Source organism: Chaetodon auriga, chromosome 18 (assembly GCF_051107435.1).
Source record: "Chaetodon auriga isolate fChaAug3 chromosome 18, fChaAug3.hap1, whole genome shotgun sequence".
NCBI lineage: Eukaryota > Metazoa > Chordata > Actinopteri > Chaetodontiformes > Chaetodontidae > Chaetodon > Chaetodon auriga.
This window is the reverse complement of record NC_135091.1, coordinates 18,210,340-18,329,815: the sequence shown is the minus strand read 5'-3', so window position 1 is coordinate 18,329,815 and position 119,476 is coordinate 18,210,340. Positions and strand designations below refer to the sequence as shown.

General features: G+C 39.7%; 17 protein-coding genes across 17 annotated transcripts; 10 read left to right on the top strand and 7 right to left on the bottom strand.

Annotated features, from left to right (window-relative positions):
- Positions 1-462: 462 nt before the first annotated feature.
- Positions 463-4,993, bottom strand: LOC143336694 (trace amine-associated receptor 1-like). The gene is made up of 2 exons (XM_076756972.1): positions 4,868-4,993; positions 463-1,506 (listed from the first exon to the last, which is right to left on the bottom strand). Exons 1-2 carry the CDS (start codon positions 4,991-4,993, stop codon positions 463-465), a joined length of 1,170 nt encoding a protein of 389 aa, XP_076613087.1.
- Positions 4,994-11,196: 6,203 nt separating this feature from the next.
- Positions 11,197-12,042, bottom strand: LOC143336693 (trace amine-associated receptor 4-like). Its single transcript, XM_076756971.1, has one exon. The coding sequence runs from the start codon at positions 12,040-12,042 to the stop codon at positions 11,197-11,199; it is 846 nt and encodes a 281-aa protein (XP_076613086.1).
- Positions 12,043-16,614: 4,572 nt separating this feature from the next.
- Positions 16,615-17,812, bottom strand: LOC143336692 (trace amine-associated receptor 1-like). Its single transcript, XM_076756970.1, has 2 exons — positions 17,741-17,812; positions 16,615-17,652 (listed from the first exon to the last, which is right to left on the bottom strand). Exons 1-2 carry the CDS (start codon positions 17,810-17,812, stop codon positions 16,615-16,617), a joined length of 1,110 nt encoding a protein of 369 aa, XP_076613085.1.
- A 3,999-nt stretch (positions 17,813-21,811) lies between these two features.
- LOC143336691 (trace amine-associated receptor 1-like) lies at positions 21,812-22,825 on the bottom strand. Its single transcript, XM_076756969.1, has one exon. The coding sequence runs from the start codon at positions 22,823-22,825 to the stop codon at positions 21,812-21,814; it is 1,014 nt and encodes a 337-aa protein (XP_076613084.1).
- Positions 22,826-26,451: 3,626 nt separating this feature from the next.
- Positions 26,452-27,351, bottom strand: LOC143336587 (trace amine-associated receptor 1-like). Its single transcript, XM_076756830.1, has one exon. The coding sequence runs from the start codon at positions 27,346-27,348 to the stop codon at positions 26,452-26,454; it is 897 nt and encodes a 298-aa protein (XP_076612945.1). The 5' UTR covers positions 27,349-27,351.
- A 2,850-nt stretch (positions 27,352-30,201) lies between these two features.
- On the bottom strand, positions 30,202-31,098 carry LOC143335868 (trace amine-associated receptor 1-like). Its single transcript, XM_076755518.1, has one exon. The coding sequence runs from the start codon at positions 31,096-31,098 to the stop codon at positions 30,202-30,204; it is 897 nt and encodes a 298-aa protein (XP_076611633.1).
- A 2,301-nt stretch (positions 31,099-33,399) lies between these two features.
- Positions 33,400-34,811, bottom strand: LOC143336690 (trace amine-associated receptor 1-like). The gene is made up of 2 exons (XM_076756968.1): positions 34,747-34,811; positions 33,400-34,303 (listed from the first exon to the last, which is right to left on the bottom strand). Exons 1-2 carry the CDS (start codon positions 34,809-34,811, stop codon positions 33,400-33,402), a joined length of 969 nt encoding a protein of 322 aa, XP_076613083.1.
- A 5,900-nt stretch (positions 34,812-40,711) lies between these two features.
- On the top strand, positions 40,712-41,713 carry LOC143336689 (trace amine-associated receptor 1-like). Its single transcript, XM_076756966.1, has one exon. The coding sequence runs from the start codon at positions 40,712-40,714 to the stop codon at positions 41,711-41,713; it is 1,002 nt and encodes a 333-aa protein (XP_076613081.1).
- A 3,435-nt stretch (positions 41,714-45,148) lies between these two features.
- Positions 45,149-46,129, top strand: LOC143336688 (trace amine-associated receptor 1-like). The gene has a single exon (XM_076756965.1). The coding sequence runs from the start codon at positions 45,149-45,151 to the stop codon at positions 46,127-46,129; it is 981 nt and encodes a 326-aa protein (XP_076613080.1).
- Positions 46,130-50,174: 4,045 nt separating this feature from the next.
- Positions 50,175-51,155, top strand: LOC143336684 (trace amine-associated receptor 1-like). The gene has a single exon (XM_076756953.1). The coding sequence runs from the start codon at positions 50,175-50,177 to the stop codon at positions 51,153-51,155; it is 981 nt and encodes a 326-aa protein (XP_076613068.1).
- Positions 51,156-54,010: 2,855 nt separating this feature from the next.
- LOC143336683 (trace amine-associated receptor 1-like) lies at positions 54,011-54,916 on the top strand. Its single transcript, XM_076756952.1, has one exon. The coding sequence runs from the start codon at positions 54,011-54,013 to the stop codon at positions 54,914-54,916; it is 906 nt and encodes a 301-aa protein (XP_076613067.1).
- A 12,654-nt stretch (positions 54,917-67,570) lies between these two features.
- On the top strand, positions 67,571-71,559 carry LOC143336682 (trace amine-associated receptor 1-like). Its single transcript, XM_076756951.1, has 6 exons — positions 67,571-67,606; positions 67,693-67,881; positions 68,122-68,274; positions 68,413-68,573; positions 68,886-69,067; positions 70,661-71,559. Exons 1-6 carry the CDS (start codon positions 67,571-67,573, stop codon positions 71,557-71,559), a joined length of 1,620 nt encoding a protein of 539 aa, XP_076613066.1.
- A 6,795-nt stretch (positions 71,560-78,354) lies between these two features.
- On the top strand, positions 78,355-79,335 carry LOC143336681 (trace amine-associated receptor 1-like). Its single transcript, XM_076756950.1, has one exon. The coding sequence runs from the start codon at positions 78,355-78,357 to the stop codon at positions 79,333-79,335; it is 981 nt and encodes a 326-aa protein (XP_076613065.1).
- A 4,512-nt stretch (positions 79,336-83,847) lies between these two features.
- LOC143336680 (trace amine-associated receptor 1-like) lies at positions 83,848-86,131 on the top strand. The gene is made up of 2 exons (XM_076756948.1): positions 83,848-83,890; positions 85,188-86,131. The coding sequence occupies exons 1-2, from the start codon at positions 83,848-83,850 to the stop codon at positions 86,129-86,131; spliced, it is 987 nt and encodes a 328-aa protein (XP_076613063.1).
- A 4,266-nt stretch (positions 86,132-90,397) lies between these two features.
- LOC143336679 (trace amine-associated receptor 1-like) lies at positions 90,398-91,303 on the top strand. The gene has a single exon (XM_076756947.1). The coding sequence runs from the start codon at positions 90,398-90,400 to the stop codon at positions 91,301-91,303; it is 906 nt and encodes a 301-aa protein (XP_076613062.1).
- Positions 91,304-94,061: 2,758 nt separating this feature from the next.
- LOC143336675 (trace amine-associated receptor 4-like) lies at positions 94,062-95,042 on the top strand. The gene has a single exon (XM_076756940.1). It carries the CDS (start codon positions 94,062-94,064, stop codon positions 95,040-95,042), a length of 981 nt encoding a protein of 326 aa, XP_076613055.1.
- Positions 95,043-100,140: 5,098 nt separating this feature from the next.
- LOC143335940 (adhesion G protein-coupled receptor F5-like) lies at positions 100,141-115,852 on the top strand (the record flags this gene model as incomplete). Its single annotated transcript, XM_076755652.1, is given in 24 exon segments — positions 100,141-100,194; positions 100,196-100,220; positions 102,761-102,867; positions 103,091-103,142; positions 103,330-103,473; positions 103,579-103,752; positions 105,119-105,271; positions 105,395-105,562; positions 105,772-105,801; positions 105,923-106,186; positions 106,269-106,357; positions 106,471-106,532; positions 107,904-108,025; positions 108,183-108,401; positions 109,387-109,596; positions 109,766-109,903; positions 110,002-110,183; positions 110,824-111,000; positions 111,094-112,473; positions 112,637-112,678; positions 113,335-113,385; positions 113,478-113,544; positions 114,446-114,756; positions 114,805-115,852. Coding segments are annotated over 23 exon segments (3,969 nt in total), but the record flags the coding sequence as incomplete, so codon positions are not given.
- Positions 115,853-119,476: the final 3,624 nt, after the last annotated feature.

Genomic DNA, 119,476 nt, shown 5'->3' with positions numbered 1-119,476 from the left:
TGCAGCCAGATCAAATAATGGAGGCCCTGAGTGAAAACTGCTGTAAGAGACAGATCATTTCACCGTTCATTATTTCCTTACAGGACTGTTTAAAGCTTTGTGTGCTGTAGCAAGGGAAGCAAAGATCAAGACTTTGAAAAGGACTATAAATATTCACACACACAAAACTTCAGAGATGTGTTCCCACATTCAACACACAGAATACAGAACAGTAATAACTGAATTTATGGAGTAAATAAGACACAAAATCAGATATATGGATCCTACGTTTATTAACATACATACACATTGAGTTTACACACTGTTCAAAGCGTTATCACTGCATTGTGTTCAACATACAGATGTACATATTTATGCACAGTACAGTGAAAATGTGTATATAAATATATGACATGCAGTGGACATGAGATTCATCTTCAGTGTCGATTGAATCACTGACATAACAGCACTTCAAATAATGAGTCAAAAGAGCTTAGAATTAGAGAAATCACCTTGAAATATTTTCCCTGAAATGATCATTCTGAAAGCTGATCGAAACCAGCTGTAAAAGAAAGCATAGACCAATGGATTAAGCATTGAATTTGACCATCCGAGCCACTTAAATGCTGTAATTACAGGGACTGATATTGTATTATTACTCAAAGGGTTAAAGGTCACAGAAAGAGTGAAAGGAGTCCAACAGATGAAAAAAATTCCCATAACAATAGCCAGAGTTTTGGTGGCCTTTCTCTCCATCTTACTGACAGTTGCTCCAGACTTTGTGCTCTGACAGGTTGTTTTCTGAATGCTGTAGGCCTGTCTCTGTGCCACAATCAAAATCTTTAGGTAAATACTAAACATTATTGTCACTGGGAGGTAAAATGCAGAAGCAGTTCCGCTGTTTGCTGAACTCTTATTTTGAAATAAAACACACTTCCTGTTAGATTGTCCACGGTTTACTCCCGGAATTATGTTGACAATTCCAAGTAGAGCCGAAAAAGTCCAGGTCCCCAGGATCATGATCACAATAACATGGACATTTATTTTTGTTCTATACCTCAGAGGCTGACACACAGCATAATATCTGTCAACAGAAATGAAACACAAGTTAAAAACAGATGATGCACACAGAAAGAGGTCAAAGCTACCTCGGATCTTACAGAGTAAATCTTGAAGATACCAACATGAGAGTACAGTCAGTATTGCACTAAAAGGCAACACAAAAACGCCAACAAGCAGGTCAGCCACAGCCAAAGAGAGGATGAGGTAGTTTGTCGGAGTGTGGAGCTGTTTGAAGTAAACAATGGAGGTTATTACAAGAAGGTTTCCACACATTGTAAGAACAGATAAGAAGCCAATGAAAATACACAATAAATATGAAGAGGTGACAGCTGTTAAGTCAGACACATTTGCTGATTCATTGCAGAGATGTTTGTCCTCAACAACATCATCAGACCTGTTAACAAAGAATTTAGGTTCCATGCTTAGATGGTCATTAATGCTCACGTAACATTTGTAAAAACATGTCTTCAATCAAGAAAACAACACAACAGTATCCAGTTTGCAGCAGACAGACATCTCAAGTTAATCTCAGTGCTTTGTATGTTTAATACCACGTCTCTTGATCCTGTCTTGTGCATCTGTAGTACTAACAGTCTTTGGTCTCTGTGCCGCTGAGCACACATGGATTACATTCATTATCGTGGGCTCATTTGCATATTATGTTCAAGGGAGTGGCATTTTATGTCGGTCAGTATGATGAGTTATCATACAACTCCCGGTGCATGTGTTTAATCTCCCATACAAGTACACAATTTTAAGTTGCCTCTTTTAAATTAATTACTGTAGCTTCACCTTGTATTTCACTGTACAGCCCTGTGTTGTAGGATGATAAATAAATGAACCTTCTACCTGGTAAACATGGTCCAGGGTATTGGACACGCTGATGGAGTTTAGGTACAACAGTTCTGAGGTTCTTTTTAATTGTAGGCACAATAAAAACCATCTTGCTGTTTTGTCATGTGACTGTTGATGACCTCATAGAGTACAGGTACGGTAGTGCATTTTTTTTAAATTTGCATGTAGAGGAATGCAAACAGAAACAAAAATGCTGATGAATTCTCTGGGCAGATAATATGATCAACATCTCAACATCAAAAACTCAACATCCGGGAAACATGGTCCAATTACTTTGACTTGTGTTTGAGCACCAAGAGTCATTAATGTGAGTGCAGAGTACACCTCCTCTAGACTTGGCAGAGCCTGGTGTTGTGCTGATGCTGAACACTGTCCAATAGCTGGATCCAAGGTTTTGTGATGTAGGCAGAAGTCTCTCAGTGGTCAAGATATCATGATCAATCATATCAAATGCTGCTCTTCGGTCTAAGACGACAAGAACTCAGACCTCATTTTCATCAGTGTTCAGTCTGAGGTTTATTCTGAGGGGTATATTCTGATGACTGAAATACCTCCAGGATGTTGTTTTACAAAACAAGTAAATTTGGACTGAAACTCTTTCCAGTATCTTACTGATGAATGAAAGGTTTGATATCGGCCTATACTATATAGTGATGGGCACGCCAGTTCTTTTAGACGTACTGAATCACTAGAATCAGTTCACTAGAAAGATTCGTTCAAAAGATTCGTTCACTGAATCACCGAATCATTCAGTGCTTGGCAGGAGGAGCCTGCGACTCCTGGACTGATATACGGCTGAACGGTTCAAGTTTCAGTTCAGTGCACAACTTCCAGGACCGGGAGACGAGAGTGTTGTGACTGTGTTGCTTTGACAAACACATTTGTAAATATAAAACTATATATAACTATATTATAAATCATGATGTTTTAAGTGTCCTGTGGTATGCTATTTAACTGGTCTACTCGGCAAATTGGGCTCAGTGAGTGATCCGTTCACTGAACGTATACCCCTCAGTACATTCAGTGAGGGATTCACACTGAATATGCACCGTTCCCTCGCAAATTGTCGCAATGAGATGATCAGACAGTCACGCGTTTTCTCAAACTGCGGGTTTTATACACTATTTGTTACATGCTATGTCCTACTGTACTGTTGTTGCGGTGGCAAATTTAGCAGAGTTTAAAAAAAAGTTATTTTCTCCGAGGTACACTTGAACACAACACACCCCCATCTCCCTCCGTCGCTCCTCATTACTGCCAGCATAACGTTTTAAGTTTGTTTATCTGGAAACTAAATCTGTTAAAACAACGGGGAACAACGGTCGCCATGAAAGTGTAGCCCTCAGAGGAAAATGGTTCAGGAGAGTGTAGTTCACTGAGTGATTCATATGGCAAACCGTTCCTGCCCGAAACACGCCACATTCAGTCGCGTTTCAACTTCATTACGGCGTAAAAAACAGCGTTCTTTTTGCGCATTACGGTGCAAAAAACGGCGTAAAATCTGAAAAAACGGCGTTTTTTTTACGCCGTAATGAAGTTGAAACGTGACTGAATGTGGCGTATTTCTGGCAGGAACAGCTTGCCATGGATTCATGCGTCGGTGACGCGGCGCAGTCGGCGCCCGCGGTCCCTCCCTCAAGCGATTCGTTCGTTTCTCAGTTCAGTTGAACTGTCAGCAGCACCGCCTGCTGACAGTTCGTTCGTCAAGTGATTCGTTCGTTTCTCAGTTCAGTTGAACTGCTGACAGTTCGTTCGTCAGCAGGCGGCGCTGCAGGCAGGCGGCGCAGCTGACAGTTCAAGTGAACTGAGAAACGAACGAATCACTTGAGGAAGTGATGCAGTTCAGTACGTTCACTTAAAAGATTCGTTCTTTTGAACGAAACGTTCGCGAACGAGACAACACTAATACTATACTGAGTGCATGACCATCGAGGTTGGGTTTCTATTGTAATAGTTTTACACAGCTGTTTTAAACACTTTGGGGAAGATGCCTCTTTGTACAGATGTATTTATAATCTTCAGGACATTACTTAAAACACTGTTAGACACATGCTTTAAAAGTGCTGTAGGGACATGAAGCGGATGAGATCGAAGCAGTGACAGTCTTGCAGAGCTCAGTCAATGTAATGCAGGTGAATTTTGCCATGATTACATTTATTTAACAGGGTTTGTTGAGGTCATCTGTGTTCACATCAGCAGCAATGCTGGCTCTAGTTCAGGTTATTTTGTGACTGAAGAATGATGCAAGCTCTTTACAATATGATGCAGAGAACTGTGGACGGGTGGGGGCGGTGCTGAGTAGCTGCTCAATAGAGGGGAATAATACTCTCCACTATTGTTCCAGCATTTCCTGTAATAATCTTATAAAAGTAATACTTTCTTGCCAAATGTATTGCTTTGTTACAGTCATGGTTTAATAGCGAATATCAGTGAACTGTGAGCCCACTTTTGTTTCAGCTGTTCAACAGATTCCCTTAACCTTCAGTGGAGCAACAGTATTTAAGGCAGATGGCATGGTATTGTTGAAGTGTTCAACCATGTCATTTAAAAAACAACCATAGCTGTGTGACTCAGATGATTTCCTTATATTGCAGAACTTCAGTCTTTCCGTCAAGGAATCTCTTGAACCAAAAAATCCCCTTTACTCTTTGTTGAGATTAGGCTGGCATCAGAAAACACAGTGATGGTCAGAAATCGGTCATTCTAATACTGAAACATTGTCAGTGTTTAACCCTGTTGTCATTTCTGAGTCCAGAAAGTTACCATGCTGATAAGGGGCTTCATTTACTTGTTGGGTGAGATCAAAATTGTCCAGTACATTCACATGCTCCATATCTTTCAGTGATTTGCTTTGTTGATATGAATATTCAGATCTCCATTCAGGATTAATCCATCATATCTAGTGACACCAAGTCTCATCAAGTGAGACATCCTGCATAAACACCAATGAATATTTTGGTGGTTGACACACCGTGCGGATATCTGACTTCTGTCCTCTTTTCCCCCATTGAGCTCCTGTGTTATGGCTCTCCTTTGTCTCCTGTCTGTCTGTCTGTCTCCTGTTTGTCAGGTCTGAATCTGTGTCACTGCGGGGCATGGCCGACAGATTGGGCCAAGCCTCTTCTCCTCTTGAGCACAGCTGTGTTCAATGAAACAAACAAGACTCACCTGCCTACAGAGTATTAAAGCACCAGGCTTTCAGCCAGCAATCGTCTGTCTTCCTGCGTGCTAATGACCAAGAAAATCGCTAAATACCTTTTGTCAGCTTTGCCTTGTCTGCTACCTGCCTTCCTGACCTCCCATCTTGTGTGTCTGTGCTGAGGTGCCCCACCCTCATCTGCACCCTGCCAGTCTTCTCTCACTGATGAAACTGGACTCAGTCACTGTGGATTCTCTGCCTGGTCTGGATTCACCAATGGCACAATCTGCAAATATCTATTGAACTGTAAACCGTCCAATAATTCTGCTTTGAGCTAAAGAGTCAGATATTCAAATGATTTAAATTCACCCAGGTCAGTGTTATTACACACAAAGTGTTTTAGAAAAAAAAGTCTGCAGTCCTTCCTCCTTTCATATTTTCTCATACTGATAAAAAATGATAATTTGGAGGACAAGCTGTGATGCTTTTTCAAGCTGGGACTCAAAAGGCTGCATGCAGACACATGAAGACAGGGAGGTTTACGATGAGCAATGTATTTAATTCAATAAACAATGACACTGAAATGCACAACAGAAGAACCAGATGATCCAACAGTAACTTGAGGTGAGAATGGGCAGACAGGAGAGGAGTCCAGACTTTGCACTCACAATGAATTCACACCAAGCACACTCCAGACCAAGGTGGAGATCAGAACCTGAAGCAGGCGAAAAACACAGAGTCAGGCAGGTAAGCAGCTGTACAGACAAGGAAACCACCAAGACTGGAGACAACTGTTCCCCTGTTCACAAGAGACCAGTGATGTTTGGATGTACCCCATCAAGCTTAAAACAGTCTTCACAGTTCCAAAAGACACTGAAAATGTCTTTGTCTTTAGCTACTTTGGTAGCTCCGAGCTAGATGGGTGTGTTTCAGCAACCAGGCTTCATTTGGCCTGCCTCAGCTCCACCCACTCTCCACCTCTTTGGTCAAATTTGGATTGGCAGGAGTTAAGAGGAGTCAGGCACTGCCAAGATGGTGATGGCTGGAGCCGCTGTCATTGAGCTTCAGTATGGCTCTTGTGGGTGACATCATGTAGAAACATAAATCCAACACTTTTTCCAGCTCTAGTCTGTAAATATTTAATGACAGTAGTTGTGAAGTATTCTTTTTCTACTCAACAATAATAATAATTACCAATAAAAAACTTTAGTAGGTAACTTGTATAAAAGTAATTTTTTGTCATATTAGCTAAAAGTGTCCCTATGCCCAGACAGCAGTACATGAAACATGTAATCTGTGAAAGAAAAATAAATAAATAAATAAATAAAAAAATAACAGCTCCATTGGTCCCACCTGCTGCTCCTACTGCGATTTGCAGTCCACCGCGCTCGACACAAAACAACCAACCAGAGCCAGAGGAGCATCTGAGGGAGTGTCTGACATCTGTCAATCACTACTCACGCACGCTACGAACCGCCCCCTCGCTCCGCTCGTGTTGCCAGCTGCCGCTCAGTCAAACAGCTCTGTGAGCAGCGTAAGAAGTCTAGTGAAAGCTGTGGCGCAGCAAAGGAGAAACTGTTCATACTGTTCATAGAGCTTGTTTCCATAATAAAAAAATACAATAATAATAATGAAAAAAAAAAGTTCCTGCTGAAAAATATAATGTTTTGAAATTAAAATAGGTCTGACCACTCTCATGTGACTTTAAGTATCAACCCTCCTTACGCTGATCCAGCCTCTCGCCACTGGAGGATGAACCCTTCTCTACTGAGCAGTCCGTCATTTATTGACTATATTACTGAACAGTGGAATATTTTTATTGCCGCTAATAAGACTCCTGATGTCAGCCCATCTTTACTGTGGGAAACAGCTAAAGCCTATCTTAGGGGATGTATTATATCATATACCACAGCTCAGAAGAAAGCTGCTTTGAAGGAACACCTTAGCTTGGAAAATATAATACAGCAGATGGAGGCACAATTTAAAAATGCACCCTCTAAATTTTTGTCTAAGAAATTAGAGGCAGCCCGCTCAGCCCTTAATCAGCTTTTAACTAAAAAGGCTGAGTCAGCCATTTTCTTTGCAAAGCATAGGCTTTATGAATCAGGAAACAAACCTGGCCGCCTCTTAGCAAGGTTGGCGAAAGGTAGAACAGAGTCAAACACAATATCCTCACTGTTGGATGACAAACAGACTAGACACCACAAAACCAGTGACATCAATAAAATAATGATGCAATTTTATCAGAAGCTTTATTCATCTGAATGTGAGCTTTCTGGGGGGAGGAGAAAAGAGTTCCTCGATAGAGTCTCCTTCCCATCCCTGTCAGAAGAACAAAGAGAAAACCTGACTGCACCAGTGACTGAGAGGGAGGTCCATGCGGCTATAGTGTCCCTGAGGGGTGGAAAGGCACCGGGGCCTGATGGGTTCTGTCCAGAGTTCTATAAGAAATTGAATCACCTGCTCGTTAGACCACTTACGGACATGTATCTGGACTCCTTTGAGACTGGTCGCCTCCCCCCAACACTTAACATAGCAAATATCACTCTTATCCTTAAGAAAGATAAGCCACCTGATGTCTGTGGCTCATTCAGGCCTATTGGCCTTATCAACGTGGATAATAAGCTACTATCAAAATTGCTCGCAGCAAGATTAGAAAAGCTCCTGCCTTTCTTAATAAATACTGATCAAACCGGATTTATACAGGGCAGGTTATCTGTCACAAATGTGCGAAGACTGTTGAATGTCATACAGTACTCAAAAAAGACAAACCATGGAGCACTCGCCGTATCTTTAGACGCTGAAAAGGCGTTCGATAGGGTGGAATGGAAGTATTTATTCGATGCTCTTGAGAGGTATGGGCTGGGGGGCGATTTTCTTAAATGGATTAAGGTGCTTTACAGCTCCCCACAGGCCTGTGTTGTCACTGGTGGCATGCAATCACCACCTTTTCCACTGCATAGAGGGACGAGACAGGGCTGCCCCCTGTCCCCGCTACTCTTCGCGCTAGCAGTCGAACCCCTAGCGGAGGCTATAAGACAACATAAGGACGTACATGGGGTGACAATGGGAGGGAAAACCCATAAAATAGCCCTGTACGCCGACGACATCCTGCTATTTTTGACTAAACCAGATTTATCTATACCAGCTATTCTCTCTATCATTCAGGACTTCGGCTCATTCTCAGGTTACAAGATTAATTATGGAAAATCTGAGGCTATGCCATTAGGCTCTACCGATCTGGCTTCACTCACCAACTCCCCCTTTAAATTGTCCCCTACAGGCTTCACTTACCTTGGGATAAAAGTCTCACCTGATCTGACTGAGCTGTGGAAGCTTAATTTCTCTCCTATAGTAGCTACAATAAAGAGGGACTTAGACAGATGGCATGACCTCCCGTTATCCTTTATGGGGCGCATTAATTTAATTAAAATGAATATATTGCCTAGGTTATTATATCCCCTACAAATGTTACCCTTATGGATCTCCAAAAAGGTTGCTTTTGATATAGAGAGGGCATTCTCTAAATTCATATGGCATGGCAAAAGACCCAGACAGAAAATTAAAATCTTACAGTTACCCTCAGATGAAGGTGGCCTTGGCCTACCAAACATAACCTATTATAACTGGGCATGCCACGCTCGCTTCTTGTGGGAGTGGCTGCATGCTCATCTGGACTCCAAGCCCTGTCTAGACTCATGGTCCTCTCTGCCCTCTTCGCTATGGAGCTTGGTCATGGGTGATAAGAAAAAGCTACACCGGGACATCAAGAGTAATCCAATTGTATACAACACAATTAGAGTGTGGGAGAAGATCTGTAAACACCTAGGCAGAGGGGGTTATGCCTCGTTTCTGACCCCTCTTACAAGAAATCAGGATTTTCCCCCGGGTCTCCATATTAGTATTTTTGACAGGTGGCACGATAATGGGGCACGTGTGATTGGAGACTTATATGACAATTTGATGTTAATGACTTTCCAACAACTGCAGTCCAAATTCAGCATCCCTAAAGAACATCACTTTGGCTTTCTTCAGATCAGACACTTTATTGGATCTAAGACCCTATCCCCTCCTGGTCTGGTCATATGCAATGAGGTTGAGAGGTTCCTTATTTCACGAAAAGGTGTCACCGGTTTTATTTCTTGCTTCTATGCACTACTGTACTCTCTTAATACAGGCAATATCACAAGCGTTGCGCGGAAGTGGGAGAGAGATTTTGACACAGAATATATTGAGGATGACTGGCAGGAGGCCATTAAAGTTTTTAAATCCACCTTTACATGCAATAGATTGAGAGAAACACAGTACAAGATACTGCACCGTCTACACCTAACTCCATACAGATTAAATAAGATGGACCGTCAGATTTCTCCTCTATGTATTAAGTGTCTCAGGGAGTCTGGAACGTATTATCATTATTTCTGGCAATGCAAATTGATCAGAAGATTTTGGGGTACAATCTCTCAAGAACTGAGTGGCATCTTTCAGGTAAAGGTGGGGAAGGACCCTGGCTTTTTCATCCTCGGCCTACCTTCAAGGGAATTGACCATGACCCGCTTGAAGTTTAAATTATGTGACAAATTGTTATTACTGGCTAGAAAATGCATTTTAATTAACTGGATCAATGATAAACCACCTACTGCCACTTTGTGGTACAGGGAGATATTCCGGGTCCTCCCCCATGAAAGACTCAGTGCAGTCATGAGGGGTAATGAAAGGTCCTTTGATGAGATGTGGGCTCCTCTGCTTAACTACCTACCTGATACTTTGACTCAGTTAGTGATGAGGGGTCAGTTCTCATTACAGTGGTCAAATTCACCTGAGAGAAATGCACAAGTGCCTTCGATTTGAAACCTGCACACTGCAAAACCTTGGTTTTTTTGGGGGGGTTTTTGTTTTTTTTTTTGTCTGTTTGTTTGTTTCGTTTTGTTTTGTTTTGTTTTGTTTGCCTGAAGTATTATTGCCCACTGTGTGGGAAGCTGATGTGACTGTGACTGAACTTATGAGTGTTATGTGCATACTGTACGTGGAGCGATGTATACGGTGGGGGCCCTGTGTACGATGTGGGGGATGTATGTGGGACTGATGGCTTGAAGACTCACCTTTTAGGGTCAAATGGATGACAATATCCTGTTTTATCATGTTTATTTCTGTCTGTCTTTGATCACTTTCTGTACCTCAGACGATGGCAGATTGTATTTTATGTCATATGCATATGTTGAAAATTAATAAAATTTGTTTAAAAAAAAAAAAAAAAAGAAATTAAAATAGATTTTCCACTGCATTATTATAGAAGTACAAGTACAAGTAAGTGATTGAATAAAATATGAAATGTCATTCCTGCATTAAAAAGAAAAATTTATGATATTTTAAGCAATATGACAACTGACAACTGATAATTATGAAAGGCCATTTAAGTGGACATTTTCTCTGTTAGTGAACATCCATAAATGTATTTTCTAATCATGAAACTATTAACAGGAGAGCATGAGGCAAAAGTCTGGTTTTGTACAGTGAAACAGAGAAGTTACCCTTCTACAGTGTAACATTCATAGTGTTGTGAACAATGCACAACTTGCTGGTGAAAGTACTGATTTAGACATTAATGTTCATGCAAAAGTCTTATTTAGTACTTTGCATTTACTCTTATTTATTTCATATCACTTTGAATGATGAAACTTTCATCTTTTTCTTAAATCCATTGACATCTGCAGCCAGATCAAATAATGGAGGCCCTGAGTGAAAACTGCTGTAAGAGACAGATCATTTCACCGTTCATTATTTCCTAACAGGACTGTTTAAAGCTTTGTGTGCTGTAGCAAGGGAAGCAAAGATCAAGACTTTAAAAGGACTATAAATATTCACACAGACAAAAATCTGTTCTTGCATTCAACGCAGAGAATACAGAACGGTAATAACTGAATATATAGAGCAAAAGAGCCACTCATTGAGATATATGGATCCTACATTTATTAACATACATACACATTGTGTTTACACACTCTTCAAAGGGTTATCAGTGCACTGGTTCAACATACAAATGTACAGGTTTATGCACAGTACAGTGACAATGTTTATATAAATATATGACATGCAATGGACGGGAGATTCATCTTCAGTGTTGAATGAATCACTGGCATAACAGCACTTCAAGTAATGAGTCAAAAGAGCTTAGAATTAGTGAAATCACCTTGAAATATTTTCCCTGAAATGATCATTCTGAAAGCTGATCGAAACCAGCTGTAAAAGAAAGCATAGACCAATGGATTAAGCATTGAATTTGACCATCCGAGCCACTTAAATGCTGTAATTACAGGGACTGGTATTGTATCAATAGTCAAAGGGTTAAAGGTTATACAAAGAAAGAAAGGAGTCCAACAGAGGAGAAAAATTCCCATAACAATAGCCAGAGTTTTGGTGGCCTTTCTCTCCATCTTACTGACAGTTGCTCCAGCCTTTGTGCTCTGACAGGTTGTTTTCTGAATGCTATATGCCTGTCTCTGTGCCACCATCAGAATCTTTAGGTAAATACTACACATTAGTGTTGCTGGGAGGTAAAATCCAAAAGCTGTTCCGATGCCTGCTGAGTTTTGAAATAAAACACACTTCCTGTTAGATTGTCCATGGTTCACTCCCCGAATTGTGATGACAATTCCAAGTAGAGCCGAAAAAGTCCAGGTCACCAGGATCATGATCGCAATAACATGGACATTTATTTTAGTTCTATACCTCAGAGGCTGACACACAGCATAATATCTGTCAACAGAAATGAAACACAAGTTCAAAATAGATGATGCACACAGAAAGATGTCAAAGCATCCTCGGATCTTACAGAGTAAATCTTGAAGATACCAACATGAGCTTACAGCCAGTATTGCACTAAAAGGCAACACATTAATGCCAACAAGCAGGTCAGCCACAGCCAAAGAGAGGATGAGGTAGTTTGTCGGAGTGTGGAGCTGTTTGAAGTAAACAATGGAGGTTATCACAAGAAGGTTTCCACACATTATAAGAACAGATAAGAAGCCAATGAAAATACACAATAAATATGAAAAGGTGACAGCTGTTAAGTCAGACGCTTTTGCTGATTCATTGCAGAGATGTTTGTCCTCAACAACATCATCAGACCTGTTAACAAAGAATTTAGGTTCCATGCTTAGATGGTCATTAATGCTCACGTAACATTTGTAAAAACATGTCTTCAATCAAGAAAACAACACAACAGTATCCAGTTTGCAGCAGACAGACATCTGAAGTCAATCTCAGTGCTCTGTATGTTTAATACCACGTCTATTGATCCTGTCTTGTGCATCTGTAGTTCTAACAGTCTTTGGTCTCTGTGCCGCTGAGCACACATGGATTACATTCATTATCGTGGGCTCATTTGCATATTATGTTCAAGGGAGTGGCATTTTATGTTGGTCAGTATGATGAGTTATCATACAACTCCTGGTGCATGTGTTTAATCTCCCGTACAAATACACAATTTTAAGTTGCCTCTTAAATTAATTACTGTAGCTTCACCTTGTATTTCACTGTACAGCCCTGTGTTGTAGGATGATAAATAAATGAACCTTCTACCTGGTAAACATGGTCCAGGGTATTGGACACGCTGATGGAGTTTAGGTACAACAGTTCTGAGGTCTTTTTAATTATAGGCACAATAAAAAACATCTTGCTGTTTTGTCATGTGACTGTTGATGACCTCATAGAGTACAGGTACGGTAGTGCATTTTTTTTAAATTTGCATGTAGAGGAATGCAAACAGAAGTAAAAACGCTGATGAATTCTCTGGGCAGATAATATGATCGACATCTCAACATCAAAAACTCAACATCCGGGAAACATGGTCCAATTACTTTGACTGTGTTTGAGCACCAAGAGTCATTAATGTGAGTGCAGAGTACACCTCCTCTAGACTTGGCAGAGCCTGGTGTTGTGCTGATGCTGAACACTGTCCAATAGCTGGATCCAAGGTTTTGTGATGTAGGCAGAAGTCTCTCAGTGGTCAAGATATCATGATCAATCATATCAAATGCTGCTCTTCGGTCTAAGACGACAAGAACTCAGACCTCATTTTCATCAGTGTTCAGTCTGAGGTTTATTCTGAGGGGTATATTCTGATGACTGAAATACCTCCAGGATGTTGTTTTACAAAACAAGTAAATTTGGACTGAAACTCTTTCCAGTATCTTACTGATGAATGAAAGGTTTGATATCGGCCTATACTATACTGAGTGCATGACCATCGAGGTTGGGTTTCTATTGTAATAGTTTTACACAGCTGTTTTAAACACATTGGGGAAGATGCCTCTTTGTACAGATGTATTTATAATCTTCAGGACATTACTTAAAACACTGTTAGACACATGCTTTAAAAGTGCTGTAGGGACATGAAGCGGATGAGATCGAAGCAGTGACAGTCTTGCAGAGCTCAGTCAATGTAATGCAGGTGAATTTTGCCATGATTACATTTATTTAACAGGGTTTGTTGAGGTCATCTGTGTTCACATCAGCAGCAATGCTGGCTCTAGTTCAGGTTATTTTGTGACTGAAGAATGATGCAAGCTCTTTACAATATGATGCAGAGAACTGTGGACGGGTGGGGGCGGTGCTGAGTAGCTGCTCAATAGAGGGGAATAATACTCTCCACTATTGTTCCAGCATTTCCTGTAATAATCTTATAAAAGTAATACTTTCTTGCCAAATGTATTGCTTTGTTACAGTCATGGTTTAATAGCGAATATCAGTGAACTGTGAGCCCACTTTTGTTTCAGCGGTTCAACAGATTCCCTTAACCTTCAGTGGAGCAACAGTATTTAAGGCAGATGGCATGGTATTGTTGAAGTGTTCAACCATGTCATTTAAAAAACAACCATAGCTGTGTGACTCAGATGATTTCCTAATATTGCAGAACTTCAGTCTTTCCGTCAAGGAATCTCTTGAACCAAAAAATCCCCTTTACTCTTTGTTGAGATTAGGCTGGCATCAGAAAACACAGTGATGGTCAGAAATCGGTCATTCTAATACTGAAACATTGTCAGTGTTTAACCCTGTTGTCATTTCTGAGTCCAGAAAGTTACCATGCTGATAAGGGGCTTCATTTACTTGTTGGGTGAGATCAAAATTGTCCAGTACATTCACATGCTCCATATCTTTCAGTGATTTGCTTTGTTGGTATGAATATTCAGATCTCCATTCAGGATTAATCCATCATATCTAGTGACACCAAGTCTCATCAAGTGAGACATCCTGCATAAACACCAATGAATATTTTGGTGGTTGACACACCGTGCGGATATCTGACTTCTGTCCTCTTTTCCCCCATTGAGCTCCTGTGTTATGGCTCTCCTTTGTCTCCTGTCTGTCTGTCTGTCTCCTGTTTGTCAGGTCTGAATCTGTGTCACTGCGGGGCATGGCCGACAGATTGGGCCAAGCCTCTTCTCCTCTTGAGCACAGCTGTGCTCAATGAAACAAACAAGACTCACCTGCCTACAGAGTATTAAAGCACCAGGCTTTCAGCCAGCAATCGTCTGTCTTCCTGCGTGCTAATGACCGAGAAAATCGCTAAATACCTTTTGTCAGCTTTGCCTTGTCTGCTACCTGCCTTCCTGACCTCCCATCTTGTGTGTCTGTGCTGAGGTGCCCCACCCTCATCTGCACCCTGCCAGTCTTCTCTCACTGATGAAACTGGACTCAGTCACTGTGGATTCTCTGCCTGGTCTGGATTCACCAATGGCACAATCTGCAAATATCTATTGAACTGTAAACCGTCCAATAATTCTGCTTTGAGCTAAAGAGTCAGATATTCAAATGATTTAAATTCACCCAGGTCAGTGTTATTACACACAAAGTGTTTTAGAAAAAAAAGTCTGCAGTCCTTCCTCCTTTCATATTTTCTCATACTGATAAAAAATGATAATTTGGAGGACAAGCTGTGATGCTTTTTCAAGCTGGGACTCAAAAGGCTGCATGCAGACACATGAAGACAGGGAGGTTTACGATGAGCAATGTATTTAATTCAATAAACAATGACACTGAAATGCACAACAGAAGAACCAGATGATCCAACAGTAACTTGAGGTGAGAATGGGCAGACAGGAGAGGAGTCCAGACTTTGCACTCACAATGAATTCACACCAAGCACACTCCAGACCAAGGTGGAGATCAGAACCTGAAGCAGGCGAAAAACACAGAGTCAGGCAGGTAAGCAGCTGTACAGACAAGGAAACCACCAAGACTGGAGACAACTGTTCCCCTGTTCACAAGAGACCAGTGATGTTTGGATGTACCCCATCAAGCTTAAAACAGTCTTCACAGTTCCAAAAGACACTGAAAATGTCTTTGTCTTTAGCTACTTTGGTAGCTCCGAGCTAGATGGGTGTGTTTCAGCAACCAGGCTTCATTTGGCCTGCCTCAGCTCCACCCACTCTCCACCTCTTTGGTCAAATTTGGATTGCCAGGAGTTAAGAGGAGTCAGGCACTGCCAAGATGGTGACGGCTGGAGCCGCTGTCATTGAGCTTCAGTATGGCTCTGATGGGTGACATCATGTAGAAACATAAATCCAACACTTTTTCCAGCTCTAGTCTGTAAATATTTAATGACAGTAGTTGTGAAGTATTCTTTTTCTACTCAACAATAATAATAATTACCAATAAAAAACTTTAGTAGGTAACTTGTATAAAAGTAATTTTTTGTCATATTAGCTAAAAGTGTCCCTATGCCCAGACAGCAGTACATGAAACATGTAATCTGTGAAAGAAAAATAAATAAATAAATAAATAAAAAAATAACAGCTCCATTGGTCCCACCTGCTGCTCCTACTGCGATTTGCAGTCCACCGCGCTCGACACAAAACAACCAACCAGAGCCAGAGGAGCATCTGAGGGAGTGTCTGACATCTGTCAATCACTACTCACGCACGCTACGAACCCGGGGGGGGGGGGGGGGGGGGGGGTGGTAACCCTAACCCTTTCTCTGTTAGTGAACATCCATAAATGTATTTTCTAATCATGAAACTATTAACAGGAGAGCATGAGGCAAAAGTCTGGTTTTGTACAGTGAAACAGAGAAGTTACCCTTCTACAGTGTAACATTCATAGTGTTGTGAACAATGCACAACTTGCTGGTGAAAGTACTGATTTAGACATTAATGTTCATGCAAAAGTCTTATTTAGTACTTTGCATTTACTCTTATTTATTTCATATCACTTTGAATGATGAAACTTTCATCTTTTTCTTAAATCCATTGACATCTGCAGCCAGATCAAATAATGGAGGCCCTGAGTGAAAACTGCTGTAAGAGACACATCATGTCACCGTTCATTATTTCCTTACAGGACTGTTTAAAGCTTTGTGTGCTGTAGCAAGGGAAGCAAAGATCAAGACTTTGAAAAGGACTATAAATATTCACACAGACAAAAATCTGTTCTTGCATTCAACGCAGAGAATACAGAACGGTAATAACTGAATATATAGAGCAAAAGAGCCACTCATTGAGATATATGGATCCTACATTTATTAACAACATCTTCAGTGTTGAATGAATCACTGGCATAACAGCACTTCAAGTAATGAGTCAAAAGAGCTTAGAATTAGTGAAATCACCTTGAAATATTTTCCCTGAAATGATCATTCTGAAAGCTGATCGAAACCAGCTGTAAAAGAAAGCATAGACAAATGGATTGAGCATTGAATTTGACCATCCGAGCCACTTAAATGCTGTAATCATAGGGACTGGTATTGTATTATTAGTCAAAGGATTAAAGGTTATACAAAGAAAGAAAGGAGTCCAACAGAGGAGAAAAATTCCCATAACAATAGCCAGAGTTTTGGTGGCCTTTCTCTCCATCTTACTGACAGTTGCTCCAGACTTTGTGCTCTGACAGGTTGTTTTCTGAATGCTGTATGCCTGTCTCTGTGCCACCATCAGAATCTTTAGGTAAATACTAAACATTATTGTTGCTGGGAGGTAAAATCCAAAAGCTGTTCCGATGCCTGATGAGTTTTGAAATAAAACACACTTCCTGTTAGATTGTCCATGGTTCACTCCCCGAATTGTGATGACAATTCCAAATAGAGCCGAAAAAGTCCAGGTCACCAGGATCATGATCACAATAACATGGACATTTATTTTAGTTCTATACCTCAGAGGCTGACACACAGCATAATATCTGTCAACAGAAATGAAACACAAGTTCAAAATAGATGATGCACACAGAAAGATGTCAAAGCAACCTCGAATCTTACAGAGTAAATCTTGAAGATACCAACATGAGCTTACAGCCAGTATTGCACTAAAAGGCAACACATTAATGCCAACAAGCAGGTCAGCCACAGCCAAAGAGGGGATGAGGTAGTTTGTCGGAGTGTGGAGCTGTTTGAAGTAAACAATGGAGGTTATTACAAGAAGGTTTCCACACATTATAAGAACAGATAAGAAGCCAATGAAAACACATAATAAATATGAAAAGGTGACAGCTGTTAAGTCAGACACATTTGCTGATTCATTACAGAGATGTTTGTCCTCAATAACATCGTCAGACCTGTTAACAAAGAATTTAGGTTCCATGCTTAGATGGTCATCAATGCTCACGTAATATTTGCAATAACAGGTCTTAAATCAAGAAAACATAACACAATGGTATCCAGTTTCAAGTCATGAGAAATCTCAAGTTAATCTCAGTGCTTTGTATGTTTAATACCATGTCTACTGATCCTGGCTTGTGCATCTGTAGTTCTAACAGTCTTTGGTCTCTGTGCCGCTGAGCACACATGGATTCATTATCGTGGGCTCATTTGCATATTTTGTTAGAGGGAGGGCATTTTATGTTGGTCAGTAAGATGAGTTGCACACACGTGTATGTGTTTAATCTCCTATACAAATACACAATTTTAAGTTACCTCTTTGAAATTAATTAGTCAAGAAACTCTTAAAGCAAATAAACTTATGATTTGACATTCTAGTGACCAGAAGTTTCCATAAATGTCCACGACACCCTGGTCCATGATGCAGCATGAAAACTTTCCTGAAATAAAAAATACTTCCTGCTTTTCTAGAGTCAAAATTAGCTTCATGTTCCATGTATGTGTACACATACATGGAACATGACTGCTCTTTGTTGCTGTGAATGTACTTACAGAGAAATAGAATAAAAACCAGGTCAAGAAAGCTAGAAGTAAGAAGACAATTCAGGTTTCGGCTTTGTAGTTTAAACACATTTAGACAACAGTCTAAACAACAACATCTTCAGCTTTTCATCTTTCTTTACGCTTGCATCAAGGCCTTTGGAACCAAACTGCAAATTTTCCAAAGACACTTGTCCCAAACAGAGCCCTGCACCGCGCACTTCCCAGCTTTGAAAAAGTCACTGACAGTTTCCCACAGGACATCGGTGCGTAAATCAAGAGTTATGCAACAGCTATCGTATCTCTTGCTGTGGAATTTAACAAACGCTTTCGGGACTTTGCAGAAAAGGACATGTTGCTTTTTTCTTCTCCCTTCTCTGTGGACCCTGATGATGCTCCTCCACAGCTGCAGCTTGAGCTCATTGAGCTGCAGTATGACGATGAGTGCTGCGGAAAACACCAGCAGCGTTCTCTTGTTGACTTTTTCCGGCAGCCGGACAAAAGCAGGGTTCCAGAAATGCGTTCATCTGTTCAGAAAATGTTGAGCTTATTCGGCTCCACATATAAAGTTTACTGATAACAGACCACTTTGCATTACTTATAACTCCTGTTTAAAATGTTCATGTTATCTGACTGGATGAATGGCAGAATTGTGTTTTTAGAGTTGTTCACGTCTGCCTGAGTGACTTATATTTCGTTACATTGTCATTTGAAAAATGAAGGTAATTGAATTGAAAATTGTTTTATAACAGTGTGTATTTTCATGTAACTTTTGTGGTTAAAAAAATGTCGGCCCCCGGGCATCTTCACTTATATGACCCGCTGCAGACTCTATTTAAATTGCAAATGAATCCACGTATACCCAGGTGGCCAAAATAGCTTTTTCCAAACCCAGTTTGTCCCAAAATTTTCACACCTGTTTGCCACACCTATGCCAGTCGAACAGGCTTCCCGTACTGGTCACTAGGAGCTTTATCCTATGAGGTTCTATTTGTGCCAAAGATTGTGTCACATGCACACTGTCTATGTCAACTGAGCATGTGATAAATAAGGATGACATTCACAACAGCACAGTCAAACAACACATCAGGACATCATGCAAAACAAAAGTACATCAAATGACAAGGAGTACAACAAGATGAGTACAGTTTAAATTTGCATTGACACAGACAAATGTTTTGCCAGATGACCACATCGGAGATCAGGTTTTGAGACTTGTCCTGTCTCACGTTATCATCGATTGTTTTCCACATGTAACCAAAACCACAATCTTTCCCTAACCTGTACCAAGGGCTTTGAGTCACTAAAACAAAAATCTAAAAATATTAATTGGGCTTTAGTTGCTTCAAGTGGATATTGTAGGGAACATTGTCTGGAAGCATTTTGAAACCAAGGAACATATGCAAAGATCCTGGTCGTGGATTTCCACTCTGCCATCAACACCATCATCTCAAAAATCCTCCACTCAAAACTGACCAAGGCTGCTTTCCAAACCAATAACTGCTGTACCAGAAACATCCCAGACATGGGCAACCTCTTCCCCTTCCGCAGTACAGATCTTCATCTTCATCAGCTCCATCCAAATCATGGAGGATTTTGACTTTTATCTATGGGCATTTAACATTTTGTTATTGCAGTTTACCTACCTTTTTTGTTTGTTTTTAATAATTTTTCGTATAGTAATAAAAAGATGCCTCACCATATGTTTTGGTTCTAACTTTGGGTACTGTTAAAAGACCACTTCCAGAAAACCTGGGGGCTCTGCTGGGTTCATATGGTAAAAGCAAGTTAGATAAATAAGAAGGAGCAAGACCATTAAGAGCTTTATAAACCATTAAAAGAATTTTAAAATCAATTCTAAAACGCACAGGAAGCCAATGCAGAGACTTTAAAATCTGTGTAATATGAGCTCTCTTTCTGATCTTTGTCCACATTCAAGCGGCTGAGTTTTGAAGTAATTGTAGTTGAAAAATATTCTTTTTAGGGAGACCAGAAAGAAGAGCATTGTAGTAATCAATCCTGCAGGTAATAAAAGCATGAATAAGTGTCTCTGCATTGAATTGACATAGAAACTGGCGTACTTTGGCAATGTTTTTTTAAATGATAAAATGCCTTTGTAATGACATCCTTTATATTAGCCTCAAAATTCCATTCTGTGTCAAATGTTACACCAAGATTTTTGACTTGTTGACATGGGCTGAAAGAGACACCTTGTAGTTTGCTTGCCAGTTTCTCTCTCTGGTCTCCTGGACCAATAACTAAAACCTGAGTTTTGTCCTGGTTGAGCTATAGAAAGTTCTCTGCCATCCAGGATTTAATGTCTGAAATACAGTTAAAAAGGACATCAAGTGGTCCTGCGTAATCAGGAGACACAGCTATGTAAAGTGGTGTGTCATCTGCATAGCTGTGAAAGTTGATGTTGTGCCCCCTGATGACATGGTAGCATGTATAGGTTAAAAAGGGTTGGACCTAAAATTGACCCCTGGGGAACACTGCATTTCATTTGATAAAAACTTTGTTCACCCATGCTAGAATTTCCTGTCAGTGAGATATGGTTTGAACCAGTTAAAAACAGTATCAGAGATGCCAATTAAATTTCAGAGTCTGTTTAAAAGAATGGTATGATCTACTGTGTCAACGCTGCACCCAAATCTAAAAGCATCAAGACAGACAGCATTTTTGTGTCAATGTTTGACCTGATGTCATTGACAGTTTTCACTAGTGCTGTCTCTGTGCTGTGATATTTTCTAAAACCAGATATTTCAGCAGTATTTGTCGAGGTCCACCTGTACCGTCTGAAAGCTGCAGGTGATGTGTTTGCATCCGGAATATGTCAGTGCAGCTATGTCTCAGTGAAACACTGCCTACACAGCATTTTGACTGAGTCTTAGTCAGTGCAGCGAGCTCATCAATTATATTTGTTAGGGACCTGCATCCCACTGTTCCACATCCATGCACTGCTTTCATTGTTGACATTGCTGATTTCCACACCTCACTGTTCATTTGTGTTAACTTTAGTCTCATAAATTTGTTTGTTTTCTCTTAATCTCTTGTGTGGACTCCCTCATTGTCACATTCCCTGAGCAAGTTTGTGATGTGGAGGTAAACATTACCCCCGGTCTGTCTGGTGAACTACGTCATGAGATACAAAAGTCACACAAAAAACACAAAATACACAGCAAGATCTGTGAGAACAGGCTGTTGCTTGAGCAGTGCAATCTTAAAATCTAATAGTTGACACCTCGGCCTATCTGCTCATGGATTATACTGCATACTGTGTAAAATCAGTGTAATGGTCACATCATGAAAAGCTTCACAAAACAAACTTTTACAAAAAAGTTATGGTATGATTAATTTAAATGGAAATTGTATCAATTCTAGCCATACATAGCCTTAGGATTTATCCCACATAGCAGCTTTTCCATTGTTACTTTTGTTGTTTGAGTGTTCTTGTCAGATCTTGTAACACTGCTGATGACAGGGTCGGCAGCAAAACACACTTCATCCTTATATTTTAACATTGCACCATTGTTTATTTTAATTCTGTTACTCTTATCAGCAAAACAAAAAAAATATATACAATGCATAGACAGTATGCAATATTGAGATAAATACGTGTATATTTTATTCATTAACATGTCAAAATTTCAACACAATAATACAAAAAATCTCAAGTTAGAAAAATCACCTTGAAATATTTTTCCAGATATGATCATTCTAAAAGCTGACCTGAACCAGCTGTAAAAGAAAGCATAAATGAATGGATTGAGCATAGAATTTGACAATGTCAGCCAGTTAAGTGTTTCAATCACAGTAACTGGTGGGGTAACATAAGCTAAAGGCTGAAATACAATACAAAGAAAGTAAGGTGTCAAACATAAGAGAAAAACTCCCATAACAATAGCCAGAGTTTTGGTGGCCTTTCTCTCCATTTTACTAACAGTTGCTCCAGATTTTGGGTTCTGACAGGTTGTGTTCTGGATGCTGTTTGCCTGTTTCTGAGCAACAAGGAAAATCTTCAGGTAGATGCAGAGCATTATGATCGCTGGGAGGTAAAATGAGAAAACAGGTCCCATAGTGTTTGCCATTAAAACATCAACTGAGCACATTTCTTCACATGTTCCTTGGCTGAATCCTGCAATTATGATGCCGATTCCGATTAGGGCAGAAATACCCCAGCTCACCAGGATCATGATCCCAATGACACAATCATTTATTTTACTTTTATAAATGAGAGGCTGACACACTGCATAATATCTGTCTATGGAAATGCAACACAAATTCAGAATAGATGATGTGCACAGCGACACATCAAAACTGTCTCGTATTTTACAAAACACACCTTCATGGTACAGACACAAGGTTACAGTGAATGCCATGCTGAAAGGAAAGACTAAAACTCCTACAAACAGGTCAGCCACAGCCAGAGACAGGATGAGGTAGTTAGTCGGGACATGGAGCTGTTTGAAGTAAATGATGGAGATTATTACAAGAAGGTTTCCACACACTGTGACAACAGACAGTGAGCCAAGGAAAATATTAACTAATACACATAATATGGAAGGGTTGCTTGTAAATACATAAGTTGTATTATCTGATTCATAGCAGGGATGTATGTCATTGACAATGGAAGTCCTGTTGACAGTCAGCTTTGGCTCCATGCTTCTTGATTTCTGAAAAGAAAATTTCAAAAACACTGTAATGCTAAGAACATTTAAAAATATTTAGGTGAGCGTGTGTGTACAGCTACATAAAAACAGAGACATCTTCTGAAGAAAAAAAGACTTTCTATGAAGCTTTCCTCCTTACCTAGTAACACCTTAAACCAGGTTATGCAAGAACAGTGTTGTGTGTCCTTAGTCACTGTGACACTGTGAAGAACCTTTGGACAGTATTTATAAGTCCCTGTCTCATTACTTAAATGAAGACAAGCCTTGGTGATCTAATTAGAGACCTACATGCTGTGTACATGAGATGCAAAATGATGCATAATGATACACCAGCTGTGTGTGTTTGTGTTTGTGTATGCATGCTTCTTCACTTGCAAGTGTTTTAATAAATATATATTTTTTTAAAATAAATTATTTAATTTTCCAATAGGACTGAAATATGATATTGTGTCCACTTGAAAAACATAAAGCACATAAATATGAACATTTTCCTTCACTACTGAACCTTTAAAATTCATACACAGACTGTTTGAGGCCTCAGTCGGTTCTTAGGACAAAACGAAGTCTCTGAAACAGTACTACCATGACAGTTCCACCCAGTTACACATTGGAGGCTCAGGCTCGGCCGAATAAAAGATCAATCTCTTCAGTAAACTGTCTTTCCAATCTGTCTTGCATTTCTTGGTCAAGCCCCTGTCAAGCTAAACTCGGGCGTTGTTCATTGCAGGGTTGTGGCTGTACTATGCTGGAACCAGACTGCAAAATATTGTGTTGTTTGTCGATGTCACCATGTCAGATCTAACCATCACAATGCCATAAGCTCTTGCTGTGTCTTGGTTGGGTGACTGGCAAGACTGCATGCATGACTACTCCTTATCACAACACGTCAAATTTCAGATGTCATTGGGGAGGCGGGTGAAGCAACTGTCAATCAAACTGACAGAAGTGTTGTGTGTGATGCTGGTGTAGCGAAAAAAAAGAAATTATTTCTACATCTAATGGATGTATAAATAAAGACCAGTAGCATATTACCATATACCATATTACCATATGCTACTGGTGTAATGATAAGCATATGCCCACAATTAGTACCAGGGATAATGTTGTGACAGCACAGTCAGCTACTCGCCTGGCTGATGAAGTGCTTCCGCTATTTCTCACCAACATTTGTATTTTTGGTCTCGGTCATGGTACTCCCACGAGGAAAGGTTATACAGGAAAGGGTGCGATTGCCACAGCTCAATGAAATTTTCCCGACAGCAGCAACCTCAGCATCCTTCCTCCTCCTCCTCCTTCTCCTCACCATGGTTACCTGACTGCACTCTGGAGACAGCACCTGATTGGTCAGTGCTCAGGAACATGTCATGCCAGATGTCACACCAGGCATGTCAAGACAAAGAAATTCTGACGTGAGGCGTTCCAGACACATTTAGCACCTCACACAACACGTGTGTAGAAGCCTGATTATCATTCATGATCAGCCACGATGCTGGTAATTCATTGGCTACGGCAATATCGGATCAAAATCAGGCCAGATATGTGTAGTCTGATGCTGGCATTAGACATCATTTAGGTGTACCTAATATCCTGACATTAAATCAGTGTTTATATGAGTGAAACTGTCATTTCCAAAATGGAGAACGGAAATGAGGACTGTAATAGACACAGCTCACCTAGGGCTGGATGTTCCACCATGGCAAAGCATTTATGTCACAGTGTGTACTTTTCACTGTATTTTCATTTTTCAATCTAATAAGCCACACAGGCACAGGGCGTTCAGTTGTGTAAATGGAGCAAAGAATAGGTTTGATTATATAGCAGGGTTGAAATTACAGTTTTAGAAATGACCAAGAGAGGGCACATGGAGAAAAAACATAGAAGAGGAAATGACAGAGAAGAATCTTCGTAAAAGAAAATTAGTTTTTAGTGCATTTTCTTTTGGAAATAACACTGACAGACAGTGTTTTCTAGTTTATTGCGTGATGATGATTGTTCTATGATAGCGAGTAATGTTAGCTAATATCTCTGAATTGCTAGTAGCTTTGAATCAGCTCATCGCTTCGAACAACATGGTAACAGATTCTGTATCTGACATTACAGCCAGTCAATATAGATTATGCCAATAAGTAGCAAACATAAGTCAGTTATTCCCTGCTATGTCAGAGTACAGCGCTTGCTGTTTAAGTCAGAGGTAACACCTACTGACAGTTAACGTAGCACCAATGTAGCACCAATGCAGCAATGATCATCACTGAACTGAACACTGTTTATTGATGGAAACTTATTTATATTTTAATTGGGGGGGTTGCAAACCAATAGAAAGATACTTAATGTCCCAAAACAAACCTCCCAGTTTGCAAATTTTTCATAATCGGCATGCCATGGCTGCTTAGTGAAGGACACACAATCCGACCTGATGTGTGCAGAAGTGCATATGATGGTTGGGTTGAAATATACCCAAACAAAAACAGCATAATGACAAGCACATTTCTGTCTGAATTGTGATTTTAATACATTTATATTCTCTTCCTCACCATCACTGATCGAGCTTTCTTAACAAATATTGTATTTTTCTCATTTCTTTAGTTTTCTGCTCAGCTAATTGAAATTTTGAACGTCTCACATGTTACACTTGTTTAATCTGCCACCTCTGTTTGAGCACAGTTTGTCATGTGTAACACCTTATGTGCTGATGTTGTTGAAATAATAGGAGCACTTGGTTTAATGCCGATCACCCTGATAAGATCACTTACTAATGTACTGTATTCGGACAGTCCAAAAATAAAAAATAAACAAATCTACAATCGGATTGTCTTTTTTCTGTTTACTGTTTTATGTAAAGAGGTATCATGTATTGCTGTTTTATACTGGTATTGTGTCGATGGTTAAAATTGTAGTATCTAGTCTTGCAATGACAACATTACTCTCTGACACAGTCTACACAGCTAATGTGGCAAAAGCAGCACATTAGTAGAGCAGCAGCAGCTTCACTTGTTGGTGGCAGGCTGATGAAATCTGATTGTGTTCGTATAAAATTAGGTCACCAGATCTTTTTTGTCGTGTGTCGTCTGTCAAGGTATAAATGAGTCATCCCCTCGGGTCAGAAAAATAGATTTCTGGTACAGTCAGCATCCAATATCAGCAATATCATGTTGCACAAGGCCTGAGGCATCACCACATTTGGATTTTAAAAAATTCTGTTCTGTCAGCGTGGAGAAAGATATTTGGTTATGAGAGATTTTGAGTGCTTTATATCTTCACAAGTTTCATGGGATTTCATTAGATTTTGTCTAAAATCAATACATGCTCATACGTAAACTTACCGGGACTTCAATTTAGAAGACGCTTTCTTGATTTGATTAACTCAAACATATGTTTCCAGGAACTGGGTTTTGACCCCTGTGACTTACAGTGTATTTGCTCTCTGTAGCGCCACATCACAGGCAACCGACCAACAACTCTCAAAATACATACAGATATCTGATTTTGAAAACCTGTGTATATCCAGTATACATTGCTCAGGCGGTGAACAGGATAATAGCAGTGGAATATCAACTTTTATGGTTTCAGCCTTTATTATTATTCTCTGATTAAATTGTTATTTGAATGATTACAAGTCAAATGAGTTTTGAGTTGGCGAAATCACCTTGAAATATTTTTCCAGATATGATCATTCTAAAAGCTGACCTGAACCAGCTGTAAAAGAAAGCATAAATGAATGGATTGAGCATTGAGTTTAACAGTGTCAGCCAGTTAAGGGTTTCAATCACAGCAATTGGTGTTACATCATATGTTAGAGGCTGAAAAATGATGCAAAGAAAGTAAGGAGTCCAACACAAGAGAAAAACTCCCATAACTATTGCCAGAGTTTTGGTGGCCTTTCTCTCCATCTTGCTAACAGTTGCTCCGGACTTTGTGCTCTGACAGGTTGTGTTCTGGATGCTGTTTGCTTGTCTTTGTGCAACAATGAAAATCTTCAGGTAGATACTAAGCATTATAATGACTGGGATATAAAATGAGAAAATACATGCAAGAGTGGTGGATATTAGAGCATCAATTACACAACTTTCTTCACATTTTCCTTGATTAAACCCTGCAATTATGATGCCAATTCCAATTAGAGCAGCAAATCCCCAGCTCACCAGGATCATGATCCCAATGACACGATCATTTATTTTACTTCTGTAAGTGAGAGGCTGACACACTGCGTAATATCTGTCAATAGAAATACAGCATAAGCTCAAAATAGAGGCTGTGCTTAGAGTCACATCAAAACTTCCTCGTACTTTACAAAACAAACCTTCATGAAACCAACATGAAGTTACAGTGAAGGCCATGCTGAAAGGAAAGACTAAAACTCCTACAAGCAGGTCAGCCACAGACAGAGACAGGATGAGGTAGTTAGTCGGGACGTGGAGCTGTTTGAAGTAAATGATGGAGATTATTACGAGAAGGTTTCCACACACTGTGACAACAGACAGAGAGCCGAGGAAAACATATAATAATACACACATTAGGGAAGGGTTGCTTGTAAACACGTAAGCTCCATTATCTGATTCGTAGCAGGGATGTATGTCACGAACAGTGTACGACCTGTTGACAGTCCTCTCTGGTTCCATGATCCTTGATTCCTGCAATTCAATTTTCCAATATTAACCAATTACAGTGAGAACACCACAGCGTCATCAGTGTTCTTAAGACACAAAGACATGAAGTTACAGTAACCAAAGACTTGTAGTTTAAGTTTCATACCATAATGACACGTCACTGTTGATGTGTGTCTTTATTCACTATTCCACTGTGCAGAAGCTTTGGACTTAATATTTAAATAATCAACCCCCACATAGTGACCATCATGAATACAAAGGTGTCTTGTCCAATCAGATGTGATACACTACATTTGAGTTTGCATGTGACAGTAGAATAATGCAATAACATAGTAACTGTCTGTGTGTGTGTGTGTGTGTGTGTGTGTGTGTGTGTGTGTTATACCACTTTTCATCAAAACTAGCATGTATATGCAGGTTCTTAAAACGCAGTTAGTCCTGTCTATCTATCTTTCATGAAATGACCACTGCAGAGTCTTTTGACCAGGGAATGAATGCTGATTGTACCTTTTCCCTCTGAAGACAACTGAAGACAAAAGTGGTTTGTGGATGAGGGGCTCTATGATCTGTTTTAACAATAACTGTTTAACTGAAGAAAGTCGGGGTTGTTTGAACTTCTCAATTCTGGGGACCACCATCGATGTGGTATGGGGTCATTTTGCTAAAGGGCCACAGGGAGTCAGTATGATTCAGAAAAAAATAAATTATCAAAAGCTTAACAATATTAAGCACACCTGAGGGGCTCTCCACACCAGTGGGCAGGAGAAGTGAATGAAATGTTAAGATCTGACATGTTTTCCATGCGCCACTTGCTAATGCGACTTTATCGTTGTAATGATCCAGATAATAACAGCCTTCAGTTAAATAGTGCCACATAGCCACATATAGAAAGTTACAGTACAGAGGGAAATGTGGTGACGTTTTTTTTGTTTGTTTGTGTGTTTTTTGTTGATCATGTTTGCAACTTGTGGTGCAGGAAAGGTGACTTTCAAAAGGGGAAAGAGCACTCGCTGTCAGTAGTATGATCACATACACACAATCCTAGTAGATTTCATGATCACTAAGTAAAGTGTGGACATATTTATCCTCTGTTCAATCTCTGTTTATTCATGGATGTTCAAGAACATTGACTGATTATATTTAGCATACATTTACGCTAATCATAATTGCATATTTTCTGGATATGACTATGTATATGTTACTATGCATTTAAGTCTTTGTGACTTTAGGTGATCTGCAGAATATAATGGTAACAGAATGAGAGAAGTCCAGCTCGGCTTATTGTGCACATTTTAGGAACATACAATAAACCTGTTAAATCAGACTCCGATGACTACTGGTAATTATTAGTGCTTCTATTAATGTGTGGATGCTGAATGTCTATGGAAGTGGACCTGAACCCATCTGGCCCAGGCTTGGATCGCTTTTCCCCCAAATTAATCATTGGTGAGTAAGCCGGGAGGGGCTCAAGGGAGCTGACTGTCCACCGATTTATTTTCAGATAATAAATGTAATTAAATGTCTTTCTTTCTTTCTTTTTTTTAAACTGCATTTCAAATATACGCTAACAAGTGCTGCAAAAACTTGTGTTTAATGCATTTTGTGCAAATATGTTGCAATAACCCCAGGCATTTGGGATTATATACTTGTAGTGTATATCTGTAGTATTGTTAAGGTCTCGTAAAATGGATTGTGGCATGTTTCCCATTTTCAATGGTTTTATGTTTGAATAAAAACACAAATATCTGAAACACATGCGGAGCGCAGTAGCAGTGAAAATATACATGTATGAGGGAGAGTAAAGATATTAATATTATCATGCCAACCCTAATCATTACATAGAATTATAGACAAGTTTATATTTAAACAGCTCTTAACAAGAAATCAAAGGAGTGTTGGGATGGGCAGTGTTTTTGTATCATTTTTATATTTTTAGAAATGAAGGTGTTATGCTGTAAAAACCCCCCATGTAAACAAACCTTTAACAGGACCAGAAAATAATGATAACCTAGATTTGCTGTTTGTCTCGTCAAGGGTTTAAAATCAAAGTGGGTCAGTAATAACAAACTAGTTTGGTGTAGACAATATTTGCTAAGACCCATACACCCGCATAAGAAATATAAATTATCATGCCAGCGTTTCCAAAGATACCATACACGTCAGGTTGTTTTTTATGAAAACATTACGAAAAAAATTGAACACAACACACAAAATTTCTGTTTGACATGATGGAACAGGCATTAAAACATATCTTTATTTCAAATACTTTTCATGGAAGTGCCATTTTAAGGACTCACAAGATAATTAATGGGGTCTTGTCAAACAAACCTCACAGTGTTAGACAAGTGTTGTCACATGTTTGCATAATCTGACCAGGCTGTCACAGCCTGTCTTTCAAATATCTACCTGAGGACTTATCTTAAATTGAACTGCTATTTTAAATCACCATTTCAAATATATACTGCCCAGTGCTGCCATAACTTATTGCAATACCATGTGTTTATTGTGTACATCTGTTGCAGGTCATCTTTGGCATCTGGCATTATATACTTGTATATATTATTGTTACTGGTGAATTGATAAAATCCTTTTCACTTGCAGTGAAAGCTTTGGCCTATATCTCAATAAAAACACAAATATCTCATGTAGCGTAAAGTGTAAAGTACAGTAGCAGAATACTAATATTTATTATGCCAACCTTTATTACTAAATACAATTATTGCCAAGCTTATATTTCAATTCAGCTTTTTAAACAAGGAGTCAAAGGAGCTTCGAATCAGAAAAATCGCCTTGAAATATTTTTCCAGATATGATCATTCTAAAAGCTGACCTGAACCAGCTGTAAAAGAAAGCATAAATGAATGGATTGAGCATTGAGTTTGCTAATGAAAGCCAGTTGAGTGTTTCAAATACAGGCAGCGACACCCTTGCTTTACTCAAAGACAGAAATGTCAGACAAAAAAAGAAAGGCGTCCAGCATAAGAGAAAAACTCCCATAACTATAGCCAGAGTTTTGGTGGCCTTTCTCTCCATTTTACTAACAGTAGCTCCAGACTTTGTGCTCAGACAGGTTGTGTTCTGGATGCTGTTTGCTTGTCTTTGTGCAACAATGAAAATCTTTAGGTAGATACTAAGCATTATAATGACTGGCATGTAAAAGGCAAAAACACATGCGAGAGTTGTTGATAGCACAGCATCAATTAAACAACTTTGTCCACATTTTTCTCGATTAAAACTTGCAATCATTATGCCAATTCCTATTATAGCAGAAATAGCCCAGCTCACCAGGATCATGATCCCAATGACATGATCATTTATTTTACTTCTGTAAGTGAGAGGCTGACACACTGCGTAATATCTGTCAATAGAAATACAGCATAAGCTCAAAATAGAGGCTGTGCTTAGAGTCACATCAATGCTTCCTCGCACTTTACAAAATAAAGCCGGATGATACCGACAGGAGGTTACAGTGAAGGCCATGCTGAAAGGAAAGACTAAAACTCCTACAAGCAGGTCAGCCACAGACAGAGACAGGATGAGGTAGTTAGTCGGGACATGGAGCTGTTTGAAGTAAATGATGGAGATTATTACGAGAAGGTTTCCACACACTGTGACAACAGACAGAGAGCCAAGGAAAACATATAATAATACACACATTAGAGAAGGGTTGCTTGTAAACACGTAAGCTCCATTATCTGATTTGTAGCAGGGATGTATGTCACGAACAGTGTACGACCTGTTGACAGTCCTCTCTGGTTCCATGATCCTTGATTCCTGCAATTCAATTTTCCAATATTAACCAATTACAGTGAGAACACCACAGCGTCATCAGTGTTCTTAAGACACAAAGACATGAAGCTACAGTAACCAAAGACTTGTAGTTTAAGTTTCATACCATAATGACACGTCACTGTTGATGTGTGTCTTTATTCACTATTCCACTGTGCAGAAGCTTTGGACTTAACATTTAAATAATCAACCCCCACATAGTGACCATCATGAATACAAAGGTCTCTTGTCCAATCAGATGTGATACACTAAATTCGTGTTTGCATGTGATATGATGATACAATAATGCAATAATACAGTAACTCTGTGTGTGTGTGTGTGTGTGTGTGTGTGTGTGTGTGTCCTTGAGTCTGTTTCAACAATTTCAAAACTTTTGAAACTTGAAACTTTTGAAACAAATCATTTGAGTTTCACTAGAATACTGAAGGATCTACCGCACTTTATACAGACACAATGCAAAGCACCTAACTACAAATGTTTTCCTTGGTTTTGAAGAAAAAGGCTCTTGGCCAAGATCATCTTGAAAAATGTGAGACTGTGTCTTAGATATGTATATTTTTCTCTCTCATTCACTGTGGCTTGACTCCTAATCCTACACTATGTAGGTTCAAGAGGAAGGCCTTGCCGAACCAACAACCACCTGAAGCCTCCCAGTGGGACTCCCTTACAATGCTGAGCTGTCACAACATGTTGCGAGAGTCTTGAATTCATAAGCAGTTTGGATTTAGTGCAAACAATGTAACACCTCAAGATCTCTGCTGGTACACTCAAAACACAGGGGACGAAGGCAGTGATGGAGCTGTTAGGACACACTTTAATAGAGAAATAGCAAGACTCTTATATCTCGGAGAAAATATGCAGTGTGTGTGGTTTAAAATGTTGAATTCTCAATAGAAAAATAAGCAATGCTTGTCAGTTTGGAGACAGTTTTGGTGAAGAAGTGAACAGAACATGACAGCAGTTTGAGCTGAATTATGCTTCAGTGAACGCTTTGAGTTTGTTGAGAATAATGCATATGAGATGGAACCTTTGCTGTCATTTTTATGTATATTGGTTGTATGTTGGTCAAAACTGAGTTTATTGTTTATAGTTCATGGAACCTCATCGTGACTTCCTCAGAAATTTGGTCTGCACACATAGTTTCCTCAGATTTAGCAAACAGTGCTTCAGTGTTGTCCTTCCCCTCCGTCTCCTGTCTGTCTCTTCCCTGTCTGTTATGTGTGTGTGTGTGTGTGTGTGTGTGTGTCTAACTGCAGGGCATGGCTGGCAGGTCTGGTCTGACCTCCTCCTCACCTGAGCACACCTGACTCAAATCATTGCTGCAGTATACAAAGAACTGGCCTTCCACCAAGTATTTGTCAAATCTTCTGTTCATCCTAGTGGTAACAACTGAGACCCCAGAGATCCACAAAGTATTTATGTTTTTTATTGCCTTGTCTGCTTAGCTGTATTACATTAAGTGTATGGATCATTTTTTGAACTTTCATGAAACCATTGTCTTTTTTACATCCTCCTGTCTCCATGTCTGAGTTATAGCTATTGGGTCTGTTTACTCCTGTACTAAAATGTAACACCAGTCCAACACCAAATTGCTATGTGTGTATGTATATATATAATCAACTTGTAGCTGGCAAAAAGTCAGGCCTTTTTAGTTTAGTTTAGTCAAAGTAAACCAGAACTAAAATCCAAATCCCAAAAAAGTTGGAAACTCTGTAAAACATAAATAAAAACCAAATGCAGTCATTTGCAAACCAAGTGTGTTTACTCACAGTGATTTTGTCTTCCTGAGCCCATGTAGTAATATCCTTTATCCAATCATCTGTTTGACATCTGTCACCATTGAACCTGTTTACCTGTGGAATGTTCCAAACAGGTGTTTTTGGAGCAATAACTTCCTGCAGTATCATGTGTTTAATGCATGGTGTGCAATAATCCCAGATATTTGCAGTTATATCATATTAAGAGTTGATAAAACTTATGGGGCCATTTTCCTTTTGAAATGAAAGTTTTATATTGAAATAAAACATAAATATCTGAAGGCAAGGTACAGTGTAAAATACAGTGTCAGTGAAAATAAACAGAGTAAAGATATTGATCTTTGTTGTGCCAGCCTTTATTATCACATATAATTATTGACAAGTTTACATTCAAATTCAGCTTTTCAAGAAGTCAAAGGAGCTTTGAGTTAGAGAAATCGCCCTGAAATAGCTTACCAGTAATGATCATTCTAAAAGCTGACCTGAACCAGCTGTAAAAGAAAGCATAAATAAAGGGATTGAGCATTGAGTTTGATAGTGCCAGCCAATTAAGGGTTTCAAACACAGCAACAGATACTGAATCAGTACTAAAAGAAAGAAATGTCATGCAAAGAAAGAACGGAGTCCAACAGCTCAGAAAAACTCCCATAATGATGGCCAGAGTTGTTGTGGCCTTTCTCTCCATCTTACTGACGGTTGCTCCAGACTTTGTGCTCTGACCGGTTGTGTTCTGGATGCTGCGTGCCTGCCTCTGTGCCACGAGGAAAATTTGAAAGTAGATACAAAGCATTATGATCACTGGGAGATAAAATGACAAAATAAGACCCATAATGTTTGCCAAGAGAACATTATTTGAGCAGTTTTCTTCACATTTATCTTGGTTTAATCCTGACATTATGACACCAATTCCAATGAGAGCAGAAATAGTCCAGCTCACCACGATCATGGTCACAACAACATGATCAGTTATTTTAGTCCTGTATGTCAGAGGCTGACACACTGCGTAATATCTGTCAATGGAAATACAACATAAGTTCAAGATAGAGCACATGCACAGTGATATATCGAAGCTGTCTCGTATTTTGCAAAATAAATCTTCGTTCCAGCATGAACTCACAGAGAAGGCCATGCTGAAAGGAACGATTAAAACACCAACAAGCAGGTCAGCCACAGCAAGAGAGAGAATAAGATAGTTTGTGGGAGTGTGGAGCTGTTTGAAGTAAATGATGGAGATTATTACAAGAAGATTTCCACATATAGTGACAGCACATAAAGAGCCAAGTATAACAGATAATAAAACACATACTGTCGAAGTGCTGCTTAGCAATATGTAAGATGAATTGTCTAATTCATAGCAAGAATGTATATCACTGACAACATAAGTTCTATTCAAAATGGCTTCTGGTTCCATGCTTCTCACCTCCTGCATCAATAATACTGATAATTTATAGGTTTTAAGAAAACTTCCTTACAAGCTTTCACGGAAAAAGAGCACCATTTGAACTCATCACATCGCTCTCATTAAATTGCATACAATACCTCTGTAGTCACATGAGTTTTTGATGAGTTTGCACTGAACTACATGCTGAACCTGTGGACTTGTTACATGTGTATTTATCAAGCATCACCATTATCTCATCACCATTATTAATATTCATGTTATGTAAAGTAAACTCCCCTGACTTTCCACATCAGAGGAACCACCAGAGGAAGTCACAACCTGTAAGGATAAGATAGATAATGCTTTATCAGAAGATACCAGAGGATGGCTGGTGCCACCACAGAGTCAGTGATGGTCCTCAGGAGGGCCTCGGCAGTCCACATGCCGAAGTATCCTTGGGCGAGATACTGAACCCCAAAACTGCCTCCAATGCTGTGCCATCGGTGTGTGAATTCATATGTACACTGCGTTGGATAAAAGCGTGCCAAATGACTAATTGTAATTGTCATTGTGTTGGGTTCCTTTTAGCCAGAGATGGTTTTAAGGTCCCTCCAGACTCCACTGATGTTGCTCTGCTCAAACTGATCCTCCATCTTCCTCCCGTTTTTGCCCCTAAAATAGAGCCAGGAATTTCTAATACAGATCAGCCCAACTTTGACTTGGAAAAGGTTCCAACTTTCTCGCACTATTGAGAAAGGTTATAATCCAGTGGAATGACCCATTTTTTTGTACTTCAACATGGGTCCATGACCACCAAACTTGAATCAGTTGTCATCTACAAACCCAGAACTGATTTGGAAAAGGTCCCAAGTTGTAGTTCAAAAAAAAAAAAGGGTTGTGTCCAGTGGACAGTCCCGAATGGAGACAGTGTACAACTGGGAAATGCGCATCCACTTTTTCACATATCTGTACTTCAGCAGATGTAGTTGTCAGTCCTCTGGACTTCTTTCACACTTCACCTTGCAGAAATTCTATACTTTCTACTCCACTACATTCCCACACTGTGTTGCATTACGCTTACGGTCTCATTGCTGATTTTTTTTTTCTTCAATAGTCACTCATTTTGACTCATTTTGTGTGATGGTTTTGGGTGTTAGTTGAGTTATTTCCTGTTTTGTGTCGTGTTTTGTTTTACTTCCTGCCTTTGTCTCTTTACCGCCTTTGTGACTGTCGATTAGTTTCCCCTGTCCCTCGTCAGTCTTCCCTCTTGTGTATTTAGTCAGTGTTTTTTCCATCTTTCAGTTGTTACACCGACTGCATCTGTTCCCTTGTCCTGCTTTTGTTGCTAGTGTTCCTCATCTGTATTCCCTCATGCCATACTGGTTTGTTACTAGTTTTGTTATTTGTATTGTTCCTTGTTCTTAGATTTTGCTCGCTCCCTCACTTTTTGTTGGCTGCCAGTTTTGTTTGACTGGAATCAGCTTTTGTCATTAAAGCTCACTTTTTTTCTTCTACCTGCCTTAGTGTCTTGCATTCAGGTTTTATATATCTGTTAATATAGTTTTCTATCTCCAGCCCAAGTTTATACACTCCGTTGCAAACAGCAGTTACCATTTATGAATGCTGTTCTATGTGCCTGCATACTTGTGCTGACAGATCAGCAGATCTGAACACTATACCTGGGTGTGACACAAAAAGGAATTCGGTCTCCTCACTGACAGTCGATATAAACATTCACATCCACTCTTGAACTCGCATGAAACATAAAATGTCTTTAGACTATAACACGAAAAACACACTCATACTGACAACGTTCTGCACACACACACAACTTACATTCTAGCAGACTACAGGTGGTTACACGACTGATTTCCACTTTTAACCTTGCAAGAGAAAAGCTTTTAGGATGATGACATACTACAAATGTAAAGCTATCTCAGAGTACTTTGGCACTGGTTCCTGTAGTGTAAACTTCCTTAATTCACTGAAGAGCAGGACAGAGCCGCTAACATTACGTTAAACTCTGATAGCATAGTATACTGGTTTCCAGCCAGTTGGGGAATACTACATAGTTGATATGCTAGTTGTGAATGGGCCTTCAAAGTAACAGTCGGTTACTACATTAGGTTAAACTAGCTGGCTGGACATGCTAATGACTGCAGTTAGTCTTTGTTAGAGATGATAAAAATCCATTGTTTAATCAGTTGCTTAGACTGTCCTTTATCCTATAGACAGTATTCTTCAAACTGTTCAAATGCAGAGTATCGCTGGAGAGTCGCTGTTTTGGGAAGGGTATAGCTCATGGTTAATTTGTAATATCTACTATAGCCTACCGACATTCTGCAAGTGTGTTTCCATTCATCAGTCCGGTCTCTAGAAATTATATGTATATTCAACAAACCTGCAGCAGCAAATGCGTTTTGAGGGAAAGGTAATGCTGACTGAATTACATTGAGGATCCACTCATACTGCCTTACAGTTTATCTGGTATTGCTGTGTTGGTGTTGTTCTTACAACATTATAATTAATGTTGGTGCAGCACCATCACTGCAACTGACCAAGTCCGCGTGCGGTGCAGGTCAAGGTGGATGAATGGGACAGGCACAAGACTTTCACCCCAGAGACTAGGGTTTGTGTCCCATGTGGAACTTCTTATTGTTGACTTGTTATTTTAAGACTTGGTTCAGTTATTACTTTCAGTTTCATTCGCCTGTTTTGATACAGAAATATCATTATATTTAACCAAAATCCCAATCTTTCCCTAACCTTGCTGCAGTGCATTTTTTGCCTAAACCTAACCACAGACTGGAATCTGGACACAAACCCTGGATTCTGGTGTCACAGTCCTGAACTTTGTCACAACTGTAATTATGAAAACACATAAGTAATATACAGACATAATATCTAGGAGACAGGGTCAACAGGTCAATCGAGGATGATGGTGCTTGAATGGGATGAGCTAGTATCAGTTTAGCAACAGGTTAGGTGTTCACCACTATAACCTGGAAAGTCAGAGTCCATTGACAGATATTTAATTTGACTATTACTCTTCTGTTGTGTGAGTATGTGCACAGAAACAAAACTCAATGATGTCAACGAAGAATTCTACTTAGACTGACTCATCATTCTTACACTTAAGAAAAGTTTTGGTTTGATATTCAGACAGTAAACAGAATGTATTACCCAAACTGTAACAAAGGTTATTCTCAGATGTCATGTTTGTTCCTTGTTCCTCATTAAATTGGACTCTGTGGGTCTATTATGTCATCATTCAGATCATTAAGTGGCCATGAGTTTGTTTTGCTCTATTAGTTCTGTTATTGCTAGAAAACCAAAAGGCCCCAGGTTGAGGAGGTAAGAAGTGTGCTTGTGTGTGTGTGTGTGTGTGTGTGCAAGCGTGTGTGTATGTGTGTATGTGCTTGTGACAAAGACAGCCTGGGGACCAATAACAACACCATACATTCACACCTCTAATTGAAGGTTCTTGCATCACATCATTTAGCTCGAGACATAACAATGAAGCCATAAGTGGGAATTCGGATCAACATGCATTAAACTTTTGATTTTGAAAAATATGCTACCCATATCAGGAAAAATAAACATACAGTGATAAAAGTAAACAAGGCAAACAAACTGTATAGCCAACTGAACTGTTCTGTTCTGTCCCAGAAAGTCAATTTAAAAAGGAACGTATGTTATTCACAGTAGCTTCTCAGGCCTGCTGGAGGTGGACTGCTTCTCTTATTCGATTCGAGCATTCAGAGTTACTGACTGTGAACTTCCTTGACCTCTCCTGACCCAGCTGGCATCGTCATTCACACGCACCTCAGTATGCACATCAACAAACAACCATATCACCATCCATAATGCTACAGCTCTCTTTCTGACTGTCTTCAGTTTAGTAGCAGTGGTTTCAGTCAATCAATCAATCAAACCTTTATTTGTCCCCAATTGCTGTGCAACACATAAGTACGCATCAACCACTCATGATCATAATCATAAATAGAATAAGAATGCTCAATATGGATAAAATAGTAAAAAAATAAATACAAGTGAAGATATAAACCACGGGGGGGGGGGGGGGGGGGTGTTTATATCTGTTAGTTTTGGTATATGGAAGTCTGAGAAGTGAACCAGAAGGAAGAAACTGAAACTGTTGATATAGAGGATGAGAGCAATCTGGCAAGATGGATTCTGCTTTCTTGTGCGCTGTGTGTCAATACTGACGGGAGTTGAAATGCAAAAAACAACTGATTCAGGCAGTAGCACAGATGATTCAGATGGTCAACAGATTCAGGCAGATCTTTTTATTCAAGGTTAAAAGTCTGGAACGACTGACGACAACAAAATAACATTTGATAAAATAATAAATTCAGATCTCTTGTGATTGGGACAGCACAAGACTCAGAGACGAGACGAGACTCAGACAGTTAGTCCATATTCATTTCTGCATTTAGATCAACTGTAAAAATTGTGTACTCGGGAAAATGAGACACCTTCTGTATCTGCAATTGAAGAGCTGATAGCAAATTCTCCAGTAATGTTACTGTGTGAACCCAGAAGCAACGACACACAACACTCTTTCCAGCAGGTACCGTTGCCATAGCAACGATGTCAACAATAAAGAAATAATCCTCATTTAAAATACATTCATCCGGGGACGGGGTCACAGTGACTGATCTGATCTGCTGCTTCACTGTATACTCAATATCATTCTTTTTTTTTTTTTTTTTTTTGATCAGTGGAAATGCAAAATAGAAAATGTTGAACATATTTTAGCCTGTTCATAACATGAGATGGCAGGGGTTAGACAAGCTCTGAGTCAAGTTTAACTTTTATAAGACACATTATCCCTCTAACATTATTTATTCTGATTACTTCCTAATTGATGATGATTTGCCTTTACCAGTACGTGTGGCAGTCGTGTTTTCATTTGTTCTGCAATGAACTAAAGTCATGTTCTACAGATGCCCGTTTGGACTTAAGTATTCAATAAAGAGTCTGTGTCCACAAAAAAATCAGTCCAGTAAATGGACACGCACTGCAGATTAATAAACCATTGAACAGAAGTGAAAAGGAGTCGATGAACTCATCGGGTGTCCTTTTTGGCAGACTCTGGGGTTTGTTTGTTCGTTAGCAAACTAAATTGATCCGATTTATCTTACTATGTACACTAGACAGATAAACAGAAACATTTCTTCAACAAATCACTATGAAAGCTTCCAAGATTTCCATGGTAGTGGGGTTCATGTCTCATTCAGACATACTGTGACCATTTAGTAGAAAGTCTTTATGAAACTTCCCATTATAGCATTTAAAGCTACAAGACATTGTCATTGCTGTGTCGTTTACAGAGAGAGGGCAGAGTTGGCACAGGCCTCGGACGCAGGGCTGGCATTACATACAGGGGAACCAGCCAGACTCTGGCCAATTACATTAGCCACCCAATAAATATGGTGGTTTGTAAGAATGTAGGAACAACCAAGACCTGAAAGACTCTTCAGAAACTCCATAGCATCTTTGGCTGTCCACTTGTGGGCTGTGCCCTCATCAGTGCCCTCTTGAGGTTAGAAGGCACTTTAGAACTGTTCATTTTCAAATGCCTTTCACCTCAGTGTCGCAAGCTATAGATTTGCAGCTAACTTTGAATGACCATTGGAACAAACATGCCCTGTCAGCTGTCAGCTGTCACCATTAAGGCAATGTTTGGATTTAGAATTAATCTCTGTGTATTCCCCTGTGGTTTTATTGTACACCTTGATGCCAGCCTAGTTAGCAATGTTTTTGACAACCTACTGTAGACACAAAACTAGCACAGTCAGGCACATTCCTGCCCAATCTGGCAACACTGAAATTGAAATGAATTTGCCGAGCAAGGTCATGTAGGTTGCGCAGAGAATCAAAGTTTGGTGAAATGAATACAGAATTGTACGGACCCCCATAAAAAAAAAAACTGAAATGTGCTCGTAGACATACACACAGTTCATTGTTGTTCAACTTTGTTCTGCTGTATGTTCCTCACATGCAAACAGAACGCAGTTTCCCATTCCCAACTGGACAACAATTATGGTAATGAGATAGATGTTGATAAGTACTAAGATTCTGCATAGTGTTAAATGTGACCAAGATGACCCATCAGCACTAATGCATTGCCAATCTTTCAACTGGGTTTTAACAGGTTTGATATGAAAAACAAACAGATTTTCATTTTTTTAACTGATACTGTTGACACTGTATGTTCTTTCTGACTCAAGTAATATATTTATGTACATGTATTTTCGAGTACAATTGTTTCTATATTGTTAATAATAAGAATTGTATTGAATTGTCGGAACTCTAAAACATGGAAGCAGGTGTCACTGTCAACAGGACTGCCATTGGGACTGACATACATCCCTGCTATGAAATAGATCATTTCAATTACAGACTGACAAACACCCCTTCCACTGTATGTGTGTTATTATATATTTTCCTTGCATTATTGTCTGTTGTCACAATATGTGGAAACCTTCTTGTTATAATCTCAATCATTTACTTCAAACAGCTCCACACTCCTACAAACTATCTTATTCTGTCTCTGGCTGTGGCTGATCTGCTCGTGGGAATTGTAGTCTTTCCTCTCAGCATGGCCTTCTCGCTCAGCTCATGTCTGTATCACGAGGATTTATTTTGCAAAGTACGGAGCAGTTTTGATATATCACTGAGCACATGTTCAATTCTGAATTTATGTTGTATTTCTATTGACAGATATCATGCTGTGTGTCAGCCTCTGACATATAGAACTAAAATAAACCATCATGTTGTTGTGATCATGATCCTGCTGAGCTGGGGGGTTTCTGCTCTAATTGGAACTGGAGTCATAATTGCTGGATTAAACAATGAGAAATGTGTGGAAAGGTGTTTAATTGATGTTCTCATTGAAAACACTGTTGGACCTATTTTATCATTTTACCTCCCAGTGATCATACTGCTGTGTATCTACCTGAAGATTTTCCTTGTGGCACAGAGGCAGGCACGCAGTTTCCAGAACACAACCGGTCACAGCACAAAGTCTGGAGCAACCGTCAGTAAGATGGAGAGAAAGGCCACCAAAACTCTGGCTATTGTTTTGGGAGTTTTTCTTCTGTGTTGGACTCCTTTCTTTCTTTGTATCACCTTTGTACCTTTGAGTAATAATTCAGTACCAGTTCCTGTGATTGAAACACTTAACTGGCTCACACTCTCAAATTCAATGCTCAATCCCTTTATTTATGCTTTCTTTTACAGCTGGTTCAGGGCAGCTCTTAGAATGATCATTTCTGGGAAAGTATTTCAAGGTGATTTTGCGAACTCAAATTTGAATTGACTTACTCTCCAGGGTGCAAAAATAGATTATGAAAATATCAATAATGTCTCAGTAAGTGCTGACACAAGTGCGTATGTATACACAGAAATTCAGTTGTATATTGGAGTCACCCGAGATCAAGTGTGAAGCATCATATTTGATCTGATATGATTTCAAGATGAAGTGGGTGGACAGGACGCAGAACAGCAGTGAGAGGATGGGAGGAGGGCCGGCATTTTTGCCACAATGCAGGAGAAGGTAACGGAGTCTCTCCACCAGACTGCAACAGCTTCATCCACCAGGCTGTCAAGATGCTGAACTCTCTCCCCTCTCTCCCACCTCTCCCTTCTGCCCCAAAAAGACTTGATTATAATCCTAACTCTCTTCCAGCACCAGTCATTTTATATAAAGGGACTTAAAATAAAATCTACAGTTCTTTCACTATAACCATATTCGCATTACGTTGTATATGGCAGCTGTTTATCCTGAAGCTTTTATATTTTTAGCACTTTTCAGTAGTTTTGTACCTCTATTTATTTTTAAACACTTGTATTTATCTTTATATTTATGCATACTTTGTTGGACTGTGGGAAACAATATTTCAGTCCCTCTTTATGTCTTGTACATATGCCGCAATTGACAATAAAGTTGACTTTTGACTTGACTTTGACACCCCCATGCCTTCCATGTGATTTCTGGTGACTTAAATCATGCCTGAGAGACCAGGGGTGAGAGGTATACCTGATTAGTCACCATCAGTGATATGTCATATTGTGCCACGACATGGATTTTGCAAAAGAAAAATGTTTTTGCATATTACATTACAATAATTCAGATTATGATAACAATTTTCCTGTTGTTGGCTGCAAGAACCAAGACAAAAGGCTTCATGTACTCGCACCACTTAAAGAGGTGAGGATTAATTTAATTGGAAATGTTCTCACAACAACTGGGTGGTTAACATGACCTTGTGCCAACTTTGGTGAAACATATTGCTGGCATCATATTCTAAATGGGGATATAATTTAAAAAAAAATCAAAGAAAATTTCTGTCGCAACATTTTAACATGTTGTCCTTGTGCTATTTTCAATTAAATATGGGGTTTAAATGTTTTTTGCGAATCATTACATTCTGTTTCTATTTGCATTTTACACACTGTACCAGCTTTTTTGGAAATGGGGTTCTACTTTATTTTCATGTGTAATTGGAGCCAATAAACATTTTTTACATTTTTTAAAAGAATTCTGTAGATATGTTCCCTTGCATTGCTAATAGAGTGAAAAGGCGTAGACTCATGCTTTGAAGGGAGCATCCCTTTTACTTTTGTAAGGGTGTGATATGAATTTCAGGTCATAATACCCACCACTACTACAGACAGTAAAATACTGGATTTATTTTATATCAACACCAAGGAGGCAGAAAACTCATCACTCTCCCTCCCTTGGGAAGATGTGATTACAAACTGGTGCACCTCCTGCATGTGTACAAACCTGTGCTGCATAGGCAGCCAGCTGTCACTCAGCTGTTTTGATACAACAATGTGGGAAGTACTTATTGATGCTCATAGGGAGGACATTGTGTCTCACATACTGTATAATATATACTTTATCAGTTATCAGTCTGTGTGGAGACTGGACTGTATGGTGTTCCTCTGACAAAAAAAAAGGGGCATTACTCCTGACATAAATTCTCTCCTCAAGGAAAAAATGAGGACATTAGCACAGGAGATAAAAAGGAGCTGCAGAATGTGCAGAGGGAGGAGGAGGTTCAGAGAGGGTACAAGCAGAGCTGCTCGGGAGGTCTGGCAGGAGGTTGATGCTGAAGGTGGAATCTCTCTGCTGGTCGGGCTATGTAGGGGTGGAGCAGGAGACATCAGGTGGGCGGCCTGGGAGTTGAGACTCTTGGGAATTGTCAGAGGTGGACTCAAACAGGAAGCAAGCCAACTCAGAAATGGGACATGGCTAGAGGGTAGGAAGCAGGTGGCTACCAGACTCAGGGAACCTGGGACCGAAGCTTGGACTGGTAGCTGGGAACCTAGAGATGATGGGGGCGAACAGGCTTCATTCTAAACTCAGCATGAGAGCTACTGGACAAATCCAGTTGAGCCAACATGGCCTTTTCAAAATTATTATTCCCATTTAACAATTTATCCATGCCTGGAGCATCCACATACCAGGGCTTTGAATTGATTGGTGATGGCCCTCATCTCCTTCATCCAAACAGCTGTCAGACTGTTTAACTCCAGCATCATGTGATGTAGCACTGTGTTGATGCTGTCTTTCTCAATTCGACATGAACCCACTTTGCTTTGGACTACTGTTATCACTGCAAATATATGCTCACATTATCTGTTTCATCTGGTGCAATTTCTAAGTTTTATATTTCTCTCAACTTTGCAATAACACTATTTATTATCCATATTGACAACGGTGCTTTTATAAACTGTATTTTTGTACATATACATAGTCCTAATATGTCTCAAGTGCAATAGTATTTCTTAAGTGCAATACAACATATGTCATTAGTAGCGTCTCATCAGAATATTAGCAATAGTACTTATTTATGGCAGTAATAATCTGTACAAATGAAGATATACATAGTTGTTTTTCTATTCTGTACCCAGTATACTTTTCTGATTTTGACCTCTTTATGCGCTTTATGTGCTTGCTCTTTGAAATACTTGCTGGCTGTAACGACTAAATTTCCCTGGTGTGGGATCAATAAAGTCTTATCTTATCTTGTCTTATCCTTACAGTCCATAGCACCATTCACATAAAAGGTGTGTGGGAATGGTGAGGAGGGCAAAGGTCAAGTCAAGGAAAAGGCAGTCCAAACATAAACAAAGGAAAGAATCTTGAATCCAACTAAACAAGGTTCTGGCAAACAAAACAAGAATCCAAGTCACTTGAAATAAACACTGGGAAAAGGCTGGAACACCTGACACAACGTACTAAGATGAACTGGCACAGGCTGAATACACTTCAGACAGAAGGTTAATAAGGGACAGGTGAAACAAATCAAAAATCACAAGGTTTGATGTCCTTGGAAAAACACGTGATGATGTCTACCAAAATGAAAAATCAGATAATCACAGTTCATTGATGTCATCTCCAGTACATTATGTTGCTCTGGCATCTAATGTCAACAAGATGATTACTCCCACATCTGATTGGACTATGATATAATGTATTTATTATGGAAATAAGCAGGGGTTGATAAAAATCAAATTGTGCCCAGTGGCCCAGTGATGAAGAACACCCATCAACACTGATGTGTGAACTACCTTCGCTATTCAAAAGGTATGCCATAAAGTGAAAATCACTGTTTTCACTTAGAGAACTATCATTGCAGCTTTGCACTCATGCAGGGCTAAACAGTTTAAAATCAACATTATTTTTTCTATTTTCAATATTATTCATTTTTAATGGAAAACTGATTTACAGGAACCCGGAAACATGGCACCAGAAGTCACTGTTGAACACACTTATGTCGACTTACCTCTCTGTCACAAAAGACTGAATGTTTCTTACATACTGACAAGCTCACCTTCCACAGTATGTGTTTTATTATATGTTTTCCTCAGTTCATTGTCTGTTGTCACAATATGTGGAAACCTTCTTGTATTAATCTCCATCATTTACTTCAAACAGCTCCACACTCCTACAAACTCTCTCATCCTTTCCTTGGCAGTAGCTGACCTGCTTGTTGGAGTTTTAGTTTTTCCTTTCAGCATGGAATTCTCTGTAAGTTCATGTCTGTACTCTCAACATTTATTTTGCAAAGTACGAGAGACCATTGATGTAACACTGAGCACAGCTTCCATCCTGAATTTATGTTGTATTTCTATTGACAGATATTATGCAGTGTGTCACCCTCTGACATACAGAACTAAGATAAATGTTCCTGTTGTTGTGATCATGATCCTGGTGAGCTGGAGTGTTTCTCTTTTAGTTGCAATTGGCTTTTTTATTTCAGGAATAAAACATGAAAAATGTGAAGGAAAGTGTTTTATTGATGTTCAACTTGCAAACATTTTGGGACCCATTTTCTCATTTTACCTCCCAGTGATTTTAATGCTCTGTATCTACCTGAAGATTTTCCTTGTTGCACAGAGACAGGTACGCAGCATCCAGGGCACAAAGTCTGGAGCAACTGCCAGTAAATTGGAGAGAAAAGCTACGAAAACGCTTGCCACCATTATGGGAGTATTTCTGATGTGCTGGTCTCCTTTCTTTCTCTCCTTTTCCTTTCAGCTGTTGAATGATGTTTCAGTGCCAGTTGCAGTGATTGAAAGTCTTGGCTGGCTTGCACTGTCAAATTCTATGCTCAATCCATTTATTTATGCTTTCTTTTACAGCTGGTTCAGATCGGCTTTCAGAATGATCATATCTAGAAAAATATTTCAAGGTGATTTTTCTAACACAAAACTGCTTTGACCTATCCTGTGAAGTCCAGAAAAGCTGATAGATGAGTCAGTACTGATAAAATTTGGCATGATAAAGATTAAGCATGTCATTAGACTCTGCTACCTGTTTCTTTCTGTCATGTTTTGACAGTCATGTTTTTATTATCATCTTTATGCTATAAAATCAACATTTTAAGGTAGAACAAAGACTGGAGCACAAAAAGAGGTGCATTATAATGAGCTGTTAGTTTATGCAATTATGTAAATGTTACACAAATGGATATGGATATTCTGATTGAAGTTGTTCCAAGTTGTACTACTGCTATGTGATGTCTACACTGAGTAAAATTTTCAATATAGTATTGATTCCTGTATCTATGTATTTATTGAAAATGTTTCATTTAGTACACATTTAAATGCAAAGCAAAAACATATTTGTCATAAAATAAAATGTACGGAATGACATTAGATCAGATTCAACTTCATTGTAATCATCAGAGTGCAGCACAGAGACAACGAAATGCAGTTTAGTATCTAACCAGAAGTGCAAATAGGCATAATATCCAAAGTACAAATACATACAGGTAGTGCAATTGGCATGAGGATTAAACAGTATGAGGTACATGCAGGTAGTTCAAGTAATTTCTATGAAACTATAAAACATGTGCAACACAGTATGTAAACAAGTGACATGTGCAACAGGTAGCAAGTAGCAAGTGGCAGTGCAGTAAAATGTGTCCATGGGAGGGTGGTGGTGGTTGGAGGGGGGGCTGCTGGCGGGCAGAGTTCAGCAGGGTAATAGCTCTGGGAAAGAAGCTGTTCCTGTGCATGCTGGTGTGGGAACGGAGGCTCCTGAACCTCCTACCAGATGGCAGTGGGTCAAACAGTCCGTGGTTGGGGTGGGAGCTGTCTCTGCTGATGCTGCTTGTCCTTCTTAGACACCGCTTGTGCTGGAGGTCCTCGATGGCAGTTAGCTGGGCACCAGTGATGTACTGGATGGTTTTCACTACCTGTTGCAGGGCCTTCCGCTCGGAGGCCGTACAGCTGAGATGGCCGTACACCATACTGAGATGCAGTTGGTCAGGATGCTCTCGATGGTGCAGCGGTAGTAGTTAAATGGAATTTGATGAGCCAGGTTAACTTTCTTCCAGGAAGTAGAGGCGCTGTTTAGCCTTCTTTATCAGGGTGGAGGAGTTGAGGGTCCAGAAGAGGTCCTCGGAGATGTGAATGCCCAGGAACTTGAAGCTGGACACATTCAACCTCAGCCCCGCTGGTGTGAATGGGGGTGTGACTGAAGCCTTTAGTTTTCCTGTAGGCCACAATCAGCTCCTTTGTCTTGTTGGTGTTGAGGGCCAGGTTGTTGCCGGTGCACCACATCGCCAGCTGCTGAACCTCATCCCTGTAGGCTGACTCATCGTTATTATTTATCAGAACTGATGGGGGTCCAGTGTGGGGGGAAGACAGCATCTGAAGTGGGCCAAGACCAGCTTCTTGAAGCACTGATGTGATGATAGCGATGAGTGCGAAGGGGCAGAAGTCATTAAGGCCCACTGCAGTTGACTGCTTCTGTACCAGATCAGGGAGGGGGGTGGCTTTGTAAGCCTCAGGAATGTTTGTATAGACATGGTCCAGAGTTCTGTCTCCTCTGGTGGGGCAGGAGACATTCTGGTGAAATTTGGGGAGAAGAGTCCTCAGGTTGGAGTGGTTGAAGTCTCCAGCAACAATAAAAGCTCCATCAGGGTGTGCAGTTTTTTGTTTGTGGATGGCAGCATACAATTCTTTCATTACTAGTTTAGCATTAGCATCCAGGGGATTATAAGCTGCAGTTATCACAGTGGATGTAAACTCTCTGGGCAGATAAAAAGGCCTGCACTTGGTCATCAGATATTCCAGATTAGCAGAATATTGGTTCCTGATGATAACAGAGTCTGTACACCAACTTTTGTTCACGTAAATACACAGTCCTCTGCTCCTAGTCTTACCGGAGTGCTTTGCTGTTCTGTTCGCTCTGAAGACGCGGCGTCCCTGCAGGTCTAGCACGTTGTCTGGCGTGCTGTTGTTAAGCCATGTTTCAGTGGAAATGATGCCGTTGCAATTACAATTACAATTAGTCATTTTGGCAGACGCTTTTATCCAAAGCAACGTACATATTAATTCACACACTGATGGCGCAGCATCGGGGGCAGTTTTGGGGTTCAGAATCTTGCCCAAGGGTACTTCGGCATGTGGACTGCTGAAGCCAGGGATCAAACCACTAACTGCTCTACCTCCTGAGCCACAGCCACCCGATGCAGCCATTGCAGTCCATAAACATTTTCTGTGAGGTAATCTGAAGTCGTAGCTCATCCATTGTGTTCGCTAAGGACCGAACATTGGTGAGGAAGATACTGGGTAGCAATAGCCGGTGCGGTTGGCTGTAACAGTCCATAGACCTCCACGCTTCCCTCTCATTTGTTTATGATCTCGACACAGCTGATGGTCACTTCTAGTCTGCGTAGCTGAGTCGCTTGGCCTCGCTGTCCTGGCGATCTCTTGGGGGAGCTGAAGTTTGTTGAATACACTGCTTGTGAATCTAAATCTTAAATGTAAAAGCTGTTGTCTGCTGTAGGAAGTGTTCACAAAACTGTAGTGAGTGAACAGACTCGAAATCAGTAAGAAAATAATAACAATATCGCAAATTCTAGTGAGACGCTGAGCCTTGCATTGCGCATGCCCCATCTTGGTTATGTTGCAACCAGTGGGTGAGTTAGTGGGTGACTTTTCAAAAACATCTTCAAACCCTTGCAGGATGAGGACATTTCCACCAGCAGGAGTGACACTGACAATGTCTGGTCTTGTTGAGAGGTGGACTCTAAATGTACCTGTAATTGCTGGCACCATTCTGAACAATTCTTTATCACTTACAATGTGTCATCGACTCTGGTGGAGCTTCTTAGCTCCACCCTCGTGCTCACACCCCTCTGCTCATCCTCCACTCAGCCCTGCCAGCTTTTCCCGCCACTGCTCTGCCCACACCCTACTGCACACCCCCTGTATTGACTGTCAGCCAATCTGTGACCAGCCTGCTCTGCCACCACACAACTGTTTCTCATCTGCTCATTTGCCCCTCAGTATTTATACCAGTCAGTGTGCCTTTGTTCTCTGCCAGATTGTTGTTAGTGCTTATGCCTGCCTCGTATCCCGCCTGTTCTCTTGTTCTGCCTTTTTGGATTTTTGACCTGCGCCTGTTACCTGATTTGTGTTTTTCAACTTTGTGTATCAACTTTTCTTTTTTTGGTGTGAACTGACATTTGGAGGTCTAGCTTGCCAGCATCACTTGTAGCCGGTCACCCACGCATGTGTGTCCTTACGTCAATCTAAAAAAAAAAAAAAGGCACGCTTTTCAAAATAAAAGCAACACAGTTCTATTGCGTGCACAGCCTAAATACTTTTTCATTTATGTTCTAATTTACGATTGACCTCACAGGGGCAGGACATGGATGCGCTAAGGGTTGGATGTGGCCCGCTGGCCATAAAATGCCCAGGCCTGTGGTAAACAAAACAAGAATCCAAAATCATTTGAAAGAAACACTGGGAAAAGACTGGAACACCTGACACACAACATACGAAGATGAACTGGCACAGGCTGAATACACTACAGGCAGAAGGATAATAAGGGACAAGTGAAACAAATCAAAAATCACAAGGTTTCATGTCCTTTGTCTACCAAAATGAAAAATCAGATATTTACAGTTTGTTGATGTCATCTCCAGTACATTATGTTGCTCTAGTATCTAAGGTCAACAAGATGAATACTCCCACATCTGATTGGACTATGATATAATATATTTATTATGGAAATGAGACAGGGGTTGATAAAAATCAAGATTGTGCCCAGTGATGAAGAACACCCATCAACACTGATGTGTGAACTACCTTCAGCATTCAAAAGGTATGACATAAAGTGAAAATCACTGTTTTCACTTAGAGAACTATCATTGCAGCTTTGCACTCATGCAGGGCTAAACAGTTTAAAATCAACATTATTTTTTCTATTTTCAATTTTGATGGAAAACTGACTGCAAGAACCCGGAAACATGGCACCAGAAGTCACTGTTGAACACACTTATGAGGACTTACATCTCTCTCACAAAAGACTGAATGTTTCTTACACACTGACAAGCTCACCTTCCACAGTATGTGTTTTATTATATGTTTTCATCTGTTCATTATCTGTTGTCACAATATGTGGAAACCTTCTTGTATTAATCTCCATCATTTACTTCAAACAGCTCCACACTCCTACAAACTCTCTCATCCTTTCCTTGGCAGTAGCTGACCTGCTTGTTGGGGTTGTAGTTTTTCCTCTCAGCATGGAATTCTCTATAAGTTCATGTTTGTACTCTAGACATTTATTTTGTAGAGTATGTCAGACCATTGAAGTAACACTGTGCGCAGCATCCATCCTGAATTTATGTTGTATTTCTATTGACAGATATTATGCAGTGTGTCACCCTCTGACATATAGAATTAAGATAAATGTTCATGTTGTTGTGATCATGATCCTGGTGAGCTGGAGTGTTCCAGTTGTAGTTGCAATTGGCCATCTAATGGCAGGATTAAACAAAGATAAATGTAAAGAAAAATGTTTTATTGATGTTCAACTTGCAACCATTTTGGGACTTTTTAGTTCATTTTACCTCCCAATGATTTTAATGCTCTGTATCTACCTGAAGATTTTCCTTGTTGCACAGAGACAGGTACGCAGCATCCAGGGCACAAAGTCTGGAGCCACTGCCAGTAAGATGGAGAGAAAAGCCACTAAAACTCTTGCAATCGTTATGGGAGTATTTCTGATGTGCTGGTTTCCTTACTTTCTCTGTGTTTCCATTCAGCTGTTGAATGATGTGTCAGTGCCAGTTGCAGTGTTTGAAAATCTTGGCTGGCTTGCACTGTCAAATTCTATGCTCAATCCATTTATTTATGCTTTCTTTTACAGCTGGTTCAGATCGGCTTTCAGAATGATCATATCTAGAAAAATATTTCAAGGTGATTTTTCGAACACAAAACTGCTTTGACTTGTTCTTTGGAGTGTGGAAAAAGCTACCAGATGAGTCAGAACTGATAAAATTTGGAGCAATAAAGATTAAGCATGTCATCAGACTCTGCAACCTGTACCTTTGTGTCATGTCTTCTCTGACTTTTTTAAGTTATGTTATAAAATCTATATGTTAAAAACAGACTGAGGTCCAACATAATGAATCGTTTATGCAATCATGTAAGTGCCTTAATCACTATGTACAAATGTACATGGATATTCTGATTGTGCATTGAAAATGTTTTATTTAGGCATAGCAAAAAATATATTTGTAATAAAATGAAATGTACTGAATGACATCAGTGGGTGAGTTTTCAATAACATTTCAAATACTGTCAGGAGGAGGATATTTTCCCCCAGCAGGAATGATACAGATATTGGCCTCAAACTGTCTGGTCCTGTTTTGAGTTGGACTCTCAATATAAGTAATTGTTGGCCTCATTCTGAACCATTTTTAATTTTTTCCAATTATTGCTTTTCTTCTTTAAAAAAAGAAAACAAAATTAGTTTGTTTGCTGTACCCAACTTGCTGGGTATGATAACCCAACCAACCCTGCAGAGTTACTGAAGGTCAGATTCAGGTAATGGAAAAAGAAAATCAAGTGTACAAGGGTCACTCTCTGAAGGAGCTCCACTTGTGAGATACTGCCTTTATGTAACACCAGCAGAGCTGTGACTGAAATACATGTGCTTGCATAGACCATAAAAATGTAAAATACTACCAGCAAGCACTGCATGTATTGTACCCTGTGAAGTCACATTCATTCCTTCTCCCATGCCACCCTTTCTGCCTCTTCCCACCATGATTGATGTGCTGTCTGGGCTCGCACAGAGCCTGTGTGGAGGGCTGTGAATATACATACATGACATGCTACCTTTACAAAAAAAAAAAAAAGCAAGTACCAGAGAGCGCAGCACAGAGGTGGCTGTCTGTCTTGGATATATTTTTTCGGATAAAATATATAAAACTTTTTGGCTGTCTAACAGAAGTGATACCCCAGCACAATCGTGTAATTACAATGTCACGTGATGCACACAGGCACAAAAAGACTTTTTCCCATAGACTTGCATTGTGAATGAACTGGCTATAACACAGTGGATAAAGTTTTACGAGCATCATAAGTCTTGCAAAGTGATAAAATTCAAAATCTAAGTTTGATCCATTTGGTCCAATAAGTTCTTGAAAATCTGGAAGAGCTGCACGACTCAATGATTGTATCCCCATTCAAGTTAGCAGAGGGGTAAACTTGAAGTTAGCCGGCCTACGGAAGTCTCTGGTGTGCATGCTCGCACTATGCATTCATCAAAGTGACTTTTTTGGCCTCATGCACCTCTGAGCAAAGTCATAGGAATGAATAGATCCCCAATTCAAACACTGAATCTAATTATAATTATACATCCATGAACACAATAAGACAAGGCTAGTGTGGTGTCGCTAGCCAAGGGAGTCAGAAGTAAGCCATCACTGCTAATGGTTTAGCTGGCTACAGTGCAATGCAAAGTGTGTTACTGTTGCTGTACATAACTTCAGCTCTGCTGATATCATGTTCACATAAGTTTGTGCTCAGACAGACATTTACACACCTTGTTTTCTTAGCTCAGCATAACAAGATTTTTGAGCCACTGCTTCCATTTTCCAGGTAAAATATCTTCATGTTATCACAACTATGTGAGAGACCTTGTGTTTGGCATAGTAACGCCATCAAGTGAGGAACTGATGGACCTGTTAGCCAGTACGACATGAGTATTTCCACATATTCTCCTGTCAACGCTCTCTGATTGGTCTTTGCAACACTTCTGTCTTCTTTAGTGACAAACTGAAAAACTGCTGAGAAAGTGGAGAAATTATTTGGATCCAAAGAAAATATCCTCTGGCCCGCAGCCTCACACGTCCCAGGATTCATCCAGTGGGGAATGCAGAATTTCATGGAAATTCCTTGAATAGTTGTAGACGTATTTCAGTCTAGATTCAGCCATTGCAATTTCTGTCTGGTCAGGTGATGCTCCCTCCTGCATGCACATTTTTTTATTCTTGGAGTGTTTCTTATTATGATGTCCAGAGATTTGTAAAAAGCAAAGGTGAGAGATGGAATCAGTCTCTATCCTCAAGAAAAGTAAATAAAATTAAAAATTATTCTGTTTGGGACAATATAGTTTTAATTACCTTGTCTCGCTAGCTTCACGTCCTTGAATCACTGCTGCCTCCTCTACTGTAGCTACTAGTTTTACTCTTTTCACTTCTGCTATTAGTATAAATTTGCCTGCCATGGACCTGTCAGAGCGGGCCTATTCTCAAATTTAAAAAAGATTTGGGTCAGGGTTAATACTTCTTTTACGAAGGAAACTTTTGCATTCATGTCTTTGAAAAAGATCTTCATATGTCTACCAAGTTAATAACTCAGATATTAGCATTATTGGTAGAATGAATGAATGTACGAGAGGAGAGTACAGTATGCTGCTCTGGGATCAAATGTCACCAAGATGACCATTCCCACATCTGATTGGACAAGTTTAGAAGTTGCTTGTCATTGCAGTGAGGGAGCTTATAAGAATCTAGACTGTGTCATGAACACCCATCAACACACTGATGTGTGAACTGCCTTCAGCATTCAAAAGGTATGACATGAACAGAAAATCTGTATTTTCATCCAGAGAACTGTTATTGTAGTTTTGCACTCACGCAGGGCTAAATATTTTGAAACATAATTTTTCTGTTTTAAATATGCTTAATGGAAAACTGATTTGCAGGAACCCAGAAACATGGCACAAGAAGTCACTGTCGAACACACTTACACTGACATACGTCCCTGTTATGAAATGCAAAATGTTTCTTATATGAAGACAAGCTCACCTTCCACAGTATGTGTTTTATTATATGTTTTTCTCAGTTCATTGTCTGTTGTCACAATATGTGGAAACCTTCTTGTATTAATCTCCATCATTTACTTCAAACAGCTCCACACTCCTACAAACTCTCTCATCCTTTCCTTGGCAGTAGCTGACCTGCTTGTTGGGGTTGTAGTTTTTCCTTTCAGCATGAAATTCTCTGTAAGTTCATGTCTGTACTCTCAACATTTATTTTGTAAAGTACGTCAGACCATTGATGTAACACTGAGCACAGCTTCCATCCTGAATTTAGGTTGTATTTCTATTGACAGATATTATGCAGTGTGTCACCCTCTGACATATAGAACGAAGATAAATGTTCATGTTGTTGTGATCATGATCCTGGTGAGCTGGAGTGTTCCAGTTGTAGTTGCTATTGGCTTTATAATGGCAGGACTGAAACATGAAAAATGTGAACAAATGTGTTTTCTTGATATTCTGCTTGCAAACATTTTTGGACAGATTTTCTCATTTTACCTCCCAGTGATTTTAATGCTCTGTATCTACCTGAAGATTCTCCTTGTTGCACAGAGACAGGTACACAGCATCCAGGGCACAAAGTCTGGAGCCACTGCCAGTAAGATGGAGAGAAAAGCCACTAAAACTCTTGCAATCGTTATGGGAGTGTTTCTGATGTGCTGGTCTCCTTTCTTTCTCTGTATTTCCTTTCAGCTGTTGAATGATGTGTCAGTGCCAGCTGCTGTGATTGAAAGTCTTAACTGGTTTGCACTGTCAAATTCTATGCTCAATCCATTTATTTATGCTTTCTTTTACAGCTGGTTCAGATCGGCTTTCAGAATGATCATATCTAGAAAAATATTTCAAGGTGATTTTTCTAACACAAAACTGCATTGACCGATTCTTTGGAGTGCAGAAAAAGCTAATAGATGAGTCTGTACTGAGAACATTTGGAGCAATAAAAATTAAGCATGTCATTAGACTCTGCAACCTGTACCTTTGTGTCTTGTCTCGTATATTTCTTTCATTATATTATAAAAACCACATATTAAGGTGAAACGTAGACTGAGGTGCAATATAATGAACTGTTAGTTCATGCAATCACACAAATGACTGAGAAACACAACATGCACAGATATACAGGGATATTCTGTTTTTGGTCTATCTCTTTCTGCCGCAATAATCAATATAATATTGATTACTGTGCCTTTGAGTTTATTGAAAATGTTTCATCTAGTACACATTTAAATGCATAGCATAAATACATTTGCTATTAAATAAAATGTACTGAATTATATTAGTGGGTGAGTTCACTTGCACGATGAGGGCATTTCCCCCAGCAGGAATGACACTGACACTGTCTTGTCCTGTTGAGAGGTGCGCTCTAAGGGCTCTAATTCCGTCCCCGTCACTGGCGGAGCGCAGGGTGCGCACCCCGTGCAGTGGTATTTTCGTGCAGCGCAGGTGGGCGCACAGCGCACTTGGTATTTTGGTAAACCGAGGTGCACAGAGGTACGCCAGGATGGGCGTTGCGGCACAGTAGGGGGAGGTGTCGGCCAGATCAGCCGGTGGATTTGGATTTTCGGTCCATTTCGGTTCACGCCAGCGGCGTAAAAGTGTGCTGAAAGCTCGCCACCCCAGACCTGGTCAACTCTGTGCACCAGCGGCGCGCTGCTGGGCAAGTGGATTTTCGTAAACCGCATGCTAACATCAGCTAATTAGCACTGAACACAAGCTGAGGCTGATGAATGGTATGAGTTTTGTATTTTTACATGAAAAATAAAAAAGGTTATTTATTTTATTCTATTTACTTTATAAGCCTCAATTGATAATGAAATAATCTTACCCTATGCCATACATTCATACTATTTGAGGGTGTGTTAAAATGATTTTATTTTCTTTTTAAATTAAAAATGATGCTTAAATGACATTTATTATGTTACACATACATACATTTATTACAGCGCAGTATGAAGTAGTCACAGAAAATGCAATGTCAGTGAGATTAGCACTTACCACTATCATTCATCAAAAATGTGTCCATAAACAAGACAACGGTCATTTTCAGTATTTTCTGACAGCGGATCAGTTGAAATGTTGCAGGGAGTAAGGGCACGAGATGGAGAAGCCACAGTGAGCTGTGAGCAAACCTCCAGCTCATGCTGTGTGCAACATAAAATCAGATCACAGTAGCCCACAGAAAGATGGAAAAAATCATTGCCTGACTTCTTTTTCAATTGATCAATAGTTTGCTCTGCCAACCCTGCAGAGTTACTGAATGGAAGATTCAGGTAATGAAAAATAAAATCAAGTGAACGAGGGAGGGTACTGGCTCACTCTCTGAACGAACTCCGTTTCTGAGATACAGCCTTTTTTATGTAACACCAGCAGAGCTGTAACTGAAATACATGTGCTTGCATTGACCATCAAAATGTCAAGACAGATTGCATCAGAAAGGCATTCTCCTCACTAACAGCATTTCACAGTTGCTAGCAGTTATTGTATGTGATACTACCAGCAAGCACTGCATGTATTGTACCCTGTGAATTGACATTGACTTTGAAGGAACTCTGGAGGGAACTGTCTGAATTCTACATCATAAACCCACTTTGTTTTGCACTACTGTTATCAATACTAATTTCTTCCAGATGGCAACATCTGAAATTCAGCCCGTAACGGATGAGAATTATCCGACAGGATAGATTCAACCCTTCTTAGTGTCTTACTGCTTAGAACCTGTGATGCAGCTGCTCACCTTAATTAACTTGGAAAGGGAGTTTTTTTTGTTTTACAGTGATGGACCCATACCAGCAGATTAAGGGGAAGTCTTCCAATGCCACCTTTTTCTTTGTTTTGTCATTTAGACTCACCATTGTTTTAATGCTGTCCCATACTGAGCCTAGGAGGTTATTGCTCAGTTTGTGTTCCACTTTGAGTTTATAGTCCCATTTGGCCCTTTTGATCCCACGTTTAATCTCTTTTTGGATGCTGTGTAATTCCTGAAGGTTATTTTGTCAGAATCAGAAATCAGAATCAGAAAAAGCTTTATTGCCAAGTACACTTTTACACATACGAGGAATTTGTTGTGGTGAAATTGGTGCATGACACATCTACTAAAATAAGAGCATAAAATATAACAATTTAAATATATATACACAAGTCTGTTTTTTGTTGTTTGCTATTTTCCGGAAACAGTCTGTTTTTCAGAAAGAAGTCCAAGTTGAGCGTTAATGTAGCGCATAGAGTGTATTTATATCAATGTGACAAAATGAGTCCGAGGTGGAATGTGAAGAGTGTCGGGGGGGGTTCCAGGCCTTGTTGGTAAGGCTGACAGCAGACGGGAAAAAACTGTTCTTGTGGCGTGAGGTTTTGGTCCTGATGGACCGCAGCCTCCTGCCAGAGGGGAGTGACTCAACGAGTTTGTGTCCGGGGTGAGAGGGATCAGCCACAATCTTTTCTGCACGCCTCAGGGTCCTGGAGGCGTACAGGTCCTGAAGAGATGGGAGATTGCAGCCAAGCGGGTGGCGCTTCAAGGCAGCCGCAGGTGTTTTCTCGTCGGTGTGTGCCTTCAACGTTTTTATGCTTTTTTTTAATTGTTTTTAGTCATATTTTCAACTTTTTTATTTCAAGGCAGCTTGTAAGGAACTGTTTTTGCATCATGTGTGGCCATCGGTAAACCTGGGAGAAGATGGAAGGAGTTAAAAATTGCAAATACTCTCCGCACCTCCTAATGAGTTTAAGGAATCGTGCAGCCCAGCTGAATGGGAATACCGTGCAGACACTGGAAAGCATCGGAATAATTTGCAAAAGAAGTCGGGCAAGAGGATCGAGAGCCGGTAGGAACAGACGGGAGAAAATAACAATTATAGAAGGACACAGACCGAAACCTAAACATAGGATGAAACGGGCGAGTGTACTGACTGAAATATGCTTGAAAAAATCCGAACCGGAGCAAGCCCAGATGCCAAAGTTAACTCTCTGTAACGCGAGATCACTGACAAAAAAGACTGATGAATATGAAGTATTGCTGAAAAATCTAGATGCTGACATCGGATATGTTACTGAAACGTGGGCTCATGATAACATACCGGATGAGTCGTTGTCAGTGAAGGACTATCAACTCTTTAGAAGAGACAGGATGAATGGAAAAAGCGGAGGGGGCGTGGCCGTGTACTGCCATGAGAGACTGCAGGCGAAGAGGAGAAAGGATCTGGAGAGCGATGACACTGAGTGTGTATGGGTCCAAATACAACCACGTCGGACCCCTAGCGGTGTTTCATCTATTTTTGTGGGAAATTTCTATCATCCCCCCTGGGCAAATAAAAAACCATACCAGGACAGAACTCTGGAGTATTTAATAAACACAATAGACACGATCAAAGCATCTTCTCCCCATATGGGACTATATTTATGTGGAGATTTTAATAAACTACCCACAAAAATGTTAACCTCCTCCCACCCTGATATTCGGCAAATAGTTAAATGTCAGACTCAGGGACAGGCCACCCTAGATTTGATTTTTACAAATATGGCTAAACTCTACAGCCCTCCAACCACCCTTGCCCCCCTGGGGTCCAGCGACCACAAGTGTCTGGTGCTGAGCCCAATAAACACAACCGGGCAGAAACAACTGGTGAAGCGTAGAAGGAGCCGGCTAGTAACGAAAGACAGAAAAGGGGCCCTTGCAACATGCATCGCTATGACTGACTGGTCTGCTGTCTATGAGGCTGAGGACATCAATGCCAAGGCAGTGAATTTCAACAACTATATCCAGACAGCGATGGACATATGCATGCCTGTGAGATGGAAAAAAATAACAACTGCGGACAAACCATGGATGACAGAGAAAATAAAGAAGGCTATAGAGAAAAGACAAAAAGCCTATAATAAATGGGGGAAAGTGGGAAAATGGAGAGAAATGAGAAACTCTGTCCAAAGACTTATACGTAAGGCAAAAACAAAATACTACAAAAACGAAATGCAAAACCTAAAGAAAAAGAACCCCAAGGAGTGGTGGGACTTTGTAAATAATGGCCTAGGACGAACTAAATCATCCGATGCAAGAATCAAAATACAAGGAGTAGATGAAAACAAAGCTGCAGAAGCTCTGAACAACTTCTTTGCCAAATCATGGACAAAAACAACGGACTGCTACTTTTCCCCTCTATCTAGACCTCTCACACAAAGCGACATTTGCAGCATAGGCGAGATGAAGCTAGCTCTAACTCGTCTGGACCCCCAGAAAGCAAGTGGGCCGGGTGGCATTCCAACATGGCTGCTCAAAGAACAGGCAGAGGACCTGGCCCCAGTCATTACACATCTGGCCAACTGCTCTTACCAACAAGGGCGTGTTCCAGACATATGGAAAGAGTCGAATGTCTGTCCCATACCCAAAGGCCAAGACCCCGGCTCAATTTCAGATTGGCGTCCCATCTCTCTAACCTCTTGTGTAGGGAAAACAGTAGAACGGTTTGTTTTAAAAAAGCTCATGCCCACAGTGCTTGATGTGTGTAAAAATCAGTATGCATATCTGCCCAAGCACAGTACCACAACAGCTTTAGTTAGAGCAATGCACACCTGGCTCACTGAAACCGACTCCAAACCAACAATGGTAAGAGTACTGTTAGCAGATATGTCAAAGGCGTTTGACAGAATTGATCACGGGACCCTGATGAAAAACATACTGGACTTGAAGTTGTACCCATCTCTGACAGCCTGGATACACAGTTACATCACAGGGAGGAGACAAAGAGTGGTAGCAAATGGGGCCTACAGCCCCTGGATTGAAGTCACATCTGGGGTGCCACAAGGGGGGGTAGTCTCCCCATATGTCTTCCTCCTCTATATGGCTACCCGGGATGCTGTGTTTGAGGACACCCTTGATGTGGGATATGCGGACGACATTCGGTTGTCGAGAGCAATCCCCATATGTGACATCGAGACAGACACATCAATGCGCCTGGAGGCACAAAGGCTGGACGAATGGGCAGCAAAGAACAGCATGATGTTAAATGGGAAAAAATCGGTTGAATTACGGATATGCTTTGCACGTGACCCCCCACAACCTCCTCCCCTGGTGCTGGGGGGACAGGTCGTACCTGTTGTGCAAACAACAAAATATCTGGGATACCACCTGGACCTAAAGCTGACTGGAGATGTACACATTGAGAAGGCAGTAAAAACCGCCTCCAAGCGGATGCACTACCTCACCGTTATGGCGAGATACGGTCTACCTGCAGATGACCTCATCACTATCTATACCACTCTCATCAGGCCATGTCTTGAATATAGCTCAGTGCTCTTGGTGGGTTGTTCAAAAAAACAACAAGCAGAGCTAGAGCGGGTCCAGACACGTGCCTGCAAAATCATCAGAAGAAGAGCTGGTAATTTTTCACAACCCCTACCATCACTCCAGATCAGGAGGGAGGAGGCTGTAGTGAAGTTAATCAGGGACATGCATGATGAGCAACATCCTCTGTATGACCTGCTTCCTCCAACACGAGGCAACTGCACCGCCAAGACACTGAGGAACCAGCACAAGCTGGCTGAACCCATGGGCAAGACCAGCAGGCTGAGGAACTCAACGCTGCACACAGCAGTCAGGCTATATAATGACACTATTTAGACTGGAAAAATAAATAAATAAAAATAAAATGATATAGCATGGCCACTATGACTGCTAACTGCTCCCAATTCACTGCCCTGAAATATTTTAGTTATTTATCTATTCTTCTTAATCTTGAAATTGTTTTGTAGTTTCTTTCTCTAATGTTTGTTTTGTAAAGTTCTGCGTTTTTTCGAATTAATAAAATCAAATCAAATCAAATCAAATCAATCACCTTCTCTGCAGACCGAATGACACGCTGCAGTCTGCCCTTGTCCTTGGCGGTGGCAGCAGTGTACCAGACAGTGATGGAGGAGGTGAGGATGGCCTCAATGATGGCTGTGTAGAAGTGCACCATCATTGTCTTTGGCAGGCTGAATTTCTTCAGCTGCCGTAGAAAGTACATCCTCTGCTGTGCTTTCCTGATGAGGGAGCTGATGTTCGGCTCCCACTTGAGGTCCTGGGAGATGATAGTTCCCAGGAAGTGGAAAGACTCCACAGTGTCAATAGTGGAGTCACAGAGGGTGATGGGGGCAGGTGAGGCTTAGTTCTTCCTGTTGTCCACAACCATCTCCACTGTCTTTAGAGCATTGAGCTCCAGGTTGTTCTGGTTGCACTAGGTCACCAGGTGGTCAACCTCCCACCTCTAGGCGGACTCGTCGCCATCAGAGATGAGTCCGATGAGGGTGGTGTCGTCTGCAAACTTCAGGAGCTTGACAGACTGGTGACTGGAGGTGCAGCTGTTTGTGTACAGGGAGAAGAGCAGAGGAGAAAGAACACAGCCCTGGGGGGATCCGATGCTGATGGTCTTAGCGTCGGAGACGTGTTTCCCCAGCTTCACGCACTGTTTCCTGTCAGACAGGAAGTCTGTGATCCACCTGCAGGTGGAGTCAGGCACGCTCAGCTGGGAGAGCTTCTCAGAACGTCCATAAAGCTGCTGGCCCTGACGGCATACCCGGCTGCGTGCTTGAGGCCTGTGTAGCACAGCTGGCTGGGGTCTTCTGGGGTCTTCACTGACATCTTCAACCTGTCACTGGCCAAGGCAGCAGTCCCCACATGCCTCAAGACCACCACCATCATGTCGGTACAGAAGCAGTCAGCTACAGTGGGCCTTAATGACTTCTGCCCCGCCGCAGACACCCCTGCTATCACTAAATGCGAGAGGCTGGTTTGGCCCACTTCAGATGCTGTCTTCCCCTCACACTGGACCCCCATCAGTTTGCCTACGGACCAAACAGATCAACAGAGGATGCCATCTCCATGGCAATGCACTCCACCCTGACGCACCTGGACAACAACAACAACACCTACGCGAGGATGCTGTTCATCGACTTCAGCTCAGGATTCAACGCAGTCATCCCCTCCAAGCTGGTCAACAAACTCAGTCACCTCGGCATCAGCACCTCCCTCTGCAACTGGACCCTGGACTTCCTGACCAACAGACCCCAGTCTGTTAGGTTAGACAACCACACCCCCGCCACCCTGACCCTAAACACTAACATCCCACAGGGCTGTGTACTGAGCCCTCTCTTCTACACCCTCTTCACCCACGACTGCATGCCTGTGCATGGGTCCAACTCCATCATCAAGTTCGACACCACGGTGATAGGCCTGATTAACAACAACGACGAGTCAGCTTACAGGGATGAGGTTCAGCAGCTGGCAATGTGGTGCACTGACCCTCAACACCAAGAAGAACAAGGATCTCACTGTGGAATACAGGAAAACTAAAGGCTGCAGTCACATCCCCATTCACATTGACAGGGCTGAGGTTAAACGTGTCTCCAACTTCAAGTTCCTGGGTGTCCAGATCTCTGAGGACCTCTCCTGGACCCCCAGCTCCTCCACCCTGATAAAAAAAGGCTAAACAGCGCCTGAGAAGACTGAAGAAAGTTAACCTGGCTTGTCAAATCCTAGTCAACTTCTACCGCTGCACCATCGAGAGCATCCTGACCAACTACATCTCAGTATGGTACGGCAGCTCTACAGCCTCCAAGCAGAAGGCCCTGCGATGTGTGGTGAAAACCATCCAGTACATCACTGGTGCCCAGCTAACTGCCATCCAGGACCAGCACAAGCGGAGTCTCAAAGGGCATGTAGCATCAGCAGGGACAGCTCCCACCCCAACCATGGACAGTTTGCTCCCCTGCCATCTGGTAGGAGGTTCAGGAGCCTCCGTTCCCGCACCAGCAGGCACAGGAAAAGCCTCTTCTCCAGAGCTGTTATCCTGCTGACCTTCATCCCCCACCACCCTCCCATTGACATTGGCACCCTCTCTTTCCACCTTGTGGCCCTCACTCAGGACCCAAGAGACTACAAACAAAGAACATTACAACTCAGCCCATGCCATACTGCATATATCACTTTATATTTCTGTTTTTATGTCCACTATATTCCTCATCTGTACTTTTTTTTTTTACTTTTTACTGCACTGCCATTTGCTACCTGTTGCACATGTCACTTGTTTACAGACCATGTCGCATATGTTTCATGGTTTCATTGAAATTACTTGCACGACCTCCACGTACCTCATATTGTTTAATCCTCATGCCAATTGCACTACCTTTATGTATTTATATTTTGGATATTATGACTATTTTCACTTCTGGTTAGATGCTGAACTGCATTTCGTTGTCTCTGTGCTGCACTCTGACGATTACAGTAAAGTTTAATCTAATCTAATCTAATCTAATATGTCATTCGTAGTTTTCTCATAGGAATATTTGCAATAGTACTTATTTATGGCAGTTTTTTATTATCTGTACAAATGTACATATACATAGTTGTTTTTCTATTCTGTGTCCTGTACACCTTTTTATTTTGACCTCTTTATGCCAACGTGCTTGCTCTTTGTAATACTTGCTGGCTATAACGACTAAATTTCCCTGATGTGGGATCAATAAAGTCTTATCTTATCTTATCTTATCTTATCTTATCTTATCCTTACAGTCCATAGCACCACTCACATAAAGGGTGTGTGGGAATGGTGAGGAGGGCAAAGGTCAAGTCAAGGAAAAGGCAGTCCAAAAACATGAACAAATGCAGAGAGGAACAGGAAAGAATCTTGAATCCAATTAAACAAGGTTCTGGCAAACAAAACAGAAATCCAAAATCACTTGAAAGAAAAACTCGGAAAAGGCTGGAACACCTGACACACAATGTACTAAGATGAACTGGCACAGGCTGAATACACTTCAGACAGAAGGATAATAAGGGACAGGTGAAACAAATCAAAAATCACAAAGTTTCATGTCCTTGGAAAAACATATGAGGATGTCTACCAAAATGATAAATCTGATATTCAAGTTTGTTGATGTCATCTCCAGCACATTATGTTGCTCTGGCATCTAATGTCAACAAGATGAATACTCCCACATCTGATTGGACTATGATATAATATATTTATTATGGAAATGAGACAGGGGTTGATAAAAATCAAGATTGTGCCCAGTGGCACAGTGATGAAGAACACCCATCAACACTGATGTGTGAACTACCTTCAGCTTTCAAAAGGTATGACATAAATGGAAAATCGCTGCTTTCATCTAGAGAACAATCATTGCAGCTTTGCACTCATGCAGGGCTAAACAGTTTAAAATCAACATTATTTTTTCTATTTTCAATATTATTCATTTTTAATGGAAAACTGATTTACAGGAACCCGGAAACATGGCACCAGAAGTCACTGTTGAACACACTTATGTGGACTTACATATCTGTTACAAAAGACTGAATGTTTCTTACATACTGACAAGCTCACCTTCCACAGTATGTGTTTTATTATATGTTTTCCTCAGTTCATTGTCTGTTGTCATAATGTGTGGAAACCTTCTTGTATTAATCTCCATCATTTACTTCAAACAGCTCCACACTCCTACAAACTCTCTCATCCTTTCCTTGGCAGTAGCTGACCTGCTTGTTGGGGTTTCAGTTTTTCCTTTCATTATGGAATTCTCTGTAAGTTCATGTCTGTACTCTGAACATTTATTTTGCAAAGTACGAGAGAGCTTTGAAGTAACACTGTGCACAGCTTCCATCCTGAATTTAGTTTGTATTTCTATTGACAGATATTATGCAGTGTGTCACCCTCTGACATACGGAACTAAGATAAATGTTCATGTTGTTGTGATCATGATCCTGGTGAGTTGGAGTGTTTCTCTTTTAGTTGCAATTGGCCTTGTAATAGCAGGATTAAACCAAGATAAATGTAAAGATGCAGGACTAAATCAAGTAAAATGTTTTTTCGATGTTCAACTTGCAAACAGTTTGGGACTTTTTTGTTCATTTTACCTCCCAGTGATTTTAATGCTCTGTATCTACCTGAAGATTTTCCTTGTTGCACAGAGACAGGTACGCAGCATCCAGGGCACAAAGTCTGGAGCCACTGCCAGTAAGATGGAGAGAAAAGCCACTAAAACTCTTGCAATTGTTATGGGAGTGTTTCTGATGTGCTGGACTCCTTTCTTTCTCTCCTTTTCCATTCAGCTGTTGAATGATGTGTCAGTGCCAGTTGCAGTGATTGAAAATCTTGGCTGGCTTGGACTGTCAAATTCTATGCTCAATCCATTTATTTATGCTTTCTTTTACAGCTGGTTCAGATCGGCTTTCAGAATTATCATATCTAGAAAAATATTTCAAGGTGATTTTTCTAACACAAAACTGCATTGACCTATTCTTCGGAGTGCAGAAAAAGCTAATAGATGAGTCTGTACTGATAACATTTGGAGCAATAAAGATTAAGCATGTCATTAGACTCTGCAACCTGTACCTTTGTGTCTTGTCTCGTATATTTCTTTGATTATATTATAAAAACCACATATTAAGGTGAAACATAGACTGAGGTGCAACATAATGAACTGTTAGTTCATGCAATCACACAAATGACTGAGAAACACAACATGCACAGATATACAGGGATATTCTGATTGTTTTTGTTCTATCTCTTTCTGCCGCAATAATCAATATAATATTGATTACTGTGCCTTTGAGTTTATTGAAAATGTTTCATCTAGTACACATTTAAATGCATAGCATAAATACATTTGCTATTAAATAAAATGTACTGAATTATATTAGTGGGTGAGTTCACTTGTACGATGAGGGCATTTCCCCCAGCAGGAATGACACTGACACTGTCTTGTCCTGTTGAGAGGTGCGCTCTAAGGGCTCTAATTCCGTCCCCGCCACTGGCGGAGCGCAGGGTGCGCACCCCGTGCAGTGGTATTTTCGTGCAGCGCAGGTGGGCGCACAGCACACTTGGTATTTTGGTAAACCGAGGTGCACAGAGGTACGCCAGGATGGGCGTTGCGGCACAGTAGGGGGAGGTGTCGTCAAGATCAGCCGGTGGATTTGGATTTTCGGTCCATTTCGGTCCACGCCAGCGGCGTAAAAGTGTGCTGAAAGCTCGCCACCCCAGACCTGGTCAACTCTGTGCACCAGCGGCGCACTGCTGGGCAAGTGGATTTTCGTAAACCGCATGCTAACATCAGCTAATTAGCACTGAACACAAGCTGAGGCTGATGAATGGTATGAGTTTTGTATTTTTACATGAAAAATAAAAAAGGTTATTTATTTTATTCTATTTACTTTATAAGCCTCAATTGATAATGAAATAATCTTACCCTATGCCATACATTCATACTATTTGAGGGTGTGTTAAAATGATTTTATTTTCTTTTTAAATTAAAAATGATGCTTAAATGGCATTTAGTATGTCACACATACATACATTTATTACAGCGCAGTATGAAGTAGTCACAGAAAATGCAATGTCAGTGAGATTAGCACTTACCACTATCATTCATCAAAAATATGTCCATAAACAAGACAACGGTCATTTTCAGTATTTTCTGACAGCGGATCAGTTGAAATGTTGCAGGGAGTAAGGGCACGAGATGGAGAAGCCACAGTGAGCTGTGAGCAAACCTCCAGCTCATGCTGTGTGCAACATAAAATCAGATCACAGTAGCCCACAGAAAGATGGAAAAAATCATTGCCTGACTTCTTTTTCAATTGATCAATAGTTTGCTCTACCAACCCTGCAGAGTTACTGAATGTAAGATTCAGGTAATGAAAAATAAAATCAAGTGAACGAGGGAGGGTACTGGCTCACTCTCTGAACGAACTCCGTTTCTGAGATACAGCCTTTTTTATGTAACACCAGCAGAGCTATGACTGAAATACATGTGCTTGCATCGACCATCAAAATGTCAAGACAGATTGCATCAGAAAGGCATTCTCCTCACTAACAGCATTTCACAGTTGCTAGCAGTTATTGCATGTGATACTACTGGCAAGCACTGCATGTATTGTACCCTGTGAAGTGACATTGACTTTGAAGGAACTCTGGAGGGAACTGTCTGAATTCTACATCATAAACCCACTTTGTTTTGAACTACTGTTATCAATACTAATATCTTCCAGATGGCAACATCTGAAATTCAGCCCGTAACGGATGAGAATTATCTGAAAGGATAGATTCAATCCTTCTTAGTGTCTTACTGCTTAGAACTTGTGATGCAGCTGCTCACCTTAATTAACTTGGAATGGGAGTTTTTTTTGTTTTACAGTGATGGACCCATACCAGCAGATTAAGGGGAAGGTGAAGTCTTCCAATGCCACCTTTTTCTTTGTTTTGTCATTTAGACTCACCATTGTTTTAATGCTGTCCCATACTGAGCCTAGGAGGTTATTGCTCAGTTTGTGTTCCACTTTGAGTTTATAGTCCCATTTGGCCCTTTTGATTCCACGTTTAATCCCTTTTTGGATGCTGTGTAATTCCTGAAGGTTATTTTGTCTGAATGCTAAACTTTTTTTTTTTCAACAAGTCTTTAAGTTGGTTTCTCACCCATGGCTTGTTATTGGGGTATATTCTGACAACATTTTTAGGAATTACAGTGTCCTTACAATATGCAACCCATGAGCTGACCACTTCAGTCAGTTCATCTATGTCCCATGAAGATTGGACAAACTCCCGCCACAAGGTACAGTCCAAGCAGCCTTGCAGCGGCAGCATAGCCTCCTCAGACCAGACCTTCACTGGCCTGGTACCCACTTTCCCCCTCTGTAGGCAAGTGCAATATGCTGGTATAACAACTTCTATGCTCGCTTTGACCGGGACAGCACACAAGTCCTCCCCACCCAGATGAACAGCCCCGTCACGCTCTCCACTGATGACATACGTTTGGCACTGAGCAGGGTGAACGTCCGTAAAGCTGCTGGCCCTGACGGTTTACCCGGCTGCGTGCTTGAGGCCTGTGTAGAACAGCTGGCTGGGGTCTTCTGGGGTCTTCACTGACATCTTCAACCTGTCACTGGCCAAGGCAGCAGTCCCCACATGCCTCAAGACCACCACCATCATGTCGGTACAGAAGCAGTCAGCTGCAGTGGGCCTTAATGACTTCTGCCCCGCCGCAGACACCCCTGCTATCACTAAATGCAAGAGGCTGGTTTGGCCCACTTCAGATGCTGTCTTCCCCCCACACTGGATCCCCATCAGTTTGCCTACAGACCAAACAGATCAACAGAGGACGCCATCTCCATGGCAATGCACTCCACCCTGACGCACCTGGACAACAACAACAACACCTACGCGAGGATGCTGTTCATCGACTTCAGCTCAGGATTCAACGCAGTCATCCCCTCCAAGCTGGTCAACAAACTCAGTCACCTCGGCATCAGCACCTCCCTCTGCAACTGGACCCTGGACTTCCTGACCAACAGACCCCAGTCTGTTAGGTTAGACAACCACACCTCCGCCACCCTGACCCTGAACACTGACATCCCATAGGGCTGTGTGCTGAGCCCTCTCTTCTACACCCTCTTCACCCACAACTGCATGCCTGTGCATGGGTCCAACTCCATCATCAAGTTCGACACCACGGTGATAGGTCTGATTAACAACAAGGACGAGTCAGCCTACAGGGATGAGGTTCAGCAGCTGGCAATGTGGTGCACTGACCCTCAACACCAAGAAGAACAAGGATCTCACTGTGGAATACAGGAAAACTAAAGGCTGCAGTCACATCCCCATTCACATTGACGGGGCTGAGGTTGAACGTGTCTCCAACTTCAAGTTCCTGGGTGTCCAGATCTCTGAGGACCTCTCCTGGACCCCCAGCTCCTCCACCCTGATAAAAAAAAGGCTAAACAGCACCTGAGGAGACTGAAGAAAGTTAACCTGGCTTGTCAAATCCTAGTTAACTTCTACCGCTGCACCATCGAGAGCATCCTGACCAACTGCATCTCAGTATGGTACGGCAGCTCTACAGCCTCCAAGCAGAAGGCCCTGCGACGTGTGGTGAAAACCATCCAGTACATCACTGGTGCCCAGCTAACTGCCATCCAGGACCAGCACAAGCGGAGTCTCAAAGGGCATGTAGCATCAGCAGGGACAGCTCCCACCCCAACCATGGACCGTTTGCTCCCCTGCCATCTGGTAGGAGGTTCAGGAGCCTCCGTTCCTGCACCAGCAGGCACAGGAAAAGCCTCTTCTCCAGAGCTGTTATCCTGCTGACCTTCATCCCCCACCACCCTCCCATTGACATTGGCACCCTCTCTTTCCACCTTGTGGCCCTCACTCAGGACCCAAGAGACTACAAACAAAGAACATTACAACTCAGCCCGTGCCATACTGCATATATCACTTTATATTTCTTTTTTTATGTACACTATATTCCTCATCTGTATTTTTTTTTTTACTTTTTACTGCACTGCCATTTGCTACCTGTTGCACATGTCACTTGTTTACAGACCATGTCGCATATGTTTTATAGTTTCATAGAAATTGCTTGCACGACCTCCACGTACCTCATATTGTTTAATCCTCATGCCAATTGCACTACCTTTATGTATTTATATTTTGGATATTATGACTATTTTCACCTCTGGTTAGATGCTGAACTGCATTTCGTTGTCTCTGTGCTGCACTCTGACGATTACAGTAAAGTTTAATCTAATCTAATCTGTCATTCGTAGTTTTCTCATAGGAATATTAGCAATAGTACTTATGGCAGTTTTTTATTATCTGTACAAATGTACATATACATAGTTGTTTTTCTATTCTGTGTCCTGTACACCTTTTTATTTTGACCTCTTTATGCCAACGTGCTTGCTCTTTGTAATACTTGCTGGCTATAACGACTAAATTTCCCTGGTGTGGGATCAATAAAGTCTTATCTTATCTTATCTTATCTTATCTTATCTTATCTTATCTTATCCTTACAGTCCATAGCCCCACTCACATAAAGGGTGTGTGGGAATGGTGAGGAGGGCAAAGGTCAAGTCAAGGAAAAGGCAGTCCAAAAACATGAACAAATGCAGAGAGGAACAGGAAAGAATCTTGAATCCAATTAAACAAGGTTCTGGCAAACAAAACAGAAATCCAAAATCACTTGAAATAAACACTGGGAAAAGAACACCTGACACACAATGTACTAAGATGAACTGGCACTGGCCGAATACACTTCAGACAGAAGGTTAATAAGGGACAGGTGAAACAAATCAAAAATTACAAAGTTTCATGTCCTTGGAAAAACATGTGAGGATGTCTACCAAAATGATAAATCAAATAATCACAGTTCATTGATGTCATCTCCAGTACATTATGTTGCTCTGGCATCTAATGTCAACAAGATGATTACTCCCACATCTGATTGGACTATGATATAATGTATTTATTATGGAAATGAGACAGGGGTTGATAAAAATCAAGATTGTGCCCAGTGGCACAGTGATGAAGAACACCCATCAACACTGATGTGTGAACTACCTTCAGCATTCAAAAGGTATGACATAAAGTGAAAATCACTGCTTTCGATTATTTAGAGAGCTATCATTGCACAAATGTCGGGCTAAGCAGTTTGAAATCAACATTAGTTTTTTTATTTTCAATATTATTCATTTTCAATGGAAAACTGATTTACGGGAACCCGGAAACATGGCACCAGAAGTCACTGTTGAACACACTTATGTGGACTTACATCCCTGTCACAAAAGACTGAATGTTTCTTACATACTGACAAGCTCACCTTCCACAGTATGTGTTTTATTATATGTTTTCCTCTGTTCATTGTCTGTTATCACAATATGTGGAAACCTTCTTGTATTAATCTCCGTCATTTACTTCAAACAGCTCCACACTCCTACAAACTCTCTCATCCTTTCCTTGGCAGTAGCTGACCTGCTTGTTGGGGTTTCAGTTTTTCCTTTCACTATGGAATTCTCTGCAAGTTTATGTCTGTACTCTGAACATTTATTTTGTACAGTACGAGAGAGCTTTGAAGTAACATTGTGCACAGCTTCCATCCTGAATTTATGTTGTATTTCTATTGACAGATATTATGCAGTGTGTCACCCTCTGACATATAGAACTAAGATAAATGTTCATGTTGTTGTGATCATGATCCTGGTGAGTTGGAGTGTTTCTCTTTTAGTTGCAATTGGTCTTGTAATAGCAGGATTAAACCAAGATAAATGTAAAGATACAGGGTTAAATCAAGTAAAATGTTTTCTTGATGTTCAACTTGCAAACAGTTTGGGACTTTTTTGTACATTTTACCTCCCAGTGATTTTAATGCTCTGTATCTACCTGAAGATTTTCCTTGTTGCACAGAGACAGGTACGCAGCATCCAGGGCACAAAGTCTGGAGCCACTGCCAGTAAGATGGAGAGAAAAGCCACTAAAACTCTTGTAATTGTTATGGGAGTGTTTCTGATCTGCTGGACTCCTTTTTTTCTCTGTGTTTCCATTCAGCTGTTGAATTATGTGTCAGTGCCAGCTGCTGCGATTGAAAGTCTTGGCTGGCTTGCACTGTCAAATTCTATGCTCAATCCATTTATTTATGCTTTCTTTTACAGCTGGTTCAGATCGGCTTTCAGAATGATCATATCTAGAAAAATATTTCAAGGTGACTTTTCTAACACAAAACTGCTCTGACCTACTCATTGGAGTGCAGAAAAAGCTAATAGACGAGTCAGTACTGATAACATTTGGAGCAATAAAGATTAAGCATGTCATTAGACTCTGCAGCCTGTACCACTGTGTCCTGTCTTCTCTGACTTTTTTAAAATTCTGTAATTAAAAACTCAATGTTAAATACAGACATGGGTGCAATATAACGAACGGTTACTTTATGCAATCATGTAAATGGCCTAATCACTATGTACAAATGTACATGGATATTCTGATATTACACATTTAAATGCATAGCAAAAATATATTTGTAACAAAATGAAATGTACTGAATGACATTAGTGGGTGAGTTTTCAAAAACATTTTCAAACACTGTCAGGATGAGGACATTTCCTCCAGCAGGAACGATACTGATACTGGCCTCAAACTGTCTGGTCCCGTTTAGAGTCGGACTCTCAATAACTGTTGGACCCATTCTGAACAGTTATTCATCGTTTCATGTAATTACTTTTCTTCTTAGAGATTTTGGTCTGCACTATGTCATGAATGCATTCTTCATACCGTACTGTAATTGGCACAAGTCTTGAAAAAGGATTTATCACCACAAACAATACTTCAGTACTGCACACATAACTTAATCATTAGGCCATCACTGTAGGTGTTATCATTTCTGCATTGATGTGTCAAAAAGCTTCAGTAGACCAAGTTCTTTTTTGACATATAAACATAGGTCTTATTATGTATGCTAAATGTTCTTTAATGGTCCTCTTCAAACATAACACAGCCATCACGGATAGAGATGGCTGCACTGCTGAATAACAGATTTGACAGTAAAAAATAAAATAAAATAATAATAATAATAATAATAATGCTTAAATTGTAATTATAATTAAACTTCTGTTACAGTTTATTATCTGTTGCTTATTTTGTAAAACATCGTCAACCCGAAGCCCATAATGATTTTGTGTGTTGTAATTTTGATCGATAATATAGAGTTCTGATCCCTATTTTATAGCCTACAATCCAACTGTGCCAAAACAATAGTCTAAAACAGACAGCTAAGATAAGATAGGACTTTTTTGATCCCACACAACACAAATTTCGTCGTTACAGCCAGCAAGTTACAGAAAGCAGTGGCATAAAGAGGTCAAAATAACAATACAGTATAAAAGTATACAAGATATAGAATATAAAAACAACTATGTATATGTACATTTGTGCGATTAGAAAAAATAGCAAATGACAAAGAGTCCTTCTACCATAAAAAAGTATTGTTCCTAGTAGTCTTATTGAGAAAACTAACTACTGACATGACATGTATTGTATTGTACTTGAGAAATACTACTGCAGCTGAGAGAATACTATTTCTCTTGAGAACTACTCGGTCTATGTATATGCACAATATATACAGTTTATAAAAGTACAGTCGCCAATATGGATGATAAATAGTGTTATTGCACAGTTGAGAGAAATATACAACTTAGAAATTTAGAAATTGCACCAGATGAAATGGATAAACATGAGCAAATATCAGCATTGATAATAGTAGTGCAAATCAAAAGCTGGTTTATGATGAAGAATTGAGAACGATAGCATCAACACAGTGCTACATTACATGATGCTGGAGTTAAACAGTCTGACAGATGTAGGAATGAAGGACCTGCGGTAGCGTTCCTTCTTACAGACTGAATGCAGCAGTCTGTTACTGAAGCCCCCCACCGTCTCATGCAGGGGGTGGGATGGGTTGTCCATGACCAATTTCAGCTTAGCTAACATCTTCTCACCCACCTCATCGATGGTGTCCAGAGGGCAGTCCAGGACAGAGCCAGCTCTCCTGACCTGTTAGTTAAGTCTTTTTCTGTCCCTCTCCGAGCTCCCACAGCCCCAGCAGACCACTGCATAGAAAACTGAAGATGCCACCACAGAGTCATAAAATGTTTTTAACAGTGTCCTACATACTCCAAAAGCAGTGGTTCTCCACTGGTCTGGCTTCGGGACTCACCATCACCCCTTAATGACAAGCTATGACCCAAATCTAGGAAAAAAGACGACATTCCACTCCATAAAAAAATCCCCTTCAAAATAAATCACATGAATTTTTTTCTTAACATTTTTTTTGCCCAGGCAAAGGCCACTGAAAACAGGTCCCACAGCATGAGAATCACTGCTTTAGGCCAGTGGCTCTCAGCTGGTCTGGCTTTGGGACCCACCATCACCCTTTAATGACAAGCCCAGACAAGAAGAGAGGGCACTCCGCTGCATAAAAAATTCCCTTCAAAATGAAAGTACAGGATTTTTTCTTAACATTTTTGTTGCTACGGAGCTGCTGTAACAAGCTGCCATTCACACGGCACCATCTTGGCATGCAAGTGACTCTGCAAGGCTGTATTTTGGCACAGTGGTGCTTAAGCTAAATGGTATTGTCAGCATACTGAAATGCTCACAATGATAATGCTAACATACTAATATTTAGCAGGTACAACGATTACCACGTTCACCATTTTAGATTACATGCTAAAATTTGCTAATTAGCACTGTACACAAAGTACAGTTGAGGATGATGAGAATGTCATTAGTTTCCTATATTCAATAATAAACCAAATTATTTAATGTTATTATATGTTTGAGGTACCAGAGGAAAAGTTAAGGAATCACCAAAGTTGAAACAGTTTATGTTAAGAGGACATGAAGAACAAATTTAATGGCAATCCTTCCAATAGCTGAGGAGACACTTAAAACACTACCACAAATTTGACGATTCATCCTCTGGGCATTCAATTAAATTGTCAAGAAATGCCACTCAGAACCAAAAGGAGGAAACTGGGAAGATGAAAGAAAGAATGTAAAATGGTCAGCAAAAAGAGCAAACTGAGAAACAAAAAGAAGTGAGAAGACAGCAAGTGGCAAAAGATTAGAAACATGTCATTTGGCAAAAAGGACATAGCAATGAAAAATAAAAGTATGCAAAGGAGGGTACTGCTTCACTCCCTGAAGTAGCTCCATGCGCAGTTCAATACACCAATCATGAGGGTGATTTCAATCACATGACCATGGCAACAACCCTACCCAACTTTACCCAGTATGTGTGCTGTCCCACCAAAGAAGAGGACTTTGGACCTGGTATATGCTAATGTTAAGGATCCATACAACTCTTCACCTCTGCCTCCCCTGGGAAAGTCAGACTAAAACCTGGTGCATCTCAGCCCCTGTTAGATGCCTCTGGTCAAACACCAGCCTGCAACCAGAAGGACAATGCAAAGATGTTCGGAGGAGGCTTATGAGACACGAAAGGGCTGTTTTGAGGTGACTGACTGCTGGGCACTCTGTGAGCAGCATTGAGATGACATTGATGGGTCAACAGAGTGCATATCAGACTCCATCAACTTCTGCATGCTGCACTGTCCCTGAAAATGTTATCCATTGGGCTTCAAATGACAAACCATGGATAACAAAGAATATTAAGGTACTGCACCTTCGTTGGTTTGGTTTGAATCCTCCTCAAATGTTCATTCATGACTGGATCAAATTGCGCCATCAATTCCAGCTGTTATAGGAAATTGCCATGTTTTTTTTTTTCTTTTCTTTTTAAGCTCCAGAGGGATAACTCCTCTTCATTTCTCGTGCTACTGCGGTGTCAGTGACATGACACGGCGGGGGGGGGGGGGGCTCTGATCTAATAAAAGACACATAAATTCGTACAAATAAAAATATTATGCGCTGTGCCTGTAATCCCCGCCCCTCCCCTCCTGCTCAGTGCGTACACACAGAAGCCACCACACGTCATGCAGTTGCCCAATCACATGCGGCTTGAACAGAAAAAATGTCGGAGAAAAAAAAAAAGTGGTTCCCGCTCGGCTCCCAGGCAGGAGCTGGTTCCAATCGTTGACTTCAAAGAGCCAGCTCTTAGAGCCGTTTCATTCGCGGTTGAAATGCATGTGTCTCACGCCCAATGCGTGAGACTTGAGAGCCCTGCTTTTAGTGTTATCACTATTTGAAGGACTGCCAGACTGATAAAATGTAAAATTTTTTGGCTATCTAACATGACAAATGCCCCAGGTAGAGTGAATCTAATTTGGAATCGTGGCCAAACCGTGTAATTACAAAGTCACAACACCTGTGAAATTACTTGTTTTGCTGTAAGAATTTGATCCATTAACACTAGAAGAGCTGCACAAATAAATCACTTTAACTCAATTTAAGTTAGCAGAGAGATAAACTAGAAGTTAGCTGGACGGCAGAAGTCTCTGGTATGCATGCTGGCAGTTTGCATTCATCAAATTAACAGATCCCCACCTCCTATTTCTAATTATCCATCCATGAACAAAATGAGACTAGGCTAGCTTGGTGTCACAAGCCAAGGGGAGGCAGAACTAAGCTAATGCGGTCGCTGGCTTCAGTGCAATACAAAGTATGCTAACTGTATATAACAGAAGATCTGATATCATGTTCACATAAATTTCAGATTATAGAGACATTTACAAACCTTGTTTTCCTGGCTCCACTGCTTCCATTTTGCTGTTTAAAAAGTCTTTGCATGTCAATGACTGGCTGACTGCGTGAGCTAGCTAGAGTTTGGCATAGTAACTCAACTGGAGAACTGAAAGACGTGTCAGCCAAGACATGAGTATTTCCACATATTTTCCTGTAAAACCCCTCTAATTGGTCTTGTTTCCATTCCATTCACTGAAAATACAAATTACAACACCACTGTCTTCTTTAGTGACAAACTGCTCAAAGTGGAGAATTATTTGGAGCTGAAGAAAAGGATTCTCTGGACTACACCCCCAGATAAAGTAAATACCCATACCCAGATCCCGAGTTACCCCTGTACAGGAAGTACTGGACCAGCTCTCTGTTTAATGGGTCTGGTTCTCAGTCCTACAGAATGCTACCCTAGTAGGTTGAAAGTCTGAAAACTGTTGAAGCTGGTGACGAGGAGACACGCCTAGCTTCAAACTGCCCACATTCAGACACCTATCCTGCTACTTCTGCCAATGCACCCAGCTGAATAGTCCTTGAGTTAGATACAGTCACCAGCCACGCCCATTAATAGCAGCTCTCCTCTAAACGATCTTGGGTAATAGTGCTAGGATAAGATTTTGTGGTCAATATAGCCCAAGGATCTGTTAATTATCAGTAGGCTAGAGTAATCTTTTAGAACTTTCAGGATGTTTCTCATGCAACAATCCACAACATCCACACAATGTTCTCTCCTTTGCTGGCTATTTTATACCCTTTCTCTGAATCCCTCCTCTCCATTGCACACATTCTTTTAGACACCAAACTGCCAAAATTGGTGCGTGTGCAACTTTGTGTGTGTATATTTTTTGGTAATTTCCTGCCAAGGTCTGGCCATCGGTTGAGTTTGGCACTGCCCACTACCTATGGCCTTACATGACTTCATCATTTGGATTTTACTTATCTCCAGTGAAAAAATACATGACCTATCACGTATTAACTAGCTCAGCCTGATACACTTGAACCACCTGATTCACATTTCAATTGTAACCATTATCATTCCTTGTGATTATATTACATCATTAATATCAAAAACAGCTGCTTACAATAATCATCATCATAACTTGATATATGGCAAAAACTAAAAAATTACATCATATTAGGACTAGGTGCTAAAAGTCCTTCTTACTCACAGTTCCTAGATGTGAAAGGGAATCGGGATCTCAACTCTTTTTGACACCAAATTTAAATTTTTGAAGTGGTTCTAATTACTATGAGTAGAGATATCTAAAAAGCAAAGGGGAAAATGGCACCTGTCTCCATCTTCAGGAAAGAGAAATTACATTTAAAATTATTTTGTTGAGAACAATAGAGTTTTAATTGCTCTGTTGCCTAGCTCGCTGTTTGCCATTTTGTGTCACTTGAGAAAAACCTGTCCTTGGTCTAATTATGGCAAAATCAACTGTGTTGATGATCTGTTTTAATGAAATGAATAAAATTTGATATGTTCTGTCTTGCTCTAAATTATATATGTATTCTTTAGTTGTATCACTTGTTTTTTACAGCAGTATACCAAAAGGCCTATAGTTTATATTTTTTATATTTTACAAGCAAATTTCACACCTTGGTAGATTTAACTCTTCAAAGCACAGTCTTAAAGGAGAGTAAAGAAAGACCTAATGTTGGAAACTGACAGTACTGTCACTATTACTGCTACCTCTTTGACTGTAGCTACTACTATTAAGCTTTTACCTGCTGCTGTTACTATAAAATTACCTGACGTGAGCCGGTCAGAGTGGGCCCATTCTCAAACCTTAGACAGATTAGGGTTAGGGTTAAAATATATATATATATATATATATATATATATATATATATATATATATATATATATATATTTGGTTTCATGTCCTTGGGAAAAGATCTTAGTATGTCTACCTACATGATAAATCAGATATTAGCAGTTTTGATAAAATGAAACGATTCACAAAAGGATTTAAACAGTTATTCTCATTTACAGTACAATATGTTGCTCTGGCATCTAATGTAAACAAGATAAAAAGTCCCACATCTGATTGGACAGTTATAGAAGCTGCTTATTATTGAAATGAGACAGGGGTTGATAAATTCAAGATTGTGCCCATTGGCACGATAGCAAAGAACACCCATCGACACTGATGAGTGAACAACGTTCAACATTTAAAAGGTATGACAAAAAATGGAAATCTGTACTTCCATCTAGAGAACTATCATTGTGGTTTTGCATTCATGCAGGAATAAACAGTTTCACATAAAGTTATTTTTTCAGTTTTAAATATTGCCAAATTTTCATGGAAAACTGATTTGCAGGAACCCCGAAACATGGCACCAGAAGTCGGTGTCAAACACACTTATGTGGACTTGCATTCTTGTTATGAAATACATAATGCTTCTGACATACTGACAAGCACACCTTCCACAGTATGTGCTTTATTATATGTTTTCTTTGTCTCATTGTGTATTGTCACATTATGTGGAAATCTTCTTGTAGTAATCTCCATCATTTACTTCAAACAGCTCCACACTCCTACAAACTTTCTCATTCTTTCCTTGGCAGTAGCTGACCTGCTTGTTGGGGTTTTAGCTTTTCCTTTCACTATGAAATTCTCTGTAAGTTCATGTTTGTACTCTGAACATTTATTTTGTAAAGTACGAGAGAGCTTTGATGTAACACTGAGCACAGCTTCCATCCTGAATTTATGTTGTATTTCTATTGACAGATATTATGCAGTGTGTCACCCTCTGATATATAGAACTAAGATAAATGTTCATGTTGTTGTGATCATGATCCTGGTGAGCTGGAGTGTTTCTCTGTTCGTTGCAATTGGCCTTGTAATAGCAGGATTAAACAAAGATAAATGTAAAGAAACATGTTTCCTTGATGTTCAACTTGCAACCATTTTGGGACTTTTTAGTTCATTTTACCTGCCAGTGATTTTAATGCTCTGTATCTACCTGAAGATTTTCCTTGTTGCACAGAGACAGGTACGCAGCATCCAGGGCACAAAGTCTGGAGCCACTGCCAGTAAGATGGAGAGAAAAGCCACTAAAACTCTTGCAATCGTTATGGGAGTATTTCTGATGTGCTGGTCTCCTTTCTTTCTCTGTATTTCCTTTCAGCTGTTGAATGATGTGTCAGTGCCAGCTGCTGTGATTGAAAGTCTTAACTGGTTTACACTGTCAAATTCTATGCTCAATCCATTTATTTATGCTTTCTTTTACAGCTGGTTCAGATCGGCTTTCAGAATGATCATATCTAGAAAAATATTTCAAGGTGATTTTTCTAACACAAAACTGCATTGACCTATTCTTCGGAGTGCAGAAAAAGCTAATAGATGAGTCAGAACTGATAACATTTGGAGCAATAAAAATTAAGCATGTCATTAGACTCTGCAACCTGTGCCACTGTGTCATGTCTTGTAAATTTCTTTGATTATATTATAAAAACCACATATTAAAGTGAAACATAGACTGAGGTGCAATATAATGAACTGTTAGTTCATGCAATCACACAAATGACTGAGAAACACAACATGCACAGATATACAGGGATATTCTGATTGTTTTTGTTCTATCTCTTTCTGCCGCAATAATCAATATAATATTGATTACTGTGCCTTTGAGTTTATTGAAAATGTTTCATCTAGTACACATTTAAATGCATAGCATAAATACATTTTCTATTAAATAAAATGTACTGAATTGTATTAGTGGGTGAGTTCACTTGCACGATGAGGGCATTTGCCCCAGCAGGAATGACACTGACACTGTCTGGTCCTGTTGAGAGGTGCACTCTAAATGTACACAATTGCTGGCCCCATTCTGAACAATACTTGATTGATTACAATGATTGTTCTGCTTCTTCTTTGTTGGTCTCCACTACATCATGAATGCTTTCATTATATGGTACTGTAATTGACACAAGCATTTAGAAAGGTATGGGACAAAAACGATAATGTCACAGTGTCACTACCAACAATACTTTAGTGCTGCACACATAACCTAATCATTAGGCCATCACTGTACGTGTTATCATTTCTACATTGATGTGTCAAAAGGTTTCAGTTATTTTTGACATTTAAACTGAGGTCTTGTTGATGTACAGTCAACGTTCTTTAAAAGCCCATGACACAGTCATTGATAGAGATGGTGGCAGCACACCTGAAGAACACTGTTGATGGAGTTGAAATATCAAATAATTGATTCTGAGACTTATTTCACAGTTTAATGGCTGTTTATGTATGTGGCTTAATTTTTAACCATCACAGTTGTGAGGGAAGCTCGACCCCCACTTCTATCATGTCAAATCAACCCTAAGTCCTGTGAGGGTGTACATAGACACAGTGGTGCTTTGAGCTAAGTGTTATTGTCAGCATGCAAACATGCTCACAATGTCAATGCTAACATGCTGATATTTTGCAGGTATAGTGACTACAGTGTTGACCATTTTAGTTTATGAATGCCAACATTTGCTAATTAGCACTGAACATAAAAAATAGTCGAGATTGATGAGAATGTCATTCGTTTCATATATTTAATGATAAGCCAAATTATTTGACGTTGAAGGCACCAGAGGAAAAATTAAGGAATCACCAAAGTTATTACAATTCATGCTCAAGAGGACATGGAGAAGACCAAATTTAATGGCAATCCATCCAACAGTTGGTGCGACACTTAAATCACGACCATAAAGAAAATGTTTTTGCTAATCCATCAAGTAGATGTTCAGATATTTCTCAGAATAAGTGAAAAACTGACCTGCTGGTATTATAAGAAAAGTTATAGTGTCACCAAGTCAAGTCATGACGATTCATCCCATGGGCACCCAATTTCATGTAACTCAATTGCCCTAAAAATCACACTTGCCAACCTCATTTTGGAGCCACAGAACACTTAAATGACAAATTTAGTTCAGTATTAATTTTAGCATGCGGTGGCATTTTCCTTATGTGATGCCATCGAAGTCAGACTTGAACAGTGTTGGAAATGATGTAAGCAAATTTTTACTGAAACACAAAAAAATATATTTACAGTACAAATACCACATCTGAAAGCAGCTTGCCAGGGATGGACTGAAACTAATAGATTACTTCAACTGACTTGAATGGCTGATTCAAGTCAGTTGAAGTAACTGATGCAAAAACGTCATAATAACACTGACAACCTTAAATTTACAATCTCAAAGATTTCCATTTCAGTACATATTCATTAAGTCATTATCTATCGCCTAATGAGCTTACACAATGGCAATTGAGCCTGTGGTCCACTGATGAAAGTAATAAATTGTTTATATGCAGTTTAAAGTCAGATCGCAGTTGCTCACAGAGTAATGGAAAAGGGCCAGTTATTGCCTGACTTCTTCATTAGTATGACAGTAGTTTGCTTGCTGCCCCTTGAATTATGTGAAGTACTAAACTGCATTTGCTGTTACCACTTTAAACTATAAATTAGTCAGGACTCATATTTTCAGTAAGAATAAAACTGATCAAGACAGAGGCCATAAGCCTACTTACAGTAGAATACAACTTGATCCCAACCTGTTGGGTACGATAACCCAAACCACCCTGCTGAGTTACCAAACACAGATGGAACATACAGAGGAAACTGGAGAGGCAAAAGAAAGAATGGAAAATGGTCAGCAAAAAGAACAAATCGAGAGACCAAAAGAAAACCTCACTAATGAGAAATGAGCAAGTGGCCAGCTTTCTTTCTAGGGATGAGAATAGTCACATTTTATTAGCCAAAAGTGCACAGTGATGACAACCAAAATCAAGAGATGTGCAGGAGGAAGCTTCAGCGGAAATGCTGGCACAACAACAATAGAGAGGTCTGGAATGGCATGAAAACCATCACTGGTTTCTGACTGACTGGCAGCAGGCAACCTGGACAGTGGCAATTAAACCAACTTAATGTTTTTTTCAATTGATTTGACACAGTGGACCCTGTCCCTGCCCATGTGCCGCTTGACTTGTTTACTGTCTACCTCCAACCACCATCTCCTCCACAGGGATGCAGGTGGATGTCTCCTTCATGTCCTGGATTGTCGATTACCTGACTGGCAGTCCACAGTGTGTACGCCTGCAACACTGTGCACCTCCTACATTGTGGTAGGAGACTTTGTTGCTAACCAGACTGCAGAGGGAGTACTGGAAGTGTAGCCTCATATGCTTCACTGACAGTTGGTTAACGGAGATCAGACCAGACTCGCATGTTATGCTGGACAATTTGCAACTGCTGACAGCAGACAGGAAAGAGAAGGAGAGCGGCAAGAGGAAAGGTAGGGCATAGTAATGTTTGTAAACAGCAGATGGTGTAACCCAGGGCACATCAGGGTAAAAGGGCAGCGCTGTACCAGAGCTGTTAGCTGTTAGCATTTGACCATATTACCTCCCAAGAGAGTTTCTCTCATGTTATCACAATAACTGTGTACATCCCCCCATCAGCCGATGCCACAACAGCATGCAAGCTTCTGCACACAGTAGTCTCACAGCTCCAGACATCGCACCCCCAGGCCCTCCTTCTCATCTCTGGAGACCAGGAATGAGCAAATGAACTGAACCTCTTTTTCAACAGATTTGATTCTACCCCCGTTCCTCCCCCCACCCACCTGAACCCAGACCTTATGTCGCAACTTCTCCACACCCCCTCCCTCCCTCCCCCTCACAGCACTCAACAGCACCCTCTTCACACCACTACATTCACCCCCTCCCATGTCACTCTACAGGGGACAAGAAGGGGCTCAGGAGGATGAAGGTGAGGAAGGCTACAGGAACGGATGGCATCAGCTCCAGACTGCTCAGGGACTGCGCAGATCAGCTCTGCGGGGTCCTCCTGCATATCTTCATCTTCAGTCCCAAAGACCACGCATCCCAGGGAGCCCAACCTCTTCCACCAGTAGCCTTAACCTCCCACCTGATGAACACCTTGGAAAGGATTATACTGAACCACCTCCATCACCTGGGGGGCAGTGAGCTGGACCCCCTACAGTTTGCATATCATCCAAGCATCGGCGTGGAGGACGCAGTCATCTACCTGCACCATCAGTCTCTTTCCCATCTGGAACAAATTGGAATACAGGGGGATTGTAACCAACTTCGTCAACTGGTGTGGACTGAACCACAAATGGCAGCAAGACGAAGGAGATGATAATTGATTTCCGAAGGAATGTACCACATGTGAACATCCAGGGCTTGGACATTGAGATCGTGGGGGATTACAGATGCCTCGGTGTTCACCTCCTTTGGAGTATGTAGGACACTGTTAAAAACATTTTAGGACTCTGTGGTGGCATCTGAAATTTTCTATGCAGTGGTCTGCTGGGGCTGTGGGAGCTCTGAGAGAGACAGGAAAAGACTTAACAAACTGGTCAGGAGAGCTGGCTCTACTCTGGACTGCCCTCTGGACACCACTGATGAGGTGGGTGAGAGGAGGATGTTAACCAAGCTGACATCGATCATGGGCAACCCATCCCTCTCCCTGCATGGGACGGTGGGTGGCTTAAGCTGCTCCTTCAGTAACAGACTGCTGCATCCAGTCTGTAAGAAAGAATGCTACCGCAGGTCCTTCATTCTTTCTTCTGTCAGACTGTTTAACTCCAGCATTGCACTATTTTTATCAATGCTAATATCTGCTCACATTTATCCATTGCACTTCTACATCTGTATATTTCTCTGTGCAATAACGCTATTTATTATCTATACAGGCCACTGTATTCTTATAAACTGTATATATTGTGCATATGAATCGACTGAGTATTTCCCCAGTGAAATAGTATTTTCCTCAAGTGCAAAATTATTCTCAAGTGCAAAACATGTCATGTCACTCGTTACTATTCTCAATAAGACTACAAGCAATAGTACTTTTTTTTATGGCAGTAGGATTCTTTGGCATTTATTATTTTTTATAATCTGTACAAATGTACATATACATAGTTGTTTTTTCTATTCTGTATCTTGTATACTTTTATTTTTTTATTTTGAGCTCTTTATGCCACCGTGCTTGCTTTTTGTAGCTTTTTGGCTGTAACGACTAAATTTCCCTGGTGTGGGATCAATAAAGTCCGATCTTATCTTATCTCTCCAGTTTGCTTTCGCGAGCCAAGGGAAGACAGAAGTAAGCTAACACTGCCAATGGCTTAGCTGGCTACAGTGTAGTGCAAAGTATGTTAGCAATTATCGTTATATTTAATTTTTTTTTTTTTTTCTAATTTTTACGAAGATCATCAAGCTAGTTGTCTGCCCTTTTGTGCTATTCCCCTCTGCAGTGATTTGTTTTAATTTACTTATTAGGATGTATAAAGTTATGATATTATATTATGATCTGTTCTGTCTTGCTCCAAATTATAAATGTAGTCTCTCTTTGTATCACTTCTGTTGACCTCAACATACTGAGTGGCCTTTTGGTTTTCATTCTGCAAGTAATTTTCAGACCTTGCTAGAGTTTGTTCTTGAAACAAGAGCATTGAAGGAGGGTAGTGAAAGGGTTAATGTTGTAAACGGTCATTACTAACACTATCACTCCTATCTCTTGTACTGTACCAACTAGTATTACTCTGTGAGCTACTGCCAGAAAATTACCTAACATGAATGTCAGAGTGGCCCATTTTCAGATTTTAAATAGATTGGGATTAAGGTTAATTGTTTATTGGCCAGTGACTTCTGCTTTCTTGTCCTTGGAAAAAGGTGTTAGTATGGATGCCTAAATGATAAATCAGATATTAACAATTCTGATAAAATGAAACGATTCACAAAAGGATTTAAACAGTTAGCATCATCTACACTACAGTATGTTGTTCTGGCATCTAATGTCAACGAGATGAAAGCCCCACACCTGATTGGACAGCTAGAGAAGCTGCTTATTATTAAAATGAGCCAGGGGTTGATAAAATCAAGATTGTGCCCAGTGGCACAGTAATGACGAATACCCATTAAGGCTGATGCATGAACTACCTTCAACATTTAAAAGGTATGAAAAAACTGGAGATCTGTACTTCCATCTAGAGAACTATTATTGTAGTTTTGCATTCATGCAGGGATAAACAGATTAAAATAAAGTTATTTTATCTGTTTTCGATATTGATCATTTTTAATGGAAAACTGATTTGCAGGAGCCCAGAAACATGGCACAAGAAGTCACTGTCGAACACAGTTATACTGACGTGCATCCCTGTTTTGAAATACAAAATGTTTCTTATATGAAGACAAGCTCACCTTCCACAGTATGTGTTTTATTATATGTTTTCCTCAGTTCATTGTCTGTTGTCACAATATGTGGAAACCTTCTTGTATTAATCTCCATCATTTACTTCAAACAGCTCCACACTCCTACAAACTCTCTCATCCTTTCCTTGGCAGTAGCTGACCTGCTTGTTGGGGTTGTAGTTTTTCCTTTCAGCATGGAATTCTCTGTAAGTTCATGTCTGTACTCTCAACATTTATTTTGTAAAGTACGAGAGAGCTTTGATGTAACACTGAGCACAGCTTCCATCCTGAATTTATGTTGTATTTCAATTGATAGATATTATACAGTGTGTCACCCTCTGACATACAGAACTAAGATAAATGTTCATGTTGTTGTGATCATGATCCTGGTGAGCTGGAGTGTTTCAGTTCTAGTTGCTATTGGCTTTATAATGGCAGGACTGAAACATGAAAAATGTGAACAAATGTGTTTTCTTGATGTTCTGCTTGCAAACATTTTGGGACCCATTTTCTCCTTTTACCTCCCAGTGATTTTAATGCTCTGTATCTACCTGAAGATTTTCCTTGTTGCACAGAGACAGGTACACAGCATCCAGGGCACAAAGTCTGGAGCCACTGCCAGTAAGATGGAGAGAAAAGCCACTAAAACTCTTGCAATCGTTATGGGAGTGTTTCTGATCTGCTGGTCTCCTTTCTTTCTTTGTTTTTCCTTTCAGCTGTTGAATGATGTGTCAGTGCCAGTTGCAGTGACTGAAAGTCTTAACTGGCTTGCACTTTCAAATTCTATGCTCAATCCATTTATTTATGCTTTCTTTTACAGCTGGTTCAGATCAGCTTTCAGAATGATCATATCTAGAAAAATATTTCAAGGTGATTTTTCTAACACAAAACTGCATTGACCGATTCTTTGGAGTAAAGAAAAACTACCAGATGAGTCAGAACTGATAACATTTGGATCAATCAAAACAAAATGTGTCATTAGACTCTGCAGCCTGTACATTTGCGTGATGTCTTGTATGATTCTTCTTAAACTATGCTATAACTACATATTAAAGCAGGCGTGGGCAATTAATTTTTACAAGGGGCCACATGAGAAACCTGAGCTGTGTTTGGAGGGCCAAACCAACAATAACTTGCACTTAATTCTGCTCAATATAAATTTTCTCCAGTTGTAAAAAGCACTAAATTATATATTTCGATTAACTGCTACTAATAATCAGAAGAAAAAAGATATTCTGTAAATATTTCTACAAATATATGAAATTGTGGTGTTGGTCAAATGGGAAAATACTCCTGTTGAAGTAATGAACAGTAAAAAAAAAACAATCATTACATCAGTGTTTCATTTTATTTTTAACATGTTCATCTTCACAAATACTGAGAATGTGTCTTGCAGTATGTTAAAGATCAGCAGTTGGTCAACTTTATACAAAAAACAATATGCGCTTTTAATGTTTTTCACTTTGTATTTGTTCAGTGGAAAAATCCAGTCTGTCTTGGGCTTGAACAAGTGCATTGAAATCTGGCTGAATGTCTGAGAATGACTGCATTCTCTTCAAAAAACTGTTCATTTTTTCTAGCCATTTTGTGGGATATGACATAACTTGACAGCTGCATCTCTGGATGTGCAAAGTTCAGTAAAAAGTCCTTGTTGATTTTGCAGCTTAGCTGGCAAAGCATCCGACTCCCTCGCACGCTCTTCAACAGACTACTTCTTGTATTTCCCCTCATGTTCTCTCACGTAGTGGTGATTCAAACTGTAATCCTTGAACACAGTGACCCGTGTACCGCAAACTAAGCACGCGGCTTTATTAAAAAATAAAAAAGGCACGCTTTCCAAAAATAAAAGCAACACAGTTGTATCGCGTGCACAGCATAAATACTTTTTCATTTATGTTCTAATTTACGATTGACCTCACGGGGGCCCGACAGGGATGCCCTAAGGGCCGGATGTGGCCCGTGGAGCATAAAATGCCCAGGCCTGTATTAAGGTGAAACACAGACTGAAGTCCAACATAATGAATCGTTTATGCAATCACGTTAACAAGATAAACACATCATGTCCAAATGTAGAGGGATATTCTGATTGTGCTTGTCTCAACTTTTCCTGGTGCTGTATGATGCCCACACTGAGTAAAATTTTCAATATAATTCTGATTACTGCATCTTTGTCTTTATTTAAAATCTTTAGTCTGGTACATGTTTTAATGCACTGCATAAATAAAATTGTTTTAAAATGATATGCACTGAATTACATTCGTGGATGAGTTTTCAAAAACATCTTTGAACACTTACAGGATGAGGACATTTCCCCCCGCAGGGATGATACAGATCCTGGCCTCAAACTGTCTGGTCCTGTTGAGAGGTGGACTCTAAATGTACCTAATCGTTGGCCCCATTCTGAACAATTCTTCATCGGTTACAATGATTGTTTTTCTACTTAGAGATGCTGGTCTACACTATGTCATGAATGTGCTCTTCATATGGTAGTGTAATTGGCACAAGTATTGTAAAAGGTATGAGTCAAAAAAGGAGAAAATAATGATTTATCGCCACAAACAATACTTTAGTGCTGCACACATAACCTAATCATTCGGCCATCACTTTAGGTGTTATCATTTCTACATTGATGTGCCAAAGAGCTTCAGGAGGCTAAGCTCTTTTTTGACATATAGGTCTTATTATTTACTGTAAATGTTTTTTAATGGTCCTCTTCAAACATAATACAGCCTTTATGGATAGAGCTGCAACATTATGGATAAAGATGCACATTGTGTGTCAGGGAGAGCCATCCCACCATGGTGGCAGCACTAATGAAGAACTCTATTGAAAGTGAAAAAATACCAAACAATGGATCTAAAACTCATGTTACAGTTTAATGGTTGTTTATGTCTGTGGCTTAATGTTTAACCATTGCGCTTGTGAGGGATGCTCGACCCCATCTCTCACGTCTAATTAGCCCTGAACCCATGATGATTCGATATCCTATAATCTGACAGTGCCTAAACGAAATAAGACTAAGAGTCTCCTTTCATGGAAAAGACTGCAAGGCAATATGTTGGAGAAGTGGTGCTTTGAGCTACATGCTATTGTCAGCATGCTGACCTGCTAACGATGACAATGCTGACACGCTAATATTTAGCAGATTTAGTGTTTATCATGTTCACCATTTACATTAGCATGTTAGCATGCTGACATTTGCTAATTAGCACGGAACACAAACTACAGTTGAGGCCGGTGAGAATGTCATTTGTATTGTACACCAGGAATCACCAAAGTTATTACAGTTCATGCCGAATAGAACATGAAGACCAAATGTAATGGCAGTTCATACAATAGTTTTCGAGACATTTAACTTAAAACCACAAATTTGGACATCGTGGTGGTGCTACTGGAAGTTAGTAGGATTCATTGTCTGAGAATAATTTATCTCTGTGTTTTTTGGGTTTTTTTTTTTTTCTAATCCAACAAATAATTTCAGATATTTCTCGCAATAAGTGAAAAATCTGAGCTGTTAATGGTATTAGAGGGAAAACATATGGGGACACCAAAGTCATGAAGATTCATCCTCTGGGCACCAAATTCATGTCAGTCAATTAAATTGTCAAGAAATGCCACTCCAAACTAAAAATGCTAACCTCATTTTGGAGCCACAGGATAATATATAGGCTCAAAAAAGTCAGGAGAATTCATCCAGCGGGGAGTAAAAAGTTCATAGAAACTCTTTGAATGGTTGTTGAAATATTCCAGTCTGGACTGACAGACCACCTCCAGCATTCCTCAGTGTTGGATACGGAACAAAATTCAGCCCTTGCAAATTTTGTCTGGTCAGGTGATGTCCAGGTCAGGGCAGCTGTGGCTCAGGAGGTAGAGCAGTCATCTGCCAATCAGGAGGTTAGTTGTTCGATCCCTGGCCTCGGCAGTCCACATGCCGAAGTATTGTTGGGCAAGATACTGAACTCCAAAACTGCCCCTGATGCTGTGCCATTGGTGTATCAATTCATATGTATGTTGCTTTGGACAAAAGTGTCTACCAAATGACTAATTGTCTATGCTCCCTTCAGCATGCACAGTTTTTAATTCCTGGAATGGTTGTAATTACGATGTGCACAGATTTGTAAAATGCAACAGGGAAAGATGGCACCCCTTCTCCATCCTCAGTAAAGGCAACTGACATTTAAAATCATTCTAGAGAACAATAGTTTTAATTGCTCTGATTTTACAGACGTTGTCTACCTACAGCTGTCTGCCATTTTGTGCCATTCCCCTCCTTGAGAAAATCCTGTTCGTCTAATTATGACAAACTTTCCTGTGATCTATTTTGCTAAAATGTATATTTGGGTGCATAACGTATGATGTGAACTGTCTTGCTCTAAATGTACTCTCTAGTTTAATCACTTGTTTTGACAGAAATATACTGAGTGGCATTTTGGTTTTAATTCTGCAAGCGATTTCTGTGCTTTGCTAGGTTTTATTCTTCAAAGCAGAGCGTGAAAGGAGTGTAGTGAAAGAGTTAATGTCACCACTAACACTGCTACCTCTTGTACTATAGCTACCAGTATTACCTTGTAAGTTACTGCTATTAGTAAAACATTACCTGACATGAACCTGTCAGAGTGGATCCATTCTTAAATCTGAAATGGATTAGGGTTGTGGTTAAAATTTTAACCTAAAAGGTGAATCAGATATTAACTGTTCTGGTAAAGTGAAAGGACTCACAAAAGGATGACAGGTAACGTCATCTCCAGCACATTATGTTGCTGTGGCATCTAATGTCAACAAGATGAATAGTCCCACATCTGATTGGACCATTCTATAATGTATTTATTATGGAAATGAGACAGGGGTTGATAAAAATCAAGATTGTGCCCAGTGGCACAGTGATGAAGAACACCCATCAACACTGATGTGTGAACTGCCTTCAACATTTCAGAGGTATGACATAAACTGAAGATCTCTATTTCCATCTAGAGAGCTATCATTGGAGTTTTGCACTCATGCAGGGTTAAATATTTTAAAATAAACGTTACTGTTCCATTTTGAATATTGCTAATTTTCAATGGAAAACTGATTTGCAGGAACCCAGAAACATGGCACCAGAAGTCACTGTCGAACACACTTACACTGACGTACATCCCTGTTATGAAATGCAAAATGTTTCTTATATGAAGACAAGCTCACCTTCCACAGTATGTGTTTTATTATATGTTTTCCTCAGTTCATTGTCTGTTGTCACAATATGTGGAAACCTTCTTGTATTAATCTCCATCATTTACTTCAAACAGCTCCACACTCCTACAAACTCTCTCATCCTTTCCTTGGCAGTAGCTGACCTGCTTGTTGGAGTTGTAGTTTTTCCTTTCAGCATGGAATTCTCTGTAAGTTCATGTCTGTACTCTGAACATTTATTTTGTAAAGTGCGAGAGAGCTGTGATGTAACACTGAGCACAGCTTCCATCCTGAATTTATGTTGTATTTCTATTGACAGATATTATGCAGTGTGTCACCCTCTGACATACAGAATGAAGATAAATGTTCATGTTGTTGTGATCATGATCCTGGTGAGCTGGAGTGTTCCAGTTCTAGTTGCTATTGGCTTTATAATGGTAGGAATGAAACATGAAAAATGTGAACAAATGTGCTTTCTTGATGTTCTGCTTGCAAACATTTTGGGACCCATTTTCTCCTTTTACCTCCCAGTGATTTTAATGCTCTGTATCTACCTGAAGATTCTCCTTGTTGCACAGAGACAGGTACACAGCATCCAGGGCACAAAGTCTGGAGCCACTGCCAGTAAGACGGAGAGAAAAGCCACTAAAACTCTTGCAATCGTTATGGGAGTGTTTCTGATTTGCTGGTCTCCTTTCTTTCTTTGTATTTCCTTCCAGCTGTTGAATGATGTGTCAGCGCCAGCTGCAGTGATTGAAAGTCTTGGCTGGCTTGCACTGTCAAATTCTATGCTCAATCCATTTATTTATGCTTTCTTTTACAGCTGGTTCAGATCAGCTTTCAGAATGATCATATCTAGAAAAATATTTCAAGGCGATTTTGCTAACACAAAACTGCTTTGATCTATTCTTTGGAGTGCAGAAAAAGCTACCAGATGAGTCAGAACTGATAACATTGGGATCAATAAAAATTAAGCATGTCATTATTAGACTCTGCAACCTGTACCACTGTGTCATGTTGTTAATGACTTTTTAAAATGTTATAAAAACTACATATTAAGGCGAAACACAGACTTGGATGCAATATAATGAACTGTTAGTTTGTGCAATATTGTAAATGGTTTAAACACACTGTGTACAAATATACAGGGATATTCTGATTGTGCTCGTTCCAAATTCTCCTTTTGCTTTATGATGCCCAATATATATGTAATATTGATTACTGTATCTCTCAGAGTGGGCCAATTCTCGAATCTTAAATACATTAGGGTTGGGGTTAATATACTGTACCAAACAAACCAGAATATGTTTTATATTTTAGATTCTTCAAAGTAGCCACCATTTGCTTTGAAGACAGCTTTGCACACTCTTGGCGGAAGGTAGGAGGTAGTCACCTGGGATAGTTTTCCAACAGTCTTGATGGAATTCCAAGAGGTGCTGAGCACTTGGGTTGGCTGCTTTGCCTTTACTCTGTAGTCCAACTCATCCCAAACCATCTCAATTAGGTTTGAGTCAGGTGATTGTGGAAGCCAGGTCATCTGACGCAGCACTCCATCACTCTCTTTCTTGGTCTGCCCTGACATAACCTAGAGGTGTGTTTTGGGATCATTGTCCTTCTGAAAAACAAATGATATTCCCACTAAGCGCAAACCAGATTGGATGGCATATCGCTGCAGAATGCTATGGAAGCCATGCTGGTTAAGTGTGCCTTGAATTTTGAATAAATCACCAACAGCAAAGCACCCCCACACCATCACACCTCCTCTTCCATGCTTTACGGTGGGAACTACACATCTGCTCACCTTTTCTGAGTCTCACAAAGACATGGCGGGTGGAGCCAAAACTTTCAAATTTGGACTCATCAGACCAAAGGACAGATTTCCACTGGTCTAATGTCCATTCCTTGTGTTTCTTGGTCCAAGCAATTCTCTACTTGTTGTTGTCCTTCCTCAGAAGTAGCTTCTTTACAGCAATTCGACCATGAAGGCCTGATTCACGCAGTCTCCTCTGAACAGTTGATGTTGAGATGTGTCTGCTACCTGAACTCTGTGAAGCATTTATGTGGGCTCTAATCTGGGATGCTGTTAATATGCAATTTCTGAGGCTGGTAACTCTGATGAACTTGTCCTCTGCAGCAGAGGTGACTCTTGGTCTTCCTTTCCCGTAGCAGTCCACATGAGAGCAAGTTTCATCATAGCATTTGATGGTCTTTGTTACTGCACTTGAGGATACATTCAAAGTTCTTGCAATTTTTCCGGAGTGACTGACTTTCATATCATAAAGTAATGATGGACTGTCATTTTTCTTCACTTAGTTGAGTGGTTCTTGCCATAATATGTGTTGCAGCAGCCAGAGACAGGCCGACACCGGGACTTCAGTGCAACAAGGTTTTATTACTGTAACGTCAGCGTACCACAGAATACCTCTCTCACAGTAGTCGGCCTGCTCTGCACGTGTCCTCTGCTGCCGGAGAAAACTAGTGCTTATTCTGCAACACACCTGATAACCTGACAAGAAGAAAACCTTCTTCTCCAATTCTTTTTTTTCCCTGGTGCTTGCCACATGTGCACAAGCGCCACCTGGCAACGAAGACTGTGCAGAGCATTACCAAACTACTAAAACATATTGAAACATAAACAATGTCACGTGTAACAAATAACTATCTTAGAAATCAGATTTGTGGAACACAATCAAATTATATGCAAGTGCAGTCAAAAATAGGTTGTGGGGTCCCCTATAACCCAAACAAATATAAACAAAATACTTCGAGCATTGATCAACCTGTCACATATGGATTAGAACAAAGTCAAATTGGGCTATTCACTTTATAGACCTTTGTACTAACCCTACCTCTGCACAACACAACTAATGGTCTAAAACACATTAAGAAAACCATTCCAGGTGACCACCTCATGAAGCTGACTGAGAGAATGCCAAGGTGTGCAAAGCTGTTAGCAAAGCAAACGGTGGCTACTTTGAAGAATCTAAAATAAAATATAAAACATATTCTGGTTTGCTCAACACTTTTTTGTTTACTACATAATTCCATATGTGTTCCTTCATAGTTTGAATGTCTTCAGTATTAATCTACAATGTAGAAAATAACAAAAAAATAACAAATAAAAACCATTGAATGAGAAGGTGTGTCCAAACTTTTGACTGGTACTGTATATATTTTCTTTTTTTTTTTTTTTTGGCTTGAAAACTTTTGGTATTGTGGCCTTGGGAAAAGATCTTAGTATGTCTACTTCAGTGATAAATCAGATATTAGCAGGTTGGTAAAATGAAAGGACTCACAAAATGATTTAAAAAGTTATTCTCATCTACAGTACAGTATGTTGCTCTGGCATCTAAGATAAAATGTCCCACATCTGATTGGATGGTTATACGTCATTATTATGGAAATGAGACAGGGGTTGATAAAAAACAAACATTGTGGCCAGTGGCACAGTCATGAAGAACATCCATCAATACTGATGTGTGAACTACTTCCAGCATTTAAGAGGTATGACACAAACTGAAAATCTGTATTTCCATCTAGAGAACAATTATTGTAGTTTTGCACTCATGCAGGGCTAAACAGTTTAAAATAAGCATAATTTTTTCTATTTTAAATATTGTTCATTTTTAATGGAAAATTGATTTGCAGGAATCCAGAGCCATGGCATCAGAAGTCAGTGTCAACCACACTTATGTTGATTTACATCCCTGTTATGAAATACATATTGTTTCTTATATAATAACAATTCCACCTTCCACAGTATGTGTTTTATTATTTGTGGTCCTCAGTTCATTGTCTGTTGTCACAATATGTGGAAACCTTCTTGTATTAATCTCCATCATTTACTTCAAACAGCTCCACACTCCTACAAACTCTCTCATCCTTTCCTTGGCAGTAGCTGACCTGCTTGTTGGGGTTGTAGTTTTTCCTCTCAGCATGGAATTCTCTGTAAATTCATGTCTGTACTCTGAACATTTATTTTGTAGAGTACGAGATTGCTGTGATGTAACACTGTGCACAGCTTCCATCCTGAATTTATGTTGTATTTCTATTGACAGATATTATGCAGTGTGTCACCCTCTGACATATAGAACGAAGATAAATGTTCATGTTGTTGTGATCATGATCCTGGTGAGCTGGAGTGTTTCAATTCTAGCTGCTGTTGCCTTTTTAATAGCAGGAATAAAACAGGTAAAATGTGAACAAATGTGTTTTATTTATTTTCTACTTGGAAACATTTTGGGACCCATTTTCTCATTTTACCTCCCAGTGATTTTAATGCTCTGTATCTACCTGAAGATTTTCCTTGTTGCACAGAGACAGGTACGCAGCATCCAGGGCACAAAGTCTGGAGCCACTGCCAGTAAGATGGAGAGAAAAGCCACTAAAACTCTTGCAATCGTTATGGGAGTGTTTCTGATCTGCTGGTCTCCTTTCTTTCTATGTTTTTCCTTCCAGCTGTTGAATGATGTGTCAGTGCCAGTTGCAGTGATTGAAAGTCTTAACTGGCTTGCACTGTCAAATTCTATGCTCAATCCATTTATTTATGCTTTGTTTTACAGCTGGTTCAGATCGGCTTTCAGAATGATCATATCTAGAAAAATATTTCAAGGTGATTTTTCGAACACAAAACTGCTTTGACCTACTCTTTGGAGTGTAGAAAAAGCTACCAGATGAGTCTGTACTGATGGCATTTGGTACAATAAAGATTAGGCATGTCATTAGACTCTGCAACCTGTACCTTAACATTATGTCTTGTTAGATTTTTTTTGTTGGATTTTTTTTTTTTTTTTTTTTTTTTTTTTTTTAAATTATGATATGAAAACAAAATATTAAGGTGAAACACAGCTTGTGACACAAACAGATGTGCATAATAATGAACTGTTAGTTTATACAATCATGTAAATGACTTAAACACATTATGAACAAATTTACACATTTATTCTGATTGTGCTTGTTCTAACTTTACCTGATGCTATAGGGCACATACTTTGAGTAAAACATATCCAATATAATACTGACTACAGTATCTTTCAGATTATTGAAAATCTCTTTCATCTGGTACACATTTAAATGCATCACAAAAATATATTGATCATAAAATAAAATGTACTGAATTATATAAGTGGATACATTTCAAACAATACTTTGGTGCTGCACACATAACCTACATTTTAGGCCTGGTGTTAGTGTTGTGATTTCTGCATTGATGTGTGAAAAGCTTGAGGAGGCTAAGTTCTTTTTTGACATTTAACCATAGGTTTATGTACAGTGTCAATGGTCCTCTTCAAACATGACACAATCATTATGGATAGAGATGCAAATTGTGTGTTAGGGAGAGCCTAAACCCTTCTCTCATCCTACTGCTGGAGAACACTGTTGAAAGTGAAAAATATCAAATGATGGATTCTAAGACTCATGCTACCATTTAATGGCTGCACATGTTGGTGGCTCAAATAGTAACCATCATGCTTGTGAGGAAGGCTCCCCCACCCCACATCTATCACATTCAATCAACCTAAAGCCCATAGTGATTTTGTTTAAAATGTCTGGCTAAATAGCACTACTAGTGTAGCTATACTAATAGAGGCATGTCCTCCGAATTATGTTTTTTTCGTCAGTCAGACAAAACAGGAAAGGAGGAGGCATTGCAGCCATTTTTTCTGAACAGTTTGTGCGTAATGACATTGGCCCGAGTGAATCATTTGAATATATTACCTTTGAGCTGAAAGCAGAATTACATTGTATTGAAGATATTATCAGTGTTTTTGCAGGAATTCTCAGAGCTGATTGCACAAATATGACAGATTAATCCTGAATGGAGACCTGAATATCCATATCAACAAAAAGAATTACTCACAAGCCGTGGAGCTTATGAATTTACTGGACAGCTTTGAACTTATCCGACATGTAGATTAAGCCACTCATCAGCATGTTAACATTCTGGACTTGGTATTAACAACAGGGTTAAACATCAACAATGTTTCTGTTTTAGAATGACCTATTTCTGACCATCACTGTGTGTTTTTTGATACCAAACTAATCTTGACAAAGACTAAAAGGGTATTTCTGGCTCAAAGATGATTCCTTGATGGTAAGGCTGAAGAAAGGTTTTGTAATATTATGAGATCATTTGAGTCACACAGCTATGAGCAATACTATGCCATATGCTTTAAATGTTGTTGCTCCACTAAAGTTTCAAAAGAGGTCAACTGTCAGAATCTCCCCATGGTTAAACAACAGCAGTTTTAATGAGAGGAAGAGAATTTGTCGAGCAGCTGAAAGAAAATGGAGGAAAACTGGGTTCACAGATCGCTGTTATATATTCAAAGAACAAAACAATACGTCTGGCAAGAAAGGATTACTTTTCCAAGATTATTGCAGAGAATGCTGGGAACTCCAGAATATTATTCTCCACTATTGAGCAGCTACTCAGCACCGCCCCCACCCGCCCACAGTTCTCTGCATCAAACTGAAGAACTTGCACCATTCTTCAGGAACAATATAACCTCGACCAGAGCCAGCATTCCTGCTGATGTGAACACAGATGAGCTCAATAAACCCTGTAAAAGAGATGTGACTATGGGAAAATTCACCTCTATTACATTTGCTGAGCTCTGCAAGACTATAAATTAACAGTTAATTATAAAGTCATAAATAAATCTCTCCAAACAGGTATCTTGTCCAATGCATTTAAAACTGCTGCTCTAAAACTATGACTAAAGAAATCCAACCTAGATAATAATGCACTCACTACCTAGAGGCCGATATCCAACCTTCCATTCATCAGTAAGATACTGGAAAAATTTCAGTGCAAATTAACACCTTTCTTAAAGTAAATAACATTTTGGAGGAGATACAGTCAGTCTTTAGAACAAACCACAGCACTGAAACTGCTAAAATCATCAGAGACCTCAAACTAAATTCTGATGAAAATATGGTCACAGCATTTGATACGGCTGACCATGATATCTTAATCAATCATCTTGAACAGTTGGTTGGCTTAAACGTTGGCGTAACAACATACATCAAAAGGAGAGAGTTTTAAATCAGTCTGCCTTGGTCCATTACTGTTCTCACTTTTCATGCTGCCACTTCGTGACATCAGAGAACACAATGTATGTGTCCATAGTTGTGCAGATAATAAACAACTCTAGATAGATGTCAAGTGTTTCAATGAGTTTAAGCGAGATGTCCAGAGTTTAAATGTCCAGTGCAAACAGAATGCAAGTTAAGGTGCATGTTGAACAGAGTGTTGTGCAGATTCCATTCAGGACATTGAGGAATGTGGGGGAGGCATGTGTGGGAGGAACGACTTCCTCAGTCTGTCAGTGGAGAAGGACAGTGACAGCAGCCTGTCACTGAAGCTGCTCCTCTGCCCGGAGATGACGCTGTGCAGCAGATGCAGTGGATTGTCCATGATAGCAATATGTTTCTGCGTCAGGCTACTAGCTATACTTTGAGATATGTTGTTTGCACAAATTGTTTGCTGCAGAGCATGGTAATTTAAATAATGTGAGTAAAATAAACATATTGTTTTTTTACATCAACTCATAAGTTATGTGAAACTTCCCCAGGAGCACTGTTAAAGTACTTTGGAGGCACAGAATCAGCCAAGTGCCAGTCCACTTCCTCAGGCTCAACTGTGGGTAATGCGTGAGGTGAGGGAAAGACTCTCACCATACAGTATACATTTATTCTCTAATTATAAGAATTACACCTAAAGGGAAATGAATTTAGTCAAAATATCTCATTAATATGTGTGTATATGTATGTGTGTATTTCATCTTAGGTCCGTCTCCATCCTCTACAGAGTTCTGTCTCACACCCCCATCCTCAGTGCCCACTGTCCCCTCCGTGTCTGCAACCGCAGCTGAACATCACACTCAAGTCTTGGAGTGAAACACGATGGGAAAGCCAGGTTAAAAGTATTGAACTATTACGCTACCACGCAGACAAGGTGAGAGAGGCTTTGTTCGAAGTCAGGGAAAAAACTACTGACCCCACAGTAAAAGATGAGACCCACTCGCTTGCTGAAGAAATTGGGTCGTTCAGATTTCAAATTTGCTGTGTGGTTTGGTATGGCATTCTCTCCCAGATTAACACCATAAGCAAACTACTTCAGTCAGCCAACATGCAGTTTGATGTTGCAGTGGGCCTCATTCAGAAAAACAAAGAAAATTTACTCAGTTACGGGGCAACTGGTTTTAAAGATGCACAGATGGATGATGCACAATTCATGAAATAAGGGACCCTCAAACCAACCAATTATTACATGAGTCAGGTGAGATAGAAAGAGTATTTGAAGAGTATTATAAGAAACTCTATGCCAAACCACTATCAGCTGATGAAAACACAATGAGAAGCTTTCTTAACTCGTTTGACCTGCCATCTACTGGTGAGATAAAGAATGATACAATTTCAACACTATTTGCAGTTGATACTCTTACAGTTGATTACTGGAAGATGCGATCAGTAGACAAAAGGCCAGGCAGCGATGGGTTTCCATCAGAATGGTACACTGCTTTTAAGAAGGAGCTAACCTCTATGCTTTTGTCCTGTTTTAACTGGACCCCTAAAGAGCACAGGGCACCTCCATCATGGAAGGAGGCCATTTTTACTATTTTACCTAAGGAAGGTAAAGTCAAAGAGCAATGTAGAAATTTTAGGCCGATCTCGCTTTTAAATGTTGACTACAAGCTATTAACCTCAATCATTTGCAAAAGATTTGAGATTTTGTGCCAGACCTGATCAATGAAGATCAAACTGGATTTATTAGAGGGTGCCAAACACAGGACAATATTAGAAGAATTCTCCATATTGCCGACAACACTCAAAAAAAAAAGGTACAAGTATGGTAATAATTAGTTTGGATGCAGAGAAAGCATAGTGTAATCTGGGTTTTTTTAATATAAAGTACTGAAAAGATTTGGTTTAAATGAAATGTTTTAAAGAGGGTCTTTTGAAATATGAGACCATATACATTTCATAATTCAGCCCAGTACAAACATTTAAGCTTATTCATTAAGTGGAAAAGTGATGGGTGTGGTTGATCTATGATTCTGTCTAAAGGTTTTTCGAACTGACATGCCTGCAACAGTAGCTGTTCCTCTCTCAAATGGTTTGGGCATTACTACAAAGAAAGAGGAACAAGATAAGCAAGACTAAACAGCACACGATAGGTTTATTATATTTGCTGCTGTTATTTAAAGTAAATTATCAAAAGAGTGCCAAGGAGGGTTGTGTGTTTGATATCTAATTGAAAAAAGGTAAAATACCAGTCTAACTTAAGATCCTATCATATCAGGGAAACAGCTCGGGTTAGAGTACGGGGTGATCCGAGACAACGGACTGATGCTGAAGTCCATCAGTACTGTGGTACTTTTGTCATAGCTGACGACAGCTTCTGCATTAAGCGCCTTGAGAAATGATTACAGCATTACAGATATGGACTTCCGTGCCCATAAATCATAATCATTATCAGCACTGTGTGAATGAAATTGGACTCTAACTGCCGTCCCTCCCCAAACAACCACCCAGCAGCCACACTTGGATTCTGAACAAAAACCTAAACTCAAACTTAAATCTGTGTACACAAAAACAAATCATTACACTCACAGTGCTCGACGAGTGTACTTAACTCGTGCATTGGATCAGGTTACTGAACTTGCCAGACAGGTGTGTGACTCAGACAGTATTCCAGGAAGTTGGCTGATGGCTCACATTTTTAAAAACTGCTCTATGTATCTGCAGACATACAGAAAGATGATTGTCCCTTCCTGACAAGAGCCCTTTATGGAAGACAGACGACAATGAGAGGTAACCAATTCAGATTTTAAAACTTCACTCTTGACTAATATAGACGGTTATTACTTATTATGCGTTCAGGCAAACCGTTGAGGGGTATGATACTTATTACAGAGAACGTACTGCCGTAGTCTGGATAGCCTTATGCGAAAGAATTCATTATACAAAACAATGAAAACATTTGGCAACTTACAAACAGGAATAACAGGAACATGTTGATTTATACATTTTCTTTGACCACAATTTACTTAAAAATGCCACACTGCAATTGTCCAATTTCATTATAGTGTGATAATTGAATCTCCGGGAGAATGCTAACAGTTGTTTTATGTAGGTTATAATGTGCTTACATTTTCAACAGCCACTGCAAGTAAAACTCCAGCTTTATGATTTAGCTTTTTGGGAAGATCAGCAAAAAAAAGACTCCTTTCATGCAGCCAAAGCGAAACGAACAAACAAACAAAAACAATGGCTTCAAAACATAAATCTGAATCTAGGAATTCACATGTGAAGCTTCAAATAAGTGAACATTATTGCTAGTGTCAAAAGTGTTAATCTGTAGATTGCTCTACAGTAACTGGAAATGAGAGGATTAACTTTATGCTGTGCTAACCCAGCTCAGTTTACCAGAGTCAGATGTGGATACTCATTCCTGGGCCAACAGCCAGACAGTGTCTAAATAGAAAGTAATAATAGGCTTCAACTATCTAAGTTAGTCCTCATTAGTAAGAGTGCATACACACAGTACTTGTGTGGGACTGCTCATAAGCGTTGGTAAGGTTCACAAAAGCCAATAATTTGGTTGAAACAGTGTAATTTAGGTCACTCTTAAAAATGATCGTATGTTAATGAGTGCCTCCCACTCACTCAGAGGAATGTATGAGCATCTTAAGAGGCTCATGATGCTCTAGATTGATTTCAACTTTGATGTCAAATGAATGTTGTTTCAATAAATTAAAACAAAAAACAAAAAAAACATTGGACTTGCATAAAGTATCTGCCAGTTTTTGTCATCTGTGCTGGCTGAAATGCCACCGTATGATAGTAGTTTCAGTATCTTCTCTTTTATTTTTATTTATGGTGACTATGATGTCACATGCTTATATGATAGTTTAGTGATCACACACAATGACATCCATAATCAATAGCATCATACGGATGAAATTTAAAATAACTTCTTGATTGTATGAAGTAGAAGACTAACATCTAACATCTATCTATCAGAAATCTGTCAAACTTACTTATACTTTCCTCCACCCAGGAACTTGAATCATAAAGGGAAGAATAAGTAGAATGTATGTTGAGCTACATATAAGCTACAAGTCTAAAACATTATTGGTGCCATTACCCACACTTCCACTTTGTAATTTATGGGTTTTTAATATGAGGCATGTCTTCCAAAAAGTTAAAAACACCACATTACTTTAAAGCATCAGCTGTCTCCTCTACATGTAATGTCAAATAGGTAATTAAGAGAATTTTAAAACAATCTCTAAAATGAACTGGGTGCTAAAATTAAGTTAAAACTTAAAAAAAAAAAAAAAGGTTTAAACAAGACGGAGGGGATTAATTAAGCCAGAGAAAATCGAGAAAGCGGTCTAACCAGGAAGTTAAGAAGGCATTCGCTTTCTCATCAGGTAAAAGGAAGCATAACTAAACCAGTTTTTCTAATGTGACTCAAACAAATACTCAAAAAGAATCCTAAACTAAGGTAAGATGAAGAAAGATGAAGAGGTGGTGATAAACTGTTTTGTCTATTACAACAGGAGCAGTGATCAGAACATCGTTGGCACCTATGTACTGAGCATCAGTGATAGTGAGGTGAGGTCTCCAGCCACACCTGTTCAGCCTGCTGCCATCTGTCAAGCGAGACAGAAATATCTGCTGCTGTACCACCAGACTACAATCCATCCTCTGCACCAAATAAACATGGTTTATGTTCAGCACTTATTTATTCCTCCATTTAGATATTTTGCAAGTAGCATAAAGGGTCAAGAACTAGCATTTCATTATACAACCCTGTGTTGTAGAATGCTAAATTGATAAACCTTACCTTGAAAAGTGAGGGTGTGGAAGGCTGGGATGACTCCGGAGAGCTCTGGCTCCGTCTCATGCTAGAGTCTGGGATGATCACAATCTTTCCTCAGCTTCTGTTTACATGTGAAAAAGACTTACATGTTGATGGACAGCTGAAGTTAAATCTACCACCGTGGAGGTTTGATTTAAAACTTGATTTACTTCCAGGTTGGCTCTGTCCAAAGGTAAAAAGAAAATCCACCTTCCAGCACCTCTAAAGCTCGGTAATTCAGATGTTATGTCTTTTTTCTTCAATCCATAGTAGACCAAACTGTAAAAACAACATGTGGTTTTACTAATTCTTGAGAGATGTGAAGCAAAGATACTGTGTGAAGTGAATGGGATGGTTTTTTTTTAATTACAAAGCATCTATACACCAATCAACTATGAGTTTATCCTGCAAAGAATAAATGTAACATTTCTTCTGATTCATTTAGTAATGATAAATCATTGTTTTGCTTGTATTCTCCCTCTAGTCAAGATGGCATTACATAAAGCACTAGGATACTTGGTTGTCATCCTGGTTATGTACTGTAGTCTGGAGAATCAACTGCACAGCCAGTCTCAGAATGTATTCTTTGAGGTAAGAATAAGAATTATTAAGTGAAAGGTTATAGTGTTATACCATGAGATACTTCGACTGGTGTGACTTTGCTACACCACTAAACAGATCATATATATATTTGCAGTATGACTGATGAATATTCTAGTTTTGTGTTTGACTGTATGTATGTATTTAGTCAGTCATTGTTTTAAATAGACAAACTGTACAAGTGAACTAATCAGGTGGAAATGGATTTCTCCAGGACTTGATGGGCACAAAAGCATCACACCTTCATCTCAGAGAAAAAAGAGCAAGTGAGTCCCGTTTTGATAGTATCTACTGAATGTATCAACTGTATCAGTGATACTATTCATTATTTGCATACCTGTCTGCTCATTAGAGCAACAAATATTCATTATTGACAACTGAATATGTCCTTTTCTTGTCACTTAAGTATGCAATTCATCAGTTCACCAATGATCCTGTATATTGTCTTCCCAGATATCTTAAATTCGTCTCTTTATGAACTCCAAGCTGTTATAAACATATCTGACCTGGAGCGTCTCCAAACGCTTCTCAGCACCTTCAGTTTCCCGTTAATGATCACCAGCAGTACTGAAATTATCAGCCTTGACATCACAACCGGTATAACAACATAATTTCATTTTGTTGCCATCAGGTATACTTTAACCCTCTCAGTAAATATGTCATTAAACCTTGTTGTTGTTGTCTGCTTCTCTCTCCTCACAGTGTGTTCATCAAATAAGTCTGAATACCAGTGCAGATGTCAGGAGAGCTTTGCATGGTCTTATAACAGCTGCATTAACCATGTAGCCTGTGATGCCATCATTGCTGATAAATGCCGATGCATCAACGCCTTGCCGGCTGATGGCCAGTACTGCCAGCCAAACACCAGTCAAACAGGTAGGCCCAGCGCTGCTGACTCATTACATAATGTCACACTGAGATGTGTATCATTTACTGGAGTACTGTATTTGAATACAAATTTGATTTACTTGAGATACATTTGAACATTTCAGTGGACACTAGTGTACTTGTTACTCCACGACATTTAGTGTAATAACACTGACAGAGCCCACTTTCACTGGACAGTGAGTAGGCTTTCTTTTCTATTTTAGAGTACATATTTCTGTAACAGAGAATTTGTATGGCAAAACATCTGAGTACTTCTTCCCCTACTGAAGTGCATTTCCTCAAATACTGCACACAAAGTACAATTTAAAGATCCCTTAGTATTATTAATTTATGATACTTTATACTTGCACTCCACTATATTTTGGAAGGAAACTGTACATTTTACTCCACTACATTCATTCAACAGCTACAGTAATGCACATGTAGTATCGAACTTAATATACAAAACATGTGATGTTGATGATCTTGTAGTGGGACAAACAACATTAAAAAACTGCTCATGAATTAATCGATTAGTAGCAATAAAACTTTGAGATTTTAATACATTTAATTCCTTCTTAAGTCAATCAGCTGAAGGTCTAATTGTTACATCTGTTAGTTGGAGAAAAATGTGGACGTCCATAAATGTAGAAACAGATTTTTTAGGTACATTTTTTAGGTAAATATTTACAGTCAATTTTGGATTTTAGGGCAATTGCCTCTTTAGGCCATTAGATGGTGCTTTGTATGCATCAAATCCCTAACCTTAATGTTTTGTGTGTGGCTGTTTTATCGTACTGGACAAAAATATGGTGCAAGGACAACATTTTTACAGACAATCAGTCATAATGACTGTGCATAGTGAAAAGTGTTGATTGAAAAGATTAGAACTATTCGCTTCATGCTTAGAGTGCTCTCTTGGTATGAGAAGCATTCTTTCTGATTTGCAGGGCTAAAGTAGAATAGATTCTTCAGTTGTAATAGAAACATGTAATAGACATTTAAAATATAAAAAAGTACAATAACACTAAAAGTGCTGCTGAAACACCGTCACCTACACCACCGTACAGTATGTATGACATGTAAAATGTAGAGAATGAAGGTCTGTGTGTGTTGCTGAACATTTGCCCTGACGTAAAATCAACAAAACTGCATATTTCTTGGATGATCTGTTGTAGATAAATCAATGCTTTGCAAACACATATGTTTGCCTCTTGGCTCATCCAACTTACATAAAACATGTCAAGTTTCAGTTCAAGCAAAAAGGTGACCTAAAAAGTCTGACAAATAGTGCACGTGGGCAACATTTAGCACAACATAATTCATGTCATGATGACTGCACACAGTGAAAACTGTTGCCTGTTCTCCTTCACAGACCCGGTGGACATTGATTTAGTCCTTGACTTGCGCATCCCAGTCACCAGTGTGCCAAATTTCATTCATCTATTCAGGAAAGCTGTGTCAGGTTTATCACTCCCCTACACCATCACTCAGTCTGTCAAAGTAGTAGGCTTTAATTTCACCACAGGTGAGATTTTTTGTTTTCTTTTTTTCCCGTCTGTAACTTGCATGACTGATTTAATGTTGTTTTATCAAATACTGTATGGTTTGTATACTGTGGCTTGAAGTTTTTTTGAAATTTCTTTGAAAGCGTGCTATCCGAACTCCACTGGAGGACTGCAGTGTGAGTGTGAGGAGCAGTTTGCTTGGTCCTGTGATAAGTGTGACATCTACAGTGCATGCAGTAATGCCACTGGACAATCCTGCAAATGCATAAATGGACTTCCTTCTGATGGACAGTTCTGTGAACCAATCACAAGTAAGCATTGATGACTGGTCCAATAAAAGTGATGCTATTGAGAAAAAGGTGACATATGAATGTATTTTATCTGTCTGACTGTCCTACATGTGTTGACCTAACTACCTGTTATACACAGAGTCATGCATCAAGCTGCGTTGATGTTGTTTGTAACTGTGGGTAGCAGAAATATGTCCTGTAATAATTTAATCCCTAATGTTGCTCCACAGATGTCGCTCAATGTCCTACCCCAACTCCTGGTATGGGACAAACTTTGCTTTGTTTTGCATAGATAATGTTGAAAAATCTGTTGCTGTAGACGCTTGTTGAAAATAAAAAGCATATATTGCTGTGAAAGAACTTTTATTGTGACAACGCCAGTGACAACTCCAGTGACAACACCAGTGACAACTCCAGTGACAACTCCAGTGACAACACCAGTGACAACACCAGTGACAACTCCAGTGACAACTCCAGTGACAACACCAGTGACAACTCCAGTGACAACTCCAGTGACAACACCAGTGACAACTCCAGTGACAACACCAGTGACAACACCAGTGACAACGCCAGTAACAACAACAGTGACAACGCCAGTGACAACACCAGTGATAACAACAACACCACCACCACCACCACTGGAGGGTATTACACATATGATGCATGAATGAAGTGTTGTGTATCTCATGAAATTGCTTCTTTGTGATAACAACTGTTTCTTCTGTAGAGAGGTCCTTGTCATTTGCCATGGACATAGATTATAATGAGACATACAATAACCCAACCAGTAAGGTTTACCGAGAGGCTAACACTAGTGTAAGTCTTGAAGTGTCTTTGTCACAATGTTGATGCAATGAATTTATGTGATATTTGATCCTGATATAACTGTAGAACTGATAACATGCAGGCTCTGTCACTGTTTCAAACAGATTAATGACCAATGTAAGGAGCACATCTCCACTCTACAAGCAGCAGAGATAGTTGCATTTCGGTAAGTCAGAATTTTCTCTCCTTAAATCAGTTTTGGAGATATACTTTTCTATACAGTTTGGTTGTTCTCAAGGTCGCAGCATACTTACATGCATGCTTGTGAAGGTAATTACGTTTTTAAATTTAATATAAGTAGTAACTGATTTTTTTCACCTCAGTATGATATTATAGGGGTGTAGTCTCTACATTGTAAAATCAGAATTCTTTACATTATTTTTACCCATGCTAGCAGCATGGCTCTAGGGGTGGCAATGGTGGTCAGCCAATCAGTCTACCACTTTGGTCCAGGCTGAAATATCTCACAAACTGTTGGATGCATTTGCAGGAAGTTTTGGACAGACCTGATGAAAATCTCAATGATCCTCTTACTTTTCCTCTGGCATCACCAGCAGGTCAAAGTTTTCACTTGTTTTATGAAATACAACCCTGATTCCAAAAGTGTTGGGACACAAACAAAACAGAACAGAAAACAGAATCCTTTTTGACATATACTCAATTAAAATCAGTGAAAAGACAACATGTTAGATGTTTTACCTCATTAACTTCATTCATTTTTGTAAATATATGCTTATTCTGAATTTGAAGATGAAGCTCTGAAGGTAATGGGAGATCCTTCCAGCTGACAGAAACGAGTACACAGCTCTATATTTTCTAGATTATTTCCATGCATACACATCTCCTGCAGAGCATGATCAAATTATTAAAAGGGAATCAAGTCACGGAAGGTAGCTGTGAAAGCTTTCTTGATTTTTCCTCTGCTGTCCATCTTTTCAACATAGTTTATAGTTGTATACATATTTGTGTAATAATTTTGTTGATCCACTAACCTTTTTTCTAGCAGCATCTTCTGATCAAAACTGAGACACTAAATTAAAATCACGGTGAAGATTATACCTGCTCAGCATCAGAATGTTAGGGTTGTCATTGTCAGTATGCTGGCATCATGGATGTTGTTAGCATGCTGAAGTTAACATGAAGCTCAAAGCACCACTGTGCAGCCTCACACAGCTGGCATGGTTGTAGACTCTTGGCCTTGTTTTTGGATTAATCGCAGTGTTGATACAGTTCCCAAACAGTTGCTGTGTACTTTGGCTCATGTCAAACGGGGTTTGGTTTACATGTTGTTTCAAAATCCAGAAAGTTTATATCACCGAACTAGTACAGCAAATTGAGCATCAGCAAAAGTTATCTTCTATCTAACTTATTGTATATAGGGCAAAAACAGGTAACCATACAGCATTTAAGATTGTTTTCTAGGTGGTTAATTGCGCTTAATATCAAGTTTCCAGAGCAGATATAATATGTTCCTTAATGGACTACATTATGCCTGCTTGTGATTGGATTTTCATTGAGATTCAATTCTGTATTACAGGAGTGGAAGCACCATCTGTGACTATGTAATAACAGCAACCTCTGTTCAAGACATTGAAATTGAAGCAGCTCAAGAAGGGATACGTAGACAGCTGGGAGAGAAATACCCTTGGATCACTGACAGTAAGACAGTTGCACATATTTTTGCAAAATTTTGAGAGACATCATTTTCTGTGATTTTTCTAAATGCACATTATTTGTCACGTCAGGAGTAGCTGGTCATTTTGTATAGATGATTGTTTCATAATTGTATGACCTTCGTGTCCATTTTTTTTTAAAGGCACAACACCCTTAAAGTTTGAACCATCTCAAGCATTTTTTGGGAATCGTGTGACTGTGACATGCGGCCCTCCACCAGAGGCTCTCAATTTTAGTACCAACTGGATTGCAGAGTGGAGACGTGACGGCACAGTGATCTCTGAAGATAGCGAACACAGCATTGCAAAAACGAATGGATCGTCGACGTTAACTGTGTCCAGATTTTTTGGCACTGACAATGGTAAGAAATAGATCCAGCATGTTACAATCAAAAAATGATTTTTGGTCCTGCCTCAGGAGACATTTACAAATTCTACACATTAACAATGCAAGTGCTGTCTAGGACTTTCCTCCTTCATGCTCTGACCTGCATGAATGCAAAACTCTGGTTGGCCCGAAGGCAGTTTGTCATGGAATGCTTAGAATGCAAAACCAACATCAACACTGACTGGTTTAGTCTGACCCACAAATGCTTAAAAATGGTATGGTCATGGTAGTGTGATTTGACCAAAACTGTTAAAAAAAAAAATGTAGACCTGGTTTTACTTACACAAAAGGCTGAAGGTGTTCATATGTCTAATGTGGTAACCATTAGCTTTATATTTTTCTACCTTTAACATGAACAGAAAGCTAAAGGTCAAAGATCTATGCATCACAGAAGAGGCAGAGAAATTATTTTCTTAATGACCGAAACCACAAAATGCACTCTGTTGATGATCCAAATCAAATTCAGGTTCCTTCTCTTGTGCTCTTCAATGCCCATCTAAAGGTAGATGAGACAACGACAAGAGCAGTCCAACTGAAATCCCCTTTAGTCATCCTTTTTCCAGTTAAAAATGATGTTAATGTTATTTTAAACTTAATTTAACTTTATTTTTTTTATTATTAAATGGGAAAAAACAGGTTCTTGAGGAAATATTAGAAACACTGCAAAAATAGCAACCATGCAACCTAAAGTAGAAGATATAATTTTCTCCCTTTTCATTTTTTTTCTCTCAAAGGAGAACGCATGACAAGTGATTTACAGAGCAGATATATCCTGTAGCAGCAATATTTTCAGGTGTCTGTAAAGATATTCCTGGATAGTGTTCGAGTCTTTTGAAGTCAAAATATTTGGAAGGTCATTGCAGCTCCTGATAACCCGATGGTGGCGTCATCCTACATACTTTTATATTTGTTTGGCAGCACTGACTTCACATTGATTTGATGTTCACTTTCACTTTCAGGACAGTATGAATGCAAGCTGAAAGACACCACTAAGGAAGTGCCACCAGTTTTCAGACAGAAATACGAGGGAGCGTTCGTTCTCAAAGAGACACCCTTGGTCCAAGTGACACCGATCAGACGAAGGGTCAATTGTGAGGATGGAAAGGAAGTGTCACTGCAGTGTTCTGTCAACAGTCCTTATAGGGTCAAGTTTAAAGAAATAGATGCAGGTAAAAAAAAAAAAAAAAAAAAAAAAGAGCTATTTACATATTAAACTAATATTCCTCAAACAATTATTTGAGATAATATGTGTACACTTACAGTATTTTCAGTGAGCAAATGTTGATATTCTTTGGCCCAGTTTTTTTTATTTATTTATGTATTTATTTGTATGTTTAGGCACCGGTGATGTGATCACCCATCAGTTTTCAATCAAAAACTGTGAAATTAATGAAACTAGTGAAATAAAGTTCACTTGTCAGGAGGAGAACTATCCAGATTTTAGCAAAGAAATAACACTGGTGTTATCCAGAGAGGGTAAGTATTGATCCAGGTATTAGAGCATGTTATGCAATTCTGATCAACATATATGTTTTCCTGTAATAAACAAAAAAAATTCTCTCTTCAATTTCTAGCATTTGTATGTATCGACGATCCTGTCTTTGGTGATGGAAATGAAAATGATAAGGCTATAGCTCCCTGTGATCCGAACAAGGTGGGAGAAAAGACAGCAGTTTGTATGGCAAATGGGAAATGGGAAGATCAACAAGACAACTGCGTCCTACAGCCGGTTCACGACCTGCTCCAGCAGTCTGGGGTGACTTAGAGCTTTTTTCTGATACCAAATGCTGGTATAGACAGAGGTGAAGTTAGTATTTGAGGGATGTCAGAGAGGTAAATGTTAAAGACACCAAGTTGAAAAGCAGTGTTTTACTGCGCTCTATGGTTGACCTGTTTCATCGCAGAATCTTATCTCAGTGTTTACCTACAATATGTAAATGTGCCTCGGGTTTTTAAGTTTTCTTTATTCTGTGAAACTACTGTTCCCAGAGTCAATCATGAAATTTCAGCTCAGAATAAGCTTGTATTTATCGCATATAAGTTAGTTTTTTGCCCATCCAGGTGTCAGAACTCATAGAACTCAAACAGCTGTTGACATTCACATATTATGATTCTCTCTCATTTAGCAGTATTATGCTCATAGCGACAGGTTGGCTGTCATAAAGAAGATGTTTATTTGTGTTTTCGGACTTGTCTGTGCTTTATGTAGGTTAGGTCCCATCAAATATACCTTAACATATCTCGTCCTTCTTTTAATGTAGAAAACCAAATTTCACCATGATTGTTTGATTTTTTCCACAAACAAAAAAGTGAATAAAAATCCTACACCCTGCAGCTTTAATTTGATCCATGAAATACCTTGTTTTGCTAATGCTTTTTCCTTTCAAATCTCACAGTCCTTGAACAGCAATTCACTGCCATTATTCTTGGACCGACTCAGCAACGTCACTGAAAACTACACCATGGAAGTGGTTGAATCTCCTGCAACCATTAGAGCCATTGTTGAAATACTCACCAATGTAGCCTTTACATCAACATCATTATCTTTACCAATAACTAATACATCAATGGAGGTATGTGTTGGTGTGCTGCGGTTTGCACATGTCTAAAACAATATGCACTACATTTTAAAATGAAAATCTCATTTCCTGTTTTCTTCAATTTAGGATATCCTATTAACTGGCGGAGTTCTCACGATAAATGAGGCAAAGGAATCGTGGGATTTTCTAAACACCAATGATACCAGAGACACCTCAGTAACGAGAAGTAACAGCCTGACAACTGAAAGCATCAGCTCAGCATTACTACTGGCTTTTGAGAATATAACAAGTGGTCTTACCTCCGACTCTTTTGACATTGACACACCTTACATTCTCTTGAACAAAACTACGTTCACAGATTCTTTTGATGCTGACTTTGATTCCTCAGTGGAGATAGACATACCAGAGTCTGATGGAGGAAATAAGTCAATCACTGTGATAACATTTGCCTCAATGGATAACATACTTCCTCCAAGAGACAAAGACAATTCAACCTCGTATGTCATCAATGGGAGAGTCGTACTTGTTCAGTCCAGTGGCACCATCAAAAATGTGTCGTTCACATTTGATGTTATAAATGATACTCTTGGGAACCCCCAGTGTGTCTTCTGGAACTTCAGCCTCTTCAACGGTCTAGGGGGATGGGATGACAAAGGCTGCGAATTGGTATACAACGTAAACGAAACTGTCAGCTGCAACTGCAACCACTTGACCTCGTTCTCTATCCTAATGTCACCGTACAGTCCAGATGACCCAGTGCTGGATATTATAACCTACATTGGAGTTGGCATATCCATGGCTTCCTTGGTCATATGCCTCATTATTGAAGCTGTCATATGGAGAAAAATAAGGAAGAACAACACATCCTACCTACGTCATGTTTCAGTTGTTAACATCGCCGTGTCTCTCCTGATTGCAAACATTTGGTTTATTATTGGGGCAGCCATTTCGGATGCAAAGGAGAAAAACCCCCCAGCATGCTCTGCAGCTACATTCTTCATCCATTTTTTCTACCTTGCCCTGTTCTTCTGGATGTTAGCCTCAGCTCTACTGTTGTTCTACCGCACAGTCAGTGTCTTTGATGGGGGTTTGTCTAAAACATCTATGTTGGCAATTGGATTCTCTCTCGGCTACGGGGCACCTCTCATAATCGCCATCGTAACTATAGCTGCAACTGCACCTAGCCAAGCGTACATCCGAGGAACTGGTGTCTGCTGGCTCAACTGGTATGAGTCCAAAGCTCTACTGGCATTTGTAATCCCTGCACTGGCAATAGTGGTGATAAATTTTGTAATCCTGCTCGTGGTGATATACAAAATGCTGAGGAGAAGGGCAGTGGCAGACGCTGCACAAGCAGCTGAGAGGCACGTTCTAGTGGTTATTGCCAGGAGTTTGGCTGTCCTCACACCATTTTTTGGATTAACCTGGGGTCTGGGAGTTGGAACCATGACCAGCCCCTACAATAGAGGAATCCATATTTCATTCGCATTCTTCAACTCACTGCAGGTACAAATACAGTAGTTAATATTAATGATATTTCTATTATGATATTTATATTCTTTATATTACAGTACAGTCTTGTACCTGAAGTTATTCCATGGAGTACTGAATTTGCCTTTTGTCATTGAAGCTCTCTAAGCTGATGCTACTTTGTACGTCTTCTTTAAAGGGTTTCTTCATTTTGCTCTTTGGAACGCTGTTAGACAGAAAGGTATGTAAATCTCACTATTCAATTCTATTTTAATCATCTGCTCCTTTGGCATTTTCTTCATTTGATATCCCAAACAAAAGTTCTCACAGAATTAGAAGCTGCATTGTATTTATTTACTGTTATCCAACATGACTTACAATAAATGCATTCAGTCATGTAAACGCAACCTAAAAACCTTGCAAAAATTATGCAAATACACCAACATATTCAAATAAGTGCTTCAAGTGCAACATTTCAAAACAATAAGGGATAAAGATGTTTTTTTTTGTTTGTTTTCTTATGGATAACCTTTCCTTTCATGAGTCAAGGTGCAGTTAGTTGGCATTCAAATTAAATTTCCTCCTTTTAGTCATGCCAATAAAAAGTAAAAATAATGAATGAAAATAATGAGAGAAAACAAATGAAAGTGACAAGATATTACATTTTGCGATAATACCACTTTTTTGGAGCTTGCACATTAGCTCTTGATGCTAGTTGACTATCAGTAGCTACTGTAGTGAAAGTAAACTGGTAGTAGTGATAGAAATTCAAAACACTGGTAACACTGTCCACCTCTCTGAACTACATAAAATTGTACATTTCATCCATTGTGTTCACTGAAACAAACTTGTTGAGTTTTATAGCATTTTGCTAATTTTTGAGAATTGACTTTCCAGGTGCGGTCAGAAATAGCAATAAAGTCACAAACTTCAGGAAGTCAGACAAGGGTAAGAGCATATTCCTTAAGCATGTCATGTTTTTTGTTTGCAAAATTCAAACATTACAGTCATTCATGTTTTTGATGTTACTTTTCTTCTAGAGTACCAGTGCTGGACACTCATCATCAAGTGGGCTGGGCTTTTTCCGGAACTGGAGGAGAGGAAGAGGTATTGCAACCATTGAGAAAAGAAACAAAAGAAACAGAAGTTTAAAGGCCAAACTTCTAATTGCATGTCAAGGTTTTATTAACTATGCTAGAGGCTTGTGTTAGCTTGTTGGTCAGTAAAACTTTAACTGCAACAATAAAGACATAAGCTACAGTTATGCTGCATGGTTAATGCTGAATAGCAAATGCTATCATGCATACTAAACAAAATCATGACTGTGACAAACATTAATGGCTAATGCCACTATTCACATCATTTCATCCAGACTGTAATTACTAGCAGCATTCAGGGAAAAACTATTCAGATCACCAGCCGAGTTGTAACTCTGGATCAAAGTTATGGGGAATTGCTGACTCTGAGATTCCACTGGGTGCCTCTGCATGATGTTCTGTATGCAACAAGTTTTCTGGTGTCTTCCTGTCTGTCTTCCTGTTTCGCTCGTTCTGATCTGTTATGATTGACGTGCTGTCTGTATCTGATGCATTGCGGACAGAACGCCAACATCACTGGTGGAAATCAGGGGTGAGACTGAGCTTTTAAACAAAACACCCTGTGCAGACTCCCAACTTATTCATAGTAGAACCACAAAAATCATGGGAAAGTGAACAAATAAACTCAAATCTTAGCAAGTCAATAAAGCTGGGCAGCCAAAACGCTCTGCTTCTGAAACACGGGATTGGAGACGTGTGGTATGCCCAACATATGCAATGTCACAGATACGCACCCGGTGGAAATCTCATGTTACGCTTCACAGACAGAACGTGGATGTTACACGTACTGTCTGTGAGTACGAGTACAGCGTCACATAGCGACTCACATGCAAGCAGCCTGTAGACTCTTATCAGCTGCCATGATGTTTTGCCACAGACTGAATCACTTTGTTTCGTTGCTGTATTTTCAGATGGTTATAATTTGTCATCGAGCTCCTCTGGTGCACCTCATTCCTCCATGACCACATGATGATCTCTGCAGACAGCTCTGGCCAGTCCAAGACCAGTAGTGTTTCATCAAAGCACTGCTTACAGTAACATTATGTAATATGCAATAGCAAAAATGTCATATTATTAGTATGTACAGTATGTAAAATGTTAATTGTGTTGTAGTAATATTTGTTTTTTCCAAAGAGTTGTATGTTCTTCCTACAAAGATAAATGCTATATCTGATCTCTTCAAAACGTGAATGCGCTGTCCAACATTTGTGTGTGTGTGTGTGTGTGTGTGTGTGTGTGTGTGTGTGTGTGTGTGCATCTGTGTTCATAGTTGTGTGGTTGTGTGTGTGTGCATTAGAGATCTTACACTTAGGCTCACTCAAATAAAAAAACAAAATAAAAAGGGTTTGTTTGGACATTTTAAAGTATTCATGACATTGTTCTTAACTAACAAAATGTCCACAAAGGAGATGCAAAATGCTCCTTCTTTTGGTTTACTTTGCCAATCAAATCAGTTGACCAAGGCTAGGCTGTCTTATACAGATCAGTGAACTTGTTTACTCAAGGGGTGGCATCACAATGACAAACTGACTTGGACAGGACTATCAGTCAAATAAAATTCTAAATGGGTTATGAAATTACCCAAAGAAAATACAAATGTATCAGTATGAAAGCAATACTAATATATTTGGAGAAGCATGTTACTGTCATATGACAACATCATGGTGTGATCTTATTGTCTAACATTGTGTTGTGAGCAGTGTTATGTTGTCACTCTAAGAGCAGGTAGTTGAAGTCCTCTGTATGTGTTGGTTATTTGGATGTAAGTATTGATGCAATCTGAGCCTGGACTACACTTACATATCAATAAAATGTATGCTTTAGTTAAGACAATCAACAACTCAGCAGAAGTGGTTATATGGTTACCACAAACACTTCATTTGACAGCAAAATAAATGTGGGACATGAGAATTTTAGTCATTCGTACACTGGTGCCTCAGACTAGGAAAGGGGACATGAAGTCCGACCAATGAGGCAAAATGAAACAAGTTATTTATGTTTCAGTGGATAGCAGCATGTTCACCTGGATTTGGAGGAAGATTTCCAGTGTTTGCAAGCAAATCTACATTATCATAAGAAAATTAACATACCGCCTAATCCCGAGTGTGTAAAATCAGTGAATCGCCATAAGTGATTTTTAATGTTAAACCACATTTAAAATAATCTGTGCCTGGCTTAGTCTTGAAATAGAACTTTTGTTGGCCTTGTTTTTTAGTCTCACTCCACTCACTCCACTTGGATTTGTGCGTTAAGTGTGTTAAGTCTTAGACTGAGGCGGCTTTGGCAGCATTCATGCGCACTAGGGCTGGGCGCTCATATTACACCGTGTCATTTTACATATTTCTCTTGTCCAATGAAGGATTTCAAGCTGTACTGTAAATTAGTTATGTCAGGTTTTCTTTAAAATTTGTTAAGGGATTTATTTCATGTAATGCATAACAGTAGGACACAGTTCATTGCATTTTGATTAATATAGTTTGATAATCTTATATGTGATTTTGCATCCGATACTGAAAACATATCCATATATTGCAATTGATGTAAAACATATCGGTCAGCCCTGACATGCATTCAGTCTTTGGAAAGGAAAAGAAAGGGTGTTTGTTGAAGTCTTAAAAAGGTTTTTGAAAAGCATGAAATTTGATTTCAAAAAGTGCTCAGATACACAGGGAATGTGCTGTAGCTTTTGTCCATAGAAAGTTAAAACAAAGCGGCACAGTGAAAGTAGCAAATAAGACCATTGAGATCTGTGGCACTGAGTACACTTATGTAAAACAAGTCTTCCACAGTTGAGTGGCACACTCATGTCACTCCCTCCAGGCCACCACAGGCTACAGTAAATATCAAATTGACTTTTTTTAACTGAAGTTATTCATTGCATATGTGAAGAAACTGTGAAAATGTTTTTTTTTGAGAACTTATTAGTGATTAAAATGAAACCCTTTCAAAAACCTCCCTACTCATCTCGTGTGTCAGATCCTGCTTTATAAAACCTGTTCATCCGGTCTATTCTTTTGCACTGTTCCCAGGAAGGTCTGTCTTCCTGGAACACTTGCACTCTGACTTTAAATCTTCTATTTTTAGGATATGATTACTATGTTGGCAACATGTTCTCACTCCCAACTTGTAAAACACAGCAGCTTATGCTTCAAAGTGTGATGCTCTAAATACCCCTCGAGCATCTGTTTTGTAGTTTCAGTGGTGGTGGTGATGAGTGGTGTACTTCACCAGTTGGAAAAAATCTAAGTCCGAACTGATGGTTTTGTGTCATTCAATCCGTTTTCTTGCAGTTTCATTGACTAACATAAGACCCTGCTGCCACTCTCGACTGGAGCTACCTTTAATAATGCCATTCAGTGAGTTACACTTGCCTTAAATTTCAAATACACAAAATGTGGATTTTGAAGTGCATAATGTACTGTTATATATTGCATGTATTGCATAACAGAATTATTCATAAATGTTCTCACAGCAGACATTCCGAGCAAAGTAGCACATTGCGTTGCACGTGCTCCACTTTCCCGTTGCCCCTGGGAAATTTCTCACAGAGAAATGTTGAAACGACACCTCCTGCTGTCCAAAGTCAACATCTACAGCAGCACAGCTTCAGCGGAAGACTTAGCTTTTCCTACCAAGTTACAGCTTCAAAGATTTTTTGAAGATAGTTTCTGCTGTTCTGGGACATATTCTACTTGTGTCCTCAGTGTAATTCCTCCTCGTATTAAGCTGTTTTCGCTCCTCCACACAGCACTTATTATGTCCTTATGTCCTTATTTAAACAAAAGTGTGTAGTGATGTTACAATACTGTCTTCACAATACTGCCAGACTGGGCTCTGCCATTTGTTACATTATTTTATATTATACTGTTGGATTATCATTATTGATGCATTAACATGAAAGCAACATTTTAATATTACTGGGCTTATTTTATATACTGTTGGGTGGTTTAATTTCATATATAACGATGCTTTTTGTGTTTCTTATGTTCATTATAGGTTTTTTAAATTTTTCTAAATGTAGTGCCATGTTTGCAAGAGGCATGTGATTCATCTCTCAAGAGGTCTTGTCCATCACTGGATTAGAAAAACTAAAGGCAAGGAATAACCTGCTTTGTGATTATCAAGGATCTTTACCACCAGGTGTTTTTTATGAGGCCAGCTGACTCAAAGAGAGCACAAACCGAGCTGGTTTCATGAGACAGACTGCACTATGACCTGCAAAAGGAGGAGAGAGCCTGATTTGATAGACAAATATCCATGGAAAGCTGCAAGCCTCTGTGTGTTTGCCAGCCTGTCCATACAAATAGAGACATGTCATCCATGCAAATGGTCTTTCAACACAAAGTCAGGCCATAAGTGTGTACCACAACACACCCACCAACACACACCCTGTCCCGCCTAACCCAGTCTTTCTAACTGATGTGCTCACTTACTTAGTCTCTGCCTCTGATGTGTACCTGATAGATATGGAGTACAGTCAGATTTCTGGTTGCTAATTGAAGCAAAGTTGATGGGTTAATCATCTGCTTTCTGTAGCATGCTAAGTGTAAGGCCAAGGTAAGAGCTTTTTATTCATGTATTTTTATCTTTGTGAGAGATATGAGATCATAAGATAAGCTAGATCTTACTACGTAACACTTAACTGTACTATAGAAAGCAGTACTAAGGTACTAGTGTAAACACTATGATAAATACATATATTTGAAAATATCTATCTGACTTGACATGTTAAATGCTATCACAACCACCCCCTAATATCCTCCACAAAGTCATGTATACCATTAAGTCAATACTGACTGTCTTATTTAAATCTGAGACCTGTCTTTGCTGTTGCAAGAGAAATCCTTTCTTTCAAAGTCAAAATGAAATATTTTAAGTATAAAAATGCACATGCTATTCCTGCAATTATGACCAATCAGGATATTGTTCTCTTCCAAAGGGCCAAAGGAGAGAAAGCTAATACCCTATTCTGTGATATCGAGGTGGACTGTACGGAGATTTCTTTCCGTACATGAATAAGTGACTGGCCGAGAACAATCAAGTAAGTGACATGGTTCTACACACACTGGAGATGCTGAATGTATGCAGATTTATAGCATCTATTTTCAAACACTGAGGTAATGTGTTGAATGATAAATCCCTTTAAGAGTTAAACATCAGAAACACATACATTCTAAGCTTGGAACTCAACTTATGTGAAGAAGTGAAGCCTGTAATGGTTGTTTTTTTTTTGTTTGTTTGTTTTTTTGTTTGTTTGTTTGTTTGTTTGTTTGTTTGTTTGTTTGTTTTTTGGGGGGGTATGTAAGCCTTGTTATGGTCATGTGAACCTTTGAAAATGTCAACAAAAATTGACATTGTATGCTTAAAAAAGCCTTACTACCATTATTTTGGGGGTATTTTATAATACTTAGTATGGATAAGGCTACTGGACATGTGTTCAGTAGCCATCTTGTTATTGTGTGTGCATTGTGTGTTTGTGAGCATGATAGCATGTCAGTGTGCAAGCGTTGATTCGTGATACATATCCACATGTGTCTTTATGAACTTCTACATATTTATGCAAGAACATCCATGCCTTTCATGTGCTGGTAGTTGAATGAGCCTATCTGTACTGTCAGTCTAGTGCGGTGTAACTAGCGTAACAGTGGCTAAAAAGAAGCCACATTCTAACTCAACAAGTAAATGAGGTAGACATGAACCATACCACAATAAGCCTTTGACCACACTGGTTATATGTCGCCATTGGTATGGGCAGGAGTGAACAGTGCACTGTTATGGGAAACAGGGAAATCCACCAACATGTGGTTTGCATTTGTAGTCCAAATTCAAAGTGATGCAAATAAGTTTGAAAAGCTAAAATATGAACTATTGGACTGTGTCTTTGGAAGGCAAAACAGATAGCTGCTGGTAAGAGCCATAAAAACTTTAGGATAAACATGCTC

Excerpts from the sequence above, each read along its gene's own strand:
- LOC143336680 (XM_076756948.1), top strand. The coding sequence starts at position 83,848 with ATGTCACTCGTTACTATTCTCAATAAGACTACAAGCAATAGTA. Across the intron at positions 83,891-85,187 it reads TAAGACTACAAGCAATAGTA|ACGTGCATCCCTGTTTTGAA; the intron begins CTTTTTTTTATG and ends ACAGTTATACTG.
- LOC143335868 (XM_076755518.1), bottom strand. The coding sequence starts at position 31,098 with ATGTGTGTATTATTATATGTTTTCCTTGGCTCTCTGTCTGTTGTCACA.
- LOC143336691 (XM_076756969.1), bottom strand. The coding sequence starts at position 22,825 with ATGGAGCCAAAGCTGACTGTCAACAGGACTTCCATTGTCAATGACATA.
- LOC143336694 (XM_076756972.1), bottom strand. The coding sequence starts at position 4,993 with ATGCCCCGCAGTGACACAGATTCAGACCTGACAAACAGGAGACAGACA. Across the intron at positions 1,507-4,867 it reads AGAAGTCAGATATCCGCACG|ACATGTTTTTACAAATGTTA; the intron begins GTGTGTCAACCA and ends TCTTGATTGAAG.
- LOC143336679 (XM_076756947.1), top strand. The coding sequence starts at position 90,398 with ATGAAGACAAGCTCACCTTCCACAGTATGTGTTTTATTATATGTTTTC.
- LOC143336689 (XM_076756966.1), top strand. The coding sequence starts at position 40,712 with ATGGAAGCAGGTGTCACTGTCAACAGGACTGCCATTGGGACTGACATA.
- LOC143336681 (XM_076756950.1), top strand. The coding sequence starts at position 78,355 with ATGGCACCAGAAGTCGGTGTCAAACACACTTATGTGGACTTGCATTCT.
- LOC143336675 (XM_076756940.1), top strand. The coding sequence starts at position 94,062 with ATGGCATCAGAAGTCAGTGTCAACCACACTTATGTTGATTTACATCCC.
- LOC143336690 (XM_076756968.1), bottom strand. The coding sequence starts at position 34,811 with ATGTGGACTGCCGAGGCCCTCCTGAGGACCATCACTGACTCTGTGGTG. Across the intron at positions 34,304-34,746 it reads GTGGCACCAGCCATCCTCTG|CACTTCGACAGTATGTGTTT; the intron begins GTATCTTCTGAT and ends ATTGCTAAGCAG.
- LOC143336684 (XM_076756953.1), top strand. The coding sequence starts at position 50,175 with ATGGCACCAGAAGTCACTGTTGAACACACTTATGAGGACTTACATCTC.
- LOC143336692 (XM_076756970.1), bottom strand. The coding sequence starts at position 17,812 with ATGTGTGCTCAGCGGCACAGAGACCAAAGACTGTTAGAACTACAGATG. Across the intron at positions 17,653-17,740 it reads AGCCAGGATCAGTAGACATG|ACCTGTTATTGCAAATATTA; the intron begins GTATTAAACATA and ends TCTTGATTTAAG.
- LOC143336683 (XM_076756952.1), top strand. The coding sequence starts at position 54,011 with ATGAAGACAAGCTCACCTTCCACAGTATGTGTTTTATTATATGTTTTT.
- LOC143336688 (XM_076756965.1), top strand. The coding sequence starts at position 45,149 with ATGGCACCAGAAGTCACTGTTGAACACACTTATGTCGACTTACCTCTC.
- LOC143336587 (XM_076756830.1), bottom strand. The coding sequence starts at position 27,348 with ATGTGTGTATTATTATATGTTTTCCTCGGCTCTCTGTCTGTTGTCACA.
- LOC143336682 (XM_076756951.1), top strand. The coding sequence starts at position 67,571 with ATGTCCCATGAAGATTGGACAAACTCCCGCCACAAG. Across the intron at positions 67,882-68,121 it reads GCTGCGTGCTTGAGGCCTGT|TTTGCCTACAGACCAAACAG; the intron begins GTAGAACAGCTG and ends GATCCCCATCAG. Across the intron at positions 68,275-68,412 it reads CAGTCATCCCCTCCAAGCTG|GGCTGTGTGCTGAGCCCTCT; the intron begins GTCAACAAACTC and ends GACATCCCATAG.
- LOC143336693 (XM_076756971.1), bottom strand. The coding sequence starts at position 12,042 with ATGTGTGGAAACCTTCTTGTGATAACCTCCATTGTTTACTTCAAACAG.